Below are 144,179 nucleotides of genomic sequence, written 5' to 3'. Positions count from 1 at the left end.
ACAAATTGGAATCACTAGGCAGTGAAAAAAGCACCCCTTTTTCTGAATTAAAAAAAGGCCAGCAAACATGCTTATGGATATTTCTCACAGGCTGCTATCATTATTTTATCCATCCTTTTAGATACCTAAGTTTCTGTACCCTGCTCTTTCTCACACTCCTCTCTTCTTACTCCAACTCCTTGTCATTTCCTTCTTCCACCTTTCCCTCTTTCTTCTCCTCCATCTCATTTCTCTACTCTTCCTTCTGATTTTTCTTCTTAGTAGTAATAGAGATAATTACTACATTACTATAAAGTAATTTGCCTGTATGATTAACCATGGTCTCATCAACATGACAGAGTATTTCTGAGACTTTTGACGTAATATATGTGAAAATATATATTAAAATTCTTGAAACATAATCAACTCTTGAAAACCAGCTGTTCAACTCAGCTTGTAAATTCGGATACTTGAGAGGCGGAGGCAATATGAGCCTTGGAGCCCAGGAGTTTGAGACCAGCCTGAGCATCACAGTGAGATCCCAACATTAAAAAACGGTTCTGATTATATTCATAAAATGTCTTAAGTTAGTAGTTCGATCTAAAATTGTGAATCTGAATATTTGAGGAGTTGAGGCAGAGTTTACCTGAGCCTCTGAGAAATAAGCTTTAGTCAATATTCTCAGTAGCAATAGTTATTTTACTAGCAGCTTTTAAAACATATAATAAGTGTTTTTAAGTACTCAGATTTAACTCCTTTAATCCTATTGACAACTCTCTATTATTACTAGCTCCAATTTACAAAGGAGGAAGTTGAAACAAAATGTGACTAAGTTACTTGCCAGAAGTACACAAGACCTAAGGAATGAGATTATGAAGTTTCATTCCTCATCCTGTCCCTTAGCCTGTCTGCTACTTTTGGGTGAAGTGTTAGGCTTTTTTGGTTTTTGTTTTTGGTGGGTTAGGGTGGTACTGGAGTTTGATTGAACTCAGTGCATTTGCTAGGCAGGTGCTCTGCTGCTTGAACAACTCCCCCAGCCCCTTTTGGATTTAGCTGTTTTCAGGTAGGGGCTCATATTTTTGCTCTTGGCAGGATAAGACCCAACTGAAATCCTCCTACCGACATTCTCCCCCTGGCAGTAATCACAGGCACAACTGTCATGCCTGGCTTATTTGTCAAGGTGGGGTCTCACAACTTTTTGTCCAGGTCATCCTGAAACCATGATTCTCCTGATCTCAGCCTCCTGAGTAACTGGGATCACAAACATTACAACCTCGTCTAGACCCCTTTTGTGAAGTTGGAAGCCAAGACTTTATGAGAGATATATACCAAAGAACACAACCTCTTAAAGAAACCAGCAGGAGAATGGTAAATAAAGAGGAATATTTAAAATTTTTTTGTAAATGATACTATACATCAAACAACCAGGAAAAAAGGTAGAATTCTTTTTCTCTAATTCAGAATAAGAACAGTGTGACTGATAAAAATAACATTATCAGGAGTCTAATTAAAATATATTATAACCACATGTAAATACCATCATGTATCCCCTGTACAATTATTATAAGCTAATAAGAAAGTAATATTACCAAGCCTAATATAGATTTAAGAGAAAGATTACATCATTTCAACAGAGGGATGAAAAATCATACTCTACGCCCTCTGTTCTCCCCTCCCCCCACCTGAAAAGATAAGCTTGTATTTATTTTTCTTTACCTTTAACTTACTTTCCATTTGCATTTCTCTGTAATGAGCCTAAACATTATCTTGTTATATGTTTGCCCACCACTCAATTTTCCTTATCTTGAGTTCCTTTCTTAAGTTGGGACTGGGCTTCAGGATTTAAACTGACTGCAAACTGAGAACTTAGCTCCAATAATTCATTCTTTCCCCAAAAGAGGTAATTATTCAAATTTATACGGTTGTGTATGTTTAAGTACGAGACCTTTCCCCATAATGTGAATAGCACTGGTTTTAAAAAGTATTACCTAAAATATAATGACCAGTCTAAATATCAGAATGTATATTTATCTATAAATAAAATAAGGTGACAAAATGTTTATTCTGACTTCTTTCTTATTAAAGCTTTTATAAATGGATAACTTTACTAAAGAAAGAAAAGCATAGACTATTCAGAGTCAACTGAAGTATAGGGAAAATAAACACAGTGACTATCCATACTTACATATTTTAAAGGAGCTTAAAATCTTATTTTCCAAGGAATATTTTAGGCAATTAGTTGGAGATGTGTCTCATTACTACTAAGATGAACCAGAAAATCTTCAAAATTAAACTCTAATGCACATTGTTAAAATTCAGGGTCATTTAATTAAAATCTATAGCATTACAGCTTACCTTTTTTCAATTATTAATAAGTCATTTTTAAAGGAAACATAGAAAATGTAAGTATTATTGGAGTATCATGCAATGTTTCATTACGTGTGTATTCATAAGTTATATAATGTGTAATCAAGTTAAACATATCTTTCTCCTCAAATATTGGCCTTTATTTATGATGAAAACATTCACAATCCTTTCTTCTAGCTTATCAAAATATAGTACATAATTGTTATCTATAGTAACACTGCTTTGCAATAGCACACTAGAGCTTCTTACTCCAATAACTATAACTTAGTACCTGGAGATCAACCTTTTCACATACCTCTCTCCCTGGTATACTCCCCGGAATTTGGTAGCCATCACTCTGTTCTCAACCCCAGAAAGATCACTATTTTTGGATTCCATATATGAGGAAGACAATGTGGTACTTAGTTAGTTTTCTGTGCCTGGCTTATATCACTTACCACAATGATCACCAGTTCCACTCACAGTCAGCAAATCCTTTCTCATGGATGAATTGTATTCCATTGCATATACCTATCATGTTTCTTTATTTTTTTTTTTCATTTTAAAAAAATGCCAAGACTCAGGTTTATAATTATTCTTGTGGACACACATTCGAAATGATACTTCCACACAAAGTAGAATATGAAATTTGAATGCTGACAGAGCCACAAAACACTGAAAGTCCAGATCTCACAGGGAATAACATCTCAATATTAATTGTCTCTGTCCAAGACAGAGATGACAAGAACAAAAATGGCCCCATTTCCTTTTTAATTCATTTACTCACATGTACATATATTATTTGAGCATTTCTCCCCTTTCTCTCCCCCCTACCCTCCCTCGCTTCCAGGCAGAATCTATTCTTATCTCTAATGTTGCTGAAGAGAAGACATAATCAATAACAAGAAAGACAAAGCATTTTTTCTAGTTGAGATAAGGATAGCTATACAGAGGGATTCCTGGCATTGCTTTCATGCACAAATGTGTTACACCCCGAGTTGATTCATCTCTACCTGACTTTTCACTAGTTCCTGATCCCCTTCTCATGTTAACCTCTGTTGCTTTAAGGTTTCTGTATTAGCTCCTCTGCAGTGGGGACAACAAACACTTTCATGTTTTGGGTTTTCTATCTATCCCCATACCTCCCGTATGTGCTTTCCCTTTAGCATGTGACCCAAGTTCAACCACATTGCTGTATTTGCCCTAGATCTAAAGTCTGCATATGAGGGAGAACATACAATTTTTTGGTCTTCTGAGCCTGGCTAACCTCACTCAAAGTGATGTTCTCCAGTTCCATCCATTTATTTGAGAACGATAAGATTTCATTCTTCTTCATGGCTGAGTAAAATTCCATTGTGCATAAATACTACATTCTCTTGATCCATTCGTCAGTAGTGGGGCATCTTGGTTGTTTCCATAACTTGGCTATTGTGAATAGTGCTGCAATAAACATGGGTGTACAGGTGTTTCTGGAGTAACCTGTGTCCCATTCCTTTGGGTATATCCCCAGGAGTGGGATTGCTGGATCATATGGCAGATCTATGTTCAGGTTTTTAAGAAGCCTCCAAATTTGTTTTCAGAGTGGTTGCATTAGCTTGCATTCTAACCAGCAGTGTATGAGGATTCCTCTTTCCCCATATCCTTGCCAACACCTGTTGTTAGTGGTGTTTTTGATGATGGCTATTCTAACAATGGTGAGGTGGAATCTTAGTGTGGTTTTGATTTGCATTTCCTTTATGACCAGAGATGATGAGCATTTTTTCATGTGTTTTGGCCAATTGAATTTCTTCTTTTGAGAAAGTTCTGTTTAGTTCAGTTGCCCGTTTCTTTATTGGTTCATTGATTTTGGGACAGTTTAGTTTTTTGACCTGCTGTATATTCTTGTTGTCAGTCCACTGTCTGTGGTATAGCTGTAAATACTCTGTGGTGGTTGCTTCAGTTTAGAGACATTTCTTTTGCTGTGCAGAAGCTTTTTAGTTTATGAAGTCCTATTTGTCCATCGTTTCTCTTAGCTTCTGAGCTGCTGGGGTTCTATTGAGGAACTCTTTGTCTATACCTATTGCTTCCAGAGTATTCTCTGCTGTTTCCTGTACTAACTTTAGAGTTTTGGGTCTGATATTAAGGTCCTTGATCCATTTTGAGTTGATACTAGTACAAGGTGATAAACATGGATCTAGTTTCAGATTTTTGCAGATGGATAACCGCTTTTCCCAAAAAAATTTGTTGAAGAGACTGTCATTTCTCCATCATATATTTTTAGTTCCTTTGTCGAAAATAAGATGGGCATAGATGTATGGATTCATATCTGGGTCCTCTAATGTGTTCCACTGGTCTTCATATCTCTTTTTGTGCCAGAACCATGCTGTTTTTATTGCTATTTCTTTGTAAGATAGTTTGAAGTCAGGTATTGTGATACCTCCAGCATTGCTCTTTTACTGAGTATTGCCTTGGCTATTTGCAGTGTCTTGTGTTTCCAAATGAATTTTTTTGTAGATTTTTCAATCTTTGTGATGAATGTCATTGGGATTTTGATGGGAATTGCATTAAACATGTAGGTTGCTTTTGGTAGTATAGACATTTTTACTGTGTTGATTCCACTAATCCGTGAGCACTGGAGATCTCTCCACCCCCTGTAGTCTTCCTCGATCTCTTTCTTCAGGGGTTTGTAGTTCTCCTTGTAGAGGTCATTCACATCCTTTGTTAAATTTACTCCTAGGTATTTGATTTTTTTTGAGATTATTGTAAATGGAATTATTTCCATATATTCTTTCTCAGTTTGTTCATTATTGGTGTATAGAAAAGCTAATGATTTTTGTAAGTTGATTTTGTATCCTGCCACCTTACTGTAGCTGTTTATGGTGTCTATGAGTTTTGGGGTAGAGTTTTTTGGGTCTTTAAGGTATATGATCATGTCATCTGCAAATAGGGATATTTTGACAGTTTCATACCTATTTGTATTCCTTTTATTTCTTCTTCTTTCCTAATTGTTCTGGCTACGAATTCCAGGACTATGATGAATAGGAGTGGAGACAGTGGGCATCCTTGTCTTGTTCCTGACTTTAGGGGAAATGGTTTCAGTTTTTCACCATTAAATATTATGTTGGCTGTAGGTTTGTCATATATAGTCTTTACAATGTTCAGGTACATTCCTTCTATTCCTAGTTTTCTTAAAGCTTTTATCATGAAGTGGTATTGAATCTTGTCAAAGGCTTTTTCTGTATCTATTAGGATGATCAAGTGCTTTTTGTCTTTGCTTCTATTAATGTGCTGTATTACATTTATAGATTTGGGCATGTTGAACCACTCCTGCATCTCTGGGATGAAGCTGACTTGGTCATGGTGAGTGGTCTTTCTGATGTGTTGTTGGATTCAGCTTGCCATTATTTTTTTGAGGGCTTTTGCATTAATGTTTATTAAGGAGATTGGCCTATAGATCTCCTTTTTGAAGGTGTCTTTGTCTGGTTTTGGGATGAGTGTAATACTGGCTTCATAAAATGAGTTATGCAGTTTTTCTTCCCTTTCTATTTTGTGGAACAATTTAAGGAGGGTTGGTATTAGTTCTTTAAAGGTCTTATAGAATTCAGCAGAAAATCCATCAGGTCCTGGACTTTTCTTTTTTGGGAGACTCTATTGCTGCTTCAATTTCATTTTGTGTTATAGATCTATTCAGATGACTAATGTCCTCTTTTTTCAATTTTGAATGGTCATAAGTTTCTAGAAATCTGTCCATTTCTTTAAGATTTTCAAATTTACTAAAATATAGGTTCTCAAAGTAGTCTCTGATAGTTTCCTGGATTTCCATAGTGTTTGTTGTTGTCTCCCCTTTGCATTTCTGATTTTACTGATTTGGGTTTTTTTCTCTACTCATTACAATTAGGTTTGTGAGGGGTCTGTCAATCTTATTTATTTTTTCAAAAACCAACTTTTTTTGCTTCATTGATTCTTTGTATGTTTTTTTTTTGCTTGTTTTATTTCATTGATTTCAGCCCTTATTTTTATTATTTCTCTCTTTCTGCTTGTTTTGGGATTTGCTTGTTCTTGTTTTTCTAGGAGATTGAGATGAGGTATTAAGTCATTGATTTGAGATCGAGATCTTTCTGTCCTTTTAATATATGCATTCATGGCTATAAAAGTTCCTTTTAGACTGCCTTTGCTGTGTCCCATAGGTTCCAGTAGGTCATGTTCTCATTTTCATTAACTTCGAGGAAACTTTTAATTTCCTTTTTTATTTCATTAGTGACCCATTGATCATTGAACAATGTGTTGCTCATCTTCCAATTGTTTACATTTTCTACTGCTGTTTTTGTTGTTGCCTCCTAGTTTTAATGCACTGTAATCATATAAAATACATGGGATTATTTCTATTTTCTTAGATTTGCTGAGACTTGCTTTGTGCCCTAGGATATGATCAGTATTGGAGAAAGTTCCATGTGCTGCTGAGAAGAATGTATGTTGTGTGGAAGTTGGATGAAATATTTTGTAGACATCAGCAAGGTCCATTTGATATATGGTGTGATTTAGTTCTAGAATTTCTTTATTGATTTTTTGTTTAGATGACCTATCTTTGGTGATAGGGGGGTAGTAAAGTCTCCTACTATCACTTTGTTGAAGTCTATATATGCTATTAGGTCTTTCAGTATAGTTTTGATGAAATTGGGTGCATTGATGTTGGGTGCATATAGGTTGACAGTTGTTATTTCCTTTTGGTGTATTTCTCCTTTTATTAGTATGGAGTGTCCTTTTTTTTCTCATTTGATCAATGTAAGTTTGAAGTCTATTTTGAATAATAGTTTTGCTGGTTAGAATATCCTAGAGTTGAAGTTATTTTCATTCAGTGCCTGGAATACCTTACTCCATTCTCTTCTTGCTTTTACAGATTCCATTGAGAAATCTGCTGTGATTTTGATGGGTTTACTTTTGCATGTAATTTGTTTTTTCTCTCATAAAGCCTTCAATATTCTTTCTCTAGTCTCTGTGCTTGTTGTTTTAATGATAATATGTCATGAGGTAGTTTTATTTTGGTCAAGTGTGTTTGGTGTCCTGGTGGATTCCTGTACCTGGATGGGCATAACAGAATTTTTCTGTTATTATTTTGTTGAATATATTATGAATCCCTTTTGCTTGTACCTCTTCTCCTTCTTCAATGCCCATGATTCTCAGGTTTGGTCTTTGATGGAGTTGGTGAGTTTTTGCATATTCCTTTCACAGGTTTTGAGTTGTTTGAGTAATAGTTCTTCAGTTTTTCTTTTAATTTCCATTTCATCTTCAAGCTCTGAGATTCTGTTTTCTGCTTGTTCTAGTCTACTGGAGTGGCCTTCCCTTGTGTTTTGTATTTATGTTTCATTCTTTTTTCTGAGGTTTTCCATATCATGGGTCACTTCCTCTTCAATATTGTCAATTTATTATCCTTAATTCATTTATCTCTCTATTATTGTGTTTTCTGTTTCACTTTGGTATTTATTTAGGGCTCCTATGAGTTCACTTATTTGTTTTTGTGTGTTCTCATATTCTTTATTTTTGTTGCCTTGGAATTCCTTGATTGCCTCCTGTATGTTTTGGTTGACCTTGTCTAGTAACATCTCCATGAAGTTCTCAGTGATTTCTTGCAGGATTTCTTCTTTCAGAGTGTTTTTGTGAGCTTCATTGAGTCTATATTTGTTTTGTTGGAGTCTGGAATGGGGTATCCATTTTCTTCATTTCCCTCTGAATCCTGTGCTAATTTATTTTGGAGGGGAGAATGGTTTCCATCCCTTTTTTGTTTTCCCTTCATTCCTCTTGGTGCTGTTTCTGTACCTGATCTGTGTGTAATTTAGTATTAGCTAACTTACAATAGTAAAACTGATGAAACCAAGAAAGAAAGAGAAAAAAGAAAAAGAGAGAAAAACAAATAAATAAAATAAAATAGGGAACCAAAGGAATCAACAGGGGGAGATGGTGGACTAACAAACAGTAAACAAGATAAGCACTTAGAGAGAAAGAAAAATAAAATAAAAAATTCCAGGTTCAGGAGCAATAGAATTTCAGTCTTAGTAGTTCTGGTGTTACTCCTTCAGCATCCAGTCCTGGTGTTGGTATTTAAGCAGTAGCTCTGTCATAGTCTCGCCAGATGGTTGGGTCAGGAGACAAGCTTTGTGGACTGCTATCTGACTTATTTCAGGCAGTGGCTCATTACCAGCCTACTATCAGCCATCTACCTTTGCAGGCTTTGTTCACTGAAAGTTCATGCAGAGATCAGCCACCTGCCCTTTCCCCCTTCTCCCACCCTCTTCTCTGTATGTCCTTTCCAGTTCTTTGTTTATTATTCAGTGTTATTTTTGTGTCTGTGGGGCAGAGGGTCAGTCTGTCCAAGGGGCTATACTTGTTTATCCCAGGGGTAGCTGTGGGAATACTGTGTGCTGCTTATTTGCTCACCTGTTGGTCTGCATCTCCTAAGCAGGTTTGGAGCCAGTGTCTGGTAGCCTGGCAGTCCTCCTGTTTTCTTAGTGTAATGCGGTTCAGAGAAGCTTTGTATAGGCTGGGGGTTTGGGGTGTTGGAGTTTTGCTTCCTTTTTTTGTGTGATTTTCCTCTGCCAAGTGTGGCTCCAGCATCTCACCAAGATTTTTGATTTATGCAGCTCATGCTGTCTACTTCCTGCCTCTAGTCACCATCTTGGATCCTCTTCCCATCATGTTTCTTTATTCATTTATTTTTCTGTTAATCTATGCTAGGTTGTTCCCATTTCTTGGCTATTATGAATAGAGTTGCAGTAAACATAGCAGAACAAATGTCTCTTTGACATACTGACTTCATTTCCTTTTAGTATATACCCAGCAGTAAGATAATGGGATTATATGGAAGTTCTGTTTTTATGTAAAAACAGAACTTGCAAAACCTATCATTTTCCATAATGTCTGTACTAAATTACATTTTAACCAACACTGTGCAAAGGTACCTTTTACTCCATGTCCTTGCCATCACTTATTATCTTTTGTATTTTGATAATAGCCATTCTTACTGGAACCCGGTGATATCTCACTGTGGTCTTGATTTGCATTCCTCTGATGGTTAGTGATGTTGAACTTTTTTTCATATACTGTTGGTCATTTATTCGTCTTCTTTTGAGATATGTCTAATTAGATCTATTGCCCATTTTCATTGGTTTTTGTTTTTTGCCATTGAGATTTTTGAGTTTCTAATATATTCTGGAAAATAACCCCTTGTCAGGTGTACACTTTGCAAATTTTTTCTCATTCTGCAGTTTGTCTTGTCTTTGACAGATTATTTCCTTTTCTGGGCAGAAGCTTTTAAGTTTGATGTAATCCAGTTTTTCTGTGTTTGCTTTTGTTTTCTGTTCTTTTGAACTCTTGCCCATTCCAATGTCCTCCATGGCTTTCCTTATTCTTTCTTTTTTCATTTAATTAATTCCTTTAATAAATAAAATCCAGGACTTATTGAGAGGAACTTCTTCATCAATTCCACAGTACATAAATTCAAGGCCAGATGCGGTGATACACACTTGTAATCCCAACATTCTGGAGGCTGAGACAGGAGGGGGATCACAAGTTCAAGGCCACCCTAAGCTGCAGGGCAACACCCTGTCTCAAAAAATACCACTAGTGTGGGAAGGGATAAGGATACTGAGAATTGAGGAGGATGGAAGTACTCTACATCTATTCCTATGAAGACAGCCGAATGAAACATGATAAGCACAGAAAAAGAGGAAGACGGAGGAGGGGAAATGGAAATATAATGGAAGGGGTGAACTTGTTCAAGGTATACTGTATGCATGCATGGAATTGTCACAATGGAGTCCCTTCATATTATTAATGCATGATAGTTCAAAAATAAAATTAAAATACTATTAAAAATACACATATATATTATATATATCTTATATATATGTGGAAATATATATATATATGTCTCTCAAAGTGATTTTAAATGTTATGGATAGGTATAATATAGCAAATATATTCCTCATAAAATCAGAATTTTAGCTAAAATTTTTAGGAAAGTTGTAAAATTCTTAAATGTGAATTCAAAAAAAAACAAAAGTTCATAATTTTGTTGATAGAAACATTTCTTTTTAGTCTCTCTTTAGGCCAGAATTATATTTACAGTAATGGGAGTTTCATGATCTTACCTAAAGTGATCCTTTGAGGTGATAATGCGTAATTCATCAATAATTATTCATGAAAGAATAAGTGTCTGTTTACTTACTTAAAGTTTTTCAAAGCTTCCTTCATCATGAAACTTGTGGACTTCGTGGTAGCCATGAACAAAAGTCTATGGTTAGTTTAATAGTGAAGCTAAACCAGCACCTAAAGTCCAAATATGCAGGGGATTTAGCCCAAATTTTATTCTGGATCCCACTGATCTTTAAGCTCTGGTTGTGGTCTGACCTAGTAGGTAAAAGTGAAATGGTTTCTGAACATCAGTGACAATTATAGTTTGACTACTTGGTAGCAGCATATATCCCAACATACTGCTTGGAGGAAGATGTCAGGAGGAAAGACAGAATGGGTACTGCATCAGGGACTCAACTAAATAGACTGTGCATAAGAGGTAACACAAATACCATTAGGGTATTTTATCATTAGGAAACCAAGACAATTGAAGTAGTCATTCATATTAAGATTTAATCACCAGTAATAATATCTCAGAAAGCATGAGAATTCTCAAGAACATAGTCAAGGTTTTGTTAACAGAAAGCACAGTAGGGCCCAGCAGTGATACACTCCAAGACCCACAGTGGACACTTGAAATCATGAGTGGTACCAAATCATATATATATAAATCATATATATAATGTAAAATATATATTTATATATATATAAGATTTATGCATATACCTATGATGAAGTCCAATTTATAAATTAGCCATAGTGAGAGATTAATGATAATTAATAATAAAATAGAAAAATTACAGTATAGTATAGTGAGACTTTATTTAAAACTTAGTAATTGTTTATGTCTGGAATTTTCCACTTAATTTTTTGGACCATTATTGACCATGGGAAACTGAAACTGTGGAACAGGAAATTGTGGATAAGAGGTGACTACTCTACTTAGAAAGTACAAGTAAATCAAGTGAAAAATTAAGAGAGTTAAAAAGGGAGAAATGTGATAATAATAATAACAGCACTGGTCATTACAATCACAGAGGAAGAACTAGAGGTAAAGTATTTTCTTTGGATTTCTCAAAGATACTTCAACTTCAACATGAAATAAAGAAAATTCATTAACTTTATTTTCCATATAAAGGTAGCACTAAACTATTCATTAGATTGTGCTACAATCTACCCAGTCCCTCAAGCCAGACATCCAGTAGTCACTCTTTAATCAAATCCATTTTCAAATCCTAATGATTTTAACTCTCGAGTATCTGTTATTTGCTTCCATTCTTATTATCACCACCCTATCCAAACTATCAACATCCATCTTTTCAAACATGTAAGTAAAGTTCTATAGTTGTTTCAAGACAAATTTAAGAAATTTAGAAAAGAAACACATGCTATGTGGACAGAACTAAGGAAACCCAGTATAAAATGTACTTCAGAATCCAGAGTAGGCACATAAATAAAGCAATAACCCAATGTCTGCACTGATGATCTGTTCATTTTCAGAAAATAAAAGTTAATGAAAAGCAGAGAAATTACCCCCTAGATATATTAGATATCTATCTCTAGGGTTTTAACAATTTTGAAAATTCATCAGTGAAAAAGTACTCTATAATACTTATTAGTAGGAAATACTTGATTGTGCCCAACTTACTGACTTACAGAGAAAAACTACACTATTGGAATCACAAGTAGTCACTGTTTGTCAAAACATTGTTAACTGAACTCAGGAATATTGGAACTATGTTCTTGCATTGATGCTCAATTACCACAGATGATTCCAGTATTCAAGGGTTTCAGTTAATACGGTTTTATATAAAAGGAAGATTATCTGTATGCTGCTTATTTAATTGTACTAAAAAGAAATAAAAAATACTCTAAATCTTGGGAGTACTTACTGAAAAAGGTGACATGAAAAGTAGAAGTGTCTGATAAAACTCGCTTTTAAAATAATGAGAAAAGCTTACAAAATCAATAGTGGATACATTTTTAATAATGCTTATTTCTGTTGTTTAAAATTTGATATAGTCTTTTACTATAAATATTAATAATTAAAATGTAAAATGTCTTTTTCATGAAAAGTTTCATTATTTAAACAAATGGATCATTCTATAGAATAATCCAACCTGAGATGGTATTGGACCAGTGGAAAATTGGCAGTGAGCAATATCTTGGCTTGTATAGAGAGAATTAAAATGTGTAGAACTAAATAAATTATGCAAAATCTACTGCACCAATGTGAGCAGTTTCAAAAATAATAAAAAGATCTAACAACTCGTGTCTAATTAGTCAAAGAGACAAGGGACTACTTCAACACTCCATGTAAATGGCCACTAACAATACTGCAGACACCATTCACATTTACTATAATGACAAGGCAATAAAAATGTTGAAGATGCATTTAAGCAGAATGTACTTATCTGTTAGCACATTTAAATTCTAAAAAGTTTCCAGGATGTGTCTGAAAGTGAGGGTTTTCTATTAATGATGAAAATGTTTATCTCAGAGGGGATTTTTATATCATCACATTTCCTTCTGCTGAGAATAAAAATTTACCCCACAGTTAGCATTGCATCTATGTCAGCAGCTTCTTTTTTGTCTCAATAATTTAGTACATGAGGAGAACAGGCTGGGCCTGCTCTAGGATACTCTGCTGTCCAGATTAACAGATTAAGGCTACATCTAGTCTTGACTCATTCCATTTTATAAAGCAACAGTTTTAAACAAAGCTACTCTATTTTGAATATAAATTTAAAATAGAATAACTCTACATCTTGTTTATACAAGTAAACAACTATCATCTGACAGCATACTATGCGACACAAATTGTGCCAATAAGTAATTACATCAGTAAATATATCAAATCATATCAGACACATTAGCTTATTAATTACACCAAATGTAACCCCCCTCACCTGGGACTATACAAGGAGCACCCCATGACTGCAATGTGGCAGGCAAACTGACCCATGATCTGGTCACCCATCAGGATCCTCATTCAGGACATTTCCAGACCAAAGAATTTCCATCTTTGTCCCTGTGTTAGCCCAAACCCAGTTCCTCCAACCCATGAGAGTCCACTGCAAACTGACACTCAAGTGTCCTGCCACCCAGGCTTGTATTTGACAACTCTGAGCCTTCAACAGATCTGCATCTTCAGACTCTAAACTCTGTGGCCTCTTTTACCCTATCTTAGCAACTCTGTATACATGTATATATACAGTAAAGAGTATTGTGTCAACTGAGAGTAGTATTAGTAGCTAAGATTGGAATAAAAAAACTGTGTTACTAATGGCTCGTGACTACTAAGTGAACTCAGTAGTGCTTGCCGAATTAAGTCAACAAAACTGATACAGCTTATAGATGTATTACTATTCAATAAAGCCTGATATTATAGAAAAATACAAGAGTGGTCATATCTGTTTTTAATATATCTTGTTCACGACATGCACAAAACACAAACAGGCTTTATACAGGGAGATTTCTTTAAGGAGCATTGCTTTTCCCTCAGCCTGAGTGTCTGAAATACTAACTAGAAATGCATATTTCATTTGCTATTGAGGTGCTAGGGATCAAACCCGGGGCCTGTGCATGTCAGGCAAGCACTATGTGCTGGATAACCATTTTGATTGGGTACTTCTCTCTTCTTGAAAGTAACTTATGTGGACTCTTAATTATCAAAAATACTGATAACAAGTGCTGGCAAGGATGCAGAGAAAATTTACCTCTGCATACTGTTGGTAGAAATGTAAATTAATACGGCCATTAAGGATGTGACTTACAAGTAGAATTTTAAAAAGTTGTTATCATAGAGGTAGACAGTAGATTGGTAGCTATCAGAGTCTGGAAAGTATGGGATGGATGAAGGAGTAATGGGGAAAGGCTGAAGAATGGGTTCTAAGAAATAGGGAGGATTAAGAGGTTCTGCTGCACTATTACGCAGTAGAATTATCATAGAAAGAAATACTGTACTAAATATTTCCCAAAACTAAAACAAAAAATTTATATGTTTTTACCACAAAGTAATGATAAGTGTTTGAACAGAAAAGTATATTTAACCTGATTTAAATATTACACAATGTATATCTGTATCAAAATATTATACGAAAAAAAAATTACATGGTGCTTCATTAATGTATATAATCTCTTATCTTTTTAATATACTGCTAGAAATTAGTTTAAATTAAAAATGAAGTTATCTGCCTATCTCTCCTTCTTAAACTCCCAGAATAAAAACACAAAAGATAGTCATCAAACATCTCTCTAATTCTATGAGTTTTATATTTATATGATACATTTGAGATCATTTGGCATTCTTCATTCTGTATGTGGTCTCACTTAATTTCCTCTCTGTTCATTCATGACATAAATTGCATGTTGTCCTTTTTTAAGGTTAAATAACATTTCATTTTATGCATCTACCGTATTTTCTCCATCCATTTATCTGTCAATGGACACTTGGGTTGATCTTGGCCAATATGAGTAATGCTACAATGAATACAGAAGTCTAGATACTTCTTCAAGATTCTGATTTCAATTCATTTTGATAAATACCCAGGAGTAGGGTTGAACATAGATATTCTATCATTATTTCTTGAGGAACTTCCATAACCTTTTCCACACAGTATACAACAATTTATATACCTAGTCAAAACATAAATTTTCAGTTATGCTGTAATAATAAGTTCTAGAGATCTGCTAACACCATAGTGAGTACTGTGAGGTATAGCTAAAATTTGTTAAGAAGGTAGATTTTATAATAAGTGTTCATACCACAAAATAATAATAATGGCAACAGAGAAGAAACTTTGGGACATGATGCATATGACTGTGGCCTTGATGGTGATGATGGTTTCATAGCTATTTACTTATTCCCACAGGCATCATGTTGCAAATATTAAATATATACAGATTTCATGTCAATCATACCTCAGTGACATGGTAAAAGAAAGAAAGAATGAGAGAGGGGGGAGAAAGAAAGAAGAAAGAAAGAGGAAGGGAGGAAGGAAAGGTGGAAGGGAAGAGAGGAGGGAGGGAGGGAAGAAAGGAGAGAGAGAGAAAGTAAGAGGAAGCAATGGAGGGAGAGTGGGAAGGACAGAGAAACAGAACAGGGCTTCCAGTCTTCTTCCTTGTACTTCTCTTTTAAACCTATGGACTACAGAAAGCACACAATACCTTTTTGCACACATCAGTTTTCCAGGGACGATCTTGCGATTTTGAAGCAACTTCTTCAGTATTGAATGAGGGAATAAGTTTTAATAGGATGAAGTATATGGAAACCACTGTGACTACCATCTCAGACACATCCTCCATTCATGACCACCATCTTTCTGATACTATCATGTATCATTTTATTGGACTAACAATGTGATTTATTGGACTCCTAAAAACTTACAAATATTAATAGAGTGAGGATCTGGAGTAAACTTCTGATTCTGATTCTAGTTTTATACTAGGTCCTTTTATTAGTGCCAACCTCATCCTTATTTTTAGATACTCTTCCACATTCTACTCTGTTTCCGTTCCAGATATATCATTGTCTAAATAACATGTAAAGCTAACACTTGAGTGATTCTTATATAAGAGATACTGTAGGTTTATGAACAGGAATCACCCATATAAAGTAGGTACTACCATCATTTCCCCCTCATATGAGGATTATAGACCCAAAACAAATGCAGTAATATTATTGGACATGGGTCACATAAGGGAAGAACATGCACAGGAGGAATACGGAAAGGGAAGGAAACCTAAAACTTGAATGTGGCTGATGAGCTCCTTGTTGAAGAGAAAATAAAGTAACCTTAAATTAGCAGGGGCCACCATGGGAAGGGGACCAGGAAGTAGCAAAGAGGTCAGGTAGAAATGAACCAATGTGGTGTGCAATGCACAAGTGCATAGAAGCAACACTAGGAATCTCACTGTATAGCTATCCTTATCTCAAAGTAGCGAAAACACTATGTTTTTTGTTTTGTTTTGTTTTGTTTTGTTTTTATCTCTTATGTTTTCTCTTCAACAAAATCCAAGAAGAAGAGGACAAAACAGGTTCTGGCTGAAAGTGGGAAGGGGAGGGGGGCATGGAAGGAGGGCCAGAGGTGGCAAAACAATGAATACACATGTAAGTAAATGTAAAAATGGTAAAATAAAAGGAGAGAAAAAAGAATTAACTAAGCTTAAAGTCTTCAGTAGCTAGTACAAGTTCTACCTTTTTAATATGATAAGGCTAAAGCTCAAAAATCATTCAGGAAAATCCTAAATCCCATAATTTTAAAATGTTTCAGGGTGAGTAATCTTCCCTAAAATTCAATCCATTCTGGAGATAAAAGTATTTACTTAATTATTTAGATACTTGAAAAGCTATTCAATAACTTTAATGTTACTTGCTGATATAGGTACTGGACATAGAACTTCACAAGGCAGAGAAATTTTCTTCGCTCAAGGAGCGTGCAGTTTAGGGAAGGAGCTAATGGATTAGATAGATGATAGATAGACAGACAGACAGACACAGGCTTAAATTGTGAAAAGTGCTATAAAACATTAAAATATGAAAATGAGATAATGGAGACAACAAGTAATGAAGATGGGAAAGGAAACACAGCAAGACCAATTTAGACTATGAGGCAAGCATGATAACCACTACACTAAGAAACAGGCTAGACTTGCAGATATTGGGAAGCCGTTTTGATTCACTGGTAATTTAGCTGAGCCCTGCATGGTAAGAACTCACCAAAAGGGGGAATCTTCACTTACAAGAACAGTAGAGTTAAATGGAAGGAACATAAACTCTAACACTAGAATTTTTATATTTGAAAACTGGCCATAGTATGTACACTATCTCTGTGATCATATACAAGCTATTAGTGTCATTGTTCATCAGTTTCCTCCTCTATAAAATGTAGAAAATAATAATTAACATCTATCTCAAAAATTGTTATGACATGAAATGATTTAATTTTTTGAAAAAGTTTAGATTAGTACCTAAACATAGCAAGCACTATATTAGAGAAGGCACCATCACCATTTTCCTCTTCCCAAGCAAAACAGCTTTTCAAGGTCTTAACACTGTAATAAGCTTGGTGAGGTCACTACTATTATTATTACCCTAAATTTACAAAAGACTGAGTCATGTCTCTGACTGTAATGCTGTCTTTTCCTATCACAGTCTCCCAAATACACTGAATAGTAAAAAATGCTCTAGATGAAGTTTGGTTATAACCTGATTGTTGTGTCTGAGACTTTCAAGGTGAAAATTATTTGCTTCAAGAATATAAATAATTTGCAATTAAATAAACTCATAAGGAAATCCATTAACATTTTCTGTGCTGTACCTTATTGACATAGTATTAAAGTACTGAAAAGATATTGCGTTGGATTTTTCAATAATATTTGTTCTCAATTATATGAAAATACTAGTACAAAGAAAGAAAAATCTTCTGTGTTATAGCGCCCAACCCTAAAGTTGTTGTTGGAGAATTATACAGTATATTTTTCTGATTTCTACCAGTTTAATCACGATACCTTCACTAACACATATTGTAGTTAAAGAATAATAATTCAGTGAATTATTTGTCATTAGACTTTGGGTTTAGCAGATGGACAAAACATAATGATCTATGTAAATTTTTCCTGAGCACAGAAAGATCATCAGGTCTGACCTAACAAAACTCTGTCAGAATTGAAAGCTTTGTGTAGATTCCAGGTGACACCATTACCTACCACTGTCATAATAGGGGAAAAAGTACACTTTCTCATGCTAAGTGTGAAATTATAGAGGAAAAAGGCAAGTAAATTTCAAGCCATATTCCTAGTATATTTCACGGCAGTGTAATTCTCTTTACCACATTCAGAAAATACATTTGGAGCATGCAATCAGTGAAACTAGCTGACCTGTGCCTTAACAACTTTATTTAACTCCATATGAAATACATTAACGATAGTAGGAGAATAGGAAAACATTGAAATATGAGTAGTTTGAATTATCATTTCTAATACTCTATATTAATATCCATATCCCCTATTTATGCAGTGTAAAATCTGATTATATCCAAACATTTTCCTTGGTGATGGAAGTTAACAGAGTTTAAAACATTTTCAATGTATACACTGAGCATCTATTCCTCAACCTACTAAAACTTATATTGAATTTAGAAAATCAGTTTATGACATACTGTACTGTTTTGCATTGGGATAGACTAAAATTAGAAATGTATTTCTCTGAAGTGAAACAGATTATATGATGTGTTCAATTAACATAGAAAATTCTTGGTCTCTGATATCAGTAGGCATTAGTATGTTGAGATAGACAGACAGGTAAGAACCTATTCCTTTTCTCAACGTGTGTCCCAATCTGAGTTATAGGACTTTTATAATAAAAACCTTTACTTTTATCTAACAAAATAAGAAAAAAACAGAGCAATTAAGATGCCTAATGTGTAAATTTTTATTTTTACATACATATTCATTTGATTTACTTATATACTAAATACATATGTATACACACACATATGTATTAGCTAGTTAGTGTGGTTTTTTTTTAAAAAAGGTTTTCTTTTTAAACATTTACTCTGACTCACTGTTTTCTTTGAGAGTTAGATACTAAAATTGAAGACATGAAATTGTGTTTTTTTAAATCAGTGAATGACTTTGAGCAAGGCATTTAGATTTACTCTATATCCTGACCTATCATAATTATACATTCTTCACAGCCTTGGGGAGCACAAGATTGTCAAATAGATATTTTAAAATCATAGATTACATAATAAAATACCCTTTCTAAATAATTGACCCCAAAATATGTCTTCATGTTACTTCCTAAGTCTGGAAGCAAATATAAATGCTTCCAACAATTACTTTATCCAGTTAACTTTGTATATAAATTAGGAAATAAAATTATGAACTTAGGACTTTTATAATATCCTAGTAAAATGATGTTTTCTACTTCAATGTTCTTCAGTGAAAGGAATAACTAAAATTTTCCTGGATAAATAGCAATAGAAAAACCAAAATCTTGAGACAGACAGATACTTTAATTAATTATGCAGTTCCTCTAAATTAAGGAAAGACATCACATTTACTCAAGTGTTGAAATTGAGCTGTAAAGGTTCAAACACAGAGAATTAACAGAAAATGTATAAGGAAGCTGATATTGGAATTTCAGATTGCCCTCATCCTCAAACTTTCTTTTGAATAACTGTGTAAAAAGTAAAACCATGTTTAAATTATTTCTGTAAAAACATACTGTCAAACAACGATTATGAATGAGAAAATTTTTATAATATTTTATTAAGATATATTCATTATATGGGGGATTCATAGTGACAATTCCAGTTAGAATTATATTGTACACTAGTTACATCACACCATAGACTGAGTGACTTAATGGAAATTTATTCTCAAAGTTCTAGAGTCTACAAAGTCCAAGATCAAGGTGCCATCAGATATGGCTTTGATAGCAGTAACGTTTACAGTTTTAGATGGTCATTTTCTCTTCATATCCTTCTATAGGTAAAAGAAGAGAGAGGAAATAAGCTATCTCTACTGTGTTTTTATTGTAAGGGCACTAATCCCATCTTAGGGCTCCAACTTTGTCACCTAATCACCTCCCACAGAGGGACACATTCTTCCATGTCGGTGTCTACACAGTTCAGGCAGATGGAGCTAACAAAATAGTGGCTAAAGCAATACTTGTAATGATAGTGGAATAGTTGAGGACTGCAAATAAGACAACAGACCATTTCAGAGACAGAGATGTAATGCAACAGCAGAAGGAGTCATATAAATGCCCTGATTATTTCTTGCTTGGGAAAGGAATTCAGTCAAAAACACTAGCATTTGTTAGTAAGAGCACTATTCATTCAGCTGACATAATTCTCCTGATAAAGAAGACTTAAAATTTCTGACCTTAGGTAAGTAGTGCAGAGACTGACTCAGTCAGTAGGTAATTACATATTTTTGAGGTAAAGATTGAATTTATTAGTACTATTTTTGTAAAAGAATGTGTAAAAGTGTAAAGTGAATGAGATTGGATTTATCACCAAGAACATAATGACTGACTATAAGTTTTGTTAAATTCAAGCAATATGTAAAAAAATGCTTGTATAAACTAATATCTAAACTAATGCATCAAGGGGAAAGAGAGAGGAACATCAAAACAATTTGAGGTTTGGAACAGAAGTAATAAGAGGGTGTTTATGGGGAAACAGAGAAGGGAACAAAAAGAATTTTGAAAGAGGGTAGGAAAAGTCTTGACTTAGATCTGAGAAAAATATTGGTGTGACTATAAAGTATAATTTAATCAGATAAAAATGCACTCTCCTCTTTGACATATATTATATAACTGTATGGTTATTACTTACATCATCTGCATCAAGACAAAAAGATATAGGCAGTGAAGGAAATATTTGCAAAGGTAATGCAAAGAGGTTAGCCCAGTATCAGACTTGCATGAACTTTATTTATGGTAATGCAAGCAAAACAACTTGTGTTTGAGCTAAAAACATTTGAAAGAGCTAAAAACAAAAAAGAAGGCTTAAAAATAAAAGACTAAGTTAAATGGTTATATTTGTAAAATAGCTAGAATATTGACAATGTTAACATGTTAAAGAGACAATAAAAGAAATAACAAATTCAATTTATGACACAAATGTATGGATAATCAATTTAAGAACCAAAAATAAAGCAATATAAATTATACAAAATATAGTCTTTTAAAGTAGCTAGTGGTTTTCACTAGTTAGATTCTGTCTATTCTAGTCAGCATTCCATTACTATGAAAAATGGCCAAGGTAATCAACTTAAAGGAATAAAATATTTTATTTTGGCTCACTTCTTTAGGGATTTCAGTCCATGACTGACTGGCCCTGTGGTGGCGTCGTATATCATTGTGGGAGCAACTGACAGCGAGGAAGCTAGAGGAGGAAGGGTAAGGTCTTAATATCCCCATCAAGACATACCTAACCAATGACCTAACTTCCCCTCATAGGCCACATCTACTTAAGGTTCTACCACCTCCCAATAGCGTCATAGGCTTGGAACCAAACCTTTGACACATGGGTCTTTGGAGAACATTTAAGATCAAACTCATAACACTATCAAATAGAAAAGATTTATTTTAGCCAAATCATTATCAAAAATAGGCTTATCTTTGATAGGCTAAGAAGGTAAAAGAATAAATATTCCAGCAATCTAAAGATCAAAGTATATGGCATGAATTTCCAAATGGAGGTTAAAAAAAAATAAGGGGTGACAGAAGAGTTTTGGATAAGCTAGAGAAAAGTCACCAACAAATTATTTAAATTGGAGGTCTTTGGCAAAACTCTAAGCAGATAGGTTTGGGGCATTTATTTAGAAAATGTGAAGTGCTCACTGGAAACTACCAAAAGTTTTTGAAGAGCATGTTGGGACTTCTACAGCACGGAATGTTTGAGACAAGTTAGTAAGTATGATAAAACTGAAGGAGCCATCCATATTATGTATTTGGGGAAAACAATCATTTTCCATAAAATACTTACTAGAAAATGTAACAAAATGTGAGATGAATAATATTATAATTTAACTTTTAAAAAAATCAAAAACATAATTGATTAGTATCCTCTGCTGTCTTTATGAACCAGTACAATTGTGTGCTCTGCTTTTATCATGTGCTCATAGTCCAATCCCCTTGTTGTGTTTGCCATTGATCTAATGTCTGCATATGAGGGAGAACATACGATTTTTGGTCTTTTGGGTCAGGCTAACCTCACTCAGAATGATGTTCTCCAATTCCATCCATTTACCAGAGAATGATAACATTTCATTCTTCTTCATGGCTGCATAAAATTCCATTGTGTATAGATACCACATTTTCTTAATCCATTTGTCAGTGATGGCTGTTTCCATAACTTGGCTATTGTGAATAGTGCTGCAATAAACAGGTGTGCAGGTGCCTCTGGAGTAACCTGTGTCACAGTCTTTTGGGTATATCCCCAAGAGTGGTATTACCGGATCAAATGGAAGATCCATGTCTAGCTTTTTAAGTAGCCTCCAAATTTTTTTCCAGAGTGCTTGTACTAGTCTACATTCCCACCAACAGTGTAAGAAGGTTCCTTTTTCCCCGCATCATCGCCAACACCTGTTGTTGGTGGTGTTGCTGATGGTGGCTGTTCTAACAGGGGTGAGGTGGAATCTTAGTGTGGTTTTAATTTGCATTTCCTTTATTGCTAGAGATGGTGAGTATTTTTTCATGTGTTTTCTGGCCATTTGAATTTCTTCTTTTGAGAAAGTTCTGTTTAGTTCACTTGCCCATTTCGTTATTGGTTCATTAGTTTTGGGAGAATTTAGTTTTGTAAGTTCCCTATATATTCTGGTTATCAGTTCTTTGTCTGATGTATAGTTGGCAAATATTTTCTCCCACTCTGTGGGTGTTCTCTTCAGTTTAGAGACCATTTCTTTTGTTGAGAAGAAGCTTTTTTAGTTTTATGAGGTCCCATTTATCTATGCTATCTCTTAGTTGCTGTGCTGCTGGGGTTTCACTGAGAAAGTTCTTACCTATACCTACTAACTCCAGAGTATTTCCTATTCTTTCCTGTATCAACTTAAGAGTTTGGGGTCTGATATTAAGATCCTTGATCCATTTTGAGTTAATATTGGTATAGGGTGATATACATGGATCTAGTTTCAGTTTTTTGCAGACTGCTAACCAGTTTTCCCAGCAGTTTTTGTTGAAGAGGCTGCTTTTTCTCCATCATATATTTTTAGCGCATTTGTCAAAGATAAGTTGGTTATAGTTGTGTGGCTTCATATCTGGGTCCTCTATTCTGTTCCACTCGTCTTCATGTCTGTTTTTATGCCAGTACCATGCTGTTTTTATTGTTATTGCTTTGTAATATAGTTTGAAGTCAGGTATTGTGATACCTCCTGCATTGTTCTTTTGACTGAGTATTGCCTTGGCTATTCGTGGCCTCTTGTGTTTCCATATAAATTTCACAGTAGATTTTTCAGTCTCTTTAATGAATGTCATTGGAATTTTGATGGGAATTGCATTAAACATGTAGATTACTTTTGGGAGTATCGACATTTTTACTATGTTGATTCTACCAATCCATGAGCATGGGAGATCTCTCCACTTTCGATAGTCTTCCTCAATCTCTTTCTTCAAAAGTGTATAGTTTTCCTTGTAGAGGTCTTTCACATCTTTTGTTAGGTTTACACCTAGGTATTTGATTTTTTTTGAGGCTACTGTAAATGAAATTGTTTTCATACATTCTTTTTCAGTTTGCTCATTGTTAGTGTATAGAAATGCTAATGATTTTTCTATGTTGATTTTATATCCTGCTACCTTGCTATAGCTGTTGATGATGTCTAGAAGCTTCTGAGTAGACTTTTTTGGGTCTTTAAGGTATAGGATCATGTCATCTGCAAATAGGGATATTTTGACAGTTTCTTTACCTGTTTGTATTCCTTTTATTCCTTCTTCTTGCCTAATTGCTCTGGCTAGGAATTCCAGTACAATGTTGAATAGGAGTGGAAATAGTGGGCATCCTTGTCTGGTTCCTGATTTTAGAGGGAATGGTTTCAGTTTTTCTCCATTAAGTATAATGCTGGCTGTAGGTTTGTCATATATAGCTTTTATAATGTTGAGGAACTTTCCTTCTATTCCTAGTTTTCTTAGAGATTTTACCATGAAATGATGTTGGATCTTATCAAAGGCTTTTTCTGCATCTATTGAGATGATCAAGTGGTTTTTGTCTTTGCTTCTGTTAATGTGGTTTATTACGTTTATTGATTTTCGTATGTTGAACCACCCCTGCATCCCTGGGATGAAGACTACCTGGTCGTGGTGAATAATCTTTTTGATGTGTTGCTGAATTCGGTTTGACATTATTTTGTTGAGGATTTTTGCATCAATGTTCATTAAGGAGATTGGCCTATAGTTCTCCTTTTTGGAGGTGTCTTTGCCTGGTTTTGGGATAAGTATAATACTAGCTTCATAAAATGTGTTTGGCAGTTTTCCTTCCCTTTCTATTTCATGGAACAGTTTAAGGAGGGTTGGTATCAGTTCTTTAAAGGTCTGATAGAATTCAGCAGAGAATCCATCAGGTCCTGGACTTTTCTTTTTGGGGAGACTCTTGATTGCTGCTTCAATTTCATTTGGTGTTATAGGTCTATTCAGGTGATTAATTTCCTCTTCGTTCAGTTTTGGATGATCATATGGAGCTAGAAATCTGTCCATTTCTTTTAGATTTTCAAATTTATTTGAATATAGGTTCTCAAAGTAGTCTCTGATGATTTCCTGGACTTCCATGGTGTTTGTTGTTATCTCCCCTTTTGCATTCCTAATTCTACTAATTTGGGTTTTTTCTCTCCTCATTTTAGTCAGGTTTGCCAGGGGTCTATTGATCTTGTTTATTTTTTCAAAGAACCAACTTTTTGTTTCATTAATTCTTTGCTTGGTTTTTTTGGTTTCTATTTCATTGATTTCAGCTCTTATTTTTATTATTTCTCTCCTATTTGTTTTGGGATTTGCTTGTTCTTGTTTTTCTAGGAGTTTGAGATGTATCATTAGGTCATTGATTTGGGATCTTTCAATCTTTTTAATATATGCACTCATGGCTATAAACTTTCCTCTCAGAACTGCCTTAGCTGTGTCCCATAGGTTCCGGTAGGTTGTGTTTTCATTTTCATTGACTTCCAGGAACTTTTTAATTTCCTCTTTTATTGCATCGATGATCCATTCTTCATTAAGTAATGAATTATTTAGTTTCCAGCTGTTTGCATGTTTTTTGTCTTTACTTTTGTTGTTGATTTCTACTTTTACTGCATTGTGGTCAGATAGTATGCATGGTATTATTTCTATTTTCTTATATTTGCTGAGGCTTCCTTTGTGCCCTAGGATATGATCTATTTTGGAGAAGGTTCCGTGGGCTGCTGAGAAGAATGAATATTGTGTAGAGGTTGGATGAAATGTTCTATAGATGTCTACTAGGTCCATTTGATCTATTGCATATTTTAGATCTTGGATTTCTTTATTGATTTTTTGTTTGGATGACCTATCTATTGATGATAATGGGGTATTAAAGTCTCCCACAACCACTGTGTTGGCGTTTATATATGCTTTTAGGTCTTTCAGGGTATGTTTGGTGAAATTGGGTGCGTTGACATTGGGTGCGTACAGATTGATGATTATTATTTCCTTTTGGTCTATTTCCCCTTTTATTAGTATGGAATATCCTTCTTTATCTCGTTTGATCAATGTAGGTTTGAAGTTTACTTTGTCAGAGATAAGTATTGCTACTCTTGCCTGTTTTCAGGGGCCATTGGATTGGTAAATCTTCTTCCAGCCTTTCATTCTAAGCATATGCTTACTTCTGTCGGTGACATGAGTCTCCTGTAAGCAACAAATTGTTGGATCTTCTTTTTTAATCCATTTTGTCAAACGGTGTCTTTTGATGGGTGAATTAAGTCCATTAACATTAAGCATTAGTACTGATAGGTATGTGGTGATTCCTGCCATTTAGTTGTCTTAGTTGTTGGAAGGTTTGATTGTGTGTACCTAACTTGATGTTACTCTCTACTGTCTTGCTTTTTCTTATCCTGTGGTTTGGTGCTGCCTGCCTTTTCATGGTTAACTTGGGTGTCACTTTCTGTGTGCAGAATCCCTTGTAGAATCCTTTGTAATGGTGCCTTTGTGGTCATATATTGTTTTAGTTTCTGCTTATCATGGAAGACTTTTATTGCTCCATCTATTTTGAATGATAGCTTTGCTGGGTAGAGTATCTTGGGGTTGAAGTTATTTTCATTCAGTGCCTGGAAGATCTCACCCCATGCTCTTCTTGCTTTTAATGTTTCTGTTGAGAAGTCTGCTGTGATTTTGATGGGTTTACCTTTGTATGTTACTTGTTTTTTCTCTCTTACAGCCTTCAATATTCTTTCCTTAGTTTCTGAACTTGTTGTTTTAATGATGATATGTCGTGGAGTAGTTCTATTTTGATCTGGTCTGTTTGGTGTCCTGGAGGCCTCTTGCATCTGTATGGGAATATCTTTCTCTAGATTTGGGAAATTTTCCGTTATTATTTTGTTGAATATATTATGCATTCCCTTCGCTTGCACCTCTTCTCCTTCTTCGATGCCCATGATTCTCAAGTTTGGTCTTTTGATGGAGTCAGTGAGTTCTTGCATTTTCTTTTCACAGGTCTTGAGTTGTTTTATTAATAGTTCTTCGGTTTTTCCTTTAATTACCATTTCATCTTCACGTTCTGAGATTCTGTCTTCTGTTTGTTCTATTCTGCTGGATTGGCCTTCCATTTTGTTTTGCAGTTCTGTTTCATTCTTTTTTCTGAGGTGTTCCATATCCTGGGTGGTTTCCTCTTTAATGTTGTCTATTTTTGTCCTAAGTTCATTTATCCATTTATTCATTGTGTTCTCTCTTTCACTTTGGTGTTTATACAGTGCTTCTATGGTTTCCTTTATTTCTTCTTTTGCTTTTTCAAATTCTCTATTTTTGTTGTCTTGGAATTTCTTGAGTGTCTCCTGTACATTTTGGTTGACCCTATCCAGTATCATCTCTATAAAATTCTCATTGAGTACTTGTAGTATGTCTTCTTTTAAATTATTCTTGTGGGCTTCATTGGGTCCTTTGGCATAGTTTATCTTCATTTTGTTGGAGTCTGGATCTGAATTTCTGTTCTCTTCACTCCCCTCTGGTTCCTGTACTAATTTTTTGCTGTGGGGAAACTGGTTTCCCTATTTTTTCTGTTCTTCCCGTCATTGTCTTTGGTATTGTTGCTGTCCCTGTACTGTGTGCAATTAAGTATTTTCTAGCTTGTAATAATAACAATGGTAATATTTAGAATGGAAGGGTGAGAGGAGATGGAAAGCAAGAAGTTAAAGAAAAGGGGAAAACAAATATACAGACAAGAGGGAGAAAGCAGAACAAGATATCAGACAAGAGAGTTTCAAAGGTATAAACAGGGAGTGTTAGTATACTAATCGACAGTAAGCTGAACAGACATTAGAGAGACAGAGAGTGGATTGAAAATCAAAGATAAAAACAATAAAAAATAAGTAAATGAAAGAAATATCTATATATAAAAATGAATTAAAATAAAATGGAAAATAGAAAATTAAAAAAAAAACAAAGCCAAAAAACTTCCAAGTTTATATGCAATGCAGTTTCAGTCTTAATAATTTGGGTGTCTGTCTCAATCTCCAGTCCTGGAGTTGGTGCCTCAGATGTTGTTCTGTAGTTGTCTCATCAAAGGGGATGCATAAAGTAGAACAAAACTACACACTCACACACACACACACACACACACACAAAAAAAAGCCCCACCAAGTGTCCCAAGTTCAAATGCAGTACAGTTTCAGTAAATTTTTCGGCTTGCAGTTGTAATTTGGTTGTTCTCTCATCAAAGGTAGGGAGAAAAAGAAAAAAAAGCGTCTGGAGACAGTTCTGAGAGTGGTATCTGCAACTGTGGCTTGCCTGCCTGCTGCTCTCAGCCTGTAGTTGGTGGCATTATTTATGCAGATCTCTGGGGTGAGCTAGCACTCACCTGGTCCCACAGGCTTTGTTTGTTCAGAGTTCTCCTGTGCGGGAGCCTCTGCTACAGGCTTTCCCCTTTCCAAGCACTGGGAAAGGTGACACTGCCCCCGCGTTGTCAGGCCTGTGTGTTTATTTACAGTTCATGTGGGAGGTGGGTCTTCCCTCCTCTCCTGTGGAGTTTTCCTCCCTCCACCATTCTCACAAGCTTGCCCGCTCCTGGTTGCTGGGCTTGTGCCCCATTCCCGCCAGAGGCTCTCCGGCCCACCCAGCTTGTTTATTTACAGTCCCGGGAAGGATTCTTTTCTCCCAATCTTCAGCGCTCAGGGTGCCCCACCCTCTTTCCAGCGTGTCTTAATTGTTCATATTGCTTATTACTCAGTTTCTCTTTTTTCCCCGGGTGGAGGTCAGTCTGTCCAGGGGGCTATGCTGCTCTGGCCCAGGCTTGTCTGTGGGAGTACCGCAGTACCACAAAGCTCACCTGGTCCGTGTCTTCCCAAGCCGTATGGGCACCGGCCACTGGCGGCCACGGGGGCCCTCCTCGTTTCTCCATTTAACGTGAAGTGGAGATTCTCTGCGCCGGCTGGAGGTGTGGAGGGATCAAAGTTATGCCTTTTCTTGGTGATTATGCCTGCAAAGTGTGTCTCCAGCATCTCTCCAAGATTTCACTATAGGAGGCTCGCTTTCTGCTTCCTCCCTCTAGCTGCCATTTTGGAATCTTCTGGGACATTCTAAAATACAACTGAGCTAGTCTCTTCAAAACACATTCATGGGAAAAAAGTAAAAAATTCAAGGATATGTGAGACATAATAAATGACATGAGTAATGTTTGATTGGATCATAACACTCCCCCTAAAAATGCATTTTGGAGACTACTAAGAAAATCTATTAAGTAACTTTCAGAAATCATTTTAAAATTTGAAGAGCTTATCAATACTATTGTTGGATAGAAGAATGACTTTATAGTTAGAGTTGTTAAAGTATTTAATGATGAATTGTCACCATTTTGTAATGTATTGTAAAATCTATCAGCTAAAATATACATATTCTATATAGATAATATCTTACATAAAATATGAAACAAACATCAAAAAAATTTCATATAATTCATGAGTATATCATGTTTACTATAGTGTGCATTATACTTTTAAGAATATTTGATTTTTCTCAAAGCAAATAGTTTAGAAAAGCTATTATATTAGTTTAAATTTTAGAAAACTTCAGAATTCAAGGGACAACTGAGGAAGAAAACTGGATAAAAATTATTTTAAAAGCATATGGGAAATGAGAAGAAAAAGCAGAAATAAGAACAAAACTAAAGTTGAGAATTTCATAAAGTAGCAGTCCTTTAATACATGTCTTTAAAAGTAGACTATTTTTTTCATCATTTAGAAGCAAACCACTTTGGATTTTCAATATAAAAACTATTGAAGTTACAATTTGAAAATTATATAAAATTTAAGATGCTGCATTGAGGAGAGGTTGTCAGAAACTTTAAAGCAAACTGTGAAGGGCAGCCACACTTATATTATCCCCATCCCCTCTTTACATGGGTGTTTATTCATTTCAACTTGATCAGTACCTGCTCTCTTTCTGTTTATGAGTCCAGCTTCTGATTCTGTGAAATTGAAGTGTTTCATCTTCCAAGCACATCTTCCCAGATCCTGAATAGCTTACATCCTAATACTGCAATTCTCAAAGACTTATCTGTTACATTGATATCAGAGGGTCCTTATGAAAGAAACATCAAGGACCATCACAGATGACAGTTAGACTCAAATTATGAAATGAGGTATCTGTGTGACTTGAGAATTTGTCATAGTCTATTGCATCTGGGTTACTCCTTTCAAGTCATATCTAGGGCAGTGCTAACCACGAAGCCAATACCACTAACATGTATTTGCCACTAGGGTCTTTGACCTGTGTCACTTATTCTTAAAAAGCTGTATTGATGCAGACACTCACATTGCTTTAATAACAGGTTGTAATTGTCCTCTTTTGTTCACAGAAAACTCTGGTGAGCTGTGAAGCTTGAAGCAGCATTTAATTTCTAAAATAAGACTTTGACCAGAATAATAACACTCCACATGTAATAGAAATACTGAACTCTTCTGCATTTTTTTGTCCTTTTGTCAGAATAAAGGCAGTTAAGAAATCAAATTTTACTCTGTGTTTCTCTCAAACTATAAATCCCTACATAAGTTTAAGGCACTACAAGTGATACAAACATAAACATGAATCATACTATTAAAAACCCAAAGAAATAAAACAGCCTTAAAATTAAATTGTTTAAGGGACTGGATTTACAAATAACAGAATTGATATTTTGTGATACCCTGCAATGAAGGAGGCATGTGTAGGGTACGGTCAGAGTGCATGAAATTAAGTTAATTTTTTAGGTCCTGTCAACTTCTCAATGATTATTTAAGCTCCAGAAGATATTTATATCTTAATTTCATTTTCTAGTTAGAGAAAGAAAAATGATGATACAAGATAGTCCATCTTTTTAGTTAATACAGTCCACATATTCTCAAAGAGGGCACTAATATTTCAAACACATGCAGCAATATTTTATTATACAACATTTAAAATTTTGATGCTATATTTAAAACTGTTGGTTCAAAACATAGCTATCATGAACACATTCAAATACTTTCATTCTCTATAACAAAAAAATTACTAAGCAATGATCTTTATGTATACCAGATTGTTATGGGGCTTCTAGCATCAACTTTGAGGCATTCTGTTTAAAACATTTTTGACACTCACAATACATTACAAATTTTTAGTTAATAAAATTCAAAAGCAGCTAGAAAACAGTATAGTTAACTTGTTATATAATGACACATTTTCTTTAGAAAATCGATTCTTATTGAGTCAGGTAAACTGTAAAAAAGTCAGATTCTGACAGCAAATAGAGCATGCCCTACTTACAACTCAGCTAACTGCTCAAAAGAAAAAAGAGCAAGGAAGGACCCCACACTCTCCCTTCTGTACCTTTAGAAGGCAACATACCAAGCAGTCACACTACATCACCCAAGAAATCATTAGGGCTGCCTACTGGTGCTGAGCCTTCATTGCTTATGAATTGACAAGGTGAATTTAGCACATAGCAGTCCAGAAACAGTGGTCAATAGTCTGTTTTTATTTGAACTTGAGAATCATAAGTTTGTTAAAATAGTGTCTGCTGACCTTGTGGACTATATGTGCTCAACGAATCTCCTGGTAGTCTTTATTCTGTCTGTCACATGCTATATTGTAGCAAGCTTCCATTTGTAACTGTTAAGACCATTCTTTCAAAAGTGTTTTCTTTTTCTATAACATGAAGAGGTGTGGGAATGGTAACCTCATTTTTGCTATTTTAATTTAGACAAAGTCGTGGACTTTTTGACCTATTTTCTTTGGATTTGACTTTTGTGATTACTTGGCAGTTTAAGGGTTGTTATTAAAATGGATCTGTGTTGATTTTGATTCTGGAACTTCTTTTCCTTGCCCTTCTATTTAAAGATAAAAGAAAGAGCCTTAACTAAATTATAAATGCTGGATGTCAATTACTTTAAAACTGACATAGATACTTTAATGCTTTTCACATGAGAGCAGAAGCCATATCAGGTTAAATTCATGTAATGTGCATGTAATGTGTTCAATCTGTCACAAATCATGACATTTACTTTTCATAACAGTGTGGATGTTGTTTACCATGCTTTTCATTTGTATAGATAAAACCTTTTCAATAACAAATAGTTAGTAAAAGGAAATTCCTGATTTGATCCAAAAGTTTATCTTATTCCAATATCATGAATCTTTGTACGCCACAGTCGTATCACTTTCTCCATCTCCTTTTTTCTTCCTCTTCTACCTATATGTCCTTCTTTTCATCTGTCTTCTCTTTGACCTCCTTGTTCTTCACTTCCTGAATGATCCTCCCAATTATCTGTCTTCTCCCTCTAGAATTCTCCAGAATAAGAAAGGATTAGAGTCAGAAAATCAGATGAAAAAAGACACCATAACAGAATCTTTAAACACTGATTCAATGATTTCTAAGTTTAGAAAGAAAAAAATTGAATAAAATAGATCTTATATAAAAGTGATCTTATCACTTCTAAAAAAGTAGACTAATTCATTTACATTAATCAAAAAACTCTTACATTGTAAGAACTGAAGGGGTTGATTTGTCTTTCATCTTTCCCAAAATAAAAAAGTCCTGATTTACATCCAGTTTTTATGCAAACTCTTTTTAAGTAACCCAATTTTAATTTTCTTCTGCCTACTTGCTTAATCACTGACAATATCTTATGTGTATATCTATTGTTGTGCTTGAGACACTATAACATGTTTTAAATAGTTTTGTAAATAGCTATCTCCCCCATAAAATGTAAGGTATTTGGGGGAAAATTGTACTTGGATTTATATTGTCTAATACATATAAGGGTTTTCCATGTATTAATCACTCAATAAATCCTTTTCAAATTGAGAAGATTTATTCTGGGACATTTGCACTTCCATCTAAAGATAAAGAACGAAAGTCCAAATCCTAACTTTGGAGGTTAACATTTATCAGCTTATAGGCTTTGCATATGTTATTTTTTTTGCTTAAATCACCCTTAGACATTGATGGAATTATGTCAGCTATTGGTGAATGAAGAAAACCTTTAATGAAAGGTCATTGCCACGATTAGGAAATCAATGCTCTAAAGGGCATAGGATGAAATTTCATGTTATATTCTGTGGAAGATTAATTTAAATAACTTCTTCACTGTTGACAAAAAATATTTTTGCTTTCCTGTTAATGTTTTATAAGATTAACTGAAATGTGCCCTATAATGAAAGAAATAATTGGGGCAGTTGTGTAATGGAGAGAGTGATGCTAAGGATTTTAACAGCCAACTTTAATTCATATTCTTTTAGAAAAATAATAGACCCATAATATTTATATGACGTCAAAAAGAAGAAATAAATGATCTATGCCACACATTCCCCACCTCCCAAAATGTCACAAAATAGTCATGGTTATGAACCAATTAAATGTTCCAGGTAGCAGTCAGTAGAGCTTTATTGTTAGAACAGGTCGTAGAGATCAGGTTTAAAATGAAGAATAAAGGATAGAAAAGTATCTTCTAAAATAAGAAATACAATATCCCAAAACCAAAAGATGTAAAGATTAAAGAATAAGAATATTTAGGGAGTAGCAATTTGAGTTGAATGTATTAAGTAATATTTACACAGTATTGTGGCATAGTTCTGACTTCATTTTGAAGAATAAAAATAATGTTTGATTTGGGAGTTAAAAGGTATGTTTTCTTAAAAAAAATGTTATTTTGGCAGAGAATTAGTTATTTATCCCTTGACCAAGTAGATTATTTTAACAACTTATCTCAGCAATCTTTGCCTCAACTCGTTCAAGAGTAGTATAGAAATATTAACCAACATTTAAGAACATTTTATGGGAAAATTGGATAATCTTTACAAAACATTTAGAAAAATGTCTGACACATAATGAACACTTAGTAGTTGTTAAGAGTTTTAAGAAACTGATATTGCTTTTATTGGTGGTAACAGTGAAGTCATTTAAAAAATACAGAGAATAATTAGAACATTTCTTTAGTAGTTTAAGAATTAAGTAAAAATATTCTGAGGTAGAATAGTAGTGGTAACTGAAAGACAATAATGTACTGGTTTGATCTCTTAAGTGTGTGAAACTTTGCTATGCCAACAATGGAAAACATTAGTTTCATTCATGTGGTGTGTGGGTTGTAACACACTGTGCATGGAAGCAATGCAAGCAATGCACAAGTATAGCAATGCTCTCTGTATAGCTATCCTTATCTCAACTAGCAAAATGCTTTGTCTTTCTTATTATTGCTTATGCCTTCTCTTCAACAAAATTGGAGAAAAGGGCAGAACAGGTTCTGCCTGGAAGCGAGGGGGGGTGGGGGAGAGGGGAAGGGGCTGGGGGGCAGGGGGAGAAATGGTCCAAGCAATGTATGTACATATGAATAAATGAATAAATTTTTTTTAAAGTTTAAAAAAAAAACAACTAGTACACATGGAAAGGGGGTGTTATCGTAACAAACACCTAAAAGTTTGGAAGTGCATTTTAGATAGCTCAGTTAAAGGGCTGGAAAATCTTGAGGACCAAGATTTTAAAAGTCATATTCATAGATATGAATGTTAACTACTGCCAGTGAAGGCAGGGAGGATCATAGAAAAGAAAATTCTGTATTTTCCTAGAGAATATGTAGATCATCAGCAACAAATATTGACAGAAAGATGGATGTCAAAGATATACCTGGTGCAGGATAAAGAAAAAATGTGAAATGCTATTGAAAACTGGAAGAAAAGGGATTCTTATTATATAGTACTGGAAAACTTAGATGAATTATTTTGTACAGTAATGTGGACAACAGAAATTTTAAGTAATGAATTTGGATATCTACCTGAGATTTCCAAACAAAAGTACTGCAAGTGAGCCCTCATTTGTTTGTGAAGCTTATAGTAAAATGTGAGGGAAAACAAATAGATGAAATGTTAACCAATAGGGACTCAGGACTCAAACACTGAAGAAATTCTCAGCCCATCTAGATAGTAAAAGGTGCTAAAATTAGGAGATTCAATGCCAAAATAAAAGTATTCTTTGGAAAAAAAAAAAAACAAAGGAAGACCTAGACAGTATTTTCTATGCCTTTATTGGATCAAAAGACAATATTTAGTCACACAGAGGCTTTTTTGTAAAGATAATGATATTACTCATTAATCTCAGCTATCTCAACAGAAACAAAAAATAGAGGTGAAGTTTTTTATGAAAGACTCAAGGAGATACCTCCTGTCTAATGGGATAATTTCCATGGCCTACACAAGACACCCATAGGTTCCTGATAATTTTATACCATGAAATTTATCCCACATTCAACTACAAGGAAGACAAAATGAAGGAAGGCTGTTGAACGTCCAAAATTTCACATGCAGAAAGAAACAAGCTTATAAAACTGCTCAGCTGCCAACATATGCTACTCTTAATATAGAAGTAGAGACAAGGTCAAGACACAGACCACAGAGCATTATTCCCAGACCTGAAAACTTAATGCTTGCCTGGATTAGTTCCAAAATTTCTTGAAACTAGTGTTTCCTTTTTTCTTTCCATTTTCTTATTTTTGAATAAGAATGTCTATATTTGGTATCCTATACCAATATCATTATTATAATTTTGGCAGAGATAACTTATTTTCTAGTGTCACAGGTCCACAAATAGAAAGAAATTTTTCCCCAGGAAGAATCATATCTAGCTAGAGTCCATCTATACCTGATTCGGATGCTTTAGAAGATGAGACTTTTCCATCTTGAAATTTAGTAATGTGTTGAATTTCAAGTTGATATTGTAATGGATTGAGGAATTATTACCAGAGAAAGACATAAATAAACCCTCTACCTTCATTTGTTCTTAGTTAACTTAAAAAAATGTTAATATTGGAGATCAGAAGGCCAAGCAATACATTATTAAGGGATGTTGTAACAAATTAAATTTATTTTGCAAGTGCTGTCAGTATGGACCTTTGAGGGTAAGATGGTAGAATGGTGTCACCCAAAGATGCCTGTGTCTTTTTTTTTTTTCATTTTTCTTTTATTATTCATATGTGCATACAAGGCTTGTTTCATTTCTCCCCCCTGCCCCCACCCCCTCCCTTACCACCCACTCCACCCACTCCCGCTCCCCCCCCTCAATACCCAGCAGAAACTATTTTGCCCTTATCTCTAATTTTGTTGTAGAGAGAGTATAAGCAATAATAGGAAGGAACAAGGGGTTTTGCTGGTTGAGATAAGGATAGCTATACAGGGCATTGACTCACATTGATTTCCTGTGAGTGTGTGTTAACTTCTAGGTTAATTCTTTTTGATCTAACCTTTTCTCTAGTACCTGGTTCCCTTTTCCTATTGGCCTCAGTTGCTTTTAAGGTATCTGCTTTAGTTTCTCTGCATTAAGGGCAACAAATGCTAGCTAGTTTTTTAGGTGTCTTACCTATCCTCACCCCTCCCTTGTGTGCTCTCGCTTTTATCATGTGCTCATAGTCCAATCCCCTTGTTGTGTTTGCCCTTGATCTAATGTCCACATATGAGGGAGAACATACGATTTTTGGTCTTTTGAGCCAGGCTAACCTCACTCAGAATGATGTTCTCCAATTCCATCCATTTACCAGCGAATGATAACATTTCGTTCTTCTTCATGGCTGCATAAAATTCCATTGTGTATAGATACCACATTTTCTTAATCCATTCATCAGTGCTGGGGCATCTTGGCTGTTTCCATAACTTGGCTATTGTGAATAGTGCCTATGTCTTATGAATATGTTACTTTATATGGTAAAAAAAAGAACTTTGCAAATATGGTTGAACTGAAAATGTGGAGATGGGATATGAAGCAGGATTGTTTGGGTGGGCCCACAGGCCCACCCAATATCAGTGTTAGAGATACAGATGAGAAGACATTAACTCCTATCTTAAAAGGCTGAATAAGCTCTGAGTCAAGAAATCTAGGTGGCCTCTATAAACTGGTAAACTGACTTTCCCTTGGAGCTTCCAGAAGGAGTGTAACTTACTGACACCCTTTATTTTATCCTGGTAAGACCCAGTTCAAACTTGTAACATTTATAGCTATAGGATAACGAATTTGTGTTGTATTATACCAATACCATGTGTGGAACAATTTTATAGCACCAACAGAAAATTCATGGTAGGAACTGAAAATGAGAAAATATTATTTACACTAGAAGGAAGGATCTTATGACATAGCAATAACAGAAATGAGACCAAGCCACATATTACAAATGAGACAAGTGAGGCTTTTTTTTTAGGACCTCAACTCAAGCTAGCTAGCTAAAGGGAGCTAGCACTGATAAAAAGTGACCAGACTGCCCCCTTGAACAAAGGAAGCAGTAGGCTTTTATTTGTTTGGGGGGCAGAAAGGCTAAAGTTGAGTAATTGTCCATTAGTGATGAAATGGAACCAAAGATGTTTTCCTTCTTGTGCACAATGTCTTGGCCTTGTAACTTCATGGGCTAATGGGAGTCAACTCCATTCAGAAACTGAGTTATAGCTGGTGTCATCATCTTGCATAAGTGTCCTGGCCTTATGATAAGACTGTCAGTGCTTGAGTTGCCGAGGAAGCACAACATATCCATTCCAATGGGCCATAGGCCAAGTTAATCCAGTGTTACAGTCTTGAACAAAACATTTCTCAAATACTCCACATGTCTACATGCAGAACCGAGTGGACTATGACTCAAAGGTTAATAGAGCAAAGGGAAGAGATAGATATGAAGACAAAGATGTCAGGTTTTTTATTCCATTTTAGTCACCCATCAGATATCTGTAGTTTGTAGCAAAGAATCAGTGATTTAGCAAAAGTTCCCCTCAAGTTTCTATGAAGTAACCTAGTCAAGTGTTATCATAGTCCACATGTCAGAAGTGCAACTAAGCCTAGAGGGAAGCTAATAATGTTTTGTTCTGCTATCTTACTTCCAATATTAGCAATTTTTAAGTTAAGTAAGAATGAGTAAAACTAGAAGGTTTATTTAGGTCTTTCTCTGGTGACAGTCCCCACTCATTTCTGTCAATTGTGCAGCCCTACTAGTGTTAGTTTCATTTAGTCAAAAGAGACTGCTAGTCTATAAACATTCTGATCCTGTAGCCTAATCTGGTATTTTATGACAAACTTGTTCAGAGAGTAGAAGGATGGAGGAAGAAGAAAACACACATCATGATTTTAATGGGTAACATATTAAGGGCCCAGAGTTTAATTGGCTTCTGTCCTCTTGCCGAGGTCCCTAACAACCTCATAATGAATAACCAGTCAAAGTTGATAGCTGACTTAGATGCTGAGGATGAAAATAAGCGAGGACGTTGATCCCATCACTTCAAACCACAGGAGAGTGATGTCTCTTGTCATACAAATGTGTTAATTGAAGTATTTCATTATTTTTTAAAGCCCCTGACCATTCACATTACATATTGAGGTTCCACTCTCTACTTTGTCTCAAGTATAACTGTCTTAATGAATTCTGGTGTTATCACACTTATGCTAATATCTTGTCTTTATAAAATATCACTGAACCTGCAGCTCTTTTCATTATGATGTAAGGCTTTAGTTCTCTATTGAAAATGAGGCCCATAACAGCAGGCACATTGCCCTCTAACTCTGCAAGACAAAACTGAATAAAACAAACCTTGAAGTGAATAAAAATTAGAATTTCCACTCACTTTCCAAATGCATTGTGCTTTTCATCACATCATAGAACTTTAGGAATGACAGAAAAGATATCGCCTCATGTCTGACCCACAGTTTTGTAGTACAGATGATATGCAGACTTAAGAAGATTTTGCTCTCCATTTCAGAAGTCATCTTTCTTACAGTGGCCAAGATAAGGATTCAATAGATATTCTTAACTTGCTGTAGCACATCAATTCAATTAATAATCCTTTACTTCACCATTAGTGAAATGTATACAGTGATTAAGGGAGGAGATTCACATAAATTAGAAAATTCACATAACTTATACAAGCCTTGGTGTTTGAGTCTTCCACTACCTAGCTGTCTCACTAGGCTCCCCATGTAATGCAATTCTGTATGGTAGTCAGCCAGTATATTTTGTACACTTCATTTCTACCTTGGAGGCATGATGTAATTTTGATCTGTACCTACACTCATGCTTCTTCCAGTAAAGCAACATAATAAGTCTTTGAAATTTTACTTACATCCAGACATAAATGTACATTCATTAACTTCAGATGGTTGTTTAATATATAATAGGACACATAATTCTTAAAAAAAATTTGTATATCACTTGTCCTTTGTTGCTTCTGTGCAATAACTAATTAAGCAATACTCATGTTTACTTTCTTATTCTGTATCAAGACTGTATTTTATGATTGCTTAAATGTCAAGGCTAAAACATCTTAGCCAATGTGAATATGGTTTATAGTGTTCAGCAGACTTAATGGCAAATAGCAATGTTTGAGAGTATAGGTCAAATTTGGAAACACAGTACAGGGCTTAGAGAGAAAAAAAAAAAAAAAACTAATGCTTCTAACTCCAGACTAGACAGAATGTGAATCTTAGTTTTTTCTGATATGATTAGCATTAACCTGGATAAGCTAATAAAACTCTGAGTCTCAATCTTTCATGCAAAATTTAACTAATAAGGCCTATCTTGCATGATTTTTGGGGTGCTAAGCAGTGTTGCCCATACAATATAAATAGCACATGTTAGCAAATCATGTATGTTACTTACATAGCACTATTCACAACACTAAGTTTTCTGAACAATGTTACAGAACTTTTGCTCCTTTGATTAAAAATTTAATAGGTATATTGAACAGGAAATGAGGAAGTACCAAGTTCAGTTATGATGGATTCTTACGTGGTGCCACTAGCCCAGTGTCTATAATCATACATGAAACTTTTCACATGGGTAAGGAAATACAGTTTCTTTATTATTATTGTTGTTGTTGTGCTGGGTGGGGGTTCATTGTGGCATTTACAAAAGTTCTTACAATGTATCAAATATATTGTACTTAAATTCACCCCCTCCACCAACTCTCCTTTGTTCCCCCCTCCCCCATTCCTGGAATGTTTCAACAGTTATCATTTTTGCATTTACATACACATGTACATAGTATTTACATCGTATTCACCTCCCTACACCCTACAGCTCCTTTTTCATCCACAGTATTATTATGAAAAACATTGTCTTATTTAATAAAAGTATTTTATATTCTTTGCCTAAAACCATTTCTGGTCAGCATCATAATTCTTTAATTGATTTGTGATCAAATGAATTGTCAGTATATGCCAAAATTTAGGTAAAGCTGAAAATTTATGGTAACTGATTAGCATTTAGATTTGTGTTTGAAGGCCTCACAAGTAAGAAATCAGTTCTTTATTTAAAGTGACAGCTCATGAATATAAGGGGTTTTTAGGAACAAACTAGTGAAAAGTAATTTTTGTCTCATTTACTTTTGTAACTAATGCATGTGGTCAGAGTTTCATTTTCACATACTTGTTGGAGCCATAACTCTAAAAAATAAAATTACTGATTATTTTAAATTCTTATTTATACTCACCACTGTTAGTAGTTCAAAATAGTAAATTAGCTATACTAATTTTATCTTTAACAGAAATTATTTCAACACCAAGCAATCTTTTATTCTGTATGATATTCCCTAAATTACTTTTATTGACTTCTTCTAGGGTCCCATATTATACAATGTTTGCATGTTGTAAAGCCTACATTGAAATTCACAATAAGGTTTTAATTAGAGCCTGTATAAAGGTAAAGGCATACTTTTAAACCAATTCTTAATGAAGCAAACTCACCTCAAGAGATAGCATAGATAAATGGGACCTCATAAAACTAAAAAGCTTCTGTTCATCAAAAGAAATGGTCTCTAAACTGAAGAGAACACCCACAGAGTGGGAGAAAATATTTGCCAACTATACATCAGACAAAGGACTGATAACCAGAATATACAGGGAACTTAAAAAACTAAATTCTCCCAAAACTAATGAACCAATAAAGAAATGGGCATGTGAACTAAACAGAACTTTCTCAAAAGAAGAAATTCAAATGGCCAGAAAACACATGAAAAAATGCTCACCATCTCTAGCAATAAAGGAAATGCAAATTAAAACCATGCTAAGATTCCACCTCACCCCTGTTAGAATAGCCATCATCAGCAACACCACCACCAACAGGTGTTGGCGAGGATGCGGGGAAAAAGGAACCCTCTTACACTGTTGGTGGGAATGTAGACTAGTACAACCACTCTGGAAAAAAATTTGGAGGCTACTTAAAAAGCTGGACATCGATCTACCATTTGATCCAGCAATACCACTCTTGGGGATATACCCAAAAGACTGTTACTCCAGAGGCACCTGCACATCCATGTTTATTGCGGCACTATTCACAATAGCCAAGTTATGGAAACAGCCAAGATGCCCCAGCACTGACGAATGGATTAAGAAAATGTGGTATCTATACACAATGGAATTTTATGCAGCCATGAAGAAGAACGAAATGTTATCATTCACTGGTAAATGGATGGAATTGGAGAACATCATTCTGAGTGAGGTTAGCCTGGCTCAAAAGACCAAAAATCGTATGTTCTCCCTCATATGTGGACATTAGATCAAGGGCAAACACAACAAGGGGATTGGACTATGAGCACATGATAAAAGCGAGAGCACACAAGGGAGCGGTGAGGATAGGTAAGACACCTAAAAAACTAGCTAGCATTTGTTGCCCTTAATGCAGAGAAACTAAAGCAGATACCTTAAAGCAACTGAGGCCAATAGGAAAAGGGGACCAGGAACTAGAGAAAAGGTTAGATCAAAAAGAATTAACCTAGAAGGTAACACCCACGCACAGGAAATCAATGTGAGTCAATGCCCTGTATAGCTATCCTTATCTCAACCAGCAAAACCCCTTGTTCCTTCCTATTATTGCTTATACTCTCTCTACAACAAAATTAGAGATAAGGGCAAAATAGTTTCTGCTGGGTAGGGGAGCGGGAGGGGGTAGAGTGGGTGGTAAGGGAGGGGGTGGGGGCAGGGGGGAGAAATGAAACAAGCCTTGTATGCACATATGAATAATAAAAGAAAAATGAAAAAAAAAAAAGAACACATACAGCTTATAAACTACATTCTCAAATACATTTCTACTGGTTTTTTACAGCTAATGTTTTTCCAGCTTATGTTTGCGGTATTTCATTTTTATTCCCTTATACTCCAGGAAACACAGATAAATATTTTGGGAAGGAATTCTCTGGTGCATATGTATGTGGCTGTTCATTTTTAAGTGAGAGAATAAAATCATCAAAGCTTGCAATTTAAATTTCTGTGTTCAGCTTTATTGCGGACCAAAATGCTCTATAATGGATTGTGTGTAAATGCTTCATAACCAACTGGGAAAGACAGCAAACACTAGTGTTAAAGAACCTCCTGTGAAATAATTACACTAACTTTAAACTCACATATCTTTCATCAAATTAAGTAAATTTCACATCTTTGTACCTGTTCCATTTTTTTCTTTGACCTTTAGTTCAATCCATTCCAACATCCTGAAATGCCAGTCACTCTATTTACTCCATTCCTGTGCACATAAAAATTTCTACATATTTGTTGCTTTGTTCTGTGATATCAGTTTGAAGATACTAATTAAGTCATAGAAATATAACCTACGGAAGGCAAAGTAAGATGACCACGGAATCATTGAAACATAAAGTGTCAAAGAAGACATAGCTAAGAGGTAAATGAATGAACAGTGTAAAAACAAGCATAGACATGTTTCAATAGCATGTTGGTCTTGTTGGAAAAGTTGGAAATGGGATTCCCCAAAAGAAAACAATGTCCTAATTTCCTTTGTAGGAAAGTGACATTAGAAGGCATATATACTAGACGAAAAGGAAATACTGAATCCCACAGAGGAAAAACAATGAGAATGAATCTGGAAGCAAAATTTTAATGTAAATGCCTAGATGACTACTTACTTGTTGAATAGTTAAACAATAGCTAAATAGTTACTTTTGGATACCATAGATAATGGCTAAGACAAGGCTAATGCTAATAAGCATATCTAAATATTGCTGGCTAGGTAGAACATTATAGGATTCACTATTGTTTTCTGAGAAAATACTAGCAATTATGACCTGAGAACAGTAAAGTATGTCTTCTACTTGTTTTCTCATGACAATGTGGGTTCCCTAGTTTGGGGAACTGCTCAGTTTATCAAAACCTGGGAGTCAGGAATAATGGCAAGCATCAATAGACCAAGCAATTCAGAAGGCTGAGGCAAGGAAGATCATTTGAGCTCAGGAATTCCAAATCAGCTTGTGTAACATAGTGAGACCCTATTGCAACCTAAAAAACAGAAACAAAACAACAAAGCAAAACTGTGAGATGAAAAAATTTACCTATCCATCTCAGTTTCTTTACAGCTGCGTTTGTAAAAGTGCTTTAGAAATTAAAACTGTGTAACCCAATATTTTAGGTCAAAATCCTATGGATAAGAATCCAAAATGAAGCAATATTTTATATTAAGAATAAATTCATGCTTCACATGAAAAGCAATTTTCCTGAGATAACATTAATTAAGGAAATCTAAAGCTTATTACCTTTGCAAGTTCTTTAATCCAGATGAATTTGAGTTTTAGAAAGAGTTTTAGATAAGGTTAATAGCTTTAGATAGGGTTAATGGTCTTTAAGAAAGGGCTAGTAGTATCTTGCTTAAAGGGCTTTTTTTTACCTATAAGAAGAAATGGGTAATATTTCTGACTCACAGAAAGACCCAGAGAAAATGTTCAGAAAATGCCACTTTCTTCGCATATTATCTGCCCTTCATAGGTGTCCCATTTTTGTTAGAAGTCCCATATTGTATCACTACAATATGACAAATTACCTTATATCATTTTATTCAAATAATTTATAAAATATTGAACCATTTCCTTTGACTTCCAGACTTTGTAGCCAAAGAATATGAAGTTTCAGTCTATTCCTTACTTGGAATGTGCCCCCCCTTCCTAAATTATTATAAATGGCATCCCAAATTGTTTTGCATGCTAAATCCATAATTCAAAGAAGGAAAACATATTTAGTTTCTAGTCAGAGAAATTTGATATGCTCTTCCATATTTGGTGACAACCATAATTAATGGCTTTATACATTTAAGCATTTCCATTTTAGGTGGATGGTAATACATCCAATAAAGTGGGGGAGAGTATTATTTTCTTTATATCATTTCACACAGTTCTTTACTTACTTAAGTTTTAAATATATCAACCTGGAAAGCATGAGACCTGGAATTCTTTTCAATAAGATTGTTTATGTCCTCCCTTTTTGCAAAATCCAATAGAAACATTTTAGTTGCCTTTAGATGTTCTGCCTTCCCCTACCATTTCTACAGCATTTGATGAGACAGCCTACTAATAGTTTAAAGTAACAGTTCTGAAAGTATAGTCTGTACACTCCTATGTGCTCGAGACCCCATTCTGAGCATCTGAAAAAAGAAACAAAATTATTTTCACACTAACACAAAGATATTATTGGCTCTTCTTGCTGTACTGACATTTGTATTGATTGTACAAAATGAATGGTGGTAAATCTGCTAGCACCTTATCACAAATCAAGACAGAGGTCCCAAAGTGTCCCAAAATTTTGGTCTACAGCATACTCATTGTTAATATAAAATAATTTTCACTAAATGATATTAAATATTTTATATTTATTTTTAATAAATATCAACCCTAGAGTACATGTGTTTTGGAGAGTCTATGTAACAAAATGAGAAGTGTACAGTAAGCAATTTTGTTGGATATCAAAAGAAAGCACCTGTACAATTGAGTTGCAAGGTTCTAAATTAGCTTCTTTGTTCATGAAACAATAATTTTTACTTGAAAGAACAAATGACAGATAAAACATAGTTATTCAGACTTCAGTATTTGGCAGAAATTTTGTTGAAAATAAATACAGTGAACCTTCCCTTCAATGAAAACAACTGACAGTTTGTGTTGCCAATGACAAAATTTATGCTTTTGAGACAAAACTAGAGTATTGGAAAACATGTCAGCCACTGTGAGCTTGACAGCTTTCCAATACCTAAACACATTTTTGATAACAACAGCAGTGATATTGATGAATGCAATTTTGGGTATTATGTAATCAAATGTGTCAACAGTTGGAAAATCTACATAACTCAATGAGCTAATGTTTCATAACTGACCAATGAGAGATGATACAGAATCAAAACTAAGTTAGAGTTATTAAAGTTCAAATACACTAAGGGATATTAAAATAGCAGAATATAAACCCTTAAATGAGGTGATAGATTCCATACAACTAATCTTTAAGAAACTAACAGTGAGGAAGTTCTAATTTAATATTAAAAAAAAGAATATCTACAATTATATTTACAGTCTTTGAAAACGCTCCCCTCTTTTCCACCTAAATATAGGTGGGGTCATGTTTTCTTCATATACCTTAACCCAAATATCATACCGGAACAGATTTATAAGCAAAAGAAAATGTCAGAATCTAGCAATTCTCTACTAATCAATATATGAAAAATTTGCATAAAACAATGTCACTCATCTAAGTAAATTTTTTAACATATAATCATTTTCACAAGTTATTTTGTTATCATGCAATTAATTTGCTATATTTTAGACCAATTAATAAGGTATAAAAATTTTATTTCTAATGTAACAAATATCAATAGCTATAATTTACATAAACCAAGTATTTGGGTTTCGGAAAAATTTATACATGTAAAGAATATGTGAGACCAAACTGAACTCTTGAAACCAAAAACTTTGAGCACCGTTTAATTGAAGAATAGCATGTGTCCTTTAAAGTGGAATCTTTGTCTCTTTGGTCATGTGGAATTATCTTCTTGGATTTATTCTTCTTCTCTATTAGATCCTTATTAATCTCCCTTAAAGTGTTTCTCTTTATTTGATCTCTCCTTCAATGTTCGGTACCTCAGAAATTCTTCCACTGTCTTAGTTTTGTCTCCTTCAGTACACTTCCCTAGCTCTACTCTAGGAACTTTGATTGTGCTGATTGTCCAAAATCTGTTATCATCAGACCAGATGTAGTATTCCCAGATTCTTCTATAGCTCTATGTCTCCTGGATATTTACATTTGTATATCCCAAAAATATATTGAATTCCACAAGTCTAAAAATATGTTCCCCATATCTTCAGCACAGAGTTCCTAAGTCTATGGTCTGCCTTTCCATGATTTTACAGTTAGCTATCCATCCACTCAGTTAAGAAATTCATGGAATGAGGGAATGCCATCTTAGATTCTTATCTCTTTTTTAATCCCTACATTCTGTCACTATTTCCTATACTGATACCTTTTTAAATATTACTTTTATCATCTACACTGTTAGACCCTTGGTTAAGATTACTATTATTTTTATTTGAATTATTATAACAACCTATTAGCAGGTTTCCTGTCTCCAGCAATCATCTTTTAAAATTCATTCTCTGTTATGTAGCCAAAGTGATATCTCAGTGCTTTCTCTGATTAAAAAATCTCCTCATATCCTTTAGGGTAAAATTAAGTGTTTGATTATCACATCTTCATGATCTGGGCCATATCAAACTCAATACCTTTATCTCTCACCACTGCTTAAAGTAAAGCACTAGAATTTCAATGACTAGCTCTTGGACAATTGATTCCACATCTCATCTCTAGGTAACATCAAAGAATACTAGAGTTGAAAAGATCTTTAGAAATAAAGCAACTATATAATTTATCATCCAAACTAGGACACTTTTGAGAGTAGAAAGGGTGCTATTAATTATTGTACTGTGATAATAGCAGTAAACCAGGGTTGTCATTACATTGGTAATCATTGGTAATACTAGTCACAAAAATAATTGGGTGAGAATCAGCCTTTCTACCTCCCAGTCCACTGTTCTATTTTCCACATTGTACTTCTTTTCTAGTAACTCTCAAGATAAAAATCAGCTGGACTTGATGACATATGCCTATAATCCCAGCACTTGGGAGGCAGCAGCAAGAAGATTGTGACTTTCAGGCTAGCCTGGGCTAAGATTTTTCTGAACACCTCCTCCCAAAAAAGATAAAAATCAAAGAAAAATCAATTTGTATAGCAAGATGTTCATCTTTTTACACAATTATAGGAAATATATGTGATAACTTCATTTGCTGCCAAACCAATCTTAAGGGAAGTTATGTAATACGTAGGAGAAATTAAAATATCAGTATATGTATGCAAAAGTAATTTAATTTCAATAGGAAAATAAGGTATTATTTGATGATGGTAAAAGAAGGCCCTATGGGATCCCTAAATCCAAAATCTTTCATTAAGTAACTTTATATTCACTGACACCCTAGATGAATTACCAAAATATGTGTTTAGTGTTTAGTGTTTGTGTGAGAGAGAAGAGAGAAATATACAGAGAGAGGGAGAGAGAGAGAGGGAGGGGGGAGGAGGGAAGAGAGAAAGAGAGAGAGATTCCCATGGGAGTCTGTTCCCACAAGAACTAAACTGAGTCATTAAAAAATAAATAAACTGAACTCACTCACTCTGGCCCTTTACTAGTTGGTAAACGTGGTTTCTCTGTGCCTTCTTTTCACTGAACCTATGCAGAACATGCATGAACTTAGCAGAGGCTAAATTATCTTAAATTTGAACATTGCTCCAAATTTACTGTATCACACAGCAAGTGCATGAGATGAAGTTGCCTGAAGCAAAGCAACGGAAAGGTTAATTCAAGACAGAATTCACTTGTCTCCTGTTCCATCAACATCTCATGTTCATCCTCTATAAAGCTCTACCTTTCACTTTATTGTTTCCATTATGCCCTATCAAAGTTTCTTCTCTTTAAAGATGAAATGAAAATAGGGAAAATCTGAACTCCCTTCAAATTTATAGCATATGAATAACATTTCATTCATCAACAAATGCAATAAGGTGTTATGTTCCACTAGAACTTCCTGCCTTTAAGTCTAGACCATATCTTTAAATAATTAGCAACAACATCATGTTGAAATGTTAAAGATTCAATTAGAAAATTACTGAGTCCCTCCTCCCCTCAAAAACACTAACAAAATGAGATAATGTTTGTCCACATCCCGTAATTCCTATCCTTGTAGCATGTTGAACTTCTACATATTTATTCTATATAGGTAGAATGCTGTATTGTATATTGTACAATATGATAATAATACATACTTTTTCCATTTTGCTGCAGATTAGATAAGTTTTATGAATAGGATACAATATTCCTCATCATTAAGGAGGGATAACATCTTCTGTTTTTCTCTTTGTAACCATAACAAGGCATTTCAGTCAGAACATATAAAAACTTCATAAGACAAAGACAAACACTGTTTGTCATAAGGTTAACATCTCCTAAATGCTTTGTATAAAAGGCAAAATTCTGTCATTCTGTGGATATTTTTCCCATTAAAAATGTGCAAGAACTTGGCTGAGGGCAGTGGCTCAAACTTGTAATCTTAGCTAGTTGGAAGGTGGAAATTGGGAGGATGACAGTTCAATGACAATCTGGGCAAAAAACTTTCCAAGACCCTATCTCAACCAATGGCAGGGCACATTGTTGCAAGTTTGTCATCACAGCTATGTGAGAAGCATAACTAAGAAGATCATGGTCCAAGCCAGCAAAAAGTGGCAGCATGTCTGTCTAGCAAGCACAGGTCCCTAAGTTCAAGCCCCTACTACTGTCTTTGTTTTTGTTGTATTTCTATTGTGACCTGCCTGAATTATTATTCTATGGTGAATTTTTCCAGGAGTGTAGCAGCCAGCAGGGATATTTAATAGCATTTTCTAGTGAAAAGTATAGACTCCTAAGCATCTGTGCAATGGGGTATCAAGCTCATTTGGAATCTTTCCTCTTCTGGACAAAAAACAAACTGTAGGAAGACTTTCTAATCTTCTATAATATAACAAAACACAAACTAGCTCAAATAAAAATTAAGTTGAGTATTGTGATGTTACATGCAATCTTTTCAAGATGGCCAAAAACTGATATGATTATAATTGAAAAATGTGTATATATGAGAACCACTTGAATAGCATTTTAATTTGTTGTGATAGATAATTACGTTGTGGATTTGTTTGAAACAATTATATTCTTTTCTCTATATAAGTTTGAAAATTCTTGCTTAATCTTTTTGTATTATTAAGAACTTCTGTTCAGAAAGCCTCAGAACTAAATATCTGGATCAATTTGGCCATAAATACATGATGTCAAGATCCTTGCACTTGCACTTCTCACAAAAATGGTATTTTAATGTTTTCTTTGTGTATGTGATATTTTACTTTTATCTATGTCCTTTTTGATCTATTAAAAAGAAACAAATAGCAGCCATTTCACTAAATTTGCAATCAATTTCCAATCTCCCCACTCAATACTCAACTTTCATATAGGATGGTTTTTCATAGACCCTTCCTTTCCTGCTGGACCCAGCAGCTTTGGAGCTGAACTGACCAATGTGCTCCATTCACAGTTTGTCACTACTCTGCTCTAGGACCCATTATGTTTTGCCTTCTAAAGCATCCAAGAAGACACTTAGGCATTTATTTAATAAACCGGTATTATTAGGGTGGCATTCATTTTTGTTGTAGAAAGAACAAATGCATTCCAAGGTGACTTGCCTTCATCAGTGGGTCCCTATAACATGAAGGATAGAAAGTGGAGTCCCAGTTAAGAAGAAAATAGTAAATAATGGAAAGTTAGAGAGTCAACATTGTTCTGTGATCTCTTAGGCAGTTTGTTTACTTATTTAAATATATACATTGAATTTTCATGATGTGTAAGGCGCAGTTTTAGGCACTGGGACTGGTAAAATGATAAGCCCCTTCCCTCAGTAGCTTATAATCTAACAGCAAATAATATCCACATATAGGGACACCTCTACTTAAGAAATATCTCTAGACATACCACACATCTAAATTATTAAGGCCAGAAGAAATAAGAACACTGTAACTCTTTTACTTTATGGACAAAAAACTGAGAGTCAGGCAAGAACATTGAATTAACTGCCTGGAAGAGCCCAAAATAAATTCCCAAGTGCTCCAGTTCCTAGTCCAGGGCATTTTTCACTAAAACACATTGTTTCCTCAGTTAAGGAATATCTCAGGACTGTTTAAAAGAAATCCATGTCTTTCTTAGGATTTCTCCAACTACAGAGAATATTACCTATTACTCAAATGGAGCTGCAAAGTGCAGCAAAATAAGGTTGGAAACAATTTTACTAAGAACTCAGGCACTGAGCAATAGTATACAGCCAATAGCAAGTCCTGCAGTATTGTTGTCTATTACCTTTCTCTATTTTTTGACCACAGAAACTGGCAGCACATTGTACATAGGCTCTAATTTCATATAGCTAATAGCTAGTAACTAAGCTACACAGAATCTAAAACAAAGGCAAAAAATATATGAGATGAAAAAAAAAACAAAAAACAAAAAACAAAAAAAACAGAAATGCTCCCAAAACAGAAAGATGATTTTCATAGAAGACTGCTTTTCAAAAGCTGTATGGAGCCATCTAGTGACAGAATTTTGTCTAGTAGAATTATATTTTGTCGTAAACAGAAACAAATTCCACAGATTGAAAGCTATTATAAATGACTGGGTCAGAAACAGAGCCTAGTTTTGTGTGTATAAGACCTCAATTGTAAAGGAGACATGAATCATCTGTCAAGGTTTTCATCTTTAAATTATTTTTATTTTGCTTTTGTTGACAATAGGAAGCTTAAACATGCCTGCTATAGCAGCTCAAAAATTTTCCAATTTAATAGCTCTTCAACAAAGTATACAAGTTAAAGATAATTGGATTCTACTTTTAAATTCTTATATTTCACCCAACTGAATTAGTCTCAAAAAGTCGATTTCTTTAAATTGGAAAATATCTGTTAATGTTTCCAAACAGAATAAAATAGGCTTTTTTTTAACGATAGGAACCATAAGAGTCTTTTTTATCAATGAGGCACATTTTAACAACAAACTACATTTCTAAGGAAACTAATGTGGCAGAAAATTGTCACTCCACTTAAAAGCCTTTGTACCTCCAAACAGAATAAAAATGGCAATTGTATGTACTTACTTAAAGGATTTATACAGACACACATCTAATTAGAACATTGCAAAAATGCTGCGATTGTTAAGAAAAATCCTGAGTCCAGATCACACCAACTTTGACTCTCTTCCTTTCTTTGAGAACTGATGTACCATGAATCAATTCTGAAATTTTTCAGAATAATGGATGCTTGTCCCAAACCTAGACAAGGACACACACACAAAAAAAAAGAATTACAGGCCAATCTTTTTAATGAACTCTTATGCAAAAATCCTCAATAAAATATTGGCAAACCAAATCCAACAGCATATCACAAAGATCATACACCATAATCAAGTTGGTTTTGTCCTAGGGATGGTTCAACATGCACAAATCATTAAATATAATATAGAATTATTTAACAGAAGCAAATGTAATTAACAACAAAAAAACACATGATCATCTCAATAGACACAGAAAAAGCCTTCAACAAAATTCAACACCCCTTAATGATAAAAGCTCTGATGAAACTAGTAATAGAAGGAAAGTTCCTCATCATAATAAGGGATATATGTGACAAGCCTATAGCCAACATTGTACTAAATGGGGAAAAATTCAAACCACTTCCTCTAATGTCAAGAATGAGCCAAGCATGTCCACTCTCTCTACTCCTATTCAACATAATATTGAAATTCCTAGCCAGAGCAATAACACAGGAAGAAGACTGAAAGGAATGCAAATTGGAAAGTGAGAAGACAAAATATCCCTATTTACAGAAGACATAAACTTACACCTAAAGGACCTGAAAAACTCCATCAAAAAATCCTAGACATAAGCCTCAGCAAAGTAGCAGGATACAAAATCAATTTACAAAAATTAGTAGCCTTTCTATGCACCAACTGTGAACAGACTGAGAAAGAATATAGAAAAATAATTCCACTTACAATAGCCTCAAAAAAAATAAAATACCTAGGAATAAATTTAACAAAGGATGTGAAAAACCTCTACAGGGAAAACTATAAACCACTGAAGAAAGAAATCAAAGACTATAGAAGATGGAAAGATCATGCATGCATATGGATTGGTAGAATCAATTATGTGAAAAATAACTGTTTTACCAAAAGCAATCTAAATATTCAGTGCAATCACAATCAAAATTCCAATGATACCCATCAGAGAGATTGAAAAATCAACCCTAAAATTCTTTGGAAGAACAAAAGACCATGAATAGCCAAGGAAATAATAAGCAATGCTGGAGATATCACAATACCCAACTTCAAACTATGCTACAGAACCATGGTAATAAGAACAACACGGTATTTCATCAACCATACTCTGAAGGACCTAAAAAACACATATAAAACCCAACACAGTGGTAGTGGGAGACTTTAATAACACCCTATCACCAATAGATAGGCCATTCAAACAAAAAATCAATAAAGAAATCCTAGCTCTAAATCACACCATAGATCAAATGGACCTAGCTGATGTCTACAGAATATTTCATCCAAGTTCTGCACAATATACATTCTTCTCAGCAGCCCATGGAAACTTCCCCAAAATTGATCATATCTTAGGGCACAAAACAAGCCTCAGCAAATATAAGAAAATAGAAATAATACCATGCATTCTATCTGATCACAATTCATTAAAACTAGAACTCAACAACAACCACAACAGTAAAAAACATGCAAACAGATGGAAGCTGAACAACACATTGCTCAATGATCAATGGTCATTTATGAAATAAAAGAGGAAATTAAAAGGTTCCTGGAAGTTAATGAAAATGAAAACACATCCTACCAGAACCTATGGGACACAGCAAAGGCAGTTCTGAGAGGAAAGTTTATAGCATGAGAGCATATATTAAAAGGACAGAAAGACCTCAAATCAATGACCTAATGCTACATCTCAAACTCCTAGTAAAACAAGAACAATCTAATCCCAAAACAAGCAGAGGAGAGAAATAATAAAAATAAGAGTCAAAATAAATGAAATAAAAACAAAAAAAAGATTCAAAGAATCAATGAAACAAAAAGCTGTTTTTTTGAAAAAATAAATAAGATTGACAGACACCAGCAAACCTGACTAAAATGAGGAGAGGAAAAACAAAAATCAGCAAAATCAGAAATGCAAAGGGGAGATAACAATAAACATCACGGAAATCCAGGAAATCATTAGAGGTTACTTTAAGAAAATATATTCTAACAAATTTGAAAATCTTGAAGAAATGCACAAATTTCTAGATACTTATGACCATCCAAAACTGAAACAAGAGGACATTAACCACCTGAATAGATCTATAACACAAAATGAAATTGAAGCAGCAATAAAGAATCTCCCAAAAAAGAAAAGTCCAGGACCTGATGGATTCTCTGCTGAATTCTATCAGACCTTTAAAGAAGAACTAATACCAACCCTCCTTAAACTGTTCCATGAAACAGAAAAGGAAGGAAAACTGCATAACCCATTTTATGAAGCCACTATTACACTCATCCCAAAACCAGACAAAGATACCTCCGAAAAGGAGAACTATAGGCCAATCTCCTTAATGAGGATCTATGCAGAATTTCTCAATAAAATAATGGCAAACTGAATCAAACAACACATCAGAAAGACTATTCACCACGACCAAGTCAGCTTCATCCCAGGGATGCAGGGGTGGTTCAACATATATAAATCTATAAATGTAATACAGCACATTAATAGAAGCAAAGACAAAAACCACTTGATCATCTCAATAGATGCAGAAAAAGCCTTTGACAGGATCCAACACCACTTCATGATAAAAGCTCTAAGAAAACTAGGAATAGAAGGAAAGTATCTAAACATTGTAAAGACTATATATGACAAGCCTATAGCGAATATCATACTTAATGGTGAAAAACTGAAACCATTTCCCCTAAAGTCAGGAACAAGACAAGGGTGCCCACTATCCCCACTGCTATTCAACATAGTCCTGGAATTCATAGCCAGAACAATTAGGCAAGAAGAAGAAATAAAGGGAACAAAAACAGGTAAAGAAACTGTCAAAATATCCCTATTTGCAGATGATATGATCCTATACATTAAAGACCCAAAAAACTCTACCCCAAAACTCCTAGATACCATAAACAGCTACAGCAAGGTGGCAGGATACAAAATCAACTTACAGAAGTTATTAGCTTTTCTATACACCAATAACAAACAAACTGAGAGAGAATATACGGAAACAATTCCATTTACATTACCCTCAAAAAAAATCAAATACCTAGGAGTAAATTTTTTTTAATTTTTATTTTATTCATATGTGCATACAATATTTGGGTCATTTCTCCCCTTTTCCCCCTGTCCCTTCCCTTTCCCCTCCCCCCACTCCCTCCCTTACCCCTCCTTACACCTCGCAACCTGGCAGAAACTATTTTGCCCTTATCTCTAAGTTTGTTGAAGAGAGAGTATCAGCAATAATAGGAAGGCCCAAGGGTTTTTACTAGTTGAGATAAGGATAGCTATACAGGATAGTTGACTGTACATGTGTGTTACCTTCTAAATTAATTCTTCTTGAAATAACTTTTTCTCTAGTTCCTGGTCCCCTTCTCCCTAGGAGTAAATTTAATAAAGGATGTGAATGACCTCTACAAGGAGAACTACAAACCCCTGAAGAAAGAGATCGAGGAAGACTACAGAAGTGGAGAGATCTCCCACGCTCTTGGATTAGTAGAATCAACATAGTAAAAATGGCTATACTACCAAAAACAATCTACATGTTTAATGCAATTCCTATCAAAATCCAATGACGTTCATCACAGAGATTGAAAAATCTACCCTAAAATTCACTTGGAAACACAAGAGACCGCAAATAGCCAAGGCAATACCCAGCAAAAGGAGCAATGCTGGAGGTATCACAATACCTGACTTCAAACAATATTACAAGGCACTAGCAATAAAAACAGCATGGTACTGGCACAAAAACAGACATGAAGACCAGTGGAACAGAATAGAGGACCTGGATATGGATCCACACAACTATGCACACCTTATTTTTGACAAAGGTGCTAAAAATATATGATGCAGAAAACACAGCCTCTTCAACAAATGTTAGGAAAAGTGGTTATCTGTCTGCCAAAAACTTAAACTAGATCCATGTTTATCACCCTGTACTAGTATCAATTCAAAATGGATCAAGGACCTTAATATCAGATCTGAAACTCTAAAGTTGGTACAGGAAAGAGCAGGAAACACTCTGGAAGTAATAGGTATAGGCAAAGACTTCCTCAATAGAACCCTAGCAGCTCAGTAACCAAGAGAAAGTACAGACAAATGGGACTTCATAAAACTAAAAAGCTTCTGCTCAACAAAAGAAATGGTCTCTAAACCTAAGTGACCACCCACAGAGTGGGAGAAAATATTTGCCAGCTATACATCCAACAAAGGACTGATAACCAAAATATACAGGGAACTCAAAAAACTAAACTCTCCCAAAATCAGTGAACCCATAAAGAAATGGGCAACTAAACTAAACAGAACTTTCTCAAAAGAAGAAATTCAAATGGCCAAAAAACACATGAAAAAATGCTCACCATCTCTAACCATAAAGGAAATTCTAATTAAAACCACACTAAGATTCCACCTCACCTCTGTTAGAATAGCCATCATCAAAAACACCACTAACAACAGGTATTGGCAAGGATGTGGGGGAAAAGGAACTCTCATACACTGCAGGTGGGAATATCTAAACATAGATCTGCCATATAATCCAGCAATCCCACTCCTGGGGATATACCCAAAGGAATGCGACAAAGGTTACTCCAGAGGCACCTGCACACACATGTTTATTTCAGCACTATTCACAATAGCCAAGTTATCTAAATAGCCAAGATGCCCCACTATTGACTAATGGATTAAGGAAATGTGGTATTTATACACAATGGAATCCTACTCAGCCATGAAGATGAATGAAGTCTTATTCTAAAGTAAACGGATGGAACTGGAGAACATTCTGAGCAAGGTTTGCCAGGCTCAGAAGACCAAAAATGGTATGTTCTCCCTCATATGTGGACTTCAGATCTAGGGCAAATACAGCAATGTGGTTGGACTTGGGTCACATGATAAGGGGAGAGCACACACGGGAAGTATGGGGATAGGTAAGAGACCCAAAACATGATATTATTTGATATTCCCACTGCAGAGGAACTAATACAGAAATCTTAAAGAGACAGAGGTCAACATGAGAAGGGGATCAGGAACCAGTGTAAACATCAGTTAGAGATGATTCAGCTTGGGATGTAACACATTTGTACATGGAAGCAATGCTAGGAATCTCTGTACAGCTATCCTTATCTCAATTAGCAAAAACACTTTGTCTTTCTTATTATTGCTTATACTTTCTCTTCAACAAAATTAGAGATAAGGGCAGAACAGATTCTGCCTGGAAGTGAGGGGGGTTGGGAGGAGAGGGAGGAGACAGGGGTAAGGGAGAGAAATGTCCCAAACAATGTATGCACATACAAATAAATGAATTAAAAAACTGAAAAAAAAAAAACCAGCATAGTACTGGTACAAAAATGTGTATGAAGTCTAGTAGAACAGAATAGAGGACTCAGATGTTAATCTATACAGATATGCCCACCTGATTTTTCACAAAGGCACCAAAAACATGTGATAGAGAAACAACAGCCTCTTGAACAAATGTTCTGGGAAAACTGGATATCTGCATGCAGAAAACTGAAACTAGATCCATGTCTGTCACCCTGTACAAATATCAACTCAAAGTCGATTAAGGACCTTAATATAAGACCTGAAACTTTGAAGCTCATGCAGGAAAGAGCTGGGAATACACTGGAATTAGTAGGCATAGGCAATGGCTTCCTGAATAGAACTCAAATGGCTCAGCAAATAAGAGAAAAAATTGACAAATGGGACTACATGAAATTAAAAATCTTTTGCCTAACAAAAGAAATCCTCACAAAATTGAAGAGGCTGACCACAGAATGGGAGAAAATTTTTGCCAGCAATATATTTGACAAGGGTTTAGTAACCAGAATAAATAGGGAGCTCAAAAACCTAAACTCTCCCCAAATCAATGTCCCAAGAAAGACATGGGCAGATGAACTGAACAGAGCTTTTTTAAAGGAAGAAGTCCAAATGGCTGGGAAAACACATGAAGAAATGCTCAACATCCATAAAGGAAATTCAAATCAAAACCACGTTTAAGATTCCACTTCACTCCTGTTAGAATGGCTACCATCAACAACACAAACAACAAATGTTGGCAAATATGTGGGGAAAAAAGAACCCTCAAACGCTGCTGGAGGGAATGTAACCCACTATGGAAAACAGTTTGGAGGCTCCTCAAATCTAAAAATAGAACTGCTCTATGATTCAGCAATTTCACTCCTAGGAATATAGCCAAAGGAATGTAAGTCAGGTTACAATAAAGGCTCCTGCACAGCCATTTTTATTGCAGCATTATTCACTGTAGCTAGCTTTGGAAACAGCCAAGATGCCCCAATACTGATGAATGGATTAAGAAAATGTGGTTTTTATGTACAATGAAATTCTATTCAGTGACAAGAAGAACGAAATACTGTTATTTGCAGGTAAATGGATATAATTGGAGAACATCATCTTAAGTGAAGTTGGCCAGGTTCAAAAGCTGCATGTTTTCTCTCATATGTAGAAAATAGATCTAATACAAATATAGCAATATTATGACAAGCAGGTCATACTAAAGGGAGGTCCCAAAGTAGAGGGGGGGATAAAAAAGAAGGAAGAAGGTGAATACGGGTGATGTATTGTCTATACAAGAGTGAATATAGAATCTTTAAGCCTGTTGAAATCACCATAAGAAGTGGACTAAAATAGAAAGAAGAAAAATAGAGGAGATTAACCAATTCAAGTTATAATACATATATACATGAGAATATAACAAGAAAACTTCCTTTATAACTATCTTAAATAAAGAAAAATGTCAATTCTTTTTTCTTTTACAAAATCAGAGAACAGGAGGGCAAACAGGTCTTGCCTGGAGGTAGGCGTTGATACCAAAGGGAGGGGAAAGGATGTGGGGAAAAGGAGTAGGAGGGTTAATGTAGTGCAAATACTGTGTATACATGTATGTAAATGGAAAAATGATACCTGTTGAAACTATTCTAGGAATGGGGGAAGTTGAGGATAAAGGAGAATGATGGAGGGGGTGAATTCAAGTATGATATATTTGATATACTTTAAGAACCTTTGTAAATGCCAATATGTAATCCCACCCATCACACAATTAAAAAAAAAAGAAGGAAAAGAGAATAATGGATGCTTGGAAATAATGGTAAATGCCAAAGTTTGATACTTTAAGTAAGTAACAACAAGTTACATTGCTGTTTAACCAAATTTTCAAACTCTTAAGAAGCTATTTAAAAATTCTTAAAATTGTTAATGAAATCACAGAGTGGGAGAAAAAGCTAGTTTTGGATACTTAATTTTAGTTGTGTTTCTTCTTTGGTTGATCAAAGATAAACTTGAAAATCCATTTTGTTTCATTTCTTTTTGTTGAAAAACTTGATTAAAAATATTGGGCACTTATGTTCCTTACTGACTGAGCCTCTGGTCTGTTAGAGAAAGGGTAATCAGAGAAAGGTCAGATGCAAAATCCACTGATCTTTATATATGACCCCAGATAACATACATAAAGGATACATTGATTTCTGATTAATGAGATTTTATGGTATTAAACTGAACATACGACATCAGAACACTATAAATATTATAGTCTTGTTTCTGTTCTATTTATTTACCCACAAATCAAATAATCATTGCAATAAAGATCTACAAAACTGAAATCTAACATATATAACATTCTCAAAGTACTAATAAAAACAAAGAGAATGAAACAACACTAAAGTTTACTTTTAATGATGCAGATGATCCTAGTAGAAAAGACAAACAGCTCCGATACATAACTTCAGATAAAATGACAATGAGAACTGTAATGTAACTATGGGAAAATTAGGATGAGGGAAAGTCTTACAACAACCTAGAGAGAGTATATAGTTTTGATTAAATGTTCAGATTAAATAAATGGTGCAAATATCAGTAGAATCCTCATGCATTCACTATAGCTACAAATTCAAGAATGCTCATTTTGTGTTGTACAGAAAAAAAAAAGAACAGCTTAGAGTAGAAAAAGGTATTTCAATGAGGTCTCCATTGAACACAAAGAGTAAAAGGATAAGGAGAGCTATCATTATTTAACATCTCTTGTGTGTTTGGCACTAGGCTAGGAGTTTGACATGTAGCATTTCAGTTAACATTTGCAACCCCCTCAAGCTGATGTTAATTGCTCTTTTTTATAGGGGAAGAAATTGAGAGTCTAAGAAGGCTTCTGAATCTTTTGTTTACCTCCAGAGCCTTTCTATTTTCTATATAATTTTTGAATTCCATAGAAATATATATATGCACAATCCGTCAGCATTATAAAGCTAAGATTTTATTCTAATTGGTTCCCTAACCATAAAATAAACACTTTTTTCAAGATCAGATTAGAATACGTTATAGGATTCAAAAGACATTCACTCCTTTTTCTTAACAATGAGAGTCTTGAAGGGATCCAAACTTCAATTTTTAAAAATATGAAATAATTTAAATACTACCATACAATCCAAATGCAGCTTTGCAATTCATCTCTGTAAGAGAACCAATGATTTTTTCATATATATAAAAAGAACTCTTCTTGCTTTATTTTGTAAGTGTGTACAATATATATAAATGTAGGGAATGTTGACAGATTAATCTCAAACCCTAATGAATTGAAAATAAAACATAGGCGACCATTAGGATAACTTGCAAGAGTTTTCACAATGCAGATTCACTGGTCCCACCTACCAGAAACCCTGGCACAATGATTCTGAAGAGTGGCCTAGGGACCTGTATTTTGACTCATGTTCTTCCTCCCACTATTAAATGCATTTCTGATACCAGAAATCCACAAATCATATGAGAAATACTCTACTTTATTACTTCTTTGAGTTTTTGGTTGATTTTTCTCCAAATTTCATGTCATGTCCTCAAAGTATTTTTTATTTGTTTGTATATTGCTGTATTTATCTTTCTCCAGAGTAGATCTTGTCAGAATTTTTTACCTAATTACAATTTCAAGGAGAAATTATTATTATTTGTAGAGTTGATTTGTAAAAGAATCTTAAACTGTTGTATTTATTATGTAAGAAATACTAGCTCTTACTGTCAGAATTTCAATAAAATGTTTTGGGGTTTTTTGGTGGCATTAGAATTGGAACTCGAGGCTGGTACTTGCAAAGCAGGCACTCTACCCCTTGAGCCATACCTCCAGCCCTCAAGAATAAAATGTCTATACTATCGAAACATCCACAGTATCTATTGTGATTGTTAAAGGGTTTTATTTTATTTTATTTTATCTCATTTCATTTAAATATTTACATGTGTCAAAAAAATTACCGGTACCCAGTCATCTCTGCCATTCTTTAATGAGCATCTGAGATACAAATTATGAAAGAATCCCAGGCAACCTCTTCCGCTACTGACCCAGGTCTGTTTCCTGGACAGTACTTTCTGTCATCCACCTCAGGAACACCCATTCACAAACCTGAATTTTAACTGAGTGCTGCACTGTGTCCTTCACAGTGTTACACTGTAATAAAATGTTAACATTGGATTGTTCCTCTCACTTCAGGTCCCAAGTGAAGCAAAAATTGATCTAAATAATCCTCTGCTACACCAAGGTCCAGCAAAAGGAGGCATTTAACTCTTTGCTGTGGACCATAACAGAAGAGAAGGTTTGGGTTAAAGATGTAGCGCATGAATCCCCTTCTGGGAGAGAAGCATGCAGAAAGGTAAACCCTTTTTTCATAAGCCCAAGGCTATGAATGTAGTCACTTCCTACCTGGACTCTTCAGTATAGGCATTGAATTGCTTATAGATTCCTCTAGCAAAGATGCAGTGGCCTTTCTAACGCAACATGGTCGTGTTCTCAGATGACTTCTACTTTATGGATCCCCTGAAATTCCATCCTCCTCACCAATTTTTCCCTTCTACTTTATTATCAAAAATATTTCTCTAGAGTTGGGTAGAAAATTTCCCCAGAATATGTGAGGCCCTGGCATTGAAATCTATGCACATATATTTTCATATTGGATATTGTTTCATCCAGTGATGCACTTAGTTGATACCACGTATTCCTTATGTAAACAATGCTGCACTGGCATGGGAGTGAAAATGTTCCTTTGACATTGATTTCAAGTCCATTGGATATGTACAACACAATCTCACTTATATGTGGAATCTAAAAGCCTCAAATTCATAGAGGTAGAGAGTAGAATGATGATTCCCAGAGGTTTGTGTGGGAAGAGGTAAGGGAGTGAGAAGGTGTTGGCCAAATGTGCAAAGTTTGTGATAAGCAGGAGAAATAATTTGTGGTATCACCATAAAAGTGAAAGGCCAGCAAGATGGTGGCTATAATTAGCTTGATTTAATCATTTTATACTGTGTATCAAAACATCACATTGTACCCCATAAATGTATACAATTATGGTTTGCCAATAAGTGTTTTTCTAAAATACAAGTTTCTCTTCATTCTACTCTTTTTTATCTTTGAAAAAATCATAATAATTAATTCTATTAATACACAGAAGACATACGTAAGCTCTGAAAGCAGCATCTACATATCTCCTCTACTATTTCCATCAGTCACAATGCAACTCCACTGCATTACAAGCATAAATGCACTAATCATACTGTTTATGTCTAACTCGCTATTGCAATCCCTTATTATTTACCAGATCTAAAGATCATCACATTTTCAACACATCATACTTCCACCTTACACTAAAAATTTCAGTTACATCTTTAACCATTTCTTTGAAGTTTCACTAGTCACTGTGCACCTGCAGCTACATTCCCTTACAACCTTCCCAATATTTTAAATACCTTCTATGTCCTCTTTCATCACCAAGTCCATTTTCCAACTAGCTCGCAAGTACCGCCCATCTTGCCTTTCCCTGCTCCAGGCAGGAGTCTAGTTAAGTCTCCGCATCTCCAGGTCATGTCCTCCTTTCCTGCTGTCAACAACAGCCTTCCTGATCATCTTTCTCCATTGCTTCCTCCTCAGGTAGCAACTTTGGAGTATCTTTCCACAAACTAGAAAAATCTTTATATTTTGTATGGAAGACAGTTCATAACTAAATACACAATGCAAATGCACAATGCACTTCCACATTATTCTAGAGATTCACAATAATTGAGTCTTATGTGAGATTGTATCACTGAAGGAGTTGTTGAAATTGTTACCCTCAGTATGAAAAGGCAAAGCCAGGGAGAACCTTTCTTCTATTTTAATAGTATAGCAAATAAATAAAATTAGTACTTATCTGTTCAAAAGTATGAGACAGTTTATATATTATTTCTAAAATAACAAAATATAACTGAACAGAAATTTCTAAGCTCAGGCCACTACTGCATATACTTACTGCATGGAGTTCATGAAAATATCTGGATATTTATATACAATGCTGTAAAACTTCAAAATGAAAATTTGAGTATTTTATTTTAATTTAAATGTTTGGCATTATCAATACCATTGTCCTATTAGAGCTTTTATTCCATGGCTACCTTTTTATAACAATCAAAAGTAAAACCATATATATATATAAAAATTAGAAAGTCCAGAGATTCAAGTTTGCAAAAATTTAGTGACAAGATGGGGTACCAGGCAGATCCAAGTTTTACCTTAGCTCACTGTTTTCTAACTGAACTTGAGAAATTCACAAACTTTCCAAGACACAGGTTCTTCAATAAAGCAGAGATAGAAATGCCATTATTAAATGGTGGTAGAATTAAAGGCACTATCTATAAAGCACCTAGTTCCAAAACTTTTATATCCTAAGTATCAATAAATGGTAGCTAGCATTTCACCACTGTGGAGCTATTTTTTCTTTTCAATTTTTATGTAGTACCCTATAATGAAGCATGAGATTTTCACAAATCAGTTTCATCTTAAGCTAAGCCATATCTAGCAAAGTGTCTTAAACTGTATGAGTCAAACTTTCCTTTTAAAAATATAACAGCCTGAGCTATCTCCTTCAACTCATGAACTTTTACTTATTAAAGTTCCACTCTTAAAGTAATAGGCATCAGAGTACCTATAAACATAGAAACATCTCTTTAATAGATACCAAATTGCTGATAGGATAAGGAATTAATTTCACCTTGAAGCCAATAACTTCATCTCACATTTATTTTGACACAAAATGGATTTGGTTTCTTAATGGCATCTTGTGATGGTAATAGCAGTTTTTAAAATGCCTAAAATGTACTTTTCCCTGCCTTGAATAATAGGCTAAATACTTATACACTTTGATTGCAGAATTAAAGAACTTACCTCATTGTATATGCTTCACACAAAGTATCCCACCACAAAGGTGTCCTTTTTATTCACTTGGATTAATTCACAGAGGTTATACACACATCGAGTGTTTTATTTTGTGCTTATAATTTCTTCAAAATCTGTAATCAGCAATTTTCTAAGTGCAATTAATTTTTACTTTTTCAATGTCACAATTATTATAATTGTGTGTTGAAAGTATATGCTGAACTTTGAAATTTTATTATTTAAGCTAAATAGAATGGGGAGGGAAGAGCATCTAAGACTGGCAAAAAAAAAAATCTGGCACATATCAAAGATGTGAGTCCAAAGCTTTGATTGCAAACACTTGCTGGTATATATGCTCCAGTGGTTTATTTCATCAATGAACATCTGATTTGAATAAGAACAGAATGCAGTGGTACAATCTGAATGTTTGTGTCCTCCAAAAATGCAAATGCTGAAATCTAATTATCAGTGTAATAATTTCAGGAGGGCCATTGGGAGGAGATTAGATAATGAGGGTGGAGCCATCTTTAATGACTTGTTAAGGAACCACAAGGAAAACTTCCTTACCTCTTCCAACACATGAGAACACAGCAAGCAAAAAATCGCCACCTATGATGCAAAAAACTGTTGCCAGACACTGAATCTGTCAACACCTTGATGTTGGATTTACCAGCCTCCAAAACTGAGAAGTAAGTTTCTATTATTTAAAAGTTATGTGTCTTTGTCAAAGCCACTTTGACAGACTAAGACAAAATGGAAGTACAAAACAATAACGAAATGTTTTATGTGTCTGTTTTGGTATAATACGCTCAAATAAAGTATAAAATATCATATACTATTCATTTTAAATGTACAGTATTTTGTACAGTTTTTTTTTGAAACTCAAGTTCAAAAAAGTTGAGTTACCCATATTCTTAAGCATGTAATAATTTCCTTGTGGGTCCGTGTAAGATCCTACTTCTGTTTCCTTTTCCTGTTTTGTTCCCTCTCCTCATTTGTATCCTTTTCCTACTTCAGTTACCCACTATAATGTCTTGGGTATATTCATTCCTTATAAAGTATAAAATATCACTTAGTATGTGACTGTGAGGTTTATTTATATAACATATATTGGTAAGACTCATGATATATTGCATATATGCTAATGTTGATCAGAGAAGTGATTGCATTGTTCTGTGAGGATGAAGGATAGACTAAAACAGACCATTAATAGAAATAGGAAAGCTATTGCCAGAGAAGGAGACACACTGACATTAGTTAGGTAAGGCGGCTTTGGCAAGGCTGGCAACAATGTAGGTGGTAAGTCTCAACATCAATTTCAAAGGAAAAGCAAACAGTTGATAAATTTGATGTACAATGTGAGAAAAAATACACAGAATTGAATACTCAAAGTTCTGGGGCAGAGATGAATAATAAGAAAGACTAATAAGTGAGTGGCATGGTTTTGAGAAGAGGAGTAAGTAATTAAAATTCCATTACAGACAGATTAAGTTTGAAATGTTTATTTGATATCCAAGTACAGCTTACACAGAGACTTTTACATTATTTGGATATGTTGTCTGGAGTTTGATAGAGACAATAGCACAGAAACATTGATGCTATATTTTTAAGTCAATGGCTTACATTAGATCTCTTCAGAGAAAGAAAAAAGGAGATTAAGTACAACCCTTGAGAGAATTCTAAAAAGTTTAGATTCTGGAAAGAGGAGTAGCTATTAAGGAGACTGTGTAGGAGCAACATGAGAGTTAGAAGCCACAATAAAAATCAAAGCACAAATTTATTTATTTTTTAATTCATTTATTCACAAGTGCATACATTGTTTGGGCCATTTCTCTCCCCTGTCCCCTGCCCCTTCCCTCTCCCCTCTCCCTTCACTTCCAGGCAGAACCTGTTCTGCCCTTATCTCTAACTTTGTTGAAGAGAAGACATAAGCATTAATAAGAAAGACAAAGCGGTTTTGCTAGTTGAGATAAGGGTAGCTATACAGAGAGAGTCCTAGCATTGCTTTCATGTACAAATATGTTACAATCCATGTTGATTCTTCTCTAACTGACCTTTTCACTAGTTCTTGATCCCCTTCTCATACTGACCTCTGTCACTTTAAGGTTTCTGTATGAGTTCCTCTGAAAATTTAAAACATAAAACTTTAGATGCCACAGAAGTCAAGCAGAAAAAAAACTGCTTCAAAGAGATGGTAAATAACTGCTACTAAGCACCTTGATAGGATATGACTGAGCAAATGATACTACATCAAGGCAAATAGTGATCTTGACAAAAGCAGTGTCAATAGAGTGACCGAGATCAAGGCCTCATTAGATTGAGTGAAAGAAAATTATAGATGAGAAGGTATAGACAACATGTTTAGAGCTTTTGAATAATTTTCTTATAAAGAGGAAAAGGAAAAGAAGGTCAAAAGAAAACTTTTAAAATTTATATTTTGGTAAAATAAAAAAATTTTTTGCAATAAAACCTTACAACCCAAAATTTGCCAATTAAACCATTTTAGATATGCCATTCAACCATGTTAAATACAATGTACTGTTATGTAGCCATCACCACCATCCATCTCCAGAACTCTTTTCATCTTGCAAAACTAAAGCTCTATACCCTTTAAACAACCTCCATGGAAAGTATTGAAGTATTGCAGACTGTTTCTATGGTAATGGAAATGATCCAGAAAACTGGGGGGGAGGGAGGACTGTAATGTACAAAGGTAAAATGTCAGTACTGGTGACTTGTGTGCTGAGTATTAAGGGACAATATTGGAACCTTGCAGAACTGGAACCTTGGCTTAAGCAGAAGCACTGTCCACTCATCTTTAAGAGTACCTTTCCATGCCCACTTTTCCTAGAAAAGCCAACTCTACACAATGTCTATTGACTGTATTTCTCATAATGCATTTAGCTTTCACTCGTGTTTCAGTCCAGTCTCTTCTTCATTACAGTGCTAGAATGACATTGTCACTCTTTCCTTTAGAAAGCTTAATGTTAATTAGTAGTCAATATATATTACTATGTGACTAAGACCAATATACAAATCACTTTAAGTCCATGTTTTATGATCAGATTTTTAAAACCTAGTTTGAGGTCTTGTCTGGATAGGAATCTACTCAGAAACTTATAATATCCACATTTTTCCAACTCTTTATCTGAGGTCAGATTATCTTCACAGATTTCAAACAAAATAACACATTGGAGCATATTGAATGTATAAGCATCCAATAAAGGAACTGAATATGTCTTCTATTAAAAAAATTTTAGAGTGGGTCTGGTGGCACAGGCCTATAATTCCAGCACTTAGGAGGTGAAGGCAGGAGGCTCATAAATTCAAGACCTACATGTTGAGACTCTATCGCCAAAAAAGGATTTGTAAAATTTTAAAATAATTCCACTCTATTTACCATTTTTCATTTTAAAAAATATGGGTTTAGTATTATTTGTAAGTGAATTAATAATTCAACATGCTAAAATTTTCTGCTTCATTTTCTAATAGAATAAATATGGATAAATATAAGCTACAAAAATAAAAGCTCTTTGGGGCACTCAATTTCAGAATACAAGGGTTTCCTGAGACAAAAAGTTTGAGAATCACTGCATGAGGTGATTGCTAATGTTCCTTTCCATTCTAAAATAGCATGCCTTAGGTCCACATCATCTTCAAATTGAAGGAAAGGTCATGAATTTTTAAAAGAATGTTTATTTGGCATTCTTTTCCTCATTCCAGAAAGATTAAAGGCACCTTAATTTTTACATTTCCTAATTAAAACTAACTCAAAATATAAGCTCAAGAGACAATACAATGAAGTCTTAACAAAAGTGAGAGATCTTTATACCTGACTAGGAAACAAGATAAACTATTGCAGAATGAGAACACTGGGTCGGCTTCATTACTGCTGAAACTTGACCCTTTTTCCCAACAAAGTTTACTTTGCCTTGGTGCTAGAAGGTATGCTTATTTTGGTGATAGAGAAAGCATTTATTTTTCCCAAGAACCATGAAGAATAATAGATAAGCTCTCCCCCTTTGAGACTAGACAGTTTTGAGTTTAAATCCAGTCTCTATTACAAAGTGTGACCTTGGATAGAGTGCTTAATTTATGAGAATCTAGAGATTGACATATCCAAAATGGCAGTGATAGTGCCTACTTTGGTAACAGTGTTAACATTTTAGTTGCTGGATCATAGAAAAATGGGAGATGGGCATCTGGAGCTTGGGGTGAGGAGACTGGAAGAATTCAAGGTCATAGTTACATTAACAATATAATGAACAATGTGTTCACTAACAATGGCATTATATTACCAAATGCTATGTACGGGCTAGACTCTGGTGATCAGTGAGTGAGGGTGATACAAGTGACCACCTAACATTTACAGAGAAATAACCTCCCAAGTCAAATTCTGCCATTCATATAAACATTGAGAGAACAAGCACAAAAATAATCATGTACTCTGTTGAAGGAAACTCACTCTCTTTTATAAACATGACATTTAGTGCCTTGCAATATAGGACTACTCTAAGGAGGATGCAAGGAAGTATGGATGCAGGAGCAGATAGCTTGCTTTAAGGGCAGGTGATAGAATCCTGTGATAACGAGGGATACAGAACAAACAGAACTGAACCACTAACATGATGCTGCTAAAAGGGGCTGTAACCCATACAATTTTCCTGATCCATCATGTTTTAAATGAAATCTGTTTCACCAATTTAAAATAGTCCTATTATCTCTTATAATAACATAACTATGACCTCTGAAAGAGATTTTTAAAAATTCCATGTCATGAACACCAAGACATTGCTTTTGTTAAGGGTTCCTCAAATAGTAAATAATGAGCCTTCCACTAGAGATGTGACTTACCTTTACTTATCTGCAACACATTGTTTATACTGAATTATTTTAAATGATTATATGGACAAAGGAAACATGATTATAACCCCTCAGGTACCCAGATCTATGCTGGGGCCCTCCTGAAAATCCATCCACATCATTCCTCTTTCTTTGCTCTATGTGTGCATTGAACTTCCAGCACAGTGAAGTAGATGGAATTTTGCAAGAACAGGCTCAAAAAGTGTCCTAGATCTGTTGTACTCAGCAAATATCAACTGTTCAGAGAGATATGCTCCATAACACGTTAGCACAAAGCCACATACCTTAGAGCAAATTGCCTGCCATTCACTGGCTTGTAATCCCTTCTGAAGTTAATGGGAATAGAGGTTTAAGGTGATAAGGATGTAATCTTATTAAAAAAAAAAAAAAACATGAGACATCACAAAAAGGAAAATGCAAGAGTCTCTGCACATTATAACTGACATTGTTTTAATTCATCACTTATAAGTGAAAATTCATTACAATATTCATTAACACTTTTTCACTTTAGGAATAATGTAAAATGGTCCATTCTGAATTATATTTTCTTTATTGGTTTGATAAACTGGAAAGTAGATTCAGTCCAGAAACCATATGTATTTGTTATTACTTATGATAAATTAAGTATGCATAGTTAAATCTCCAAAAAATGTACCACACACAAACCTAGCATCCATTATTTCTAATATCCAATTTTTAAAGAAGTTTAAATTTTTTTGGAATTTGAACTAAGAGAATAAAATATTAACCTTGCTCATAATGATGACTTTAGTGTTTTCCACAAATTTTAGCTCCCGTCCACTGACTATACTAGATTACTAGATGTCAACGCTTCTTTGGCAGAAATTACAAGGTTTCTAGTGGAACCTGGAACACATACTTATTTGAGTTACTCATTAATGATGTCTACTAAAATCATCCAGGTCTGCTTCCCCTACTGGGCACATAGTAGTATTGCATTTCATGGTTCCTTTGAGGAAGAATGAGGTGATGTGACAAGTTCTGGTCAATGAATTATAAGCAAAAATGACATGTCCCTTTCAGGTCTAAGCATAAAAATACATATGTGAAACCACTTAGAGCTATCTTTATTTGTGCAAAGGTGTCTAGACAGTTTCCAGATGCTGGCTATTCTGTCTGGATCTCTGAGTGACCACTTTGTCAAACCTACTAGCTGACCTATTGTGACATGTAGCTTGAGAAATAAAGAAATCTTCCTTGTTAAGCAAAGGATAATAGGGCTGTTTATTCCTGCAACATAATCTAGCCTACTCCAACTCATCCTGCTTCAGCCAAGTGAGCATCTGATTTCTTCCTAGGTCCTTTGGGACAAATCTTAATCTGGCATGTTAAGCTTCACATTATAAAAACTTCACAATCAAGCTTTTGCTCTTTAAAAGGGAGCTTTAAAAAAGCCAGTTACAGGTTTCAGACACACTCTTTAATGTTATTTGTTTTAGTGTAACCACTTCCTAGCATTGCTGCTAGGAATGAAATCACTTCCTCAAACAAGTACATAACTGGTATTACTTTGTTAGTATTAGGGCCGTAGTTTGACTTGACTGTAGCCATCTGGAGTCATATTGCCATGATAGCCTTTAAGTCGCTCTGGTCTGTTTTCCTCACATAGTTTCCCACCATGCTATAAATAATAAAAACCATTAGCACGGCATGAGGAGACCCTGACACTATGAGCAACAGGAATATTCCTGGCATCCTTAACGTTAGCTTGAGATAAATCACGTACATTCTGGTTTAGATAAATGTCATTTTTGTCCTGGATACTATACAAACCTCCACCCTCTGACAAAAATTTCAGAGATCCACTGGCATCTCTGAAATGATCACACATCTGTCATTAATCCCCAATAAATTGCATTCTGCAATCCTGGACCTATCTACCTCTTTCTTTGGTGTCATGACATCTTGAGATCCACTAAGACTAGGTTTTTCTGGAGTGCTAGCTGATAATTTAAAAAAAAATATGTGTAGGAAAATTAAATTTGATCTCATCAATAAATCCCTTCCAAAGTTTCCATACTTAAATTCAATCTGTTTGTGTTCATGTATATATGTATTTGTGCTAATGTATCTACCTCTATCATTCTATCAATGAACTCTGTCATTCTTTAGCTGTCAGTAATATCTCCTCTCAAAAAATTCTACAGTGCAGTAGTTTCTATGAACCAGGCTAACCAATCAGAAGAGATTACTGTGTGAGGAACATGACTCATATATGGATAACATCAGGAACTAAACAAGGCCTATCAGAATCCTTCTGGGTGTGACACAATTTCTAGTCCAAGAAGGCTGGGCTCTTTTCTCTAGGATCACTATGAGTGAGGAAGATGTACATATTGACCTTTCAGTGACCATCCTATTAGCACATAGAGAACACCTGTCTGAAAAAGAAGACAGCATTGAAGAAACAAAGCTGAGGAAAGGAATGGGTGAAAAGTATCTGTTGGCATCAGCTGACCCCTTTTAACTGTGTCACATCTACCCTAGGAGTTTTTAGTTTTGAGTGGGTTTGAGCTTTCTGTTTGTTTTCTTTCTAGTTTTCTTATGCTTGACCTAGTTTAAGTTGATTTGTAAACAAAAGTATCTCTTCCCCAAAATCCTCTTCCCCCTTATATTTACTTCGATCTTTCTCACAACTCTCTTAGATTTCAAACTAAAAATAGTCACCAATGTAGAAAGGGTCTGCACTGACCACACAGATGTCTGTAACTTCTTTACTTTTGCACTTCCTGACTAAGTTTGTATATACTGTTTGCAACGACTCTGAAAAGTAAGTTCTTTATAGTAGAGTTCATTGTTTTATCTCCTTTGTATAGTTTAAGTGTCAGCATACATTTTTTTTCAAACTATATTCTCATTTTAATGAGTCTTTTTCTTCGGTACAAAAGCACAATTTCTTCATAGAATATTTTCTAGTTAACACTGTGGTAACAAAGTTAACTTGGTTTTATACACTTCTATATGATGTAGATGGCTTTAATTGTCTTATTCTTTACTCTGGAAGTTGATTTTGAAAAAATTGTAGAGTGGCAGGGTCATATTACCATCACATCCATCACTTGCATGGACGGGTAAATCCGAACCCTTTCACCACCATGGCCACATTATTTGTCCTACCCAACTCTACTTTTTCCCTAGATGAACAAACTCATTATCTATATGGTTAATATAAAAGTACTTTAGGGGCTAAGTTTCAATGGATAATAACCTTAACTTTCCCACTTTTCTACATAAAGACAGTATTCTTTATCAAATCCTCTTTGCTTTCTAGCTACATTCCAAGAAGGTATACTAACTCTCAAAACCACCTAAGTGCTATTTAGCAAATTACTCTTTCAGTAAATTTTATAGGTTAAGTACTTAAACACTTTAAGGGACTAATTTACCAAACTGTACCCTTGTGACAATGAAAACTAAAAGCAACTTCTTCCTAAAGTAACCATGTCCCTACCAAGAAATAGGTAAGACAAGGAATTCATACATTTCTTTTTCCCCTAGATTCTTCTTCATTGTCATTGTTTGGCATCACAAATTCTTCCCCAGTTGCTTTTCCTTTCTATGTTCAGTGACATTAATTCATAGTTGATTACCTAAATCAGACAGAGACAGATATGTACTGCATGCACACACATAAATCTATGTGTGCTTTATCAACAATGACATAATGTATCACATCAAAAATCTGTCAGTTTAAAGTAAATTAAATCCAAAGTAAAAACTATTTTACTCACCATTAAAGACACACATCTCTTTTCTTCATTTCCACAAAAAAGAGATTGTTTTAAACAGCAAATCCACAAAAAAAAAATAGTAAACAGAGATAAAACAGCAACACTTTCAGAACTTTGAAGGCAGACACATTTCAAAAAATCAAATCTTGGATTCCAAGACAGCAGCTAGAGAGATGAAGCAGAAAGCATGCCTCCTAAAGTAAAATCTTGGAGAGATGCTGGAGATACACCTCACAGGAAAAACCACTAAGAAGAGGCAAAACTTTGACTCCTCCACACCTCTAGCCTGTGCATAACATCTCCACTTCACCAGGAGGGCTCCCATGCCGCCACCAGATGGCAGCACCCAGATGGCTTGGGAAGACACAGACCACAAGGTGAGGTAAGCAGGACATGGTACTCTGGCAGACAACCCTGGGCCAGATCAGCATAACCCCCTGGACAGATCGACCCCCACCCAGGGAAAAAAGAAAAAAAGCTGAATAATGAACAATAACAACAAAAAGATACATGGCAAAGAGGGTGCGGTGCCCTGAGCACCAAAGAGTTGGGGAGGGGAAATCCCTCACAACAAGCCGGCTGGAGAAGGCAGGAGCAGCAGCACTACCCAGCGATCAGGAGCGGGAAAGCTTGTAAAAGTGGCGGTGGGAGGAAAACTCCACAGGAGAGGGGGGAAGACCCATTTCCCATGTGAACTGTAAATAAACACACAGGCCTTAGAAAGCTGGTGCAGTGTCACCTCCCCCAGTGAGCTTGGAAAGGGGAAAGCTTGTAGAAGTGGCTCACTCACAGGAGAACTCTGAGTAAACAAAGCCTGCAGGGCTAGGTCAGTGTTAAGCTCATACCTGAGATCTGCATAGATAAAGCCTCCAGCAAGAGCAGGCTGACAACAGCAGGCAGTCAAGCCACAGCAGCAGATAGCCATTCACAGAACTGTCTCCAGATTCTTTTTTCTTTCTTCTTTTGATGAGACAACAACTGAATTACACCTGCATGCTGAAAAACTTACTGAAACCATACTGCATTTGAACTTGGTACACTTTGTGGTGTTTTTTTGTTTGTTTGTTTGTTTTAAGTTGTTTTGTTTTGTGTTGGTTTGGTTTGGGTTTTTTTTCCCCTTTGATGAGACAATGACAGAACTACTTCTGAGACACCATCTCCAGGATTGGAGGGTGAGGGACTAGCACCAAAATTATTAAAACTGAAATTTTATTGCATTTGAACCTGGAGATTTTTTTTTCATTTATTTATTTTCTAATTTTTATTTTTTTTAATTTTTTTTCAATCCTCCCTCTGTCTCTCTAATGCCTGTTAGGCTTATTGTCGATTACTACACTGTCTCTCACTGTTTATATCTTTGAAACTTTTTTTTGTTTGTTTCTTTGTTTTGTTTTTTCTACTTGTTTATTTGTTTTTCCCTTTTTCTTTAACTTCTTTGCTTTCCATCTCCTCTCACCCTTCCATTCTAAATATCACCACTGTTATTATTACAAGCTAGAAAATACTTAATTGCACACAGTACAAGGACAGTAACAACACCAAGGGCAACGATGGGAAAACAGAAAAAACAGGGAAACCAGTTTCCCCACAACAAAAAATTAGTACAGGAACCAGAGGGAAATGAAGAAAACAGATACTCAGATCCAGACTCCAACAAAATGAAGATAAACTATGCCAAAGAATCCAATGGAGCCCACAAGAATAATCTAAAAGAAGAAATACTACAGGTAATCAATGAGAATTTTACAGAGATGATACTGGATATGGTCAACCAAAATGTAAGGAAATTCCAAGACAACAAAAATAAAGAATTTGAAAAAGCACAAGAAAAACTAAAAGAAACCATAGAAACACTGTATAAACAACAAAGTGAAACAAAGAACATGATTAATAAAGAAATAAATGAATTCAGGACAAAAATAGACAACATTAAAGAGGAAACAACCAAGGATAAGGAAAACCTCAGAAAAAAGAACAAAACAGAATTGTAAAACAAATCAGAGGGCCAATCCAGCAGAGTAGAACAAACAAAAGACAGAATCTCAGAACGCGAAGATGAAAAGGTAATTAAAGGAAAAACTGATGAACTATTAGTTAAACAACTCAAGACCTGTGAAAAGAAAATGCAAGAACTCACTGACTCCATCAAAGACTGAACCTGAGAATCATGGGCATTGAAGAAGGAGAAAAAGTGCAAGCAAAGGGAATGCGTAACATACTCAACAAAATAATAATAGAAAATTTCCCAAATCTAGAGAAATCTATTCCCATACAGATGCAAGAGGCCTCCAGAACACCAAACAGACCTGACCAAAATAGAACTACCCCAAGGCATATCATCATTAAAACAACAAATACAGAGATGCAAGAAAGAATATTGAAGACTGTAAGAGAGAAAAAACAAATAACATACAAAAGTAAACCCATCAATCACAGCAGACTTCTCAACAGAAACATTAAAAGCAAGAAGAGCGTGGGGTGAGATTTTCCAGACACTGAATGAAAATAACTTCAACCCTAGGATACTCTACCCAGCAAAACTATCATTCAAAATAGATGGAGCAATAAAAGTCTTCCATGATAAGCAGAAACTAAAACAATATGTGACCACAAAGCCACTACTACAAAAGATTCTTCAAGGGATTCTGCACACAGAAAGTAAAACCAAACATAACCTTGAAAGGGCAGGCAGCACCAAACTACAGGAAAGGAAAAAGTAAGAAGATAGAGAGTAATCTCTACTTGGGTATACACAATCAAACCTTCAAATAAGTAAGACAACTAAATGATAGGAATCACCACATACCTATCAGTACTAATATTTAATGTTAATGGACTTAATTCCCCCATCAAAAGGCACCGTTTGACAAAATGGATTAGAAAGGAAGATCCAACAATTTGTTGCTTACAGGAGACCCACCTCACTGACAGAAATAAGCATAGGCTTAGGATGAAAGGCTGGAAGAAGATTTACGAAGCTAATGGCCCCCAAAAACAAGCAGGAGTAACAATATTTATCTTTGACAAAGTAGACTTCAAACCTACATTGTTCAAATGATATAAAGAAGGACATTCCATTCAAATAAAAGGGGAAATAGACCAAAAGGAAATAACAATTATGAACCTATATGCACCCAATGTCAATGCACCCAATTTTATCAAACATACCCCGAAAGACCTAAAAGCATATATTAACTCCAACACAGTGGTTGTGGGAGACCTTAACACCCCATTATCATTAATAGATAGGTCATCCAAACAAAAAATCAATAAAGAAATCCTGGATCTGAAATTACAATAGATCAAATGGACCTACATGATGTCTACAGAACATTTCATTCAAATTCTACACAATATACATTCTTCTCAGCAGCCTATGGAACCTACTCCAAAATAGATCATATCCTAGAGCACAAAGCAAGCCTCAGCAAATACAAGAAAATAGAAATTATACCATTCATTCTATCTGATCACAATGCAATAAAACTAGAACTCAACATCAAAAGTAAAAACAAAAATCATGCAAAAGCTGGAAACTGAATAACCCATTGCTTAATGAACAATGAGTCACTGATGAAATAAAAGAGGAAATTAAAAAGTTCCTGGAAGTCAATGAAAATGAAAACACAACCTACTGGAACCTATGGAACACAGCAAAGGCAGTCCTGAGAACACAGTTTATAGCCATGATTGCATATATTAAAAAGACTGAAAGATCCCAAATCAATGACCTAATAATACATCTCAAACTCCTAGAAAAACAAGAACAAGCAAATCCCAAAACAAATAGAAGGTGAGAAATAATAAACATAAGAGCTGAAATCAGTGAAATAGAAACCAAATAAACCATACAAAGATTTAATGAAACAAAAAGTTGGTTCTTTGAAAAAATAAACAAGATCGACAGACCCCTGGCAAACCTGAATAAAATGAGGAGAGAAAAATCCCAAATTAGTAGAATCAGGAATGCAAAAGGGGGGTAACAACAAATACCATCAAAGACCAGGAAATCATCAGAGTCTACTTCAAGAACCCATGTTCAAATAAATTAGAAAATCTTAAAGAAATGGACAGATATCTAGATACATATGCTCATCCAAAACTGAACCAAAAGGATATTAAAAGACTGAATAGATCTATAACAAAAAATGAAATTGAAGCCACAATCAAGAGTCTCCCCAAAAAGAAAAGTCCAGGACCTGACAGATTCTCTGCTGAATTCTATCTGACCTTTAAAGAAGAACTGACACCAACCCTCCTTAACCTGTTCCATGAAATAGAAAGGGAAGAAAAACTGCATAACACATTTTATGAAGCCAGTATTACACTTAACCCAAAACCAGGCAAAGACACCTCCAAAAAGGAGAACTTACAGGCCAATCTCCTTAATGAACATTGATGCAAAAATCCTCAACAAAATAATGGCAAACCGAATTCAACAACACATCAAAAAGATTATTCACCACGATCAAGTAGGCTTCATCCCAGGGATGCAGGGGTGGTTCAACATATGAAAATCAATAAATGTAATAAACCACATTAACAGAAGCAAAGACAAAAACCACGTGATCATCTCAATAGATGCAGAAAAAGCCTTTGATAAGATCCAACACCATTTCATGATAAAAGCTCTAAAAAAACTAGGAATAGAAAGAAAGTACCTCAACATTATAAAAGCTATATATGACAAACCTACAGCCAGCATTATACTTAACAATGAAAAACTGAAACCATTCCCTTTAAAATCAGGAAGGAGACAAGGATGCCTTATCTCCACTCCTATTCAACATAGTACTGTAATTCCTAGCCAGGGCAATTAGGCTAGAAGAAGGAATAAAAGGAATACAAATAGGTAAAGAAACTGTCAAAATATCCCTATTTGCAGATGACATGATCCTATAACTTAAAAACCCAAAAAACTCTACTCAAAAGCTCCTAGACACCATCAATAGCTATAGCAAGGTAGCAGGATATAAAATCAACATAGAAAAATAATTAGCATTTCTATACACTAATAATGAACAAACTGAGAAAGAATATATGAAAACAAATCCATTTACAATAGCCTCAAAAAAAAATCAAAAACCTAGGTGTAAACCTAACAAAAGATGTGAAGGACTGCTACAAGGAAAACTATAAACTTCTGAAGAAAGATTTGAGGAAGACTATAGAAAATGGAGAGATCTCCATGCTCATGGATTGGTAGAATCAACATAGTAAAAATGTCTATACTCCCAAAAGTAATCTAAAATGTTTAGTGCAATTCCCATCAAAATTCTAATGACATTCATTAAAGTGATTGAAAAATCTACTGTTAAATTTATATGGAAACACAAGAGGCCACGAATAGCCAAGGCAATACTCAATCAAAAGAACAACACTAGAGGTATCACAATACATGACTTCAAACTATATTACAAAGCAATAACAATAAAAACAGCATGGTACTGGCACAAAAACAGACAAGAAGACCAGTGGAACAGAATAGAGGACCCAGATTTGAAGCCACACAACTATAACCAACTTGTCTTTGACAAAGGTGCTAAAAATGTACGATGGAGAAATAGCAGCCTCTTCAATGAAAACTGCCAGGAAAACTGGTTAGCAGTCTGGAAAAAACTGAAACTAGATCCATGTATATCACCCTGTACCAATATTAACTCAAAATGGATCAAGGATCTTAATATCAGACCCCAAACTCTAACATTGATACAGGAAAGAGTAGGAAATACTCTAGAATTAGTAGGTATAGGTAAGAACTTTCTCAATGGAACCCCAGCAGCTCAGCAACTAAGAGATAGCATAGATAAATGTGACCTCATAAAACTAAAAAGCTTCTGTTCATCAAAAGAAATAGTCTCTAAACTGAAGAGAACACCCACAGAGTGGGAGAAAATATTTGCCAGCTACACATCAGACAAAGGACTGATAATCAGAATATATAGGGAACTTAAAAAACTAAATTCTTTGAAAATTAATGAACCAATAAAGAAATGGGCAAGTGAACTAAACAGAACTTTCTCGAAAGAAGAAATTCAAATGGCCAAAAAACACATGAAAAAATGCTCATCATCTCTAGCAATAAAGGAAATGCAAATTAAAACCACACTAAGATTCCACCTCACCACTGTTAGAATAGCCATCATTAGCAACACCACTAACAACAGGTGTTGGCAAGGATGGGGGGAAAAAGGAACCCTCTTACACTGCTGGTGGGAATGTAGACTAGTACAACAACTCTGGAAAAAATTTGGAGGCTACTTAAAAAGCTAAACATTGATCTACCATATGATCCAGCAATACCACTCTTGGGGATATACCCAAAAGACTGTGACACAGGTTACTCCAGAGGCACCTGCACACCCATGTTTATTGTGGCACTATTCACAATAGCCAAGTCATGGAAATAGCCAAGATGCCTCACTACTGACGAATGGATTAAGAAAATGTGGTATTTATACACAATGGAATTTTATGCAGCCAGGAGGAAGAACGGAATGTTATCATTTGCTGGTAAATGGATGGAATTGGAGAACATCATTCTAAGTGAAGTTAGCCTGGCCCAAAAGACCAAAAATCGTATGTTCTCCCTCATATGTGGACATTAGATCAAGGGCAAACACAACAATGGGATTGGACTTTGAGCACATGATAGAGCGAGAGCACACAAGGGAGGTATGAGGATAGGTAAGACACCAAAAATCTAGATAGCATTTGTTGCCCTCAATGCAGAGAAACTAAAGCAGATACCTTAAAGCAACTGAGGCCAATAGGAGAAGGGGACCAGGAACTAGAGAATAGGTTACTTAGAGAAGAATTAACCTAGAAGGTAACACACATGCACAGGAAATTAATGTGAGTCAACTCCCTGTATAGCTATCCTTATCTCAACTAGCAAAAACCCTTGGTTCTTCCTATTATTGCTTATACTCTCTCTTCAACAAAATTAGAGATAAGGGCAAAATAGTTTCTGCCGGGTAGTGAGGGGGTGGGGGGGGGAGTAAGGGAGGGGATTGTGGAAGGGGGGAGAAATGATCCAAACATTGTATGTGCATATGAATAAAAAAAACCAAATCTTAAACTTTAATGAGGAAATCTAAAAAACTCAGTTTACATGCAAAATCACTAGAGTGCTCTGACATTGTCAACATCCATACCTTCTGGGAGTTAGGGTGAAAAGAACAATTTAATATTAATAAGGAGGCCTAACTGACAGACTGTTTAAAACATGGTCAAATCTGTGGGTCCCGTCCACCACAATGGTAAAACTAAAGTTTACTCTTTGTATTAGTAAAAGACAGGGTCCCTGGGTAGTAAGGGACTCATAGGACCATTCAGAATGGGGCAACTCTTCTTAACTCTTCTAGTTCTGAGTGCATATACAATTCTGACCCATTTACTTCTTTTATATCCCAGAATGCTGACATCTACCCTTAGCCCTGCAAAAAAGGAAACAGCTCCCACTTTTAGTGAAATATACAATGTGGCTACAACAGCCCTGCCAGAACATCTACATTGAAGCTCACTGAAGACAAACCCCACCATATGCTGTGTTCTCAATCTGCTTTAAGTACCTCCCTTCTACCAATGATCAGATATCAGAGAACACTACAAACTTGAGGAGAGCCTCTGCTAAAAAAGACTGAGGCCAAATCAAAAGGCAGAAAAAAGCAATGTAATGAAAACAGACACTATGCAGTTAGTATGCATATATTGAAAATATTGTGATAATAAAATTAGAATGTGATATTATTAAATAAAACCTTAGGATAATTAAAAAGAAGGAAATTTTAAAATATAATGACATTTTAAAATCATAGTACAAATGTTAGAAGGTAAAAGTTATGACATCTATTCTAAAAATTTTTGAAGGAGGGAGAAAGTGAGAGAGAAAAGATAAAACTAAGTTTGTATACTAGTCCATGAAATCAAATACTCAAAAATTAGTACTACCAAAATAAAAGATGAGAAGGAGATGGAGAAAGTAAATAATTACTGAAGCAATCAAAAAATCTTGCAGCAAATAAGAACATGAGTTTCCACACTAGAAGGATACACCAGGTTCTCAGCAAGGTGGATGAAAATAGACTAACTAAGGCACATTTTCTTGAATTTTCAGACAAAGAACAGCTCTACTAAGCTTCAAAGAAGGGAGGAAAACACATTTTAACCTTGGGTCAGGGGTTAGCATGTCTTCATATTTCATAGCCGGAACACTGGAAATTAATGCAAAAGTCATTTCAAATTTAAAATTCTGCATCTAACCAATCTTGCACATACAATATTTATCATTCTTGGTTCTGCACAGGAAAAAGGATCCACTATAGTTTGTTTTAAGCCATATTGCAGGATACCAAGTGACTGAAGAGACAGACTTAGGTTGGATTTTGGGAAATAATTTTGAGAACTTTGCTGTCAAGCCAGGCTACCAAAGGCACCCTATCTTATCTTCTGCACAGATGTTACCACACTCGTGATGACCAAAGGTCCCTGTACATAGTGGTAATTTTCAACAAATCTCAGAATCTTCCTCATTTATGCATTTTAAGCTGGTGCTAGTGTATCTCATTGGCACAACTACAGCACTTTGAAGATCCTGTTGTGTGAAAGTATAGGAAATGTAGCTTTCCACAAAATAACAAGTTTGGAATCAGTGCTGAATGACAACTCACTATGTCTACCACACGAAGTCTTAAAAATATGCTTCCTAAGTACTAATTCCCTGGAAGTTCTTGAAGAATATAGTTAATCAAAATGTTAGTAATTCAAGAAACAGTAAAACATGCAGGAATCAGAAGATCCCTCATGGGGCAAAAGTGAGATGGTTTCTTGTAATAAGTAAGGAAGATCCAGGGTGACAGCTGTATCCCAGGCAAGGAGGATAAAGCACAGTTGTAGAAGGATGGAGAAGAAAGACACCTGTTGTGTCCATGGTATCTTGATTTTAATAGGTAACGAATTTGCATCTAAATTAATGATAAATGCATAGAAAACTAAGCAGATGACAAAATATGACAATTTTTGGCATGGCAGGGCAAGAAGCAATGAGAAAGAGAGACTAGTTATCCAAGTTTATGCATCAGTGTATATGACATATCCTCAGAAAAGGAAGAGAATTAACTCCTCTTCTTGTAATATTTAAAGCTGAAAAAAATCAAGGAAAAGCAATAGGCATGTTATTTAACAATGGAGGTAAATATTCAAATAATCAACTAAACAGGTAGATGTAATTGCCTTTAGGGAAAGAAAATAGGGGAAAAGAATAGTAGGGGATTTTTGGTGTCTGTGTATAATTTTATAGATTCATAATACTATTTAAACTATGCATGCATGGTGTTTGCTTAAAAAAAGAGGGAAATTTTTAAGAAATTGATTATGATTCTTCATGTTATGCATTTTTAAAAATGAATCTATTCTACAAAGGCATTCAAATGTTGCCCAAAGTAATATCACAATATTACTGCATCTGACTGTATCTGAAATAGCAAAGTCTCAAAGATTGGAAACCAGATGACATAGGATTCAGCAGTAGATTTAAAAATGTTTATATGCTATTGGCTTTTGAGAATTCATTAATCATTCACTAGATGGGGCTAACACACTGCAGAGAAGTGATGACTATAAAATATTTTGGAAGTAATGTCATTTTTGAAAGGAAACATATACTGTAGATTTGTTAGATGGAAATTTATAATTAATTTGAATTCTATTTCATAATATGCACAGAAAATTTTCAACTATATTTTTAAAGGCATAGTATTTGTAGAATCATCAATAAAAAATAAGCTCTACTTGAACTCTGATAGTATGAATAGGAAAGTTGTGGTACTTATCTAAAGGATGTGTCTGACATAGAGCTAGGAATAGAGGCTGGGCTGAAAACAGATCTGGAAGTCTATCCATTGGCCAGGGGCATGTTGGCAATGAATTCACACAACAAAAATGAAATGCACTGCTGATTGTGCTAGACACTGAGTTTTGAGACATGATTTCTTACTTTAAAGGAGTGAACAAATTAATGAGAAAGGTAAATATCCAACATATGCTCGTCAATTTAAGCAGGAGAGTAGTGTAAGGAATGAGAGACTGACTGCATGTTCAGTGTGTAAGCATCTGAATTGGAAATTGGTCAACATTTACTTTGGAAATTTTGTCTCAGGATAGATTGAGTCCACTGCAGTCTGGGGACAGACAACTATTATATTGAGAGACCCTATTTCAGCACTGCAATACATAAGCTTAGTGGTGTTTAATTGCTGATGTAAATTTGATTAAAGCAATATACATTTTACCTTTACTAAGGTACATTTGTCAAATAGGCAAATATTTAACATTGATAATGTTTTTTGTTGGTTAGTTTGCAGAAAACAACCTCATCCTCTATCACAACATTAATTAATCTAAACTTAGTCAAGATAAAATTATAAAACATGCATTCTGTTTGAATTGCCTTAGTATTTCATTTTCTGAAATTTGCCCTAATTATTGATATGCATATGTGTGCAATTATATTTGCAAAGATATTTATTGAGGCATTATGCATAATAGCAAAATATTTTAACCTAAATGTCTGGCAACTGTAAACTGAACTAAGTTGGGTAGTGTCTTACAGTCTAAAGAGAATCATTACCAATCACAGGAGAAATAGGATCATCATATTCAATGACTTTGCAAATAATTCCTCAACAAGATTTGCAAGTCACACTTGAAGAAGCACCAGATTTGATGATGCAATTGTCCAGTTGTTTCTGAGGCATCAGTCATTTTCTGGGATGTCATTATTGAAGATGCAGTAACCAAAGTCAAGTTGTCAGCTGGCCATGATGATTTGGTTTGAGAGCTCTCTTATATTTAGTTATAAGCATCTAAGTTTAGATGCACCATAAGAACTTGACTGAGTCCAAGAGAGCTGAATATTGCCCCAAAGCTATTTGAAATAAGTAATTCCAATCACCACTAACACCTGTCACCCATTAAAGGAATGACTTCTATGTCAAACAGACTGATTTTGCATAACTGAGTGCTAAACTAAGCTTCTACAGAAAATTTCATTTGTGGTGGCAAACTGTAAAAGGCACAGGCCCAAGAACTTATTCATACAACATGTGGTAATAAATTGAATATTTTCATCAGACCAGATAAGACTATATTTACATTGTGCAGTGTTCAGGGTATACTACTCCCTGATGTGATAGCTCAATCTCTTGTTATTAAAATTGCTGTGAAAATTCTGATTGTTTTATTCACACAACAAATCCTCTATCTTTTCATGCATATTTTGATGTATATTATTGTAGAGGAAAATATCTTTCCTACTACAGCAGTCTCCCCTTATCATGGAATGCAGAGATGAATTTAATCACAAGTTTCATATGTACTCTACATCAAAACACATGTTTGGTGCATGCTTTGACCAAATCAAAAACAGATGCAAAACTTAGAAAAGTGGATACTGGGATTTCTGAACTCAGAGTAATGATGACTCATCTAGATTGTGCACATCAGTACTTTGTCTTAAAACAACATATTTCTCCTACAAGAGGCCATGTATCCAGAGAAATAATTTGAAATATTAAATATAAAATCCAGAAAAAAACAGTAAGTTTGAAATTGCACACTACTCTGAGTAAAATGATGACATCTTCTCAGCTCAATCTTGCTTAGGATGAATCATTTCTTTGTCCACTGTATCCCAACTGCATGCACTACCCTCCTGTTAGTTGTTAGTTGTTTCAGGTACCTGATCAATTGTGCTGCATCACATTCACTTAGTAAAGATTATATTCAAGTAATTCTTGTTTTACTCAATAAATGGCCCCCAAAGTACAAGAGAAGTAATACTGACGATTAAGATATACCAAAGAGAAAACATAACATCATAAAGTGGAAAGGCAAAAAAAATAAATAAATAAAAGAAAGAGATCACATTCATACAACTGACCTATGGTGACATGTAGCTTGAGAAATAAAGAAATCTATAATAAGATTCAATAAGAAACAAACTCCAGTATATTGTGATAACTATTCTTTTCATTGTTATTATTATTATTATTGATCACTTACTGTGCCCAATCTATAAATTAAACTTTACTATAGGTATGTATATGTAGAAAAAACATAGTATATATCAGATTTGGTACAATCTGCAGTTTTAGGCATCCACTGTAGAGCATAAACACCATTGGATAAAATAGGACTACTATAATTGAAGTTTCCTTCTGTCATTGTTCTTTGCCATTTCTTCTTTCTCCCATATTCAGGCATCAGTAACAGTTTTCTACTTACACAATCTTCAAAGGGTAGCCAAGAACAGATAATTAGTTTTTAACCTATATAATTCTTCCCTCCAGTTAAGCTGTGACTTGCTAAGGAAAATTATTTCCCTCAATATATGTCCTCTTATAGGTGAAATATATTGTTTCAAGAGAAAGTACTGATATGCAGAATCTGGATGAGTCATCACTACTCTAAGTTCAGGAATCCCAGTAACCACTTTCCTAAATTTCACATGTTTTCGATTTAATCAAAGCATGCATTAAACACATGCTTTGATGCAGAGCATGTAAGGTACCTGTGATTGAATTCGTCTCTGTACTTTATGATTTATAATCCCATGTAGATTCAGGAAGTAATTTCACTTATTCTTACCACAGTAGCTATTTCTCCTTATAAGCAGCATTATTTCTTTTTATAAGCAGCATTATTATTTGAGCCCATGATTTATACACTTATGTACTTACATGAAAGAAGCACACACATAGTTACATTAAATGTTTACATACATAGTATGTTTGAATACATTATTTTGGGACATTAAAAGGATAATACTAAAAATCAACTCATCCATTTGTATTCCCTCTCACTATAACATATATCAGTAAATAGTGCCATAAAGTAACATGATGATTTATGAAATAATAATTATGAGGAAATAATACAATTTTTGTGTCAGTTAATTTGGGTTTTGAATAAAGAGTTTTCATGGGGTACCAAAAACATGACCTTAGGTAAGTCTGTGTCATGATATATTCATTAATAACAACAATGTTAAAATAACAAATGGATAATCTAATTAGTAATTCATGTCCTAGGCACCTTTCATATGTTAGCTCATTTTATTTTCATAAATACCATTGATTTGAAAATACTATTAAAATTTCACAAATAAAGAATGTGAGACACAGCAAAACCAGTAATTTGGATGAGGTAACACAGATAAATGTGACAGAACCAGAATTGCACTCTGAAGGATGATTACAGAGTTTGCACACACAGTACTATTCTACACAGCACTTTCTGAGTTCAAATGGAATTTCTTACAATGTTTTTTCTAAAATATAAATGAGAGAACATGTGTAAAACACCCAAACCCCCAGTACAGAATGATCAAGAGGTCCAATTCAGTAATAAGTCAATATAATCTCTCTTTAGTGAAAGAGCAATTATCTAATGGGCATAAGCACTACAAAACTAAAAGAAAAAAGAGAGAGAATACTTAGGCGCCACAGGTTATAAGTGCTTTATTCACAATAGCTCAAAACTGGAAAAAATCTAAATTCCCTACAAAAAGTGAGTGGGTAAAAAATGGTATATTCATAAAATGCCATACTATTCAGTAATAAAATAAAATTATTTATGGACACACACTACAAAATGGATAAATCTCAAAAGAGGATGCTTATAGGAAGAATCCAGGCAAACAAAACTGAACACTATAGATTTCCATTTATAGAAAATTCTAGAAAATGCAAACAAATCTATGATAATAGAAAGTAGGTAAGTAGTTGAGTAAATAGGAAAGGGTAGGAAAGAGCAGAAGACTTAACAAGCATCACTAGAAAACATTTTCAGCATAAAGGATATGTTCATTTTCTAGACAGTGGCCATGGCTTCATAAGCACGACATGTCAAAAGTTATCAAACTATGCTTCAAATAAGTACAGTTCATTAAATATGAATTGCACTTTAATAAATATGATTACTGCATGAATATGTGCACATACTATGAACTAATTAGAGACTTACACTAATCAAACAAAGAAAATTGGGTTCAGTCAGCATTGTGATCTAATATCAGGTAAAAGGTGACTACTCAGTTAATTATTGACTGGGCCAGGAATAAACAACAAAAAGCCATATAAGCCCTCTTAGTCTATAAGAATATCTTTCAATATCTTCTTTATAATATATTTTTGAGATAAGCTTTACATTACTTTCAATTCACTCATTTAAAGTATACACATCAATGGTTGCTACTACATTCACCACAGTCAATTTTGGAACATATTTATTTCTACAAAAAGAAAACTCATTCCCCTTAGAAATCACTTCCCATTTCCCCAACTACTGCCCACCCTTAGAAAAGCACTAATCTATTTTCTGTCTCTATAAACTGGTCAATTTCGGACATTTAGTACACGTGAAATGTGGCTATTTCTTACACTTGCCATAATGTGTTCAAGGTTCACTCATATCAATATTCCATTTCTTATTCTTATTTGCTAATAGTCTCTTGTATGGATATAGCTCATTAGCTAATAAACACTGTGTTATTTCTACTTCTTGTCCCTATGTCTATGAACATTCATGCAAGAATATAAGAGTGGAATTGCTGAGTTATAGGATAACTCTGTTCAACCTTCTGGGAACTAAACAATCCTACCAGCACCTGTTAGAGCTCTGATTTTCTCAGGTTCTCTCTGGGAAACTATCTAACCTAATATTCAGCTTCTTGTCATGGAGCTATTAGCCTGCTCTTAATTTCTTACAACCAGAATTGGTTTTTTTAGAGCACTTTTAGGCTTGAGTTCCTCCATACTGCTTCAGATAATGTCAGTTTATTTTGTGACAGCTTTGGAGCTCTGTGTTCTTAGGGCCTGCCTCTCCACACACTGCTCCACAGCTAGGAACAGGGAGAGTAATCTGCTTCTCTTGGAGTGAAGTCTCTGCTTTATGAGTAAGACAATGTGAAGGGTTGGTGGCTTTTGTTCTGAGCTTGTATTTGCCACTATGGAACCTCAACCTATAAGTGAGCTGCAGCATAGGTGATTGGGGTCCCATTGTCCTCAGTGTGCTTCACAGCAGTACCTGGTAAAGCTTTCTTTCTGTCAGTGGGTGAAAGAACAGAGCTCCCAAACTTGGCTTCTCCAACACAGAGCTCTGGGCAAGGAGAATTACTGATGGCCTGCACTTCACAGAGAAATGCCATGACCCTTAATTAGGACCTTGGAGCAGAGGGAGACCAAATCTATTTGGCCATAGCTGACCAGAGTGCAGTCTATCATATTGGGCTTGGATGAGAAAAGTGTAGTAATCTCATGGTTCTCAGAAAGATTAATGCATTTTCCTTAGTAAATGTTTCCCTGTATGCTTAATGTATAGAATAATTTCCAGAGACTTTAAATTTTTGGAATTTTTACAAAATTGCTTTCACCTGTTATAGTTGTTACACTAGAAGTGGTCCATGAGCAACTCACACTATTATTCTTAAAGCACAATTGACTTTCACTGTTATTATATGTCAAGAAGTACAGCTATAGGTGTGATTTTAAAAATCGTATCTTTGTTGAATTTTTTTTTCCAGTGTAAGCTCACAATTAAGTTTTAAGAGATAATTCATTTTTTTAAATTAGGTAAAATAAAATGGACAAAAGCTTCAGTTCTCACAGGCTGCAATTTTTAAAAACACTTTAAACTTTTATATACCAATGTAAGCTGCATTCAAAACTGAATTTTGCAAAGAACACTTTTTTCCCATGCAAAATTGTCATTTTTAAGGAAAGACAATGTTAACTCAGTCAAGTGAAATAGACTTTGTCTTTTATAACAGAAAGATGAGTTATAGAAGAGCTGTTTCAAATTTCCTCCCATCCCAAGTGCTGTCAACACCATTCTGTAGTCTGCTAGTTTCTTTCAATTATAAGACCCAAATTAGCAGCAATTTAACACTAACAGCTTACTAATTAATGCATATTCCCCCTGGGCTTTCTAGTCTATTCAGACAGACCTCAGCTCTAAAAAACATACTGGCCCATTTACCAAACTATCTATTTCTGTGGAATTCACACAAAAGTAGCCTGTTTAAATAATTCCTTTTTGCTGTTTTCTTTGATTAGAACTGAAACTAACCCCCAAGGTTAATCATAGCTACAGTTTAAAATTAGGTTAAATTCACTCTTGAACCTTCCCCAATTAACCTCTCTGTATTTCTTTCTTAGCTCATGCAATTTTTTCTCTAAAGACAATGTCATCAAATAATTTTGTCTTCACTTGAAATGTCCCCACATCCAAAAATTATACACCTATGACTTACCTCTATCTCTAGTGTACACCAGTTTCAGCTGGCTGATGTCAAGTCACACTGAGCTATAAGTAGACAACAGCAGTTTAATGTTTTTCTCTTCCCAGTACTATTTTTAGATCATAAATAGGTATATTATTATATACAAGACACCAATTTCATCAGCAAAATACTGATGAAAGGAATGTAAAGATGAATGATACTTCAAAAGTCTATGACTTCCATCAACTTTTGATTCTGTTATCATAAGAGATGTGGATTTGATAACAATAATTATATAAGCATTTATTAAACCTACACTGTGTGTCAGTTAGTATCTTAAGTTTCTATTAACATTATCCCTTTTAAACCTCATAGCAATCTGCTAAGGTGGGTATTACTATTATTATTATTTCCATTTTATAAAAGAGAAACTAACTCTCGAGTAGTGAAGTCACATATTTGAGGTCACATCAGAACCTGACCCCACATCTGTTTGTTCTCAAAACTAGAGTTATGAAGCCCTGTACTATATTTTCTGTAATATGATAACAGAAAAATTCTTACATCTCTTAAATTTAATTACAAAGACTAGAAGACGGAGATGGGAAAAGATAAAGGGATGTGAATCAGTTAGCTGCAACCAGGGGAAACTAACAAAAACGGTATATTGAAACCTTGACATAAATCCCATCACAGTGGACCACCAGGGCCACCCAGGCTCTATTAACTTTAAGCTTTCCAGACTGAACCCCCAACCAGTCCAGAAGCAATAATGGTGTCTTATGGACTGTTCTCCTATCCCGAAGTTGTGTCTGGCATTATCTCACCCCTCTTATCTGTAGCTAGTGAGATTAAAGTGTTTTCCTTCCCCAAAGCTTATTTTTAAAAAATGCTCTTTGTTCTGCTCCCTTACACATTTTTCAACTGCTACCTAGCCCTGAAGCTGGTAGTTGTACTACTTTGTCCCAGGACCTTATCTTTTCTTTTTGTGGGGAACATCGATCATGTCTCGACATACCCTTTTATTTCAGAGATCCTTTGGACTGTCTCTAGAGTTCTGGTTTAACAAATACAATAAAAGCTTACAGTAATAATTTAAAAATTTTTTTTCCAAGCACTGTGCTAAGTGTTTTCTGTCTTATCACAAATGCTATTTATTCCAACTCCATTACATATATGCCATTATTTTTTAGATTTAAAATAGTGACACTAAAACTTTGTTAATTTACCCAAAGATATACAACTACTAACTAGGAGGAAATGGAATTTGAGCTCAAGTTGAGGTAGAGCTACTGTGGAATATATGAATACATTTGAAACATGTGGAAGAAATGTTTTGAAAGAATATAATAATATTTATCACATCAGAAAATATATTCACTGATTAAAAAACATTCTAAGGGCCAATTAATTGCCTATTAAGTGCAATTTCCAGAGTTAAGACAGGCAAAACAGTGATCAGGTAGAAACACTATTTTTCTTTAACGTGGTTTTAACCTCCATGGAATTGACAGATGGGTGGCAACTCTGGTGAAATAAACTCAGAGAAACACCAAATGGGACAAAAAAAGAAGAGCATGCAACTTATATTGAGAATAGGAAGTACCAAACTGAAATCTAAAAGATACAATAGAACCAGACAGATGAAAATGAACTAGAAAGTTGCTCTACAAAGAGAGCATAAAGGCTTAGATGCAAGAGAGAACAGAACTCACTCTCAGAAGTAAGGTTAGTTTAGTGAAACTGAAAGAAAAGAGTGAGAGACAAGATGGGAGAGGACTCTGAAGGGCATAGGCAAAAGTACCACTTAGAAAGACCATTTGGCTCTAAGTGAAGAATGAGCTGGAAATTGGCAATAAGTGAGATTTTATACAAAGAAATTAATTGGAAAATTTTGAAATAATCTATGGAAGATAGAGTAGTAGCTTCACAGAGATGGTTCCAGTGGGCCCTGGGATGAAAAGAAATTTACTATTCCTTCTCTGAGTTTTATTATTATAGCTGCTTTGGTTGATCTAGTCAGATATCAGACATAATTAATGGATTTTTGAATGGGCACTTATATCCTTAAAGCTGATTATTTAATACATTATTGATAGCAAGAATTTTTAGTGCATTTTTTTGCATTTGTACATTCCAAAATTTCTAAATAATAGATGTCTTATTGATAAATTAAATAAATTTTCTATCAGTAATTTGGATAATTTGAACCATAATTTTGCATGTATTTATGGGTTACTTTCATATTCCAAAATGGTTTAAGACTGGATTACATATGTGATGCATATAATTAAATTTTGTGACTCATATAATTTAGAAACCATAAGTCCTAAATGTTGGATGCAGGACTTAATTGTGGATATAAATTGAAATGATAATTAGCTCTGTGGTACTTAGAACGTCTGGTTAGTTATTGTTAATTTCAACAAAGTCTGTAGAATTACCATTCATCATAATTTGCTGAACATGGAAGATTACAAGGCACAGTTTAATCTTCAACAACATAACAAGTTAGATTTTCTACAGTTTGAAAAAATAATTTAAGAGAAATGGAAATTAGTTTACAATACTTACAAAGTTGAAATACATGCCCAAAAGAGAATAATAACTGACAAATAGCTTGCTCTAATAGAGATGCATTGTGTGTATGTGTTATACTTTAATTAACATATATTAGTTGTACAGAGGGGTTTCATTGTGACATTTCCATATGTGCTTACAAAGTACCTTGATCAGATTCATCTCCTCTATCATTCTAGAATTTCAACAATTTTCATTGTTCTATTTTCATAAAAGTATACAAAGTGCATGTATCACATTCACCCTCTTTCACCCTCCCCCTCTCTCACTAATACCTACCCCCAAACAGGACATATTTTACATTCCTAGCCTTCATTTTTTAAGTGTATGTTAATTGTTCAAAGGGGTTTCATCATGGTATTTCACACATGCACACCCTGTAAATTTTTCGTACTTTCTACTTGGCTTCCTACCTATAGATTTATTTGAGCTTTGTGATAAGACATATTGTTCATCAGGCAGTTCAGAATTGTATTTCTTATTTCATTATGTTTCATATTTTCCCTAAATGATTTAAGATTGCTTAAGAAGTTTAAAAATAAGAAGGAAAATAAAGTTTAGGAAGAAACCTTATTCTAGGTGAAAGGCAGTCTTCTGAAGTTGGGCCATGTTCACAAGTTGTCTCTAATATTTCCTACTTGTTTAGCTTGGAGATCATTTCACTTTTCTTTTTGCAGTTTTCTCATCTTTAGAATAAGGATAACAACAATACCTATGTCAGAGGATCATGATAAATAAATGGAATAATCCATGTAAAGTACTTTGTAGAGTAAATAGCTCATGTAAGCACTTGATGAATATTAATTGTAGTTTCTCCAAAAATGAATGCGAATAAATCCTCTCTACTCCAAAATCCACAGGTCAAAACAAATTCTTCCCTTCCGTTTGAATTCTCCCAAACACAATGAACTATCTAATTTTTAGGCAAAGCATAAGTATTTTTGTTCAGTATTTGAAAGTGCTTGAAAGGAATTTAAGAGCACTGACTTATAACTACATTATAATTGATACAACATAAATCCTATGGCCTTCGTCTGGTCTTCTAAGAAAGACATAAGATGATGTATATCTTAAATATACCAGGAGACATCCAGTTTACAACCAGTCTGTATATGAGGCATTGGCCACAGATCTGGAATGAGCTTATAAACTTATATAATACATAAATATATTTATTACAAATGCATCATTCATAAACATAAATATATTATATATAAATATAAACAAATATTTCCAAATGAAAGTTTGAGAACAAACTACTCTATTTTACAGCATCATGGTAAATTTCAATATACAATTATTTACACAATTAGTAAACATTTATTGCATGCCAATTATGTGGTGGGCCATGTTTATGCTCTGAGAATACAGTGGTGTATAATAAAGACAAGACTACTCTCCTTCTGGAGCTTACATGATTATATTAGAGAGAAATGAGTAGATACTAGGTATTAAAAATGCTCAGTCCTTTCCCCCATCTGGTAACTAATACTGCTAACTAAATAAGATGTAGGTCAAGAGTCACAGCCTAGGTCATCATAAATGAGTGGTGGTGGTAGAAATCAATGAGAAGGGCAGAAGCCTTGACAGCCATGGAAAGACACTTAAATTTTATTCTGTGTGCAATGAAAGGGAATTTGAAGGCTTTTAAGTGGGAATAAGTATTTCATTATTTAAATTATCTAAATATGATAACAGAACCTATAGAAATTTGGTAGAAATCAAAAGTGGAAAAAATGGCGGGTGGTAAAAGCATGTAGTCAACACTGAGTGCTGATATTCCAAAGTAGAATAGTAGTGAGAAAATGGAGGAGTAAACGGCTTTTGAAATGTTCTGCAGAAGAAAAAAGCTCATTAATTTTATTTAATATAAAACAAAAGATTCAATTAAAAATATCTTTTAGAAGAGGGCTAAATATGGACTGAAGTGCTAACTTTGTCTCATCCTACAGTGTGTCCTGGGCCATGTAATAAATTTTTCTCCTTCAACATGTCTTTTTATTTGTTGTGGGGGGGAAGTGACAATATCTGAAATGTGGAAGTCCAGGAGTTTGGACATTGGGTTCAAAACTCAGGTTTTAGCTTTGATGATCACCTTTAGGTGCTAACTACTCACAGCTAGTTGACCCTGGATGAAGAGGAAGTTAGAACTGGTTCCCCATAGCTGCTGGAAATGCTTTTATTCCAGGGACCTTTTCTTATCTTTCTATTTCAGCAAGCATTGGCTGCTTTCTACCATTATCTGGTGAGGCAAAGAAAGGAACATCGTGACTATAGAGGCCCTGAAATCTGACTTTGGTGAGTTCTCAATTGGTACACCTTGAGCCTTCCCCTTCCATTTCTTTCTTTCTTTCTTTTTTTATTCATTTATTCACATGTGATACATTGTTTGGGTCATTTCTCCACCCTGCCCCCCCCCCACCCTCTCCCCCCACCCTCAGTTCCAGGCAGGTCCTGTTCTGCCCTTATCACTAATTTTGTTGAAGAAAAGACATAAGCATAATAAGGAAGACAAAGCGTTTTTGCTAGTTGAGTTAAGGATAGCTATACAGAGATTCCTAACATTGCTTTTGTGTACCCCTCAGGCTCTTCTCGGCTATTTGGGATTCATCTGAATCATTTTGACTTTTGCCATTTGTTTGATAAGGAATCTCCTAATTTGGAGGTTCTTGTGAGTATTTGTGTTCATTTGAACTAATTCAGGCTTTTGCCATTTATGGCAGGGAAGTTTGAACACTTATTAGCAGGGAAGGATGTAAGGTACACAGAGAAACCTTGATGTTTATGCTAGAGATCTCTATTGTGAATCACTTAAGAATCAAAAGCACTAAACCTATCTTTACCCCTAGGAGAGAGAATTCCCTACGGAGAATTCTAGCTGACTAATTTATTTAAAAAAAAAGAGAGAGAGAGAGAGAAAGAAAGAAAAGGCAAAAAGATGATTTGCCTAAGACTGCACTCTGAACTAATGTAACTGTTTTTGTGTGCTATTTCATGTATTTTGTGTAGGTCTATTTGTCTGTATCTCGTGATTGGCTTGATGAAGGCTAAAATACTGATGGCTATGGCAGCAGTCCTATTAGAGACTGATCTGAACCACTTCACTAGCATTGACTCTTGCTTCAGCTATCAAGCCTTCCAAAATGAGTCCTAAATGAATGGCATTGGGCACAACTCAATTTTCTCCTATAATTGCTATAAATAATGACCAACTTACTTGTGGCCACTGAATTAAATTTTGCATTCTCTTGCTCATCTATGCATTCGTAAATTGACATTTATGGAATGTCTAATTTAAAACTTTTTTGCATATGCATGTATATGTATGTGAACATCTTTAGAAAGTTTCTTATTGCACAGTTAACATAGAGCCATTACTTCTGTTCTCTCTTTGTGCCCTCTCTCTCCATTTCTTTCTTTTGCTGCCACATCTAAGAAAACCAGTTTAACAAAGTTCTTATCTCAACCAGGTCTCACTAAAATGCAGGTATTCAAGAATTATTCCCTTTGGACTGAAGAAAAAAAAAGGGATTTTTATGGACAATATCTTCAGTCTGTTTCATACTGTTGTAAGTGTAATTTTCATTCAACTCTCTTCAATAATTGGACTTATTAGCAAATGTATTTATTTAAATTGCTATTGTATAGAGAAACAGTTTATGATTGCTTTTCTTCCTAGGTCTTTTTTTAAAAACAGGCTACTAAGAATATTTTACTTTATGAACTAAAGTAACAATGCTGACTAAATTCAAAGTTTTGTAAAAGTTATTCAAGCTGCAAATCAGAAAGAAGAAACAGAATAGAATCAGCAAGTAGGAAAGCTATAGGAAGATATTGAGGACATGTCTGGGGGAAAAATGTTAAAAGGAAAAGAAAATACTTTTTGAATGAAATAGGATTTTGTAAAGTAAACTTTGTCCTAAAAGATTATTGCAAATGGACAAAGAGGTTTAGGGCAAGAAAACAAAAGGCTTTGAATGTTGTGCAAAGTATATATCTTTAAAACATATAAAAGATGAAGCTATCAAAAGCTTATATGTGTCATTAAGTTGACTGTAATTTAAAAATTACCTAGAGCATTTTCTAAGGTCAAAATCTAATGTCAAAACTTAATGTACAGGTGCAAAATAAAACCTAATTTCTATATTCTCTATGTCTACATTAACAAGGCTATCTTTAAAATATTGTTCTGCTCTTAGAAACGTTTATGAAAAACTGACTTAAAAGGAAAGATTTAGTATGTTAGCAAAACAGTTGCTTATGTTTTCTTTTGATCTTGGGAAGTTTTTGACTACTTAAAAAACTAATTCTTAACTGAGTATGAGTTAAGTGAAGTATCAATTCATATAAATGTATTTTAAATGACCACCTTACAACAACTATTATTTTAAGTAATCCTCACACAATTAGTACCCTATATGTCATGACTAGATGTAGAGATGTGTGTCTAATATTTGTCTAAATATTGTGCAAACATTTACAGAATCAGAAGTGTATAAGAAAAACACACAGGTAAAATGACCAGCTAATAAAGTAGAAAGATAGCAAAGCATGCACAGCAACAGCATGGCAATGGTCTTGTCACTTCTGGTGAAGCATCCAGCGATCCTGGTCATTATGCTTGTGAGAGCAAATGTCATGTGAAAGGAGACGAGCACCTCCTCAGCTCAGTGAAGCCAGCAGCTCTTTAACAGTTTGCTATTGATTTGTCTCCATTCTTCCTTATTAGGATATATTTGGGGTGGGGGGAAGATTCGTAGTGACAATTCTGATTAGCCTCATATTGTCCCCATCTTCTCTCCCTCTCAGCCCTTTTCCCACCCCACTTAAAGCAATTGCAAGAGTGTTTTAAGTTCTGTTTCACAGAGGTATATGAAATCCATCAACCATATACCATAACCTTAATTTCCTTCCTTCACTTTTCCCCTTCGTACTAGTAATCCCCTCCCCCGCTCCACACACACACTGTGCCTATTTTAACAGTCCTGGTTTTCATTATTAATATTTGAGTTGACATTCAAAGGGGTGTTTCAATGTACATTCACTGTGGGTGTGCTTTACTTTAGTCTGTTGAATCCCTTTGAATATTCTCCCTTACCCTTTTATCTCCCACTCCCCATGTTTCAACAGCTTTCAATACACATCCTGAAATCCTCTACCTTTACATCATTTTGTGATATGTGATATTACTGATGCTCTATGATTCTCTTTTCCTTTCTCTCTTTCCCCGAGTTCCATAGAGTATTTCCACTGTTACAGACATGTTCTACAACTGAGTTTGTATGTGATCATGCTTGGTTTTGTATATATATTTATTTTTGGATCTATCTCCCATGTATTAAAGCCAGAACATTTTTAAGAAGTGTTTTTACTGGACACTAAAGCTTTTCCCACACCTCTGACAGAAGGCAAACTCATATTTTTGGCCCATGCCTTCTATTTAAAGAGACAAAAATGACTGCTATACTGACTCCAAACATATCTTTTTAGTAGCTTATGCTCATGAGTTATTTTAAAAGAGGATCCTTATTCTCTCTTTAGTCTGCTTTGTAATGGTGGGCTGGAGGTGTAACTCAGTGGTAAAGTGGTTGCCTACCATGTACAAGGTCCTGGGTTCAATCCCCAGCACTGAAAAAATATATATAGATGCTTCATGATGGTGCTTCTTGTTTTAAGCTTAAACAGCAAGTCTTTTTCACTTATATACTTCAGCCATTATAATTTTTTTCACTTCTGTACTAAGCCAGATTGGCCAACACCCTAGCTCCCTAAAGACTCAGAAATGCTCAAACATAGCAGGGGAATTGTAAGAGGTGCTTAAATTGATTTTGCTGAAAAACACTGACTCCTTATTTGGGCCTACAAATTAAAAAGCAGAACAAAATCTTGGCATCCCTGCTTCAATTTTGCATCTGCCTTTTTCTAGGCCATTCACCTTATAGTCACCTTAGAATCTAAGAAGGACAAGATTTTACTGGTAACATGTTTACTAGAAGGGATGGAGGAAATGGTACCAAAAGAAGAGAACATCAGAGCCTCCCTGGGACAAGTAATAACAACCTCTACAGAACCTCACCCAAACAAGGACTGAGATAATGACCCACTGAAACACCCCTATAATTGGGGTAGTTTAACTCTGCATACCTATTAGCCCCCTACCCTAATTCTCTGTCTATTTAAAGCTAAAGTTCATGTCTATACCCCAAAAAGGGCAGAAGATGGATTGAAATGTTTATTTTGTCTCTTCCTATGGCATGTCCTGGGACAGGTAATAAATTTCCTTTCTCTGCCCTTCAAATATATATATATATATATATATATATATATATATATATGTATATTTTAATATGTGAATTTTTTCTAAAAGATAATTTTTAGAAATATTTCTTAGCAGCCTCAAGGAGTTCCAGAAGTTTTGGGAATTGCTAATGGGAATGGTTTGTCCAATGTTACATCCACCTCATACTTCTGACCACCAAAAACATATAGGAAGGACTATTCATACTGAGAACAGCCCTCATCAATAATAAAATTATGTACTTCTAAAATGAGAAATTAGGCTTCATGTGTGGGGTAGGAGGATCATGGGCTCCACACCAGCCTGGGTTAAATAGTGAGCTCCTGTTTCAAAAGATCAAAAATTTTAAATAAATAAAATGAGAAATTAGGCATCTCTGATCTACTTCAAACATCACTGAGTTAAAAATATGGGAGGAATGGATGAGATAAGGCTCTGAGACATCTGAGATCTATGAAGAACGGAAGCAGAGCAGCCAAAGCCAAAGCAAGAAAGAGGAAATGACTGTTGTCAAGGGTGTGCTGAAGCAGAGTTTCAAGCAATCAATAAAATTCACTAGATGCTTCAAAGGAACAACAGTTGAACATGCCAGGTGTGCAGTAATCAGAGACCAACTGGCTCTTTTAGTTCCTAAGAATTGATTTTAGAGAAAGACAGACTGTAATAGAAGATGAAATCATGAAGAAAATGAATGCCTTTTGTGTCTATGCTTTTTGTATTCCAGAGAGAAATGACTACTGGATTTTACTTTTTTTGTAAAACATACAAATAACAGTTGGCTAAATATTAGCCACACATTTGTATTTTATGCCAGGAAAGAAAAATAATAAAACCTTGTACATTTTTAAATATCCCACACATCATCTTACTTAGTCTACATGTATTTTAGTCCTCAGAGGCATATCAAAGTTTTCACAACAAAATAAAATTGTAGATGTCCCGATTTACAGGCCTCATTGTTCTGCCTTTTCCTCTTTACCTATCTTTAGGAAAGCACTCCTCTCTCATCTGGTTCATCCATAGATACTTAGTTGAACTCTCTGCAAATGCTGTTTCTTGGCAACCTAATCATGCCGTCCCATCTAAGGTCATCTTTTAACCATTTCAGCTGCCCTTTACCTTGATTGTTGTTTCCCAGTGAATATGCAAAACATTTTGCCACATAATCCTTGCCTTTTGGGGCCAATTTATGGAGATTTTTTTTCTGACTTTGTTGTTTCAGCCAACAAATTGTCCTTCATTGCAGATGACTAAACAATCATCAAGAAGCAAAATGTACTGCTTCTAGTTCTGCATTGCAAATGAAACTTTTAACTGTATGTTATAATTTCAGAGCATAATAGAAACCAATCACTCTACATGCTCACTGGTACCTTTGAGATGTAAAATGTAGTAACTAGTAAAAATTTATTAAGTTTATTAAAGATATGAGAATGAACAACAGTAACTTAAATTGTGAAAACTGAAAATAAAAGGTTAAAAAGAATTACCTCTAAACAAACTTCAAAAAAAAGTCAAACACTAGCAAACATTATTTTGATTTTCAACTTGACATTTTACAAAAGAATCAGAAAGAGAAGACAGATCAATCTAAAAAATCTAAAAGATGACATGAGTTTCTCTCATGGTCTGGGGTCAACCAAAGAGCTAATTTACCTCCAGAATATTGCAAGAGTGCACAGCGAGTGCGTATATGATGTACTGGGTGGCATTCTGGTTTTGTAACTTGTATAATAACTCACACATCATTACCATCTTCCAAAATTCAGACATCTCTAAAGCTTCCACCAACTCTGAATCATTCCATGTTAATTCATAAGTCAATAAATATTCATCCAACTTCTTTTATTTTCTCTATAGAGAAATCAATTCAAATGTGTTGCTCTCATCAGATATAACATATCCACTAATGAATATAATTGTGGGGAAGATATCACAAAATTAAATAAATGTAAGCAGTAGAATATAAGGAAGGTCTACCTTTATAAATAGATCATATTCCAGGGAAAAGTATTTAACGTGAATTTTTTCAATTTTGCACATCGACTTAAAGAATCAAAACCAAGCAAGTTTTAGACAATTTTAATTCCAAAATTCAAAGTTAAGTAATAGTTTTAGCGATTTTGTATGACTATATTGTAAGTATAATATACATATTCTATTAAACCAAGGAAACAAAGGGTTGAGATTAGAATATTCTAAGTAAATGATACCAAAAAAATAATTAAGTGCTTAGTGAGCATGAGGTCCTGTGTTGATCACCAGCACCACAAAATACAATGAAACAAAAAACTAAGAAATATTTATTTAATGATTTGCATTCCATTTAGTTATTTTTATATGCAAACTGTTTTCTCACATGTGAACAAGTAAGTTGAAGAAACATAAAGAAAAAGCAGATTGATAAAGTATAGGGAAGTGGACAGAAAAATCACTACCAGATATTTTGAAAATGGTGAGTGTTGTTTGTACTCTTGAACTTAAAGCTGGCAACTAGCAAAGACATTGTTCAAGGTATACTATCTTTCAGATAGTATATATATATATTTGGTCTTTAAGACCAAAAGTCTTAAAGAAAATAATTTCAGCTGCTTTGGAAACCTTGAGGGTTCATCTGTGGAAAACACATGACAGGCTGTCTTTGTAATGTGTGTGAAGCTCCATCCAGAAGAATCTGCACTTGAGGGAAGCCATGTCTGCACACCTTCTTGACAGTTATCACAACAAAACAATATTTATCTAAAGATTTTTAAATATGTAAGTATATATGCATATGCTATTTCTTGTGCTTATTGTGTCATCTCTATGCAATGGTAAAATAAAGAAGATCACAAATTCAAAGTCTTGTGTATGAACACATTTCATATAATAATCATAGTTCTGGTTTTTTGGTCCATAATATTTTTTTTTTGCAGGCAACCTAAGGCATGCTTCTGGAGCATTGTGGGAAGGCTTGGATAATTAGTGTTGCCTTGGTTATAGAGACCATGGCTAATTTGTGACACTTTCTTCCTGAGGATCTGAGGAATTTATATCCTAAAGCAGTGTTTTCCATAAGAGAGTTTTTAGTATTTAGGGAACAGCAACTTTTATTGCCTATACATTAAAGGATATTTAGCCTTTCTGGTCTGTGGGTAGTAATTGTCATTAACATTCTCTGATCCTTTTCCCCTCACCAAACCACAACCAGGATGGCATTTCTGAATGTCTCTAAGGTGACAATAGTAACTCTGGTCAAAAACCCCTGACTTAAAGGAGGGAAAAGAAACACTTAACTAGTTATTAGAGATAGGAACATTACGGTGATCAGCTAAAGAAAGGTCATTTAGAACCTTCTATGAGGTGTGGGGAACCCAGTAACATTTGGGTTAATAGTGGCATTTCTGTTAGTGAAAAGCAACAAGCCTTCACTAGCAGCTGTTTTATACCCAGGCAACTCCAACAAGGGATATGTAAAATTTTGAAGCTACAGCAGTGGAAGATTATGGATAAACATGTGAGAGAGAAATCAGAGTGGCCCCTTCACTGCTTAGGAGACACAGAGATAGAACCACAAGTCTGAAAACCAATTATAACTTAAGGCCAGAGGAAAAGAGAAATGACCTAAGCCCTTCTCTTCCCTCTATGAATACCCCAGTAGTCATTTGTCCAGGAAACCCTCATTCTCAATCCACTTGGAGAAAGTCATAAGGATAATAAAAAACTGAGAGACTGGACATTTTTACCCCCAAAAGACTATGGATTACCTAAAGGGACTATTTAAATTTTTACATTAGATTAAGTTTACTTGACTGTACTAAAAAGGACTTTTCTTATAACCATTTGTAAGGAAATTACAAGAAATAAATGATAATCAGAGATCAAATTAATTACATTTTTCTGCATATCCAAAAATATGCATACATTCATATATTCACATTCTCTGTGTGTGTGTGTATATATATATATATACATATATATATTATACCTTATATATATATATAAGGTATATATATATAAGGTATATATATATATAAGGTATAATAGGTACAGGAACTCTTTGGATGAAACCTTATAAAACAATATATAGGAGGCATGGCTCCAGTAATAGAGCATCTGCCTAGCAAGCTCAAGGCCCTGAGTTCAAACCCCAGTACTGAAGAAAAAAAAAAGACATAAGCATCCCACACATCCTTAATTCCTGAAAAATGTAAATCTAAATCTTATGGTTAAGTTGTACTACTCTATATATCTATTAGAACAATAGTTTTTGAAGCATACCTTACAGACTTCTGGGGTTTGATGAGACCCTTTGAGGGGTCCTTGATGTTTAAGAAAAGTTTTTTCATTAGTTCAAGACACTATTTGCCTTACTGTACCTGAAACTGGAACAAGCTTTTTCTCACTCCTGGTTATTACTGAACCTAACTGGCCTAACTGGGGCAATGAGAGATGCAGAAAGAACACAGGATAGACAGACAGACAGAAAGTTGGGGCCAGGTGTGATGGGCGCTCAGGTGGAGCCTCACAATAGCCTCATTGCTTCTTATCTCTATTAATCTCTTCTCTTTACTCTGTTTCTTTTCTCCGTCTTTTCTTTAAGGTCTTACTCCTTTACAATTCTTTAAAATCTTGCTTCTTAAAGTCTTCTTTTCTATTCTTTAAAGTATCTTTCCTTAGACTCACACTGTCCCTTGTTTTCTTAGTTTTTCTTTAGCATAATCTCTCTTAAAATCTTTGCCCCCAGACTTGCACTGTCCCATGTTCTCTCTTTAGCTTTCTTAAAGTCTCGGCCCTCAGAATTGCTAGCAATTCCCCTTTAGCAATTCTCCTTTAGCAATTCTTTTCCCTTCAGCAATCCTCCCTTCAGCAAAAATCCTCCCACATCCAAAAGCCTCACATCATCAAAAAGCCTCGTGTCCTCCTTCAGTGAGTCTTTTCTACACAGTGGTAAACAAGGAGGTGGAGCAATGGTTCTCAGGGAGGGGTATGACATTGTAACAGGAGAAACCTGCTTTCCTGCTTCTAAACAACTCAGGAAAATCAGCTGAGCTGCATCTCACCTTCTCACTCTCTTCTGCAGCTGGGGCTGTGCCAAATCTCAGCCTACAGATTACTTGACATAAACATCTTAGGAAAAGCAGCTGCTTTACATCTTACTCTAGCCTTATTCTGTGGCTGGGGCAGTGCCAAACTCAGCCTACCAAACATTGATTACAGCTGTACTTATGTCCTCACAGGCTTCTCATACCCTGCTCCCACATGAAACCATGGAAATAAATATTTTAACTGTTTTAACAAGGTCTCTTATGCATAAGGGACATAAGAAAGTGACTCTTACTGCCTCAAATAGGAGGTGTAAATAGGATGGCAATAAAGTGATGGGTAAAACTGCTTGTGTTTTAGCACACCTCAAAGTAGTGGCATGGAACTACACTAATTGTCGTTTCATTCCTCACATAGTTTCGAGGAAGAAGTCAGAGTCACTTAACACTGTCTATGCTGAACAACAATAAAGTTATTAATTTAATAGAAATACTATTAATTTATTCAGTTTCATGATTAGTACTTGTCTTTTTAATGATTTATTTAACTAGATGGGAACTTCTGCAGCATGTCTTTAGCCCATGGTTACTAAGGAAAAGCACTTAGGTGACTGAGTTTTAAGATAAGGTCTCCATTCTCTGTGGATCACTATTTTTACTTAAAAAAATGACTGACAGGTAAACTATAGTTATTCAAAGGTTTAGGGATAATTTCTTAAAAATGAATTACCATCAAGGAAACCTGACAATATTTGTTGCTAATGATAAAATCTGAACTTCCCAGCAAAAATGCAAGTTTTGAACATTTCCACCAGCAAAAGCTTGATAATGTTCCAATACTTAAAGGTAACCTTGATTAAATTCATTATAATTTTAACAAAATTGACTCTTTAATTTTCTTTTTAAAGAAATGTGCCACCTTTGAGATGTGTATAACTTAGGACAACCATTGTGACCAACACACGATGGAACAAAATTATGTATGGATTTTAAAAAAAAAATCATTCGAAAGGCAACCTTGATTGATAGGTTTTAGTGTGACTGAATATGAAAAATTCACTGATGCAATTTCAGATTCCATGTCACAAGTAGCCTTTCTACCAGTTTTTAGTGTGGTATCAATGAAGAATTTACATGATTTGTATCCACACTATTCAAATAGTCCTCTTTCTATTACATATTTGTGACCCGAGGGTTTCTTCATAAACTATAACCAAAATATCAAATTGCAACAGTCTGAATGCAAAATCAGATATTAAGATAGATATGAAAGCAATATATGCCACTCTTGTCACTAATTTAGGGGAAAATGTACTCATTGTCCAAAAATACTTATTATTCTTTTTTACATTTATTTCTTATTGTTATTTTAAATGGTTTAATTAATATTAATTTTTTATTTTAATTTTTAATGTGGTAAATAACAGTATAGACTATATAAACATAAAGTATCTCAGTCTTCAATGATTTTTAAAAGTGTAAAGGGGGCCCAACACTGCTGCCATTTTTTTTTTATTTTGGCAGTACTGAAGATTTGAACTCAGGGTCTTGTGCTTGCCAGGCATGCTATCACTTGAGCCACACCCCTAGCCCTTTAGGCTTTAGGTATTTATGCTGGATTGGGGTGGTCTGGCTGGCCCCAAATCCTCCTATTTATACTTTCTGCATTGGTGGGATGATAGTCTCGTACCACCAGGACCAGTCTTTATTGATTGGATAGGGTCTCATGAACTTTTTCCCAGGGCTGACCTCAAACTGCCTTTGAATCATGATCCTCCCAATCTCTAGCTCCTAAGGAGCTAGGATTACAGGCATGAGCCACCACACATGACTAGCACTGCTGTCTTCTATCAGAGCCATGATTTTTGAAAGCCTGAAACCATGAAAGCCATTATTTTAATAAGGTCACTTTCTTTATCTAGTGCTTATTACATAAGAAAGTGACTTCCATTAGTCCACCAAAGGCCCACTTTGTGGCTTTTATTGCCTCTGGGACAAATTCAGATGCAAATAGATCACCATTTCACAAGGGACCATGGCTCCAGCTCAGGCAGTGCTTGTTCATGTTCAGCATACTCTTTTGTCATGGTCTTACCCAAGAACCTACATGTTCAAGCACATGCAAACTTGCTTTTCATTTGTCATTTAGCCATTCAAGAAATATTTTACAAAAACCATGCCAGCCATTAACATGCTATTGGTAGAATAGAAGTAAAGACAGGAGAAAAGCTAATCATTTGCAAATATGTAGTCTTTTTTGAAACTTACACTGAAAAAAATACTTCCCTACTTATTAAACAAAATGAGGAAACATAATTCTAGCATATTTATGTTTTAATTTTGGTGATACTGGGGTTGGAACTCAGGGTCTTGTAATTTCTAAGCAAGTACTCTACCATTTGTGTCATGCTCTCAGCCCTGATTTATGGCTTAATTTTAAAAAAATGAAGAAGAAGAAAAGAAAATTTAAAAATATTAACTCTAGTAGAGCACCAGTGGCTCACACCTGTAATCCTAGCTACTCAGGAAGGAGAAATCGGGAGGATCATGATTCGGAGTCATCCCAGGCAAATAAAGAGTTCACGAGACCCTATCTCAAGAAAAAAAAACAAAAAAAAAAACCATCACAGAAAAGGTCTGGTGGAGTGGCTTAGGTAGACACCTTGAGTTCAAACCCTACTTCCACAATATGTAAAAGTACACACTTGGGGGTTGGGAATATAGCCTAGTGGTAGAGCATTTAGGTGGTATGCACAAAGACCTGAGTTCGATCCCCACAAAAATAACCAAAACAAACAAAAAGACATACTTAACCATAAAACATTTGCTATCTTCAAAACTTCCATTTCTTTAATTAATAATTTCCTATTCTTGATTTTTTATCTTCTGTTATCAAAATCAAAAATTGTGGGGTTAGAGTCATTGTAAATATTGAACCTATCACAAAGTTGATTTCCTAAATTTACTTCAAAAGCTAAATTAATTTTTTCATTTAATTGAGACTCGTTTCCATTTTCCTAAATTGTAAGCAATATGAAACTAGACACTTCTTTCTACTTCCATGAAAATAAAACATTCCCAGTAACCAAAATGGGTACTAGAAATCAAACAAGAAAGCAGATGAAAGAAAAATTTGCTCTGCTTTGACTACCCGCTAGGTTCCCATTTGTTTTAGATTTCCGGGAAATCTGTTTGTGGGAGAATTGTGAGGCCATGTCTAAAACTAAGATGTCAATCAATTGCGATGGTGTAAGGGAGAAGCCATATGGCTCCTTGCTATTCTTCATGTTAGGAGAATGACAAATTTGTATATTCAGTTGCCACCAATAGAATTTTCTCTACTGTTCAAAAATATATACTCTGTAATACGTGAACTGATCTTAAATTTTATCAAATCAACAAGATTAGTGTGCATTATTTCTAAATCTAAAAAGATATTTATATTCTCCTGTACCAGTGGAAAAATGGATAAAAACTTGGAAAATACAGCTAAGAGTAAAAGGCATTGACTTGGCAGCTCAGACAGAATTGAGGTTATCCCATTTCTATGGGATATATATTCTATATAAAATAGTTAATGTTCTTGTATGTGCTTAAACTGAAAATAAAATATTAGAATAATATGTTTTATACAACTTCATAATCCAGCTAACAAAAATATTTTGGCAAATTTTTCAGCATATGTGCCCTAGAGTTACTTCATATTTTTCTTTAACTATACCATGTTTAAAATTCCATGAGGATGCTATTTAAAGGAAGCATACTACGTAACTTAGAACCATTTTGTAGAGAAAAATTACATTTCTCCTTATTTATGTCTACTTTTTTCTCATATTGCTCACTACTTTCCTTGCATAAAGTAATGAAAATATGATCCACTTAATAAAGTGCACTGTACTGATCTTCATGGATGCTTGTATTGTGTGTGTGTATGTGTGTGTGTGTATTCATGTGTGGTATATGATGTGTGTGATACATATAAGATGTATATGAGGTATATATTACAGTTGTATATACTTATAACAATCCCTTAGAGTTTATAGTAGTGTATTTCTATAAATAATTGCTCATTGATAAACTCTTCAATTTTGAGTAGATTTCAGGAAAATCAAAGAAATACATTTTTTAAAACCTTCATAATATGTATGAAGTGCAAAGATTACCTTTATTCTAATTACAGGGTGAAATTCAAGTTTTCTGAGTTGCTTGATAATGATGGGAGGGACTAAATAAAATAAAGGATCAGCCTAAATACAATTTTATTCTTAATATTAATAAATCACATATACTCAAAGAGAAGCAATTTTTAATGTTCTGTATGACTCAACCTCTCTGTCTGTGTAAGGGAATTCAATAAAGCTGGGTAAAAAGAAGTTAATGGGAATTTTCAAATTCAATATTGGGTTCACTTAACAGCTTATAGAACATCATGAGCAGAGCACTTGCTCTGTTTCTGCTCCACTGTCTCCAAATCTTGTTTATAAAAGTTTAATTTCAGTGTAATTACAGGAGTTAATCTAGCAAACAATAAGTGGCTGATTCTACAAATTTTCTTGATTATTCAGAAAAAAATTGATTTATGTATTTTGCATATCATAGTGGCATGATGAAAATAATGTAATGATCAATCCAGACAGCTATCTCCTTTACCATGGTTACTAGAAAACTTCCTGTTATTGAAATGTGAAAACACAGGCAGCATGCAGGTCATTGTCTATAAGGTACAGTCAATTCTTAACTTTTTGGAACACAGAATAAAAATTTTCTCTGTTAAAAATTTTGCAAAGAGAAGAACGTCTCTAAGACTGATGGCTCATTATTGTGCTATTTTTGCATTAATACCCTTCAAGGAATATAAGCTTTGAAATGAACAAATGTATTCAAATTTGTATCTCTGATCTGTGTGACACATGGGAAATTACTTCAACAACCAAATCCTGACTTCTCATCTATACCTATATTACTCTCCTTTCAAGGTTATATGAAATACAAGTGCAAAGAGATAATGTTTGTAAAGTTCTTAGTGTGGGACCTATCACACAGTAAGTTTTTGGTTGGATGGAGGGATCAGAAAAACATTCCTAAAACATCATGATCAAATGTCAAACAACAATAATAGTGGTACTACACTAGATATTTAACATGGGTTATCTCATTAAATTTTAAAACAGTAACAGAAAACACTATTATTCCTCTATTTTACAGATGAGAAAAATAAGATTTAAGAAACTTATTAATGTCACACATCCAACAACGGGCAGAACATGGATTGAACAAGAAAGATAGGAGCTATTATTATCCATTATTACCTCCATTGTCACCATCGCCAGTGCATTCTGCTCTCTCTGTAGCAGACTAGGCTATAAAAATGAGCTCCTGGGTACTTCCAAAGATAATTGTCTCCCCTTGGAAGGAATCCAGAACAAGCCCACATTAAGCTAAATTCTGCATTAGAGTGGGCTGTCATACAGTTGGGAGGATTTATTCCAAGCACCTAGAAGGCACATGAAAGATGAATAGAAGGCACATGAAAATCTGAATTCATCAGATTTTCTTTTTTCTTTAAACATCCCCAAATGCAATGAAGAGGAAGAAGATAAAGCCATTTTGTCCATACACAAAGGCATTTTTAGGCATTATTGTAACTGACTTCTCTAATTGGCAGTCTTTGGGAAATGAAACACAGCAACCAAAGTATGCATACCTCACATGAAATACGGTCTTCATGCTAGTGAGTTATGAAATTTAAAGGGATTTAACAGATATGTATGGGTCTACAATGAAGTGGTGAGAAGTGAAAAATGTAGAGTTCATTCAAGTTGAATTCTATAAATACTTAATTCAAAATTATTCACTCATATCTTCCTTTCTATCAAAAATAAGTGTAAAGTTGCAACATTTTGAACATAAATTAATTCTGAATTAATATTTTCTTTAAAAAGCATTTCAATGGCTTAAAATCCCATCTGTATTTTCATTTTCAAGCATTAATATAAAAGATTATTTCACCAGGCACCAGTGGCTCACGTCTGTAATCCTAGCTACTCAGAAGACAGAGATCAGGAGGATCACAGTTGGAAGCCAGACCAGGCAAATAGTTTGCAAGACCCTATCTCAAAAAAACCATCACAAAATGGGCTGGTCGACTGGCTCAAGGTGAAGGCCCTAAGTTCAAGGCCCAGTACTACGAAAAAAAGGATTATTTCATAGAAACATCATAATGTTTTCAAATGGATCACAGATAGAATATAACAACATATTCTCATTTTTTTAAAAATTGAAACAGAATGTTCTATATTTTGAATAATAGGTTTTCTAATGTGTTTCAAATGACCATAGTTTTATTTTCATAATTGTCATTGATAGTCAAACACTTAAAGTATGTCATGATTTTTCTTTGACTATTAAGAATGCAAATTGTTCAGATGGAAAGTAGAATGGTTCGGTCATTTTTCTGAAGCATTTTATTGGGATTGGTAGACTCAACATAGTAAAAATAGCTATTCTACCAAAGCAATCTACATGTTTAATGCAATTCCCATCAATATCCCAATGACACTCATCACAGAGATTGAAAAATCTACCCTAAAGTTAATTTGGAAACACAAGAGATCAAGAATAGCCAAGGCAATACTCAGAAAAAAGAGCAATGCTGGAGCTATCACAATACCTGACTTCAAACTATATTACAAAGCAATAGCAATAAAAACAGCATGGTACTGGCACAAAAACAGACGTGAAGACCAGTGGAACAGAACAGAGGACCTGGATATGAATCCACACAACAATACCCACCTCATTTTTGACAAAGGTGCCAAAAATATACAATGGAGAAAAGACAGCCTCTTCAACAAATGTTGCTGGGAAAAGTGGCTATCCATCTGCAAGAAACAGAAACTAGGTCCATGTCTATTACCCTGTACTAGTATCAACTCAAAATGGATCAAGGACCATAATATCAGACCCGAAACTCTGAAGTTACTAAAGGAAAGAGCAGGAAACACTCTGGAACTAATAGGTATAGGCAAGGACTTCCTCAATAGAACCCCAGCAGCTCAGCAACTAAGAGAAAGGAAGAACAAATGGAACTTCATAAAATTAAAAAGCTTGTGCACAACAAAAGAAATGGTCTCTAAACTGAAAAGATCACCCACAGAGTGGGAGAAAATATTTGCCAGCTATACATCAGACAAAGATAACCAGAATATACAGGGAACTTAAGAAACTGAACTCTCCTAAAATCAATGATCCAATTAAGAAATGGACAATTGAACTAAACAGAACTTTCTCAAAAGAAGAAATTCAAATGGCCAAAAAAACACATGAAAAAATGCTCATTATCTCTAGCCATAAAGGAAATACAAATCAAAACCACACTAAGATTCTACCTCACCCCTGTTAGAATAGCCATCATCAAAAACACCACCACCGTACACTCTTTGTGGGAATGCAAGCTGGTACAACCACTCTGGAAAAAATTTTGGAGGCTTCTTAAAAATCTAAATATAGACCTGCCATATGATCCAGCAGTCCCACTCCATGGGATATACCCAAAGGAATGCAACACAGGTTGCTCCAGAGGTACCTGCACATCCATGCTTATTGCAGTGCTATTCACAATAGCCAAGTTATGGAAACAACCAAGATGCCCCACTACTGATGAATGGATCAAGAAAATGTGGTATTTATACACAATGGAATTTTACTCAGCCATGAAGAAGAATGAAATCTTATCATTTGCATGTAAATGGATGGAACTGGATAACATCATTCTGAGCGAGGTTAGCCAGGCTCAGAAGACCAAAAATCATATGTTCTCCCTCATTTGTGGACTTTAGATCCAGGGCAAATGCAGCAATGTGGTTGGACTTGGATCACATGACAAGGAGAGAGCACATATGGGAGATATGGGAATAGGTAGAAAACCCAAAACATGAAAGCGTTTGATGTCCCCACTCCAGAGGAACTAATACAGAAACCTTAACGCAACAGAGGTCAACATGAGAAAGGGATCAGGAACCAGTGTAAAGATCAGTTAGAGATGAATCAACTTGGGTTGTAACACACTTGTACATGAAAGCAATGCTGGGAATCTCTCTGTATAGCTATCCTTAACTCAACTAGCAAAAATGCTTTGTCTTCCTTATTATGCTTATGTCTTCTTTTCCACAAGAGAGTAAGAGATAAGGGCAGAACAGATTCTGCCTGGAAGCGAGGGGAGTGGGGAGAAGGGAGGGGAGGGGAGCAGGAGGGGAGAAATGACCCAAACAATGTACCACATGTGAATAAATGAATAATAATAATAATAAAGCATAAAAAGTTTTATTGGTGTATATTAATCATTGGGGGACTTCATTGTGGTATACATGCATATGGGGTGCTTTGGTTGGATAAACCCACTCTGTTGCTCTTTCTTATCCCTCCTCACCTATCTCCCTTTTATTTTACAGCTTTGGGTGAGTTTCATTATGCTATTTTTATATATACACACGATGTAATTCCATTGTGTCCATCCTTATCATCCATCCTCCTTTCCCCCTTTCCCCTCTCCTACTGTTTCCTCCCCAGCAATATCCCTTTTATGATATCAGATATGAAAGTTTTCATTTGGTTTTGTGGAAATGGTTGTCACAAAATTAAACCATAGGAACTAGTATAAATAATAAAATTTTAAAAGAGTAAAAAGTTCAGATACTGGATATTTTGCCCATATAAAAAAGAATGCACATTTTTGATTAATAAGTTTTAAAATACTCATAAAAACTGAAAGAATTAAAAATAGCATTTGTAGCTGGATAGTCAATATGCAATGTGATGCTGGGTAGATTTGATGAATGAAGCCAAAATCCAGTAGAGCATTTCACTGCAACACTCCTAATGGAAAACCACTCAAATATAACACTTGAGTAAAAGCGTGCAAAGTCATTAGATTGTCGAATTTTCACATTGCAATGCTATACACCTTCCACATGACAGTCACATCCCTCTTATGCCGTGTTCGAATGAAATCCCCAACTGCCTATCAGTAATCCTCCTTTCATTTCTTGACCTACCTCAAGGTACATGTCAGGTCAGGATCAAGGATCAGGAAAGGTATTCTTTGAATGATCATATTTCCCCTCTTATTTATTATATGCTTTTCATTGGTCTCTCTGACTCAAATCTACACAATGAAGGAAGGAGAAGAGTCAACAGATCTGAGAGAAGAAAATAGGAACAAGGCAAAGGTTTTTATTATTCAAGAGACTACACTTTAAAATTAGTCTTTTATGTTTATACACTCCCAGTTGACTAGTCACCATCTAGCTCTGCAGTCATGATTGCCATAATTAATGTAAACTGTAGTCACAATTAAAACCCAATTTAAAAATTTAGGCTCTTAACAACTGAGTCTGAAAGTCCCTGGTTTCAACTCCTCTGCATACTCGCTAACATATTCTCGATGCAAGCTGGAAAGCTTCTTACCTAGTGCTCATGTGCATCTGAGTTGAAATCTTTACCTAGGGATGACAGTGCTTCCTTTATGGACTCATCCTGAGATTTCAGATGCTAGTAAAGGGCCTGATACCTGAAAGGTGGTTGTTATTGTAATTAGGGCACTCATCACAATTCAGGGTCAGGGGTCTGGTAGCAGTGGAGGAGATCCACAGTATTTCATCTGTCACTGACCTCTGGTTATCTGTCCAAGAACTCCATCTTCACCTAAGGTTGCTCTGCTCCTCCAAAAGTGTTCTTGCTTCCACCATGATCTGTAAAGTAAGGGTAGACCTTTATTACTAATAATGGTTAGGCTTAACAGAACTATGTACTTTTGCCCTTTTCAATTCTTGAACCATCTGCTACTGACATGTTGGAGTTTTTCCCTCAGTGTAAAGGAACACTCTGCTACCTTATAAATAACAAAGTACTTAAACATGATGATGAGCTATTTATTGGGTTAATTTTAGCCTCTTCATATTTTCTGTATGAAAGAGTTCTTTGTAGAGATCAAAGTTAACCAAATGGATAACTAACACTAGAACTATAACCAAGACATGCTATATTTTCTAAATTTTTCATTGAAATTACCCTATTTCTCACAGGATTACTATAAGTTTCACAAAGGAGGGATATTGTCTGTTTTATACACTGATACATCTTATGCATCTAGAATAATGCCTGATACACCAGGGACTGTACCTCAAACTCTTGCCCTTATTTAAAAACTTGCAGAAATTTAAACAAAAGCAATCACCATTTGATTTATTTTAAAGTAAACAAAAGTGATATTACCCAAGTATTTTGCTTATGAAGGCAGCCTCTGACATTTAGCCCTAAGTTTGAATTTGTATTATGCAATGTTAAGTAAATCACTTAAATTCAGTTTCCCCTTCTGTAGGATGGGTACATTGCTACACCATAGTATTGTTACTTTGATTAAATAAGATAATATGTGAGTAAACAACCTACAAAACTTCCTGACATAAACTAAGCAATCAATCAGTGTTGGGTATTTTTATTACAATAAAATTTTGCTGAAGCATTGAGAGCTTGAGATCCTACAGCCACATGGCAAAACTGGGATTTTATTTTATTTTATTATTGTTATGCTGGGTGGGGGTACATTGTGGCATTTACAAAAGTTCTTACAATGTGTCAAATATATCATACTTGAATTCATCTCCTCCACTGTAAAAGCTGGAATTTTAAAACCGTGTTTCTGTCCAATCTATGAAAAAAGATTCCCCTACTGCATCAAACTGCCTGCTCTTTTCTTTATACCTTATATTTTCTGAAACTACTCACTAGAAAACAACAAAGTGGAGTGTGGTTCACTCTGTTTGGAAATGACTTGAAAAATGCAGGGTACTGAGGTCCTTGCTGGAAATAATGAGAAAACCTTGAACCATGCCATGCAAGGCAGTTAGAATAACTGCCTTAACCCAAGGCTAGTTTGGACATTTGGAGCATTTGTGTGGACACAGATTGATAGGAATGAGAATGAAATACAGTAATTCTTGAAGTGTGTTTGGATGAATATAATATTGAATGTCACTGAGCGCCTCAGTTCCTCCCTCCTTCTTGTCTCCCTCCCTCAGATGGGAACCTCAGGGCACATGGACCCCAGTTAGTGCAGGCAGAGGCGGCCAGCTAAGCAGAGCCCAAAGGCCAGGAAGCAGGTGGAGGCTCAGCGAGGCAGGAAATGCAACCAGAGGGCTCAGCTGTGAGCAGTTCCCCTTCGAGACCAGTTAAGTCAGACCTCACATGTAGATCCTGCGCATCAAAGATAAGCTACATTATCAGCTGCTCCAGCCCAGGTGTTCCAGAAGCTGCAGGTGAGTTACAAACCCTTCCCTCCCACTCCACCCCACACGTCCGGTGTCCAACAGGTTGGCCCCTCCGCAGTTCCAAATGCATTTCTAGTCTTACCTGGGCACGTGCACCCTTTACCGAGAGGTCGCTAACTCCTGCCTCAGCCCACGCCTGTTCTATTCCATGTCTTTTTGCCTTTCTCTTCTCCTAAAATGAGAGCTACGTTCTGAGCTGGAAAACGCATCCGCAGCACCTGCTCTCCGGGGAATTTAGGAGGGTACAGAGTGTCTCAACATCAAGGGGGTGGGAACTAGTAATGATGACCTCTAGTTCTTAGCGACTCAGTGGGACTTCAACTAAAAGCTATTAATTAGCCCTATTTCTCAATTAGGCGGAGATCAAAGCCTAACGGAGGAGGGAGAAGAAAATGGTGAGAATGCATTGGGAGAAAACTGTGAGGCCAAGTCGCCAGGCACCCTTCCTTCGTGCTCCCAGCCCCAAGGAACACCTTTATGAAGCAGTTACAACAAAAGAATGATGAATTTAAGCCCTCAAGTTAGAAAGGACTGACCCATTTACCACCTCCTCTGCTTTCTGAACTTTTGTTTGGTCTCCTCCCCACAGGAGTCTCACCATCCCCCTTGCTTGCATCCAGCTAAGTCATCTTCTGTTTCTCCTCCACTCTAGATTTCCCTTTTCCTTCCCTTCCCCAACCCCTCCACCCACCAAGCAGCCAGGCACTGAATGCGTACACCTCGCGCTGGGAATCTCCATTACAAAATTGAGGGCGGGGTTGCGTAGATTAGGAAGGGCTACGGAGACTGGCAGTGCGTCCTGGGTCTGTCCTGGGCTTGGACTGCACAAGACCATTTCCCTTGGCGCGACCTCTCCTGTCCCCGCAGCCTCCTCGCGGCTCCACCACTCGTGCGCTGCTGCCGCGCACTCGCAGCTCCCTAGCGACGGGAAGGGGGTGGAGAGAGTAGGGGCGCGCGAGTGGGAGGCATCTCCCTCGGGAACCTGGGAAATCCCGGTCGCCACCAGGGGCCGTGCCACCGCCCTCCAGGGACTGAGGTTTTCAGCGCGTTCCCAACTTTGTGGCGCCCTCAGGCAGAGGCGGCCAGAATGGAGCTGCCTCCCCGGGGCCGGGTGCCACTGGGCTCGCCGCTGGACAGCGGCTCCCTGAGCTCGCTGGAGTCCAGCGTCTTCTGCAGCGAGGGTGAAGAGGAGCCCTTAGCGCTCGGGGACTGCTTCACGGTCAACGTGGGCGGCAGCCGCTTTGTGCTCTCGCAGCAGGCGCTGTCCTGCTTCCCGCACACGCGCCTGGGCAAGCTGGCCGTAGTGGTAGCCTCTTACCGCCGCTTGGGAGCCCTGGCTGCCGCTCCCAGCCCCCTGGAGCTCTGCGACGATGCTAACCCCGTGGACAATGAGTACTTCTTCGACCGCAGCTCGCAGGCTTTCCGCTATGTCCTGCACTACTACCGCACCGGACGCCTGCACGTCATGGAGCAGCTGTGCGCGCTCTCCTTCCTTCAGGAGATCCAGTACTGGGGCATTGACGAACTCAGCATTGACTCCTGCTGCAGGGACAGGTACTTGGGAGGCGCGGTGGTTGGGCGGGGAGGTAAAGATGTGAGGCTTTACATAAGCTTTGTGGAACCCAGGCCTATGAATAGGTGTGGCCATTCCTGGGCAAGAAGGTAAGGTGGGGATGTGGGACTAGGAAGTGTAAAGCCAACTTTTAAATAACTTTTGAACCTTCTTGTCCCTTTATTCCAGTGAGTTAAGCTGATTTCATGTAAAACTCCAGGGAGATTAGACTTACAAGAAATATTTAGTGGTTAAACAAATGAAACAGAAAAGCTATGCTTCAAAAAAGATGCATAACAATGAAAGCTTTGGTGTGAAGTATTATTTATTAACCCCAGACACTCTAAAAATCTTACATGGACAAGTGCTTAAATACAGAAGGGAAACTGGTCCCTTGACAAAATGGTTGGGGAGTTTTGATGGTGTCTTTCCTGGTTTTTTGCCATTATTACCATTTCTTCATGAATACGTTTCCTTTACATACAAAAAACATCCCATGTTTTTCCAAAACATGGCAGAAAAAGGGTAATAAAATGCATTAATCCAAAATTGTTATGTACAAATCCTTTTGCACAAACTTCTACTAAGAAAGTGTCATTTTTGAAATCATGATCTTAAGTGAGAAATTCTGAATACTGTGGGTAAGGAAAGAACCTGGGTAAAATAAGAATACACATTTTCTGCATTTTACTGAAATAAAAATTGTGATCTCCCTGTCAAGTTTAACTTTCTCCTACTTCTGTATTTTTAAGAAGTTAGACTAATCAACAAGTTGTCTTCTCTAAAAGATACTTTAGAAGAAAGGAACTGAGTGAGACTCTTGACTTTAAGAAGGACACAGACGACCAGGAAAGTCAACACGAGAGTGAACAGGACTTCTCACAAGGACCTTGTCCCACTGTCCGCCAGAAGCTCTGGAATATCCTGGAGAAACCTGGGTCTTCCACGGCTGCCCGGATCTTTGGGGTCATCTCCATCATCTTTGTGGCAGTGTCCATAGTCAACATGGCTCTGATGTCAGCTGAGTTAAGCTGGCTGAACCTGCAGCTGTTGGAAATCCTGGAGTATGTGTGTATTAGCTGGTTCACTGGGGAGTTTGTCCTGCGCTTCCTGTGTGTGCGGGACAGGTGCCGCTTCCTGAGAAAGGTACCCAATATCATAGACCTTCTTGCCATCTTGCCCTTCTACATCACTCTTCTGGTAGAGAGTCTGAGCGGCAGCCACACCACGCAGGAGCTGGAGAACGTGGGCCGCCTTGTCCAGGTTTTGCGGCTGCTCAGGGCTCTGCGCATGCTAAAGCTGGGCAGGCATTCCACAGGTATTCAAATCTCATTGATGTCTTCTCCTTTGCCTTTGTTTCTGAGCGTTTGTGACTTGAACGCGACACAAGGAAATGGCTAAACCGATATTAACAATTGCTAGTTTCCATGCTTTCCTTAATCTTGACCTCTAAAGAGGTACTGGAAAGCAAGACTTTGAAGGTGTCATCACAGGTATAGAGGAGAGGATGATGTTCTCACACACTTTCTCTCCATAAAGCATTGAGGAGCAATTTGACCACTTGTTAAATTCAACAAATTTCGTGGAACCTAGTACCCAAAAGATGCACAAAAATTAAAGACACTATGTCTCTAGAAGGTTCTAGATAAAAAAAGGAAAAATCATTCATAAAAATACATGCACAAATTATATGATATATAGGGACTCAAGCTGGTTTGTCTTCTATATCTAAGAAATGCTTGACATATGTGTATGTATATGAATATTATGTGTGTGTATATATGCATATATATATATATGTATATATATCCATATTCCTTAGCCAAAGAAAAAGTCAGCCTTCCAGAGCTATCCCTGGTCATACAGGAAGAGAAATGACCAAATTCTGATGGTCTTCCTATCAGTTTTGAAGATGCAATGGAAATATTGTCTTTGGAAGAAAGAGAAGACACAAATTAAATACCTTATCTAGTTTTTGAGAATATTGTTGTTCCTAAGCTGGTATGTACAAGAGAGATGGAAGGGGGGAGAAAAGAACAGGAATTTCTTATGTTATTTTCTGTGTGTGTATGCTCTAGATACATTGAAAATCAAATGAACATTCCATAGAAGAATCTTCACACAACACTACAGCACACACACACACACACACACACACACACATTTGTGAATGAAAATTATACTCAGTATCAATAGGACTCACACAGATTAATTAATGATAGTTCTTGCTTCTTGGAGTGCAGTGGTTCTCAGTGGCTGGTCCTGAAACTGTTGAATATTCTGCAGTAATATATGAGTTATCTCATGTCAGACCTTAATGAAGATGAGAATCCCCAGACAGGCTTGTTAAAATGCAGATTCAGTGTCCCAACCCTCAAAGGGTTAGATTTTAGTATGTGAGTTAGATTCAGACCATCCATTTTAATAATCTTGCATTTAATTTTTATATGTGATTCTTGACTTTGAGAACACTGGAGTAGGATTCCATATTAATACAATACATATTAACACAAATATATACTGATACAAATCAGTTGTTTAGAGATTCCTATTTCCACCTCCTTTCCCTAGAGATGTCCTTAATTGGCCACCTGAAGAGGTGAAGGTATCTCTCCCTATCAATGTAGGGAGAAATTAACCTCTAATGTGTTTTTTCTATCTCTGTGGTAATCGGGACTTATTCTAATACAATTTTGATCTTGTATTTACCTAGCTAGCATCACATGCCAGGGATTTTTATAAGTACCATTCTTTGTTTCTAATTTATATAATGGGATGCTTTCTTTGAGTAGTTGTAAAGTCATCACAGTATTCAATTTTAAAAGACCAGGTAAGGACTACATTTTTTCTCAGAAGAAAAGAAAAGGAAAATAATAGTAATTTTCACAATGTCACCTTCAAAAATTTTCTCATTTCTAAAACAAGTATAAAGCATTAATAAACCATTACTTTATTAAAAATAGATCACAATTACATGAATATTTGATAATTTTACCTCAGACCTAACATTTAGAAAATGCAGACATAGTGAACATATGTCCCCATGTATTAAATTCTGAACAAAAATTGAGAGGTATTATAGAAGAATGATTAAGAGGCCAGACAGTCTAGGTTTAACTCCTGGCCTTGTAGCTTTATGCTACTTAAGTTACCCCTTTGTAAAATGGTACACCTATGTGTCTGTCATTTATTTTTTTTAGGATCATCTTTGTTAATGATGTAACATGCTAGGCATTCAGCAACCTTTGTTTCTTTACAGAATTGTTGAGCACATTTCATCTTTAAATGAATATAGTTTTCCTAGAAAAGTACTTGTACTTCTCATCATATATTGTCTATTTATTTCCAAGATGCTATTCCCTATAGATACATCAAGGACAGTTTTCTGAAAGAGGTATTATTAAGGTATTCTGTAAGATAGTCTTTTGAAGCTAAACTTCAAAATTAATGTTCGTTGTTCTTTAAAATAGGCAACTAATGATACAACAATATCTCAAAATTTGAATAGCAAAATTCGAAATAATGAGAGCATGGATACTATCATAATGCATTTCAAATAATTTCTAGTGAGTGAATAAGAAAATAATCCTAAGAGGTATTGTTTGGACTTCTGAGGTGATATTATGGTGATGTTATGCTGACGTGACTTCCCAATGTTGACAAATTTTAGAAGCATTTCTCCCACATTAAGGATATCTTAGGTTAGTTCAAATCCTGATTTATAATGAACTCTTCCTACTCTCCTTAGGACTTAGTTTAATCACTAGTGGGATTGGATCCCTTGAGTCTGTCTCCCATAGGTTGGATAAATCATCAGACCTAGCAATGGGAAAACTACCAATGCCTCACAGTGGGCACATTTGCTAGTAGCTCTATTCCTGTGCCTTTTTGCAATGGAGGAAAATTTTGTGTACAGCTCTATATTCTTACAAAAAAGTAAAACTATTATGTGCTCAAGGGAGATAATTCCCTATAACTCTATTGTTAAGGACCAGGATTTCAATGATTGTCCTGGGAGTTTCGGGACCTTCTCCTTATCACTGCTAAGAACATCACCTGAAAATACATATGATGTCAGTTTTGTCACCAAGGCCTAACTTGCTCCTGCTGCTTTAATCATTTCCGTGGTATACACTCTTCCTCTGACTTTCAGGCAATGAGGCATCTGATTATGTTAAACTTTATCAGGAGGGTAAGAAAGGCATACATAAAAAAAGTATAAGAAGAAAACTTAAAACTGGTGTTAGAAAGCACTGTTGAAGTGATGTACTGAATCACAGGTTTGACCAGGTGAGCCCCCTACATGCAATACTGCAAAATTCTTTCATTGTACAAAGTGAAAAAATCCTATCATACACTCTCCCATCTATGCTTTGTCTCATTTCTCATGTTTTTTTTAAATACAAACAGTAGGAACTAAATAATTACATGAATGAATAAAATTATATTTCTCTCTATCCTTATAGACCTGCCCCTATCCACTAAATTATAAGATTTCTAAAGACCAGGATTATGATTTGATTATCTTCGTATCCCAGAACATTGCCTAGGGCTGGGGACATATTGGAAGTTCACTGAATGCTTGTGGATGGATAGAAAGGAAGGAGAGGGGATGGAGAGAAGGAGGGGAGATGATAAGAGAGATGCCAGTGATTGACAGCAGCTGTTCTCTTGCAGGATTGCGCTCACTTGGGATGACAATCACCCAGTGCTATGAAGAAGTCGGCCTACTGCTCCTATTCCTATCTGTGGGAATTTCTATATTTTCAACTGTAGAATATTTTGCAGAGCAAAGCATTCCTGACACAACCTTCACAAGTGTCCCTTGTGCATGGTGGTGGGCCACAACATCCATGACTACTGTGGGATATGGGGACATTAGACCGGACACCACCACAGGCAAAATAGTGGCCTTTATGTGCATATTATCAGGAATCCTTGTCCTAGCCTTGCCTATTGCTATTATTAATGATCGCTTCTCTGCTTGCTATTTCACCTTGAAACTCAAGGAAGCAGCTGTTAGACAGCGTGAAGCTCTGAAGAAGCTTACCAAGAATATAGCCACTGATTCATACATCAGCGTTAACTTGAGAGATGTCTACGCCCGGAGTATTATGGAGATGCTTCGATTAAAAGGCAGAGAACGAGCAAGCACTAGGAGCAGTGGGGGAGATGATTTCTGGTTTTAAGTTCACCTTTAATTTACTTCCAAAAGCTATGTATAATTAAGTGACTGATAAAGCCTTGCTATGTATGGATGTCTGTATTCTGGTGAGAAGTTTCTTAACCACCACTCATCTTAATTTTTGCTGACGTATTAATCTACTAGAGTATTTCCCATCTTCCATAGAAACTACATGTTGTTTTTACACATTTAAGTCTCAGAAATAGCCAATCAACACAACCAAATACAGTTGAGACAATGAACAGCTATTTGAATCGTCAGATGTGAAATAATATCATTGCAATGCATACATCAAAGCTAAACGTTTTTTGTATCACTAATTTTAGAAGGTTTTTACGCCATTAATTTTTTAAACACAGGAGTTACATTGCATAGCCCAGAGAAAAGATAAGTGAACATTTAAGAATACATTGAACATCTTCACTATTTAAAGATATTTGCTAATTACTCCTTTCTCCATCAGTTAAAGGTGTTGAGTATAACAATTAGCTTTACAAGGGAACAATCTGATTTAGTGGTCATAGATTGTGTCCCTATATTCTGTTTGGTGCAATCCACTAGTCACAAATGGACTGAGCTCATTACTGTTGCAAGTTGGAACCCCCAGACTGCTTAGACTGCAGAAGATAAATTCTTCACAGGCTTCAGGAGCTGCACATTTTCATTCTCCCAACTGAGTGTGAAGTCTAAAGCAGCATATTTCTTAGTTCTTCATTGAAATCAGTTGGTTTTCAAAATGTCTCATTATGGATACATTATTTATGTCCTTAAAGTCATGAATATGTAAATGTGAAGTGTAGTGAACATCCTAAATTTACACACTGAAATGATTTTCGTAAAATGAGAATATGTTGGATGACATCATTAGATGAACTTGGCGATCTTTTATTTGTTAACAAAAAAGTGTTATGGACAGCTTTCTGACTGTTGGGATAAATAGCAAATGTTCAGACTTTGCAGACATTTTGACAGCATTTTGACACTCACGATAACAATAAAATTCCTAGACATTCTGTTATATAATTAAAGCCAAAATCTCTAAAGTGAAGAACCAGCTGATGATTCCAAATATTCTAGTATATGAGATTTTTCAAAAGTAATAATAACAAGGAATGGATTACTTTAATACCTGTATTCTTTTTTCAATTTTTTCATTTATTCACATGTGCATACATTGGGTCATTTCTCCCCTCCTGCTCCCCTCCCCTACCCTCTCCCCACTCCCCTCGCTTCCAGGCAGAACCTGTTCTGCCCTTATCTCTAATTTTGTGGAAAAGAAGACATAAGCATAATAAGGAAGGTAAAGCATTTTTGCTAGTTGAGTTAAGGATAGCTAAACAGGAAGATTCCTAGCATTGCTTTCATGTACAAATGTGTTATAATCCAAGTTGATTCATCTCTAACTGGTCTTTAGTCTGGTTCCTGATTCCCTTCTTATGTTGACCTCTGTCGCTTTAAGGTTTCTGTATTAGCTCCTCTGGAGTGGGGACACCAAACGCTTTCATGTTTTGGGTTTTCTACCTACTCCCGTATCTCCCATATGTGCTGTGTATTCTTGATGTAAGCAATAAAGCCCCTAAAGAGAATAAAATGGGTTTGAGGGCAAAATCTTTTTATGTGTAAAACACAGATCCACATGCAATACATAAACATATATACAGAATATTTGTCATATTAAAATTTCATGGGGAGTAAAATTAGGAAAAAAATTTGCCAAGAACATTAGCCACTGGCATATGTATCAGTGTAAACTTAAGCATGTCTATGCCAGAGTATTATGGAGATACTTTGAGTAAAAGGCAGAGGACAAGGAAGTACTATGAGTAGTGGGAGATACAATTTGTGGTTTTAAATTCACCTTCAATTTATTTGCAAAAAGTATGTACAATTACAGAAGGTTCTTTACTGGGAGTGGATGGTGATAAACATTAAAAAACATTGCTTTAACATATGGCTGTGACATATTTCAACAACTGTATTTAGGACATTGTAGTATTATGAATGACAAAGAAAGAAAGACATGCCACTCAGTTGTAACATGGCATATATTGTAAAATGCATTCAAATTTTGTATATGTAAAAATCATAAAAGCTCTGAAATATCATATGTACTATCTCCTGTTTTCTGGTATGCATGCTTAAGCTTTGAAAATATTTTCATTGATGACATGAGTTTTAAATTATATACTAAATCACTTTAATCCATTTGACTTGTCTACACTTCTCCTAAACATTATAAGATATTTAGGAAATATGAATACTAATAAACATTTTTCCTCTTACACATACACATGGGTGCTGGAGCATAGCCCAGGGCCCCTTGTCCTAATATAAATCCATCCATAGTCTGAAAGAGAAATAGAGGTTGGGCACAGAATATAAACTTACTTTGGCTTCTCTAGAACTTTCCCCAATAAGAATGATTACTCTGACCCAGGACTATGCTCTGTATTCATCATGCACTAAGTCATTTTATCCTTAAAATATCCCAATTACATGTTCTTATACTCTTCTAAATATATGTTTTACATATTTATTAATTCCACAGTTACTTATTAAGCATCTTTCTGAGTGTTGTACACTAAAGGTTCTTCACTAAACAAGACCAAGTCTTCTTCTCTTGATTTAACATTCTATTCAAGGATGTAAGGGGAAATAGGTGACAAAACTGAGATATTAGAACATGTAAACCTGCCTAAATTCACACAGTCTATAGGTGGCAGAGTTAGGTCCTAACATGAATCTGCCTGACTTTGAAACTGATACTCCTAGAAGTCATACTACAGATTATTTTCTCCCCATGCAACGATGTACAGGAACTCGTTTCATAGGCACCAAGCCAACTTCTTAGGGAAGGAGAGGTTTACCATCCCTTATGAAAAACAGCAGTCTCTTCTTAGAGGTGGAATGGTGCTCTGAAAAATAGTTGTAGTGACAACTTATAGCCTTTGTTGAACAAGAAAAATAATAGTCTTTAGGAATTAATAGTTGAACATTTAAAATTAAAACTTAGCTGAGTGTAGTGGTTTGCGTCTATAATCTTGGCACTTGGGAAGCTGATGTAGGGGAAACACAAGTTAAAGGCCAGTGTGAGCTGCACAGCAAATTCCAGGCTATCCTGGGATATTTAGCAAGACTCTCAAAAACAAACAAAATTATAAATACATAAATAAAAATGAAAACTTGTCACTGTATACACATATATTTCCACTTACACAGAAGGACCTAAACTTGTTCTATACAAATATGCTGTGTTAGCTATATAAATTTTATGAAATGTAGGTATTTCAAAAAAGTTTAAAAATATCATTGCTTAGTTAAATTTGCTGTCTATAACATATTAGTGCTCTTATTCAATGTACATATTTAATTTAATTTAACTAAAAATAAATCAAGGTGGGAAGTCTGTTAATGTAATATCCTATCATTTTAAAAATATTTGCAATTCTTCAAAAATCTGAGAATCATCATCATAAAGCTACATTTAATTTGTTTAGAAATAAAATAATGGAATTGTTGTATTTCTTTAATATATTTAGAGAATACTAATTAAAAACATTCAAATGCACAGAGGCAATATTTGAGTACCTAAAAGAGCAATTTAATCTCTAGCAGGAGTGAAATCATATCCATGTTTTATTGTTTTTCTCATAATATATGTGTATGTATACACATATACATATGCATATATAAAAGCAATTGTTGAATTTATCATTTAATGAGCTATAGTGTTCGGTATAATGTATAATACACAAGAGAGTTCACTGAAGTAGAAATCTCTTCTGTGTTTCAATGTAGAATATATATTTTTTTTACTATTGTTTGGGTGTACATTGAGACATTTAATTAAGTTTTTATAATATATCAAGCATATCATAGTTGAATTCACCCCCTCAATCATTCTCTTTTATTCCCCTCCCCCATTCTGGAATAGTTTCAACAGGTCTCATTTTTCCATTTAAATACTTGTGTACATAGAATTCTTACTCTCATTAAAATCTTTTGACTACCTCTTGCAGAAAATACATATGCTGACCCAAGTTACCTAACCAAAACATTACCATTGGGCAAGATTACTATTTTGATAAATATTTCCACTGATACATTTTGTTAACATGAAAATCCTACTCTTTTGAAAACTTAGCCATTAATATCTCTGTCTTATCAATCCCTTAAATTCAGCCCAAGAATTGAAAATTGAATGATTTGTCAAGTGATGTGTTCCAATGCTTCCCTTGGTGATTTTCCTTCATAAAGCACCATCACCCCAAACCTCTCTGTACCCAACTGATAGGGAAAAAAAAAAATGTATCACATGGGGAGAGCCTTACTCCTAAACCCCATAGGCAACTGTTTACATGGTATATCTTTAGCAGTAATGTGAATACATCAATACTGACCATTCTTGTGTCTTCACTTCCCTCATGGTACAATTATTTCTTACTACCCAACCCCCAAAATATCCATTGGTATTCATTTGGAATTACCTCAACTCTAATTAAATCCAATCCAAGTCCTACTTGATTTGTAGAGCAGATCATGGCTACAGAAAAAACAATGCATTCTGACAGCTGTCACTTTATTCTCATGTCTACAACTCCATGTGGGTTCTTTATTCAGTTAGGGGTTTCATTGTGATATTTCCATACATGCATATAATGTACTTGGATCATATTCACCCCTTCTATTACTCTTTCTTGTCTATTTTCCCCCTCTTCTTGTTCTTAATGCTGCAAGGCAATCAAAATGCAATTCCTGAGTCCATTCATTCTCAAAATAAATGGAAACTTCTAACAGAAAATTGATTCCTCTTTCGCTCAGAAGAAGAGACATTCTATGAATCATAGCAGATACACTGTACAAGAACCGGCACCCACGTTTATCCACCTACCTCCATCTGTGCCTCTTCTCTCTGCCTTTCTCCCCGGATACAAGTGTTGAACTGTCCATCAGACTATTCTCTCCAAGTCCAGAACATTAAGTGTCTTTCCCCTCTCCCTACCATACTATCACTTCTTTCCCCATCCACTGGACATTCCTATCAGCATACAAACATAATTTAATTTTTCCCTTCTTAAAAACAACAAAGGAAAAAATAGGCAAATAAACTCCTTGAGACTACTTCAATCTCTAAAAAGCACTTAATTCTCTGTTCTCCTTAATGGCAAAATATTTTCTACATCCATCTCTCCATTTCTATTTTTACTCTCTTTTTTTCTTTTTCTTTCTTGAAAATCTACTCAAGAAAGTCTCCCACCTTTACATCTGTTATAAAACTGTTGTTCTAACAGTCAGCAATGACCCCATCATTGCTAAATTCAATAATCAATTCCCACAATTCATATTGCTTGTTTCATAAATGGCATTTTATAGGCTTAATTACAGACCCTTCCTTGAAACACTTTCTTTACTTGAATTCCAACCTTTCATAGCCTCCTACTCACACCCTTTTTTTTTTTGGTATTTCTTTTTTTTTTTTCTTTATTCATATGTGCATACAATGATTGGGTCATTACTCCCCCCTTCCCCCCGCCCCCCAGAATGGTATTTCTTTTTTTGTTTGTTTATTTTTTTATTATTCATATGTGCATACAATGTTTGGGTCATTTCTCCCCACTGCTCCCACCCCCTCCCTTACCACCCACTCCTCCCCTTCCCTCTCCCCCCCTCCCCCACATCCCCTCAATACCTGGCAGAAACTATTTTGCCCTTATCTCTAATTTTGTTGAAGAGAGAGTATAAGCAATAATAGGAAGGAACAAGGGTTTAACTCATGGCTCAATCATATTTCACATTGAGATGATCCATCAGGGTTTAATTCTCAGTTGTCTTCCACTCTCTATTAACACCACTTCCTTGACAAAATTATCTTGTTTCACAACTTAAAAATGGTGGATACTTGGTCAACTATGTTCAGACTAGACTTCTCCTCCACCTCTTAAATGTATTCAACAGATGTCAAATAAATATTTCACAATTAGAACATCCAGCCTCAAGTTGTTGACACTTCCCCAAAGCTCTAAATCTAATTCCTCTGAGAAGCAGGCCAAGACAGATGATTATTACAATATTGATTATGCACAAGATATTTGATGTGAAAAGGGCCTGTGAATGATAAGACAGAATCTAAAGAAGGAGGGGAGAATCTTCAGATCAGGATGCAGAACTGACATCTGTGAAGAAAGTAGGAAAATTGTGTATAAGGAGTCTCATTTGAGGCCCAATTCTAAGATATTTCAGCCAGATTGATGGAGAAACTGTGACTAAAAGTAGCTCATTTAGGAGTACCATGAGTCCTAGAAATGGAACTACAGAGATAGTCTAGAGAAGCTATAACTCAGGCTTTCAGGTGAAAATACTTCCTTCAGGAGGATATCTGAACAGTGCATTTTCATGGCATCACAGTCAGTTTTTAGACGGACATAGTTTGGCTTTTCCATGCAGATTCAGTACCTCTCTTTCTGAGGGCAACCTTGGACAAAGAGGTAGGAGGGATGAACTGGAAATGCCATTGCTGTAGTTGGTCTCTGGACAACAAATTTTAGTCAGTGTCACTCTCCCTCACTATTCACAGAACCCCATGTCAAAGCCTATTCTTTCCCCTACTATAACTCAGCATCCTAAAAGAGTTAGAAAGAAAATGTTAGTTTGCCTGTGTCAGAGAATAATTTTACATCCTAGAAAACACTTTTCATCATTTTCATGTACTGAAGCACACCATAATTAATTATGCTGCATAGAGCTGTCATTGCCATGCTATTTACTTTTATTCTTGAACAAAGAAGCAGCATGAATAAAAATGGTATTTCAGGAGGAAATTTCAAGATTATTTAAATTCCATTTTCTTCTTTTCTGAACTGGTATCATCACACCCAGTATGACACCATTTTAATGAACACTATTAACATTCTAATGACTGAAAACTACTTTCATGTTTACATATCAACTTCTATAAGGCCATTGAGTTAGGTAAGTATATTTAGTTTTTAATAACACAGTGGGACTAAATCTGAAGTACTGAGGAAAATAAATTAACTTTTCAATTTCTTTTTCATATTCTACAATTTGGTGACAATTTTCCCAATTATATGAAACCTTATTTCACCTTCTGTAAAGAAGCTATAGTTTAAGAGACCTGGTAAATAAAATGAACTAATGATAGCATATGTGTTTTCTAAATTATTCTGTTGAACAATCCCCACATTATAACCAAAGAAATAATAACTGAATTCAAGAAGATTTAACATGCCAGGCAGAGGCATATACACAAACATGAAAAAAATAAATAAAAATTTTGTTGCAATAAATGTGATTTTGAAAGTATGAGAGGTAAAATATTCATATATATATATATATATATATATATATATATATATATATATATCATCTCACTATTCCCAATGGGTCTGTAGACAGAACTTCAACTATCTACCTAAGAAAATTAAATCTTCCTTAAATAGTATTTTCAATTTCTCTAAACTGGGACAATATTTCTGAAACCCTGTCTTTATACATGTCTTTGCTGTACAGCAAATGTTTTATCTTAAGTGGTCTATAATTATTATTGTCAACTAATTCTAAATGGTACATGTGAAAATAAAAGACAGTTACAGTTGCTATGGAAACTATACTTCGTAGAAAATTTATTTCAACAGGACTTGCTTTTAAAGTTTTTTTTTAAGACCTTCACAGACAATAGTATTACCTTGACCACAGCCATCAAGAAAAGAAACAAACAATAAAAATGTAAAAATAAAATCCCTTCTTCTACCTTTTGCTGAACTCATAACTTCTTTTTTCAACATGAGCTTTATTCTTTAGAAATTTTTTATTTTTCTTTAGTTAGATTTCAACCAAGGAAAATACACCCTGCAAAAAACCTCTATGCATAGGAGTACATTTATTTAATTTTTGTTTGTACTTATTACATAGTAATTGTGCATGTATATGGGGTGAATTATGAAATTTCAATACACATATGAAACATATAATGATGATATCAAGGTGAAATTTCTTTTTTAACTTTAAAGCTAAGAAATAAAACTAACAATAATTGTAAGAAATGTACTACCAAAGGACAGTTGACAAATTCTTTAACTTAATACTTTTCCCTTTCAATGAGATAGTCTACATAATTTTTTTACATACTAATAAAATATGCTAAAGAAATAACTTGAAGAAAGTGAAATAGGTCAGAAATAGAAAGAACATGTTCCCCCTCATATATGGATGTTAAAACAAGTTGATCAGAACATTTAATAGTGATTATTAGAGGCTGGGAAGAGGGAGGCAAAGGGGATTAGAGGGAGGATGGATAACAGGGACCAAAACACAGACAGAAGTAATGAGTTCTATTGTGCTATAGCATAGAGGAATGACTGTACTTCACAATAATATATCATCTATTTTATGAGTAACTGAAGAGAGGAACTCAAAGACTCCAAAAGCAAAGTAATGATAAATACATGGAAATGTTAATCAACCTGGCTCTATCAGTAATATTCTACACATGTACTGAAATATCATGTCATATCCAATAAATATATATAATTATTATATGTTAACCAAAGTTTTTTAAATGTTTAAAGAGCTGGAAATGTTAACTACCCTGGTTTGAGCGTTAAACACTGTATGGATGTACCAAATTATTATACAGTATCCCATAACTTTGTATAATTTAATAATTAATAAAACCTTTAAAAGTTAACAAAGTTCACTTAAAACAACATTTTGTTTAATCCCCAAATCTCCATGCATAAACAAATAGGCCCTATCTCTCCTGGCATTCATGAAGTTATTTTGTAAATAAACATTCAATTTTCAACAGCTGTATCTGATAATCCAACTAGCAAAATCATCTTTTCACATGTTGCTAGCACTAGTTTTCTAAACAGATGTCTATGTTAATAAATTTCTGTGTTTATTTTAGCTCTTGTTTTAAAAAGAAATAAAAGGGCACAGTAAAGTTATCCCCCATCTCTCCCAATCCATTCCTTCTCTCTCTTCCAAAAGACATATCATGTCTTAAAACTGACATCTCTAAAAAAATGTTTTGAAAAATGCTTTCTGTAAATGTATCCATGTGGAAACTATGTATTCTATTATTCTATCATTTTTGGTTTTTAATATTACTTCTAGCTGTATCTTTCTGAAATTGATATTTTGCAACTTTATTGTGTATTTACATTGCATTTTGAGGTATATCAATATTTCTACATCTAAATAGAGTTCAACACTTTCATTTCTAAATACTACTATTTCACTGTATGCAATAAATCTGAAACCATAAAGTTATCTGTATATTTTTTTTAAAATAAAACTGTCTTTTAGAGCAAAAGTTTTTTATTTAATTTAATATGATACTCTTTCAAGGTCATTGTACATATTCACAGAGTGACATGCTAATTAACTGGCATTTACATGAACAATTTGACATATAAAATTAATCACCACACTACCACTGAAAAAATTCTATATAATTCATTTGGAAATTTCAAACTAAAAAAAATGAAATATCACTATACACTTAAAATCTGACAATACCAAATGTTGGCAAGGAAGCAATGCAATAAGTCCTCTCATTACTGCTTGTGAGAATGCAAAATGAAATTGCCACAGCTTGGCAAATTCCTAGCTAAAAACTAAAGATAGCCCTATTATATGATCCAACAATCATAGTTCTAAGTACTTACCCAATTGAGCTAAAAACAAGTCCACATAAAAACCTGCATGGGTGTTCCATACCTATAATCTCAGTTAATGGGAGACAGGATGGAAGTATCATGGTGGATGCCAGCCTGGCAAGGGTTAACCAGACCTATCATAGAAAGCAAGCTGGGTGTGATGGAACATACCTATAAATATGCTGGGCTGAGACAGAAGTAAGAGGATCATGACACAAGGCCAGCCCCAGGAAAAAGCAGAAGCCCCTGTGTGAAAAATAAGTTCAAGCAAAAGGGATCAAGTGGTAGACTGCTTGCCCAGCAAGTGCAGGCCCTCGATTCAAACCCCAGTGCCACAAGACAAAGAACCAAACAAGACAAAAACTTGCATACAAATATTTATAGCAACTTTTATTCATAATCATCAATGAGACAGAAGCAGAAGCAACCAAGATATCCTTCCAGAAGTGAATGTATTCAAGAAAAAGTCAACAGTCCTGGCCATAAAAGAAATGGAAATCAAAACTACATTAAGATTCCACCTCACTCCTGTTAGAATGGACATCATCAAGAGCACAAACAATAACGAATATTGGCCAGGATGTGGGGGAAAGGAAACCTCATACACTGCTAGTGGGATGTACATTATTACAGCCACTATGGAAAACAGTATGGAGGCTCCGCAAAAACCTAAAAATAGAGCTGCCATATGATCCAGCAATCCCACACCTAGAGATATACCTGAAGGAAAGTAAGTCAGGTTACAATAAAGGCACCTGCACACCCTTGTTTACGGTAGCATTATTCACAATAACTAAGCTATGGAGACAGCCAAGAGCCCCCACTACTGATGACTGGATTAAGAAAATGTGGTATTTCTATACAATGGAATTGTATCAGCCATAAAAAAGAATGAAATTTTGTTGTTTTCAGGTAAATGGATGGACATGGAGAACATCTTAAGTAAAGTTAGCCAGGATCAGACCAAAGACCTCATATTTTCTTTCATTTGTGTAATATAGACCTAATACAAATACAGGCAATATTATGAAAAACAGGTCACACTAAGGGGAGGTCACATAGAGAAAGGGAGGATAAAAGAATGAAGTTAAGAGGTCAATGTGGCTGATGTACTCTCTATACAAGAATGAATGTAGAGTTTTTAAACCTGTTGAAATCACCACAAAGACACTAAGATAGAAAGGAGAAAAATAGAGGAGATTAACCAGTTCACATTATACTACATGTATAAATGAAAATGTCACAAGGAAACTCTCTGTATAGCTGTCTTAAACAAATAAAAAAGTCATTTTTTTTCCTTTTACAAAATCAGAGAACAGGAGGGCAGAACAGGTCCTGCCTGGGGGAGTTGGTACCAGTGGGAGGAGGAGAGGATGTGGGGTAAAGGTGTGGAGGGTGAATATGGTGCAAATACTGTATACACATGTATGTAAATGGAAAAATGAGACTTGCTGAAACTACTCCAGAAATGGGGGGATAGGGGATAAAGGAGAATGATGGAGGTGATTATATTTGATATATTGTAAGTTCTTTCATAAATGTTGCAATGTATCCCCAGCACAAGAACAAAAGAAGTGAATGTGTAAACAAACTATGTTGTATCTATAAAATGGAATATTTTTCAGCGTGACCTATGAAGCCACAAAGAGATTTAAAGGAATATTAAATAATATTGCTAATAATAAAATAGAATAATAACAGAATCTAAGGACTGGCAGAGTGGATTGAGTGGTAAAAGCACTTGCCTAGGAAGTGTGAGGTCCTGAGTTCAATCCCTGGTGCTGAAAAAAATGAAAAAGAATATTTTGGATTCACCAAGATGGCAACTAGAGGGAGGAAGCAGAAAGCGTGCTTCCTAAAATAAAATCTTGGAGAGATGCTGGAGATACACCTTACAGGAATAACCAACAAGAAAAGGCAAAACTCTGACTCGTCCACACCCTCAGCCTGTGCATAGCATCCCCACTCCACAGTAAGCGGAGAAACCAGGAGGGCTCCCACACCACCAAATGCCATTTCCTACTGGCTCAAGAGATGTAGACCATCAGGTAAGCTAAGCGGCACACGGTACTCCCACAGAAAACCCTGGGCCAGATCAGCATAGTCCCCTGGACAGACTGACCCCCACCCAGGGAAAAAAGAGAAAAAAAAATCTGAATAATAAACAACAACAAAAAAAGACACATAGCAAAGAAGGCAGGGCGCCCTGAGTGCCGAAGAGGGGGGAGGGGCAATCCTTCACAGAGCTGTAAATAAACAAGCCAGCCAGAGAAGGCAGGCATGGCGGCACCGCCAAGCAACCTTGGAGCTGGAAAGCTTGTAAAAGGGGCTGTGTGAGGAAAGCTCCACGGGAGAGGAAGCTGTAAATAAACACGCAGGCTGGAGAAGGCAGGTGTACCGCCACCTCCCGCAGTGTGCTTGGAGAAGGGAAAACTTGTAACAGTGGTGGTCGAGCCCAGGAGAACTCTGAGTAAACAAAGCCTGCAGGGCCAGGTGAGTGTTAAGCTCACCACTGAGATCTGCATAAATAAAGCCTCCAGCAACAGTTGGCTGACAGCAGTGGGCAGATGAGCTGCAGCCTCAGATAGCCATTCACAGAACTGTCTCCAGACCCATTTCTTTTTCTTCTTTTTTCTTTTTCTCTTCTTTTGATGAGACAACAACTGAACTACACCTGCATGCAGAAACACTTACTGAAACTGTATTGCATTTGAACTTGGGATACTTTGTTCTCTTTTTTGGTTTGTTTGTTTTTTTTGGTTTTTTTCCCCTTTGATGAGATAATGACATAACTACTTCTGAGACAACATCTCCAGGATTGGAGATTGAGGAACTAACACCAAAATTATTAACACTGAAACTTTATTGCACTTGAACTTGGGGATTTTTTTTATACTAACTCTGTCTCTCTAATGCATGTTTAGCTTACTGTTGATTAGTACACTATCTCTCCCTGTTTATTTCTTTGACACTGGTTTTTTGTTGTTTGTTTGTTTTGGTTTTTGTACTTGTTTGTTTTTCCCTTTTTCTTTACCTTCTTTGCTTTCCCTCTCCTCTCACCCTTCCATTCTAAATATCATCATTGTTATTATTACAAGCTAGAAAATACTTAATTGCACACAGTACAGGGACAGCAACAATACCAAGGGCAATGATGGGAAGACAGAAAAAACAGGGAAACCAGTTTCCCTTCAGCAATAAATTAGTACAGGGAAATGTAGAAAACAGATACTCAGATCCAGACTCCAACAAAACAAAGATAAACTATGCCAAAGAACAAAATGAAGCCCACAAAAATAATCTGAAAGAAGAAATCCTGCAGGTAATCAATGAGAATTTCATAGAGATGATACTGGACATGGTCAACCAAAATGTACAGGAGACACTCAAGAAATTCCAAGACAACAAAAATAGAGAATTTGAGAAAACACAAGAAGAAATAAAAGAAACCATAGAAGCACTGTATAAACACCAAAGTGAAACAAAGAACATGATTAATAAAGAGATAAATGAACTCAGGACAAAAATAGACAATATAAAAGAGGAAGTGACTCAGGATATGGAAAACCTCAGAAAAAAGAATTAAACCGAACTGCAAAACAAAACGGAAGGCCAATCCAGCAGAATAGAACAAACAGAAGACAGAATCTCAGAACTCGAAGATGAAATGATAATTAAAGGAAAAACCAAAGAACTATTAATTAAACAACTCAAGACCTGTGAAAGGAGAATGCAAGAACTCACTGACTCCATCAAAAGACCAAACCTGAGAATCATGGTCATCAAAGAAGGAAAAGAGGTGCAAACAAAGGGAATGCATAATATATTCAACAAAATAATTACAGAAAATTTCCCAAATCTAGAGAAATCTGTGCCCATACACATGCAAGAGGCTTCCAGAACACCAAACAGACCAGACAAAAATAGAACTACCCCACAGCATATTATCATTAAAACAACAAGTATAGAGGCTCAAGAAAGAATATTGAAGGCTGTAAGAGAGAAATAACAAATAACAGAAGTCTGCTGTCAAACTCACAGCAGACTTCTCAACAGAAACATTAAAAGCAAGAAGACCTTGGGGTGAGATCTTCAGGGCACTGAATGAAAATAACTTCAACCCTAGGATATTCTACCCAGAAAAACTAACATTCAAAATAGATGGAGCAATAAAAGTCTTCCATGATAAGCAGAAACTAAAACAATATGTGACCACAAAGCCACCACTACCAAAGATTCTTCAAGGGATTCTGCACACAGAAAGTGAAAACCAACATAACCATGAAAGGGCAGGCAGTACCAAACTACAAGAAAAGAAAAAGCAAGAAAGTAGAGCGAAACATCGATTTAGGTACACACAATCAAACCTTCAAATAAGTAAGACAACTAAATGACAAGAATCACCACATACCTATCAGTACTAATACTTCATATTAATGGACTTTATTCCCCCATCAAAAGGCACCATTGGACAAACTGGATTAAAAAGGAAGATACAACAATTAGTTGCTTACAGGAGACCCATCTCACCAATAGAAACAAGCATAGGCTTAGTATGAAAGGCAGGAAGAAGATTTACCAAGCCAATGGCCCCCGAAAACAGGCAGGAGTAGCAATACTTATTTCTGACAAAGTAGACTTCAAACCTACATTGATCAAATGATATAAAGAAGAACATTCCATACTAATAAAAGGAGAAATAGACCAAAAGGAAATAACAATTATCAACCTATATGCACACAATGTCAATGCATCCAATTTCATCAAACATACCCTGAAGGACTTAAAAGCATATATTAACTCCAGCACCATGGTCGTGGGAGACTTTAACACCCCATTATCATCAATAGATAGGTCATCCAAACAAAAAATCAATAAAGAAATCTTAGATCTAAAATATACCATAGAACAAATGGACCTAGTGGGTGTCTATAGAACACTTCGTCCAAGTTCTACACAATATACATTCTCTCAGCAGCCTATGGAACCTACTCCAAAATAGATCATATCCTAGGGCACAAAGCAAGCCTCAGCAAATATAAGAAAATAGAAATTATACCATGCATTCTATCTGATCACAATACAATAAAACTAGACCTCAACAACAAAAATAAAGACAAAAAACATACAAAGGACTGGAAACTGAATAACTCATTGCTTAATGAACAACAGGTCATTGATGAAATAAAAGAGGAAATTAAAAAGTTCGTGGAAGTCAATGAAAATGAAAACACAACTTACCGGAACCTATAGGACACAGCAAAGGCAGTCCTGAGAGGAAAGTTTATAGCCATGAGTGCATATATTAAAAAGATTGAAAGATCTCAAATCAATGACCTAATGATACATCTCAAACTCCTAGAAAAACAAGAACAAGCAAATTCCAAAATAGAAGGAGAGAAATAATAAAAATAAGAGCTGAAATCAATGAAATAGAAACCAAAAAAACCATACAAAGAATTAATGAAACACAAAGTTGGTCCTTTGAAAAAATAAACAAGGTCGACAGACCCCTAGCAAACCTGACTAAAATGAGGAGAGGAAAAAAACCCAAATTAGTAAAATCAGGAATTCAAAAGGGGAGATAAAAGCAAACATCATGGAAATCCAGGAAATCATCAGAGACTACTTTGAGAAACTATATTCAAATAAATACGAAAGTCTTAAAGAAATGGACAGATTTCTAGATACATATGATCATCCTAAACTGAACCAAGAGGATATTAATCACCTGAATAGATCTATAACACAAAATGAAATTGAAGCAGCAATCAAGAGTCTCCCTAAAAAGAAAAGTCCAGGACCTGATGGATTCTCTGCTGAATTCTATCAGACTTTTAAAGAAAACTGATACCAACCTTCCTTAAGCTGTTCCACGAAATAAAAGGGAAGGAAAACTCCCTAACACAATTTATGAAGCCACTAGTACACTTATTCCAAAACCAGGCAAAAACACCTCCAAAAAGGAGAACTATAGGCCAATTTCCTTAATGAACATCAATGCAAAAATCCTCAACAAAATAATGGCAAACTGAATTCAACAACAAATCAAAAAGATCATTTACCATGACCAAGTAGGCTTCATCCCAAGAATGCAAGGGTGGTTCAACATACAAAAATCAATAAATGTAATAAACCACATTAAAAGAAGCAAAGACAAAAACCACTTGATCATCTCCATAAATGCAGAAAAATCCTTTGATAAGATCAAACACCATTTCTTGATAAAAGCTCTAAGAAAACTAGAAATAGAAGGAAAGTACCTCAACATTATAAAAGCTATACATGGCAAACCTACAGCCAGCATTATACTTAACAATGAAAAACTGAAATCATTCCCTCTAAAATAAGGAACTAGACAAGGGTGCCCACTATCCACACTCCTATTCAACATAGTACTGGAATTCCTAGCCAGAGCAATTAGACAGAAAAAGGAATAAAAGGAATACAAATAGATAAAGAAACTGTCCAAATATCCTTATTTGCAGATGATATGATCCTACACCTTAAAGACCCAAAAAAACTCTACTCAAAAGCTCCTAGACACCATCAATAGCTACAGCAAGGTAGCAGAATATAAAATCAACATAGAAAAATCATTAGCATTTCTATACACTAATAATGAACAAACTGAGGAAGAGTATATGAAAACAATTCCATTTGCAATAGCCTCAAAAAAAAATCAAATACCTAGGTGTAAACTTAACAAAGAATGTGAATGACCTCTACAAGGAAAAGTATAAACTTCTGAAGAAAGAGATTGAGGAAGACTATAGAAAGTGGAGAGATCTCCATGCTTATGGATTGGTAGAATCAACATAGTAAAAATGTCTATACTCCCAAAAGTAAACTACATGTTTAATGCAATTCCCATCAAAATTCCAATGACATTCATTAAAGAGATTGAAAAATCTACCGTTAAATTTACATGGAAACACAAGGGACCACAAATAGCCAAGGCAATACTCAGTCAAAAGAACAATGCTGGAGGTATTATGATACCCGACTTCAAACTATAGTTCAAAGCAATAACAATAAAAACAGCATGGTACTGACACAAAGACAGACATGAAAACCAATGTAACAGAATAGAGGACCCGGATATGAAGCCACACAACTATAGCCAACTTATCTTTGACAAAGGCAATAAAAATATACGATGGAGAAATGACAGCCTCTTCAACAAAAACTGCTGGGAAAACTGGTTAGCAGTCTGCAAAAAACCGAAACTAGATCCATGTATATCACCCTGTACCAATATTAACTCAAAATGGATCAAGGATCTTAATATCAGACTACAGATCTTAATATCAGTTGGTACAGGAAGGAGTAGGAAATACTCTGGAATTAATACATATAGGCAGGAACTTTCTCAATGGAATCCCAGCAGCTCACCAACTAAGAGATAGCATAGATAAATGGGACTTCATAAAACTAAAAAGCTTCTTCTCAACAAAAGAAATGGTCTCTAAATTGAAGAGAACATCCACAGAGTGGGAGAAAATATTTGCCAACTATACATTAGACAAAGGACTGATAACCAGAATATACAGGGAAATCAAAAAACTAAATTCTTCCAAAATTAACGAACCAATAAAGAAATGGGCAAGTGAACTAAACAGAACTTTCTCAAAAGAAGAAATTCAAGTGGCTAAAAAACACATGAAAAAATGCTCACCATCCCTAGCAATAAAGGAAATGCAAATTAAAACCACACTAAGATCCCACCTCACCCCCATTAGAATAACCATCATTAGCAACACCACTAACAACAGGTGTTGGTGAGGATGTGAGGAAAAATGAACCCTCTTACACTGTTGGTAGGAATATAAACTAATACAACCACTCTGGAAAAAAAATTTGGAGGCTACTTAAAAAGCTAAACATTGATCTACCATATGATCCGGCAATACCACTCTTGGGGATATACCCAAAAGAATGTGACACAGGTTACTCCAGAGGCACCTGCACACCCATGTTTATTGCAGCACTATTCACAATAGCCAAATTATGGAAATAGCCAAGATGCCCCACTACTGACGAATGGATTAAGAAAATGTGGTATTTATACACAATGGAATTTTATGCAGCCATGAAGAATGAAATGTTATCATTCATAGGTAAATGAATGAGACTGGAGAACATCATTATGAGTGAGGTTAGCCTGGCCTAAAACACCAAAAATCGTATGTTCTCCCTCATATGGGGCCATCAGATCAAGAGCAAACATAAGAAGGGGATTGGACTTTGATCACATGATAAAGTGAATGAGCACAAGGAAGATATGAGGATAGGTAAGACACCCAAAAAACTAGATAGCATTTGTTGCCCTCAATGCAAAGACACTAAAGCAGACACTTTAAAGCAACTGAGGCCAATAGGAGAAGGGGACCAGGAACTAGAGAAAAGGTTAATTTGAGAAGAATTAACTTAGAAGAAGAATTAACACACATGTACAGGAAAGCAATGTGAGTCAACTCCTTGTATAGCTATCCTTATCTCAACTAGCAGAAACCCTTGGTCCTTCCTATTATTGCTTATATCTCTCTCAACAAAATTAGAGATAAGGACAGAATAGTTTCTGCCTGATAGCTAGGGGTAAGGAGGGCAAGGGAGGGAGCAGGGGTAGGGAAGGGAAGGGACAGGGGGAAGGGAGGAGAAATGACCCCAACATTATATGCACATATGAATAAAATAAAAATTTTTTTAAAAATCGAAGATGACTGATTGGTGCTATTATAATATTTCCAATTACACAATATCCCAGAAAACAAGAAACCATAGAGCCAGTACAAAGAGTGATGTTTTTACCTGGGGCTTGATTGTAGGTGAGTGGAAGTATCGATGGAACACAAGAGTCTTTTAGGATAGTTTATGCATTCTGTGTGATACTGCAATGGTAATTACATGAAGTTATTCATTTGTCAATAGAAAAATTTACAGCACAAAAAAACAAACTATAATGTATGCAAATTTTAAAAGAACAGTAATTTAGAAAGTTGAAGAATCCCAGGAAAGGATTCAGACAGTGACAAGAGAATCTAACTACATTACAAATGTATTTAATTATCTCACTGAGGAGAATGGGAGGAGAGGAACTTTAAATAACTTTAGAAATTAGTGGATCTGTAAGTGTAGAGGCAAAAGGAACTGTACTCTAGTGGATAAAGCTGTTTACCATGGGAATAGGATTCTCAATGTTAACACTGCTACATGTCTAAATGGACAGTGGCTGGTTGGAATCAGTTTTCTGATTAGGAGATAAGCAAGGGAATGAATGTGGAATGAATCCATGCACTGATTGGTTACAGTTGAACATACCAGTATGAATTCACATTTAAGATAATGCAATGAAAGATGGTTACATATAGTAATATAGATATGAGTAAATAAAGTACAAATACTTGCATCTGTTTCATTGTTATGCCAGCTGAGAAAAACTAAAAGAAACAAACCCAAGAAACAACACCCTTAGAGCCAAGATCGTGGTTTCTAATGCCATTCTCCAAATAAAATAACCAGGATTCCTTGAAAAAATGACTGGGGCAGGAAGTACACAAGATGAGCCTGGAGTATTTTATAGTGCCCAAAAGTAAGGAAGTGCTCAAAAAATCAATCCCTAAACTCAAAATACTATATACACTGAGAATGTGTGTCATGGGGCCTAGGAGACAACTAAAATAAAATCTCCCAATGGCTAAAGCTGGAAAATAAGTCAAGTATTGCATTATAACTCAAAGTATAAATAATACTCAGAAGTCCATATTGATATGAATGTTGAATAAATTATAGTGAAGTAGAAGAGACAACTCTATCAGAAAAAAAATCAAAATAGTTTTTGTAAATATTCACTCCTAAAGAATGAGAAGCATAGCTTGGCACTCCATAAGGACTGGCTGTGTAGTTTTCCTCAGAAAGATTATAGCTAGTTTCAGTATTTGCAGACTGCTAACCAGTTTTTCCAGCAGGTTTTGTTGAAGAGGCTGCTATTTCTCCATCATATATTTTTAGTGCCTTTGTCAAAGATAAGTTGGTTATAGTTGTGTGGCTTCATATCTGGGTCCTCTATTCTGTTCCACTGGTCTTCATGTCTGTCTTTGTGCCATGAAGAAGAATGAAATGTTATCATTCGCAGGTAAATGGATGGAACTGGAGAACATCATTTTGAGTGAGGTTAACCTGGCCCCAAAGACCAAAAATCGTATGTTTTCCCTCATATGCGGACATTAGATCAAGGGCAAACACAACAAGGGGATTGGACTTCGATCACATGATAAAGGGAGAACACACAAGGAAGGTATGAGGATAGGTAAAACACCTAAAACACTAGAAGGCATTTGTTGCCCTCAACACAGAGAAACTAAAGCAGATACTTTAAAGCAACTGAGGCCAATAGGAGAAGGGGACCAGGAACTAGAGAAAAGGTTACTTCAAGAAGAATTAACTTAGAAGGTAACACACATGTACAGGAAAGCAATGCTAGTCAACTCCTTGTATAGCTATCCTTATCTCAACTAGCAAAAACTCTTGGTCCTTCCTATTGCTTATACTCTCTTTTCAACAAAACTAGAGATGAGGGCCAAATAGTTTCTGCCTGGTAGCAAGGGGTTGGGGGGGCAAGGGAGGGAGATGGGTGTAAGGGAGGGGCAGGGGGAAGGGGGGAGAAATGACCCAAATATTGTATGCACATATGAATATAATAAAAAAAGAAAAAAAAAAAGATTACAGCACAAGCAGTAGAAAACACACTGATTGTATCTAATCTAGATAGGAGTTTTTGAAAATAGAACTTTACTTCTGTGGTATTTCTCCTGCAAGTCCACAGTCAATCCCAGTCTAATTATGAGGAAAACATCAAACAAATTCCAAGAGAGGGAAATCCCACAATATGTTTGATCAATACACCTCAAAAATATCAAGAACATCAAAAACAAGGACAGCATGTGAAATTCTCACATCTAAGCAGAGTCTAAAGGGACAAGAAGACTAAATCCATTGTAGTGTCTTAGATAGTATTCTAGAACAGAAAAGACAATTAGGAAAAATTAAGGAAATCTGAGTAAACTACAAACTATGATTAATAATACTGCATCAGTTAATTATTTATTAACTATAACAACAGATCACATGAAGGTAAGATATTATTAATAGGAGAAAATTTGTGGAACAGTATATTGTAACCCTTTGCACTATTTTCTCAAGTTTTCTTTAAATCAAAAACTTCTCCAAAAAATGAAATCTATTTAATAATTGAAATAATTTTACAAGCATATTACTTTGTTTCTGTCTTTAATAAGACATGTTGTGTCAAGATACAATAGGTGTTATTTGTGTTCCACAGAAAGAGAGTTTCATTAAGGAAACTTAAATGATTCCCAAGAAGCCTCAGATCACTTCTCTAAATAATTCACTTGACACTTAGGTGACCGAGATATAATTCTAAAGTTTAATTAAATAGTCTTTTTTAAATGTGGAAATTGGGGAGTTATAATTTCAATGAAATATGGTGGTTGTCGAAAATCATTTAGAATTACATTTATTTATTAAAAATAAAATGTTCATTTAAAATTTTAATCAAATTCTACATTCACAGTACTTGTTATTTATTTGATTTCATATGGCTTATTTTCTCTCAGGCTGACTTGGTCTGTGTTTTGTATTAAAAGAAATTTACCTCTTGTTAAGATGCTCACAAAACATTCACATAGATAAACATAGATCAGCTTAGTTTGTCTCTTGCATTTAATAGGAGATTCTTATTATGCAGCCTCTCAACACCATCACAATTTCTGCTCAAGAACACAAAAGCTCTTTATTGATTTTTCTTTCATGGGAAGTTTGGGCTTTGTAATCTACTTGGCTGTACATAATCAATGGACTTCCATGCCATGACTGTAGGAACCACTTGCTTATCTGAAACAGGATTTGCATTCAGAACTTGTCATTTTTAAGCTGCTTTATTCCATGCCATTCTGTCAAAAGATAGGTTTCATTCTTAAGTACCCGAGAAATGTCAAACAAACATTATTATGTCATTACTATTTTTTACTTTCATTTAAATACACATTTCTACTAAAGGAAAGCAATTTAGCAGATAGATAGACAATACCACAGAGAGGCATGTGGAAATAATAAAGCTAACAGCTGGACAGGATTTTTGTTCATTTATTCTTTTGACCTCTCTCTCTCTCTCTGTCTCTGTGTGTGTGTGTGTGTGTGTGTGTGTGTGTGTGTGTGTGTGTCTCTCTCTTTCTCGTATCTCAACTCGCTTCCCCTGGTTTCCTCCTGATCTGATTTTAGTTTCTCCCTTTACTAATGCTACCATTCTGCCTGAGCACTCCAGGCATCGTAGGCAAGAGATCTACTATGGATCCCAGGCATATAGAATGTTCCTACTTACCCTGTCCAATCTGCAGTTAATACTTTCTAAAGCAAAAACTAGTTCAGAGTAACCACGTCATGTGCTAAATGGTCATTATAATAGACCTAAATATATGAATATTAAATCATAATATACAAATATGGTTAGCATTTTTATTTCGTCATTACCTAGAATGGCAATCTTTGCAATTGTTCACTGGTTATTCCCTTGGATTCAAAGGACACTTTTAACTATAACAGAAGATGGCAGCACAATAAAATGGAAAGAAGCTGGGTCCCCTGATGATTTTGTGGTAGAGATCCACCTATCCATTCCTCTCAACCTACTTTCATACTGTTACAAGAGAGCAAAATAAACTTTTCCCTCATTGGATCCTTTGAACCAATTAGCTAAACCATAGTGAACAAAGCAATTAGTACCTCGGTGTGGAATACAGCAATAGTAAAACAAAATGTATAGCACTCACATGAGAAGTGGGAAACCTACAGTGAGGAAACAGCTATTGCAGGCTAGATTACTGATGAACCATTGCAAACCACTTGCTACAATGTCATCAACCATGATTTGAAAATTTGGTAATGAATCTCCAAAGCGTCAAGGTCTAGGAGAAACCAATGGAAAATCTGAGAACATTTGTTTATGGTGGCTATTTATCATTGTTCTTAGCAAGATACTGAAGCCTTAAGATAAAAACCAGGCAAGAATTGACCAGTGTACAAAGAGATGGAGGGTAAAATAGTTCTGCCAAGAGTGACTTTCTGCCTGTGAATTGTAATTGACAGACAATCCAATAACTTGGGGATTTGGAAGGTTTGAAAAGTCAACTACATTCAAAGATTAAATTAGAAGAAGATAAATCTTTTGTTGTTGTTTTGTTTTTTGTGTATTTTTGGTGGCACAGGAGCTTGAACTCAGAGCCTCATACTTGGCTAGGCAGGTGCAGAAGATAAATCTTCAATATGACTTTTCTTTAAAAACTTACATTGAGATTTCTCTATCAGATAGTGAAACAGGCTTATAGTTATCTAATGACTATTTCAAAATATAAAGAAACTAGTAATGGGTCAAGCAAAAATAGAGGCTAGGAACTAACAGTCTCCTGGCTTGCTAACTTTAATCAAACAAGATGCTTATCTGTGTTTACTTTTTTAAATAATTGAAAAAGAAACAAATTGCTAAATTTGGGGATGTTTATCAAAATTTCATGTGCTGAAAACTCAATTCCTCATCCAACAGAGTTGGGATGTGGGACCTAGTGGGAGGTATATGGGTCTTAGAAGTTGTGATGGTTCAATTTGATTGTCACCTTGATTGAATTGAGAGATGTCTAGGGAATGATTAAAACACAATTTTGGGTGTGTCTGTCAGGGTGTTTGTAAAGACAGTTGACACAGCAATTGAAGGGTAAAGACCTGCTCTGCATGTGGGCAGCACCATCCAAAAGGCTGGGGACACAAGTGGAATAAAAGGTGGAAGAAGGAAGAAGCAAGCCAACCTATGGGGGCTCCACTCTTCCCTAGGAATGCGTCTGTTATTGCCATCAACCACAGATGTCAGGCTTCAGATTCTCTGCCTTTTAATATGAATTTTCCTGAGAGCTTCCAGACCTTCAGCCTTGAGCTAAGGCTGTATCACTGGTCCCTCTTGTTCTGAGACTTCCATCTTCTTGGACTGAGCAGCTATTTGTTTCTCTGACTCTTCACCATGCAGACAGTCATTGTGAAACTATCCAGCCTCCTATTTTTTAAGCCAATCTAATCTATTGGTTCTATTTCTCTAGGGAACCCTGACTAACACAGGGTAGAACTCTTATGAATGGATTTATGTTTCTCTGGAGATAACAGGATATCTGTTGTGGGAATTTGGTACTGCTTTTCCCTCACAATGCCCACTTGCCCTTTTGCTTTCTTCAGTGACTTCTGCATTACAAGGTCCTTCACCAGAAGCCAAGCAGATGTTGATGCCATGCTTTTGAACTTCTGTGTTCCAAAAACTGTGAGCACAAATAAACTTCTTTCCTTTAAATTTTCCCCATCTCAGACATTCTGTCTATTATAGCAGCAAAAAATATAGAGAGACTAGGTACATATTGGATGTTCTAACTATCTTTATTTTATTGTTTTCTTTTTTTGAGAGAGAGAGGATATCACTAGTTGTTCAGGCTAACCTCAGACTCAAGTTCCCCTGTCGCAGCCTCCTGCATTCTAGGATTATAGGTGTGATGTTCTAAGTTTTAAGGAAATTGTATTTGCAAACCCATGAGTCTGGCTCATCTTTGAAACAAATACAGGTTCTAAGTCAATCTAGAAGGCATGAATTCTCCATACTTTTTCAAATT

The 144,179-nt window shown here is 35.3% G+C and overlaps 1 protein-coding gene and 1 long non-coding RNA gene across 4 annotated transcripts; one reads left to right on the top strand and one right to left on the bottom strand.

Moving 5' to 3' along the window:
- Nucleotides 1-29,307: 29,307 nt before the first annotated feature.
- Nucleotides 29,308-138,351, bottom strand: LOC141421718 (uncharacterized). Of its 3 annotated transcripts, XR_012446389.1 has the most exons (5): nt 113,122-113,400; nt 111,382-111,461; nt 110,766-110,909; nt 50,589-50,762; nt 29,308-31,895 (listed from the first exon to the last, which is right to left on the bottom strand). It is a non-coding gene; the product is annotated as an uncharacterized lncRNA (long non-coding RNA). The 3 variants fall into 3 exon arrangements; XR_012446390.1 differs by lacking the exons at nt 29,308-31,895; nt 113,122-113,400 and adding an exon at nt 138,271-138,351 and having other exon boundaries at nt 49,453-50,762; XR_012446388.1 differs by lacking the exon at nt 29,308-31,895 and having other exon boundaries at nt 49,453-50,762.
- On the top strand, nt 114,126-121,881 carry Kcnv1 (potassium voltage-gated channel modifier subfamily V member 1). The gene is made up of 3 exons (XM_020183901.2): nt 114,126-114,593; nt 115,380-115,909; nt 119,269-121,881. Exons 1-3 carry the CDS (start codon nt 114,127-114,129, stop codon nt 119,778-119,780), a joined length of 1,509 nt encoding a protein of 502 aa, XP_020039490.1. The 5' UTR covers nt 114,126; the 3' UTR covers nt 119,781-121,881.
- Nucleotides 138,352-144,179: the final 5,828 nt, after the last annotated feature.

This window comes from Castor canadensis, chromosome 3 (genome assembly GCF_047511655.1).
Source record: "Castor canadensis chromosome 3, mCasCan1.hap1v2, whole genome shotgun sequence".
NCBI classification, from domain to species: Eukaryota; Metazoa; Chordata; class Mammalia; order Rodentia; family Castoridae; genus Castor; species Castor canadensis.
Note: the sequence above shows the minus strand (reverse complement) of the source record. Positions and strands in the feature narration are given on the sequence as shown.

What these genes read in the sequence shown, in the direction of transcription:
- Kcnv1 (XM_020183901.2), top strand. Translation starts at nt 114,127, where the DNA reads ATGGAGCTGCCTCCCCGGGGCCGGGTGCCACTGGGCTCGCCGCTGGAC. An exon ending in GACTCCTGCTGCAGGGACAG is followed by an intron (nt 114,594 to 115,379) that starts GTACTTGGGAGG and finishes CTTCTCTAAAAG; the next exon opens with ATACTTTAGAAGAAAGGAAC. An exon ending in GCTGGGCAGGCATTCCACAG is followed by an intron (nt 115,910 to 119,268) that starts GTATTCAAATCT and finishes GTTCTCTTGCAG; the next exon opens with GATTGCGCTCACTTGGGATG.